The 122624-nt window shown below is 33.2% G+C and overlaps 17 protein-coding genes, 2 long non-coding RNA genes and 1 pseudogene across 23 annotated transcripts; 7 read left to right on the top strand and 13 right to left on the bottom strand.

Moving 5' to 3' along the window:
• Positions 1 to 3320: 3320 nt before the first annotated feature.
• Positions 3321 to 6590, bottom strand: LOC100246470 (1,4-dihydroxy-2-naphthoyl-CoA synthase, peroxisomal). The gene is made up of 9 exons (XM_002267464.4): positions 6165 to 6590; positions 5959 to 6081; positions 5590 to 5691; positions 5340 to 5378; positions 5150 to 5248; positions 4927 to 4974; positions 4627 to 4722; positions 4290 to 4412; positions 3321 to 3720 (listed from the first exon to the last, which is right to left on the bottom strand). Exons 1-9 carry the CDS (start codon positions 6426 to 6428, stop codon positions 3604 to 3606), a joined length of 1011 nt encoding a protein of 336 aa, XP_002267500.1. The 5' UTR covers positions 6429 to 6590; the 3' UTR covers positions 3321 to 3603.
• A 1556-nt stretch (positions 6591 to 8146) lies between these two features.
• Positions 8147 to 9745, top strand: LOC109123419 (uncharacterized). The gene is made up of 2 exons (XR_002031147.2): positions 8147 to 8414; positions 8613 to 9745. It is a non-coding gene; the product is annotated as an uncharacterized LOC109123419 (long non-coding RNA).
• Positions 9746 to 10772: 1027 nt separating this feature from the next.
• LOC104879713 (uncharacterized) lies at positions 10773 to 11189 on the top strand. Its single transcript, XM_010653481.1, has one exon. The coding sequence runs from the start codon at positions 10773 to 10775 to the stop codon at positions 11187 to 11189; it is 417 nt and encodes a 138-aa protein (XP_010651783.1).
• A 140-nt stretch (positions 11190 to 11329) lies between these two features.
• LOC100253421 (CRS2-associated factor 2, chloroplastic) lies at positions 11330 to 16821 on the bottom strand. Its single transcript, XM_002267043.4, has 6 exons — positions 16064 to 16821; positions 15746 to 15873; positions 13739 to 13964; positions 12868 to 12995; positions 12523 to 12667; positions 11330 to 11976 (listed from the first exon to the last, which is right to left on the bottom strand). The coding sequence occupies exons 1-6, from the start codon at positions 16713 to 16715 to the stop codon at positions 11570 to 11572; spliced, it is 1686 nt and encodes a 561-aa protein (XP_002267079.1). The 5' UTR covers positions 16716 to 16821; the 3' UTR covers positions 11330 to 11569.
• Positions 16822 to 22401: 5580 nt separating this feature from the next.
• LOC100241353 (polygalacturonase At1g48100) lies at positions 22402 to 26457 on the bottom strand. The gene is made up of 7 exons (XM_002266564.5): positions 26068 to 26457; positions 25055 to 25186; positions 24707 to 24934; positions 24570 to 24614; positions 24273 to 24480; positions 23447 to 23637; positions 22402 to 23090 (listed from the first exon to the last, which is right to left on the bottom strand). The coding sequence occupies exons 1-7, from the start codon at positions 26386 to 26388 to the stop codon at positions 22698 to 22700; spliced, it is 1518 nt and encodes a 505-aa protein (XP_002266600.1). The 5' UTR covers positions 26389 to 26457; the 3' UTR covers positions 22402 to 22697.
• A 1324-nt stretch (positions 26458 to 27781) lies between these two features.
• On the bottom strand, positions 27782 to 28829 carry LOC132253655 (uncharacterized). Its single transcript, XR_009465560.1, has 3 exons — positions 28673 to 28829; positions 28453 to 28536; positions 27782 to 28345 (listed from the first exon to the last, which is right to left on the bottom strand). It is a non-coding gene; the product is annotated as an uncharacterized LOC132253655 (long non-coding RNA).
• A 3734-nt stretch (positions 28830 to 32563) lies between these two features.
• On the bottom strand, positions 32564 to 36035 carry LOC100263605 (probable polygalacturonase At1g80170). The gene is made up of 9 exons (XM_019220136.2): positions 35667 to 36035; positions 35222 to 35350; positions 34908 to 35078; positions 34773 to 34793; positions 34452 to 34659; positions 34051 to 34132; positions 33740 to 33848; positions 33269 to 33385; positions 32564 to 33112 (listed from the first exon to the last, which is right to left on the bottom strand). Exons 1-9 carry the CDS (start codon positions 35904 to 35906, stop codon positions 32801 to 32803), a joined length of 1389 nt encoding a protein of 462 aa, XP_019075681.1. The 5' UTR covers positions 35907 to 36035; the 3' UTR covers positions 32564 to 32800.
• Positions 36036 to 36197: 162 nt separating this feature from the next.
• Positions 36198 to 38775, bottom strand: LOC109122670 (pentatricopeptide repeat-containing protein At1g74600, chloroplastic). Of its 2 annotated transcripts, XM_019220133.2 has the most exons (2): positions 37149 to 38775; positions 36198 to 36908 (listed from the first exon to the last, which is right to left on the bottom strand). In XM_019220133.2, exons 1-2 carry the CDS (start codon positions 38488 to 38490, stop codon positions 36487 to 36489), a joined length of 1764 nt encoding a protein of 587 aa, XP_019075678.1. In that variant the 5' UTR covers positions 38491 to 38775; the 3' UTR covers positions 36198 to 36486. The 2 variants fall into 2 exon arrangements, with proteins under 2 accessions (XP_019075678.1, XP_019075677.1); XM_019220132.2 differs by having other exon boundaries at positions 36198 to 38775.
• Positions 38776 to 40495: 1720 nt separating this feature from the next.
• LOC100263616 (uncharacterized) lies at positions 40496 to 44500 on the bottom strand. The gene is made up of 5 exons (XM_002266187.5): positions 44302 to 44500; positions 43155 to 43464; positions 41456 to 41560; positions 41040 to 41087; positions 40496 to 40867 (listed from the first exon to the last, which is right to left on the bottom strand). Exons 2-5 carry the CDS (start codon positions 43413 to 43415, stop codon positions 40628 to 40630), a joined length of 654 nt encoding a protein of 217 aa, XP_002266223.1. The 5' UTR covers positions 43416 to 43464; positions 44302 to 44500; the 3' UTR covers positions 40496 to 40627.
• Positions 44501 to 44614: 114 nt separating this feature from the next.
• LOC100249934 (uncharacterized) lies at positions 44615 to 49758 on the top strand. The gene is made up of 8 exons (XM_002263728.4): positions 44615 to 45022; positions 45128 to 45211; positions 45398 to 45478; positions 45616 to 45755; positions 45876 to 45990; positions 46095 to 46164; positions 49319 to 49381; positions 49461 to 49758. Exons 1-8 carry the CDS (start codon positions 44961 to 44963, stop codon positions 49536 to 49538), a joined length of 693 nt encoding a protein of 230 aa, XP_002263764.1. The 5' UTR covers positions 44615 to 44960; the 3' UTR covers positions 49539 to 49758.
• Positions 49759 to 50219: 461 nt separating this feature from the next.
• LOC100248199 (probable BOI-related E3 ubiquitin-protein ligase 2) lies at positions 50220 to 55220 on the bottom strand. Of its 2 annotated transcripts, none has more exons than XM_010653226.3 (4): positions 54830 to 55220; positions 53386 to 53538; positions 51057 to 51463; positions 50220 to 50891 (listed from the first exon to the last, which is right to left on the bottom strand). In XM_010653226.3, exons 2-4 carry the CDS (start codon positions 53489 to 53491, stop codon positions 50343 to 50345), a joined length of 1062 nt encoding a protein of 353 aa, XP_010651528.1. In that variant the 5' UTR covers positions 53492 to 53538; positions 54830 to 55220; the 3' UTR covers positions 50220 to 50342. The 2 variants fall into 2 exon arrangements, with proteins under 2 accessions (XP_010651528.1, XP_019075666.1); XM_019220121.2 differs by having other exon boundaries at positions 51057 to 51395; positions 54830 to 55198.
• Positions 55221 to 61538: 6318 nt separating this feature from the next.
• LOC100267114 (DNA-directed RNA polymerase subunit 10-like protein) lies at positions 61539 to 63942 on the top strand. Its single transcript, XM_059739792.1, has 3 exons — positions 61539 to 61672; positions 61819 to 61877; positions 63388 to 63942. The coding sequence occupies exons 1-3, from the start codon at positions 61637 to 61639 to the stop codon at positions 63527 to 63529; spliced, it is 237 nt and encodes a 78-aa protein (XP_059595775.1). The 5' UTR covers positions 61539 to 61636; the 3' UTR covers positions 63530 to 63942.
• A 3614-nt stretch (positions 63943 to 67556) lies between these two features.
• LOC104879657 (uncharacterized) lies at positions 67557 to 68795 on the top strand. Its single transcript, XM_010653245.3, has 4 exons — positions 67557 to 67757; positions 67894 to 67999; positions 68175 to 68252; positions 68477 to 68795. The coding sequence occupies exons 1-4, from the start codon at positions 67683 to 67685 to the stop codon at positions 68530 to 68532; spliced, it is 315 nt and encodes a 104-aa protein (XP_010651547.1). The 5' UTR covers positions 67557 to 67682; the 3' UTR covers positions 68533 to 68795.
• Positions 68796 to 68879: 84 nt separating this feature from the next.
• Positions 68880 to 71727, bottom strand: LOC100258462 (axial regulator YABBY 4). The gene is made up of 7 exons (XM_010653239.3): positions 71499 to 71727; positions 71230 to 71364; positions 70903 to 71029; positions 70765 to 70813; positions 70608 to 70683; positions 70437 to 70495; positions 68880 to 69304 (listed from the first exon to the last, which is right to left on the bottom strand). The coding sequence occupies exons 1-7, from the start codon at positions 71577 to 71579 to the stop codon at positions 69295 to 69297; spliced, it is 537 nt and encodes a 178-aa protein (XP_010651541.1). The 5' UTR covers positions 71580 to 71727; the 3' UTR covers positions 68880 to 69294.
• Positions 71728 to 75605: 3878 nt separating this feature from the next.
• On the bottom strand, positions 75606 to 77125 carry LOC104879659 (putative F-box protein At5g55150). Its single transcript, XM_010653256.3, has 2 exons — positions 77033 to 77125; positions 75606 to 76895 (listed from the first exon to the last, which is right to left on the bottom strand). Exon 2 carries the CDS (start codon positions 76892 to 76894, stop codon positions 76184 to 76186), a length of 711 nt encoding a protein of 236 aa, XP_010651558.1. The 5' UTR covers position 76895; positions 77033 to 77125; the 3' UTR covers positions 75606 to 76183.
• A 734-nt stretch (positions 77126 to 77859) lies between these two features.
• Positions 77860 to 108031, top strand: LOC100244799 (uncharacterized). 3 transcript variants are annotated; one of them, XM_059739777.1, is made up of 9 exons: positions 77860 to 78061; positions 78811 to 79162; positions 79300 to 79333; positions 79681 to 79908; positions 80997 to 81086; positions 106837 to 106902; positions 106990 to 107081; positions 107168 to 107215; positions 107657 to 108031. In XM_059739777.1, exons 2-9 carry the CDS (start codon positions 78840 to 78842, stop codon positions 107772 to 107774), a joined length of 999 nt encoding a protein of 332 aa, XP_059595760.1. In that variant the 5' UTR covers positions 77860 to 78061; positions 78811 to 78839; the 3' UTR covers positions 107775 to 108031. The 3 variants fall into 3 exon arrangements, with proteins under 3 accessions (XP_059595760.1, XP_002263995.1, XP_019075642.1); XM_002263959.4 differs by lacking the exons at positions 77860 to 78061; positions 78811 to 79162; positions 79300 to 79333; positions 79681 to 79908; positions 80997 to 81086 and adding exons at positions 99080 to 99310; positions 100061 to 100412; positions 100550 to 100583; positions 100932 to 101159; positions 102247 to 102336; XM_019220097.2 differs by lacking the exons at positions 77860 to 78061; positions 78811 to 79162; positions 79300 to 79333; positions 79681 to 79908; positions 80997 to 81086 and adding exons at positions 99418 to 99442; positions 100061 to 100412; positions 100550 to 100583; positions 100932 to 101159; positions 102247 to 102336.
• Positions 84925 to 86610, bottom strand: LOC132254336 (putative F-box protein At5g55150). Its single transcript, XM_059739775.1, has 2 exons — positions 86300 to 86610; positions 84925 to 86162 (listed from the first exon to the last, which is right to left on the bottom strand). Exon 2 carries the CDS (start codon positions 85988 to 85990, stop codon positions 84977 to 84979), a length of 1014 nt encoding a protein of 337 aa, XP_059595758.1. The 5' UTR covers positions 85991 to 86162; positions 86300 to 86610; the 3' UTR covers positions 84925 to 84976.
• Positions 89057 to 94644, top strand: LOC100253363 (CRS2-associated factor 2, chloroplastic-like; annotated as a pseudogene).
• LOC104879715 (putative F-box protein At5g55150) lies at positions 96950 to 98489 on the bottom strand. The gene is made up of 2 exons (XM_019220085.2): positions 98285 to 98489; positions 96950 to 98147 (listed from the first exon to the last, which is right to left on the bottom strand). Exon 2 carries the CDS (start codon positions 98144 to 98146, stop codon positions 96962 to 96964), a length of 1185 nt encoding a protein of 394 aa, XP_019075630.1. The 5' UTR covers position 98147; positions 98285 to 98489; the 3' UTR covers positions 96950 to 96961.
• A 1879-nt stretch (positions 108032 to 109910) lies between the features above and the next one.
• LOC100265371 (uncharacterized) lies at positions 109911 to 113719 on the bottom strand. The gene is made up of 7 exons (XM_002265508.5): positions 113580 to 113719; positions 113062 to 113258; positions 112141 to 112223; positions 111305 to 111391; positions 110878 to 111026; positions 110650 to 110781; positions 109911 to 110431 (listed from the first exon to the last, which is right to left on the bottom strand). The coding sequence occupies exons 2-7, from the start codon at positions 113198 to 113200 to the stop codon at positions 110242 to 110244; spliced, it is 780 nt and encodes a 259-aa protein (XP_002265544.2). The 5' UTR covers positions 113201 to 113258; positions 113580 to 113719; the 3' UTR covers positions 109911 to 110241.
• Between the last annotated feature and the right edge of the window lie 8905 nt (positions 113720 to 122624).

Genomic DNA, 122624 nt, shown 5'->3' with positions numbered 1-122624 from the left:
AATTTTTTTTTCTTTTTCTACCATTTTCTTATAGCCAAACATACTCTTTAAATTATGTTTAATTATAAATTAAAATATAATTAATTTATTTAAGTCAAAGGGTAACCATCTAGAAATTTTTTTAAATATTTATATTTTCCAATAAATGATGGTTAAAAAATAGTTGTTGCACTTGTGTAGAATAAAAAAATGATAATTCTTTTTATAGTTTTAGCCATATGTGTCACTTAAGCAATATGGTTTTATCCCTATAATGTATTGTTGTCAAATTAAACATTACCCAAGTTATACCTAAATCTTAATTAAAGTTGTAAAAAAAAAATTAAAGTAAATATCTTAGGTTTCATTTCTATACATTTCCTGTGTTTTGTTTTTCAAAAATAAAAAATAATAGTAATTTTTATATAAAGGGTATTAACTCTTATACAAAAACTATAAACTTACCCTTACCTTATATTCTTAAAAATTATTTTTTTTTAAATTTAAATTTGAGATCTTAAGAAACTTAAGGTTTGTTTGATAATTGTTTTCTAAAATAGTTATAGAAAATACTTTTTTAGAGTAATTTTTGAAAATTGTTTTATATTATTTTGAAAAACAAAAATTTGTTTGGAAATGTAAAATGTTTATAGCATATTTTAAAATTTTTAAATATATTTTAAAAATAAAATTATATTTAGTGTTTTATTTTTAGTCATTCTATATGTTTGCATAATTGTGTTTTAAAATAAAGACAGAAAAAAGTGAAAATAATATAAAATAATTAAAAAAACGTTATCTGAAAACACTATGTTTTTTTTTTTTTTTGTTCTTAAGAATAGAAAACGGAAAATAATTTTTGATTGCCAAATGTGTTTTCTTGATTATAGAAAACAGAAAACTGTTCTTAAAAACAAATACCAAACAGACTCCTGGTCCTTTAATAATTTTAAATAATTTTTATAAATCATTAATCTTTTCAAAATAAATCTTTAAGAATTCTTGTAGTTTGTATACTAGTTACTATTAATTTTTTCTTTTAAAAAATGAAAAACATGAGGTGTATCCAAACAACTTCTTAGTTATTTCATAAAATATATTAATAAAGATACCAAGAATGACCAAAGTACAACATACAAAACTTATGACCATATGAAGAAGAATATGGTCAATACAAAAGAACATACTTTGGGTATGAAAAATATGACTGAAGTATAGAAAAATATAATCAAGATACCAAAATTATGAGTAGGGTATAAGTAATTTGATCAAGGAACAAAAAAAAAATTGAATAGGGTATAAAGAATGTAACCAAAGTGTGAAACATATGACTAACATACGAAAAATGTTACCAAACTACAAAAACTATGTTTAGGGTATAAAAAATCTAACAATCATATAAAAAATGTGACTAAAATAACAGATAGTGAAGAATGAGATCAATACATGAAGAATGAGATTGTGGTATAAATAATATAAGAATTAGAGAGAATAAATAGAAAAGGCTTAGTTTGATAGAAGACTCTCACTTTGAGCAACTTTTATGAATCAAACTCTCTCTGGAACCAAAAAAAAAAAAAAAATTAAGAATCCCCTACCCATTTTTGCCGACCAAGGGATTATTTCACTTTTTCAAGAATTAGTATGCTTGTTTGAATGATTTCAAAAAAAATTATCAAATAACAATTTTTTAGAATAGTCTTGTGGAGAGGAGGAAGTCTCATGAAGAATGGTCTTATGAAGTTTTTGGGAACAAAAGTTTGTTTGGTAACTTAAAATAATTTCAATGTAATTTTATGACATTCCTCCTTGAAGGATGTTTATGTATTTTGAAATTTTAAAAGGATGTACTTGATTTATAGGAGATATTGATGTATTTTAAGAAGATATATATATATATAACTTGACCACTATCTTTATTATTATGATTTCTTTGTATCATCAAAAAATTGAAAAGTTAAAATATAGAAAAGAGAGAGAAAAAGAAATGTCTTTGGAGAACTTGATTCCAAGAGATAGAGAAGAAAGTTTGAGTATTTGTTTCGTTTTGCAATTTGATTCAAAAAGCGTGGATAAAAATTTTCAATTAATTGATTTATTTGAGATAAGGATTAATAGTGCAATAAGTCATTTTATAATTCCTTATTTATTTTATATTTTTTCATGATCAAGAAATAATTTTTCTAATATACATTCTTATTTGTTCTTTAGTTTATTAAATAAATTTGCAATATCATGTGATTTGTTTATTATTCTATAAATGACTTTTATTATTTAATTTGTTATAATGATTTTGAAAACTCTAATTATCGATGTGGTTTTGATCAACAAGGGATAAGTTGTTGATCTTCATTTTTTGGGCAGCCTTAGTGAACCAAAATAAAGTGTTTGCTTATGAAATTCTTTTAAATATGAATTTATTATACAAAGTATATTATTTGGTTCTATTTTTAAATTGAAAGTATTGAATTTTCGAAAAAAAAGTGATTTAAATTACTGAATTAAATAAGATTACTTATTAATTGATTTTTATAAAGATGTGATATATGCCTTGAATTACTCTATCATACTTTATTTTTTTTATTGAACTATTTTTCTTTATTAAGTTGTCAAACTCATCATTTTTTATTATTCCATAAGGAATAAGTGACATTGTTGAAGAGAGTTCGAGATAGGACGAGTAATTCTTTACAAATAGATTTAGATTTGTTTAGTTAAGAGTTTTGACTTAACAACTTTCTTCTATTATGATACATCAATTTTTTTTTTTTTATCAAAGTGTTTAAGATGTTTTATTTAACTTTTGATTTGTTAAATAAGGACATTCTTATGTTGAACTCTAGAGTTTTATTTGTGAAATGATCATGATGCTCTTAGCCTTAAGATTCATAATGTCACATGTTTTTATGTTTTAAAATAATTTTTATTTATAATAATTTATTTTCAATTATTCTTTAGACTTGTACAATTATATTTTGAATAGCCTCTCAAAAGAAAATAATTAGAAAAAAAAATTAATATATGTTATATGAAGAAACCCTATTTTCAAATTCAATTTTAAAAACTATTTTATCAAAAAATTGTCAAACCTATTTTCTAGTCTAAAAAACCATTTTCAAACAAAATCTATATCTTTTCATCATTTCAAATAGAGTACAAAGTATATTATAAGCGACTATTTATAAAGCTGAGTGGTGTACCCCTCGTATATTTTCATTGGATGACTTGGTCCCAACTCATCTTAAGTTCATAATCTACTAATATTTACAATTAGGTATATATACCCTGGCTGCAATTAGATATCATAGCCTCAAACTGTTGCCCTTAATCTGAACAACTTATTATCACTTAACTATCTCCTGTATCGTTCATATATGAAGGGATGAAACAACAAATTCTCAGAAGAAATAACAGTTCCACAACAGAGCCATAGTTTACTGCATGAGGCTTTATTGGTTCCTTTACTGCATCCGAGGTTTATGGTTAAATCACTCCATGAGATGCAAATAAAACTAAAGGCACAATAATGTTGGACAAGCTCATTTGAGCCATGGACTTCAGGGGATTGTTGGACAAGCTCACTAATGGCACAATAATGTTGGTTAAAGCACAAGGAACTAAACATCAAGGTCGTCGGGGAAATTTTGAGAAGTCTGGGGGCCGTCGTTCCAAGTATGCTGTCTTCCCCTCGTTACCTTCCTCGGTGCCATAAAATATGAAGGTAGCATTTCCACCAAGCTCCTGCAAGGAGATGCACGGAATAGTAGAATACAACCGGTTTTCAGATACATGTAAGCATCAAAGGGATTGGTGGGAGAAAGGAGTTTTATTAACAATCTGCTCCCAACCATATAAGTATTGTCTGCATTTTAAAATGGCTCTCATGGTTCTAAAACATGTCTTCATGGTTAAGAAGAACTCATACACTGTCAAGAGTTTTTTCTCCTATCAATTATCCTCCGCATGATGTCCTCATCATTTCCCACAAGACTACGGGGTTAAATAGACAAACATTGCTTGCAAGCCCAAACTCCTTCATTGGGATTGAAATTGACTCTAATATCATTTTATAACGATCCACTCACTCCCATGTAGATATTTCCCACTCTATCCTCAATGAGCTCTCATGGCTTTTAAACACATTTAGAGGAACTCATACATATGTAATGTCAAAAACTTTTTACCATATCCAATCACAATTTTAGCAATGCAGGATTGAGGATGGTGGATCATGACACTAATGGGCTTATTTTCACAGCCATTTGGTTAATGTAGGCCTTTATAAACATGATAATTGGAACGGAAGGTACCTGGAGTCCAGCATGGCCATCATCAACAGCATTAAGAGCTGATTTCAGCACCCGGATTGCAGTTGGGCTGTTCCTGAGAATCTCCCTACACCATTTAACTGTCTCTTTTTCTAAATTCTCCAACTGAAAAAGATAGAAATCATTAGACATTAGCTAATGGTTGAGTGAATGTTCATGCAAGTTTGGTTCCCTCATGACTCCAGGTGAAAACCAATGCTCTTGGAGTGAAGATAAGGTCTATAAATATGACATACATAACCCCAAATAACCTAAATGTATCTGTGAGAGAGGGAGAGCTTTTTATTGATTGGAAGAAACAAAAATAAAATGAACTCACTTGTACAACAATATTGACAAGACCCATTTTCTCTGCCTCTGAAGCTGTGTAGAACCTTGCCGTAAACCACATTTCACGTGCTTTCTTAGGCCCAATCTGTTGAATCACAATACCAAAATAATTATCCCATCACAATCTTCCAAATATTGAGAGGATCTGTTTGACAAAGTGGCTATTGATGATGCAACAGTAGCAATCTGTTTTACTTGTGGAAACTACATTTTGGGTTCTCTAAGATACCAAAGAATAGTATTAAAACCTCCTTGCAAAATAAATAAGACAGCTCCACCTTCAACTTACCAAACGGGACATGATGGAACTTCCATACCCAGAATCAAAGCTTCCAACCTGCAGAGTATGTACAGATTAGGAATAACCAAGAATATGGGCTATCAAAGTAAGATAACCCCTTTTGAACCACCATTTCAGGCTTTGTTAATTCCAGCATACCGGTTGAGGGGGTTGAAACTATAAGCTTTAAAATGACAAAGAGGCAACAAAAAAGAATTGAAACATTAAGCACCTTAGGACCAGTCTGACCAAAAATGGCATTATCTGCAGCAATTGTGAGATCACAGACCATGTGCAACACATGTCCCCCTCCAACGGCATAACCTGCTACCTGGTTTTGAAACAGAGTAGAAATATATAGTGAAGAACAAGTGAATTAAATGAAGAAATAAAAATGCTGAGTAAGAACAAGAAGAATACACCATTGCAATGACGGGTTTTGGAAGACGCCGAATCTGCATCTGTACAGAGATAAAAACATACAAAAGAAAGTCTTTCAGAAAATGTATTTCACAGTGGAGGAAAAAAATTGATAAGTGTTTTGGCTATTGAATATTCTACAAGAGTCAATGGTAGTTTGATGATCATCTTGAAGAAAATTTCCCTGCTCAAATGACTTACAAATAGGGCAACAGCAAGTAAGAGCAGAATTCATAGAATAAACTCGTTTACCTGTAAATCTAGAACATTGAGGCGACCAAAATCATCATGATCAGCATAGCCGTCTCTGCCTCTAAATGCTTGATCCCCACCACTACAAAATGCCTTGGTCCCCTACAGCAACAAATCATCAGGAATATTAAAATCCATAAAGAGATCTTCTGAAACAGAGGCATCAAAGAAATTCAAAATATATAAAAGAAAAAGGAAATAGCAGGGCACTCCCATGAGCAAAAGAAAAAAAACGATCAGATTCATATCATTGGAATCAAGCCATTCGCAACCGAGCTCCCAAATTGAGGATTGCAAAGAAAATTAGGAGGGCTTACAACGCATCTGGTACTAAAAAATCACTGACATAGTGATGAAACAGGCATGTACCTTCCCAGTAAAGATGATGACTCCCACTGAACTATCATCTCTGGCATCATTGAATGCGCGAATGAGCTCCTTTACCGTATTGGGTCTGAAGGCATTTCTTCTCTCTGGCCGGTTAATCGTAATCTGAAACAGTAGAAACAAAGAACTATCAGCAAACGTCTAAGCATCTGTTTAATTGTTTTGAATGCAAATAAATGAAAGCATACCTTGGCAATGGCTTCTCCGACGGCTTTCTCGTAGATAATGTCGGTGAATGCCTTGCCGGACTCATCGCATGCGGGATTCCAAGTAACGTCGTGAGTGGGGACCTCACCGTGTACACGGCGGTAGCTGTCTGGGGCGGAGGTGGTATGGAACCCAAGCGAAGAGCAATTGGGAGTAGTGGAATGAAGCGGAGTGAGGTGGTGGGCGACAGAAGCGAGTCTTCTGCGGGCGTTGGCGTTGAGGTCCTTGTTGGCAATTTGGGCCATTGGAGACGGCTGACCGGCTAAGGATCTGAGCACTGATTTGATAGGAAGGTGACGGCTGAAAATGAAAACCAGTCATGATTTGTTTGGTGTAGTAAAAATGCGGGGCGGATATCTAGGATAAGATAAGGCCACGAGTCAAAAGATCATAAAACGATGCGTTCCGGGAAGCGCAGCCTGTTTTGTTGGCCATGTTAAACAGGAGCTTGACGTCGAAGCGACACTTGTGGCTTTAAACTAGGGAAAATTATCTTTTGAGCCCCGAATTATGCTTTATTTAGAATTTGGTAGCTTAATTTATGGACATTCTACCCTAAAAGCCCAACTGAAAAATGAAAATCCCACAAAAGTCCAAGTACAGCAAACATTGCTAGCACCCTTTCGTCCTCTGCTGCTCTTCTTCATTCCATTCAAGTGAAAACACTTTGTCTCGTCCAAATGAAAACAAAAATTTCTTTTTCATTATTACAGGAGATAGAACAATAGGAACAATATAGAACTACTTACCGTTCGAGTGACCCTTAGACACAAGGGTCACTCACTCGTTTACCAAAAGGGAAATATATATTCTAATTTCTATAGTCATTCCTTACCATTTGTGCCCCATAGGAACAATAAATATATATCTTTATTTTGATTAAATCACTACCATTGAAATTTTGGTTTTTATAGATGATATTTTATAAATAAAAATAAATTTAATAAGACAAATTATTAATAATTTTAATTATTTAAATAAATTAATATTAATAAAAAAAGTTGTTACCACATATTTTTAATAAAATTTTAGAAATTAAATCTCAAAATAAATATTTTATATAAATTAATTTAATTTTTCATTTAAAATGTAATAAAATTACATTTACAAAATAACTTTAAAATGTGTATTTTTATTTATTTTATCATTTTTTGGAGTTTTTCTAAGCATTTTTATGAATTTTAAATAATTTTTGCTCCATTGATATTTGTGAAAAAATATCCATCGATATTTTTTCAATATTTTCAATATATCCATAAAATCGAAATACTGATGTATGCGTAGTTACCGATATTTTCATTTTCCTCATAACTTGAATTATTAATCTTTAATAGTTTTATTGGGAAAAAAGTCATGAAATATCATCAATATATTATTAAAATAATTTAAAATTTTTGGACAATTTAGATGTTCTCCATTTTTTTCTATATGATAATCATATGCATGAATTTGATTTATATTAATTTACCTATTTTTATATGATTAAATTTAAATATTTTATCTCACAATGCTTAAATTATGAATTTATAATAGCATAAAAAAATTAATTATAATTCATTGTTACCTTTCCCTTTAATTTTCTACTCTAAAAATCAATAATTTTAAAGAATTAACTTATCATTACCATTTTTGACAAAATAATTTTTTTTTATAGAAACTAAACAAATGGAAAGATATTCTTATATAAAAAATAATTTTTTTTAAAAAAAATATTCTTATTTCAATTATTATTTTATCATGTAAGGTCTACAATTTTATTTTTTTTAAATAATATTTTAATTCCATTTAACTTTGACACAAATAATTTTTACTAATATCTCTTTAGAATTATAAAATAAAAGAGATAAAGATACAGAATTTACCCTTGAAAGGAATTCTATCTATTAGGAAAAGAAATTTCTAAAACTTTTGACCAAATCCATTCCTTTTAAAAAAGAAATTTTGGGATTTTGGGACTGAATTATTCTCTATTTTTATGGAAATTGAATGGAGAAATAATAAAATTTAGAAAATGGGGAAACTGGGATGGGAAGGAAAGAAACACAATAAAAAGGGAAAACGAGAGAAAGAAACAAAGGGTGGAGGAAAAAAAAGAAGCTTTTTGGAGTCTTGATTTTTCTTCTGCTTTTAGAGTAATCCTTCTTCGTTATCGCTGATCATCAGCCCCGCCGCTGCAATCGCTGTTCATCAGTAGCACCGTCGCCACTACAGCAGAAATCCAGCCCTGACAGGTTCTGTATTTGGTTTTTCGTTCTTATTTTAAATAAAATCCACACAATGGAGTAGTCCCAAGAACGTATTGATACGTAACAAACATACTTCTTGCTCTTTATTTATTTTTTATACTCGTTTCTTTAAGAATTAATAGAGCTAATTTTCGATGAGCTACAACATGCGGGAGACATAATTCGGTTTGGAACTGTATGTAGGTTTTGGGGTTTGGTTGCTTTGGAGGCAAGGCAACAAGTCTTCAAGCCTTTGAGACCTTTGAGTCCGATGTTGTTACTGCCTCCTAATAAGGATGATGAAGCCCACAAGCTCTATGATTTCTTTAAGAAGAAGGCTTATAAAATTCAAATTGCAGCTATGCGCGATAAATGGTGTTGCAACTCATGGAATGGGTGGTTAATCACAATAAATCACACTTTTCCTTATGAAATATGTTGTTTAAATCCGATTTCAAGTGTGCAAATCGATCTACCTCCGGCAATAACTTTTGAAGATTCTCCCCCTGACCTTGATGAAACACCAATTGAATTTTTCTTGAACAAGGTTATTCTGTCTTCTACTCCTTCTCCTTTAAATGCCAATTGTGTCATTATGGCTATTCATAGTAATTATAAGAAGTTGGCATTTTGCAAACCGGGTGATAAGCGGTGGATTACTTTAAAAAGTGAAGATATTCAATATAAGGACCTCTTATATTATAAGGACAATTTTTATGCAATAGGAAGGTCGAAAGTTGTATAATGTGATATTGGCGATGATCCAAGGGTTATACCATTCGCACTACTCCCTAAGATAGGATACTTTGAGTATAGATATTTAGTAGAGTCATCCGACTGCCTTCTATATGTGTTGAGATATATGGATCTGAAGGATCAAAAAGATCCTTTAAAGTTACGGTATGAAACAACAGGTTTTAAGGTATTTGATTTGGACTCGGATAAAAGGAAGTTCTCATATCGGTATGAAACAACAACATTTAAGGTGTATAATTTTGACTTCGATCAAAAGAAGTGGAAGCTAGTAAAAAACATAAAGGAGAAGGCCCTATTATTAGGGCATAACCAAGCTATTTCGATATCTACTAAAAAATTTGATGGATTTAAAAGCAATCATATCTACTTTTTGGATGACTATAAGGAAGGTTACTTTGAAAATACATATGGTTGCCATGATATGGGAGTTTTTAACATAAAAACTCATCTCTTTAAGCCCATTTTTCATCGTACTCAATTGTGGGCATCTCCACTATTTTGGATGAGACCTGAACTTTCTTTACATTGAAATATTGTATTGCCGTTGTTATATCTTATAATAATTCTTTTTTAACCTTTTATATTTCTTGTAATAATTTTTGTCTTTTTATTTTAAGTATCTAATCTTGTTTTTTTAGTGGGGATTACCCTCTTATTATGTGCATAAGGTTTTTGGAACTCAAAAATTTATCTTATACACTTGCATTATACAATAAAAATTATAATGCTAGAGAAATTATGAAATTTTTTTGAAACTATTTCATCAAGAAATGGCAATTTTCTAAAATATACATATAAAGGAGTGAAATATAAATTGAATTAATATTTATTTCTATAATTTGATATAAAAAATTAAGAAAAGATTAAATAATTATGTATAAAACATTTCAATAATATATTAATGATATTTCGTGATTTTCTCTCAAAAAGCAATTATTAGAAAGTAATTACTTTCATATGTTTAAAATATTTCCATAATATAATAATGATCGGTTACAATTTTCCTTTCAAAATGAAGTATTAGAAAAGGACTACAAAGTACTAGAATGTTTGATATATTACTATTAATAAAAGGCATTATGTGATATGGTATAAGATTAAAAGAAATTATGAAAATTCTAAAAATATTTTAAATTATATTTATGAATCGATATATTTATGCAAAATTAAAAGTAATTATTTTTGTAATCAAATATGTTGGTAGATATATTTATTGTTGTAGTGATTATTGGCAAAAAGTTGTGTACTTACAATCAGAAATTTTATTTGCAACATACTAATTATGTTAAAAGTTTTTTGGTAGGATTGGATTTAATTTCAATTGTCTAATTAGTTTTTTCTAATCTAACCTAAAGTAATTTCAAATGTGATGGAATTTCATTATTTTAGAAGTAATATAGTTTTAATTTTTAATTATGAGATTTTACTATTCTAGAAACAATATGATACTTTTAATCTAAATTTTTTACTTTACCTAAATTTTATTATTCTAGAATAATGTCATATTTTTTGCATGATAAACAATTTTTGCATTATTGCATGTTACCATTTTGTTTTTTTAAACTATATATATCTTGTGAAATTCACATTTCTTGTTACAACTTCAATATGGAGCATATTGAGTTTCTTAATCCTAATAATAGGTACAAATGTCTAAAATGTGGTGATGAATTTCAAAACTCTAATGGCATTAAGCACTACAATTCCGACCGGCATCGGAAATGGCACCATGTTTGTTCTAAATGCTATAATGCATTTGCAAGAAAGATTAACTTGCTAGAGCATCGTTCCAAAAATATTCATGGTATCAATGTTGCCGATGAGGAGGAGGAGGAAGCGGAAGAGGAAGATGATGAGGGTGGTAATGAGGTTGAGGATGATGATGGCAATGAGGGTGGTAATGAGGTTGAGGTTGAGGATGATTCTGATGTTGATGAAGGTGGTGAAAATGCTGAGCATGGTGATGAGGAGGAGGCTGACGGTGGTGAAAATGGAGAGGATGATGATGGCAATGAAGTTGGGTAGCCTGCTTAGGTTGGGCTGCTGGTGGTTTTTTTGTTGCCGTGTTATCTAATCAGTGTTTTGCAGTGAGTAGTGTAATGTTTTACAGTGGTTGTGTTTGGAAACATGTGTTGGTGTGTTGATGCATCGCATGCTCCTAATGGTACTCATCAAAGTATGGGACATTTCCTTTATTTCATTTCATCGTCAAACTTTTATCCAAATTTATACAATACGAATGCAATTATACAAGGAATCAATTAGTCAAATCAATTTGCATTTCTTACCCCAAAACTTTACCATTTCTTAACTAATCATCTTCCAGACTCTACGGTACACTTGTTATGGTAATAACGAGGAACAAGATATCCCAAGCCAACCGCACCACATCTTTCTCTTCACCTTCATTCCTCACCAAGCTGCTTAGCTAACAGATCAACAGGTAAGGAACCCAGTGGAACTGGTGATTCCATCTCTTCCAATGACTCATTCACCAAGTATTCATCATCATCATCATCATTGTACATCTCATCTTCACTATAATCCTCACTATTATAACCTTCATACTCTGCCTTTGTACCACCAGTTCCATCTTCACTTGACATCACTAAAGCTGGATAGGAGTGCTCGGTGGCCTGTGAAATGCCTTCAAATTCCTCTACTACCTTCAAAAGAGCATCCGGACCAAGACCAGTCTCATCCAGCAACAATGCTTTGCTTGACTCAATTGCACTCTTCCACAGAGACATCATTTTAGGGCTTGCGCTCACTGCTTTAGTATCCAGTCTATGATGGTTGCTCTTGGGAATGCCTGCCAAACAAGCAAGAAAAGAAAAAAGGGAACATGGAACCATCAAAATAGAATCCAAGCTACAACATGGTAGTATGAGTCATCTGGTCGTAAATATTATCAAGCAGTGGCATGGAACAATGGACAAAGGCAGCTTGACAATCAAGCATGATTGACAAGTGTTACTAGGAAAAAAAAAATCCTTTTGGACCGAAAAGGATGAAATGCATGATTTCTAATGGTATGTTTTTAATCTCCTGCAATTCTTTGCTACACTTATAACAACACACCATATCTTACTGGGAGTGTGAGAACAATTTCTATCAAATGGAAAGAAGTTTTCCCCAGATACAAAAGTTTAAAGTTATGATTCAAAAACTTGATAAATAAAGAAAAGGAGAATAAAGGAGCGTTCCATAGAGAAAGTGCCCTGCTAGATAGGATCTTTCAAAGAAAAACAGTCAAATTCAAAAATATCATCCTTGGGAATGCAATTTCCAGGAAACTGCGTCTCTTGCAAGTAGTGACACCTGACAAGAAGCCCAAAAAACAGGAATTAGGGCATACCTGAACCTTCCAAGCCACTTGCAACATCAGCAACAACAGGAATGAGGAAAGAAGGAGCTCCTTGGTACATTGATTTCCAACCATGTCCCCTCCATGTTAATATCTGTTCATCATCAAAAGAAAGTAGCACACAAGGAACCAATTCCTGTCCAGGGTTGAGAGGAAAAATGTTAGAAGACAAAAGACAGCAGCAACCGTGTAAGCCGAAAACAAAGCATAAATAAACTACTGCAACTATGGGTTCAGAATATAAATCTTGTCCAATCATTCCAGTCAATCATGTGAAGAATTAAACCTTCAGTCTAAACACTCTGATGACTTACAAGAACAGAAAGTTAAACAAACCTTAAGCTTGGCACCTATCTTTTTGTAATCACTTGCATGCATCCCTTTACAGTCAATCTTCACCAATGGACTTCCTTCAAAAGCATCCCTCACATCTTTCACTAAGGAAATATATACTCCATTTTTCACTGCATTCTAGAGAAATATGTAATCAGAATGCACCTACTAGTATAGACAACATAACATAAGCTGAGCCCAGTAAGGGTGCATACATATTAGTAGGACTGGAAAAGAAATTTTGAGCAAAATGATTTTCCACATGATGGTGCAAATTCATATTTTATTTTATTTATGTTTTTATAGGTAACTCTGTTTCATTCCCTGCTAAGACCTGAAGTTGGAACCTCTCACATCCCCAACCTAGGCCCTCGCCACTTTTAACATGTAACAAATTTTAAGCATTGATTTGATATGTAAAAGTACATATAACTGGGAGAGAGCATGATTGAATTCAGAAGTTTAAAGTGTCACCTGAAGCAAAAGGGTAGCTACCCAGAATAGAATATGCCAATCAGTTGAGACCATGTCTTACATGGTGCAATGACAATTGAAAAATTAAGGGGATATTTGGCATCGGTTTCCATTCCTGCTTTACTGTTTCTGTTTCCAAAAGAGTGACAGTTTTGCTAAAAACATGTTTGGGTTCACCTGTTTTGTTTTTGTTTTTCTGAAAACAATTGCCAAATATGTTGCAATTTAAGGTAGTAAAAACAGGATGTTTAGGAAAAGGAAAAAGTTATATGCTTGGAATATGGCACTCTATCAAGTGTGTGTGAGAGAGAGAACAAAATAAAATGGTATTTGAATTCTTAACATGATATTCAAATCCAGGCAAAATAAATTGGTAAAGAACCAGTGGTGGATGATTTACCTAATCGACAGATTGGTATAAGATTTTTCCCCTTCATTCGCAACTCGTCAGCTTCAAATTTTGTCAATCCTTCTGGGGCTTCTTGTATGAGTTTTGGATAAACAGGAGCAGCTGGTTTCCAGAGCATCACTGGGTACTGCGGACGAGTACGATAATTGTAGTTTCTGCCACGAAAAAGATAAACTACACCACCAACTCGATGAATGATTTTACCCCCAGTCTTTTCCTGGAATTGTGAAGAACACTTAAGTGCAAACCAAACAAAAATTTTATCTAATTTTCATAGTTAATAATGGAGATGTAGGATGTTGTTTCACTCTGATTATTAGCTGGAATGGCACATTGGCAACAGAAAAGTTAAAAACTTCAAACAGGGTGTTTATTATGGGATTTTTTTTCAGGAGACCATAATCACATGTATGGTGAGGTCTTCTAGTTCAAGGGAACAATGGAATGGAGTGAGAATTGAAAGGGGTTGGAGAGAATGACAATAGACCCAAATAGCGGACTCAAAGAATGAGCTTCTGAAATGAAGAGTTAGTTATACCAAAGCCAATTAGTAGGAGTTTCTTGAATAAAAATCAACTACATTGATAAATCATATGAACCAATATGACAACACCATGTGTAAATGGATTAATAAAATGACACCATGTGCATAATCAATTGATCTTTCAGGACAAAGATCTGGTGATAGGGAAACATGTCCCGAGAGATAGTCTACCCCCTTCTCTTGTTCCCTTTGAGACCTACTCAATAATATATGGCACAATCCCACTTGGGGGAACCTCCAACTCTAGCCACCAAAATAAAAACCAACCCATACACTCGATGGAGCCCACTGCAACCGGGCAACAAACTTAACTAGGTTTCCTTTGGCTATGCTCGAAACTTAAGTAAACAAGAAGCATCTAGGTGTTATGCCACTAGGCATTTTCAATATGTGTAAGAGATATTTTTCTATGATGATAACACACTTGGAGTCCACTTAGCAGTGCTTTTAGAAAACATTTCTAGTATAAAAAGTGCTTTTGGAAAAAACAAGGCATTTGACAAAATTTAGACAGCACTTAAAAAAAATTGAAAAATCACTAGTACTTCCTAGAGAAGCGCTTGATAATTAATCCTCCCAAAAAATTTCTAGAGAAAACACTTCAACTAAAAGCTTTTCAAATAGAAACACTCTCAAACACACTCTTAGGAGTTAGGATCATTTTGGGGGAGTATGAAGACAACTACTGGAGATATCTTTTTAATGGAATAAGAAGAGGCCAATGAAGCCGCCAAGATGAAATGGTGGAAATGGGGAAGTGACCTCTCATGCCACATTAGCATATTGGAACCCTCCTCTATTCGCCCCATGATGTGAATGCTTTTACCTTGAGATGAGTAGAAGATATTAGGGGCCATCTCTCCTTTGTTAGAGTAATAAAAGTAGTGGCAGACTTGATAAGGTAGCATCAAAGTAGCCAAAACAATCAACACAAGGATTACTAGTGCATGTATGGCATTAATATAAGTATGGTGCTACTAATTGCATGACTTCTACAGGTCATTAATCTTGTGTATCATGACAATTTAAGTATTTAACCATAGGACCATACTCAGTCAAATTAGGTATCAACAAAGGAAATACCAGGTGAGTTATTATGAGTAATTCTTCGTGATGCGGAAAGTAGCATCTTAAAGTAGTACTCTATAGGATTCAAGATCCTTATAAACATTTAGAATCCATTTATTTGCAGGAAAATATACAAGAAATAATATCCTGCAAGACTTTGGCCAGGTGAAAGAACAGGGTTTAAGAGGAACAACTGACTTCCTACCTCTACAAGAAATTTCAGAAAGGACTCCGCTTGTGCCACGAGTGGCTTGAAACATTTATTTTAGTGACATATATCATAGAGAAGTTCTTACACAGAAGCTTAAACACCAAGAGCATGCATACATGGCTAACACATAAGGAGCATTGCGGACATTATTAGATATAGTGTTGGAAATGAAAACCTCAAGATGATGGCAAACATTATCCATGTCAATTGTCGGAACACCTTTGCAACGAACTTTACAAACTCGTTGACGCTTCCAATGTGAATGTATCAACTCCAACATATTATGGGTTAGCCCATCCCTTCCTACACCATTCAATCATAAACAATCAACAAAACTCCAACATGTATACATCGTGCATACTCTCTTTTCTCTTTAATATATTTTCATTTATTTATAATAAAAAATTCAACAAAACACCAGCATGTAATTAAGCCAATGGAAGAAAAGCAACATGAATCACTGAAATTGAAGTTCAAAATACGGATAACTCACCGAGATTAACCTGGCGATTATGAGACAAATAGGGTTTAACAAGCATCCGTATTTCTGCCTTGCTCAATGGCTCTCCGAGTATCTCCTCCCTCGTCCTCCCTTCCACGGGAAACTTCCCAAGCGGAAACGGCCCTGGCATTTCCACACGCTTCACCCCCTTGGTTCCCGGCGGAGGCGGATTAAAGGAATCAAAGAGTGGAATCTTCTTCTTGGATTTCTTCAATGGCGCCTTCCCAGTCCACGGCCTTGGCATTGTGGGCGGAGCAAAGGGCAAGAATGCCGGCTCCCGGATTGCCAAGGGCTTAGCTTTGGGCGTCTCGGAGTAACTGAACTGGAACTCGAATGGTGCTCCGGGGAGGAGATATGACACGCCGGATTCGCCGATGACGACGGAGCGGTCACCATCCGATGCGATAACGCCATCGGAGACGGGCTTGTAATATTTGGAACGGTGATGAACGGTTTTGAAGGCGGGAGTGGGGGGTTTAGTTGGAGGTCTTGAGGATTTTTGGGATTTGAGAGGTGGTGGGTATTTGGGAATTGGGATGGGCGGCTGAGGAGGTGTTGATGTGGTGGAGTCATTTGGAGGAGGGCCTTGAGGGAGAGAGGAGAAGAGGCTAGAAGAACCTGGTAGTGTTGCCAGAATCACCATCGAAGAAGGCTTAATTCATCTGATGACACTGAAAGTTCAAGTTTTCTTCTGGTTTTTCAGTTTTGGGGAGCCAACAGATATTTTAGGCTGGGACAACAGTAAAACGACGTCGTTTGTCCCAGTTTAAAGGATATGCCAATTATCTTATCATCGGAGGTGTCTAAAGCCCGCATCCGCATCAACCCTCGTAGACTCGCAGCTCAGCGCTAGACAAACTCCACTGTATAGTAAATGGCTCTGTTCAACAGGATTATCGTCTATAACCTCCCTTTTTCTGTTGGCCTATTCATACTCAGATGATATATGGATGCCATGAATCCACTGTGAAGTTGTCTATCATTATGTTTTCATTTCATTTTCAACCAAGGACATTGTATTTTTTTTAGAATAATGTTAAAAAGTGTGATTAACTTTTTTCTGTGGTATTTTTGGGTGTTTCGTATGGTGTTGTATTAATTTTACCTTTTGTGATTGGATTTCTAGTCTGGAAAATCTGCCATTCCTCAAGGATTTTGGATTTTATATTCACCAACCCAATTTGTCTAGGATTGGTAATTCCTGGACTGTAAACACCTGTTCATGTTGCTCTTTGACTCATCTTGTCCTGTCAATTCCTTTGCAGTGAAGATGCTTAGAAAAATAGCTTATCTTCTGGTGGGGAATCTGCCAAATTATTTTTAATCAGAGTGGTCTTTGTTTTGAACTAGTACAACTTCTTGCTAGTAAGATTTTTTTCCACTTAGATGTGGGTGGAAGACTACCTGGTTGATCAATATTTGTCATTATCCGATACCTCAAAAGCACTTATCATCTTCTCTAGTAATCTTCAACCACAAATAATTTGGAAAAGATTAAGAGCCTAAGAGAGGAGTTAAAATGCATGAGTTAAGAGGCATAAAGAGAATTTTGAATCAAAATTGCCAATACACAATGGGAAGTGTATGAACTAAGAGACACAATGAGAATTTATTGGTTGGTTTGGCTTGTGAATGATATTATAATTCATCACCAATTAATATTGTATAAGTCATAGAGTGGTAAAATAATTTATATTTTTAAATAATGATTTTATGTAAAAAGTTTATATTAAAAGTTATATTTGCAAAATATTATGAAATATTAATTGAAGTTAAAGAGTAGTCTTTAATTAGACAATTAAATCCATATTTTACCAACTAAATGGACCTATGATGACATGATTAAATAAATTACATCATAAAGTTTAAATTACAATCAAATAGCATCATTATTTAGCGAAACTCCAACTAACCATTTTGTAATATGATCAAAATTCAATATTCATTGGCTATGAATGTCATGAAATAGTTATATATGACTAAATATTTAACTTTTTCATACCGATCCATCTTCATCCTTTTATCCCAATCCAAATTAAATACCTAAAAATTTGTTATTTCACACCATAACTTTGAAGGATCTTCGTCTTCCTTGAAATCCACATATCTCAACATGTATAGAAGGGAGTCAGATGACTCTACTAAGTACCTATGCTAGAGGCAGTCCTTCATAGGCAATGATACAAATGGTATAACCTTTGGATCATCACCAATATCGCATTGTATGACTTTCAACCTTCCTATTGCGTAGAAATTGTCCTTATAGTATAAGAGGTCCTAATCCACCTCTTATCACCCAGTTTGCAAAAAGCCAAACTTATCATATACATGCTATGAATGGCCATAATGACGCAGATGGGATTTGAAGGAGTAGAAAATAGAACAACCTTGCTTAAGAAAGCCTCAATTGGTGTTTCATCGAGATCAAGGGGGAGAATCTTCAAAAGTTATTACTAGAGGTATATGGATTTGCAAAAGTTATTACTAGTTGTAGATGGATTTGCAAACTGGAAATAAGATTTAAACAACATATTTCATAAGGGTAAGTGCAATTTATTGTGATCAACCATCCATTCCATGAGCTAATTTGAATTTTATAAGCCTTCTTAAAGAAATCATAGAGCTTGTAGGCATCATTATCTATATTAGGAGGCATCAACAACATTGGACTTAGAGGTCTTAAAGGCTTGAAGACTTGTTGCCTTGCCTCCGAAGCAACTAAACCCCAAAACCTACATACAATTCCAAATCGAATTATGTCTCCCGCATGTTGTAGCTCATCGAAAATTAGCTTTAATATTCTTTTGGTAAGTTGCTCCAATCAGTATAACTCATTCCGTGGAGAGAGAGAAATGAGTAAACATAAACAGAGAAAAAAGAGCATTCGAGAGAATATAAAACATAAATAGAGAGCAAGAAGCATGTTTGTTACGTATCTACTAGGTACCAAACAAGTTCTTGGGACTAGTCCATTGTGTGAATTTCATTTAAAATAATAACTAAAAACCAAATACAAAACCTACTGGGGCTGGATTTCTGCTGCAATATTGATGGCGGTGGTGCTATTGATGAATAGCGATAGCGGCGGCGAGGCTAATGAATTTTCTTTTCCTATTTCATGTCTTTCTCTCCAACAAAACTATTAATTTTATATATATAGGAACAATGAAAAGTGAATCTCAATAATTGACTTTAGAGGGGGTGAATATGTGTTGTTGAACAATTTTAAAAAATCTCCCAATAAAAGTTATCTAACCTTAGAATTTATCAATGTGTGTAAACTTATCTTCCAACAGCTTTTCAACAAAATATAAAATTCACAAGTATGAATGTAACAATATTCTTCCAATAATTTATAAATACAATTCACATGCAAATGTTTCAACATTTCTCAAAATTAATTCATAAGAACAATTCTCTCCTTAACTCATTTCTAATTACTACAAGATATCATTAATCAAAATGAACAGAAAAATTATTCAAGATTTCTAATGGATAATCACACCTATTTCAACTCATTTTTCTTTCATTCAACATATATGCCCAAGTAACTAATAATATTAAAAGCTGAAAATAAATCAAAGAGTAAAGAATAAGAGAAAGAGACAATAATACCAAATTTTAACATGAAAAACTTCTGAAGAGATAAAAAATTATGAGCTTACAATCGATCGAAAACATCCATTATGAAAAACAAAAACTGAATATAAGGTTTTTCCTAAATCAAGTCTATCAATCATTCCCAAATTACTTGATTAGTACCTTTCACTTTCAGCTTCTTACCTTCTTCTTCTGGAGCACCACTTAGAGTTCACACCAAACTGGATCTTAGTCTCTTCTTGAATCCATATAAGAAGAAATTGGGTTTTTACCCACACCCAAATAAACTAGAAATTGAGAGATGAATGAATGAAGAATCAACCCATCATTTTCTCATAAAAATCCATTGAAAACAATTTGGAAAATAATAGGAAAGTTGGATTTTCTTGGTAACCAAACACCCCAAAATAGGAAATGAGAGAAGAACCAAAGGGGTTGACTGCTGTTGTGTTTTTCTCTACCTTCAACACAAGAAGCAAGTTTTGGGTTTTTAAATGAAGGAAGTCCTTGATCTAACGGATGAGATTTCATAAAAAAAAAAGTGTAAACTGAATCGAACATGACATTTTGAACACTTAGTAAAAAAATGCTTCATAAACCTTCTTAACTCCTTAAAAAATATTTTAAGTAAAACAACATTTAAATAATATGGTTGATTCAATTTCATCCAACTCCAACCTCAACTACAAACCTTAGTCTCTTGATAAATTCAACAAATTGATCTTTATTGGCCAAGTAGTCCATAAAAGGATTAGAAAAATCGAGTTAAGAGACATTTATGAATTTTGTCAAATTTCCAACCTATCTAAACACTCACAAGTCAAAAGGAGGTTTTGTCATTTGTGGGCTCGCTCCTGCTTCCTCTCTTCCTAGTTACCAGGCCCTTCATAATCTGGTTCAGCGTGCCCTCTTTGAGCTCCTGATGCAGTGTGCTTTTAGTTCATTTTTTTAGGAGGTGGGTAAGACATTCCTCTGCATGGAACTACTTCTAATCCCTTCTCTGAATGGTTTTTAACCTTCCAATTTTGGCTGTTTAGATGCTTTCAGTAGTGGAGGTTGTTTAGATCAGATGCTTTCTGCATTATGCTTTTTAGTAATCTGAGTGTGCTATTATCTGAGAAATGTGATGATAGAATCTATTACTAGTGGTTTTGTGCTCATGGGAAGTTTCTGTAGTAAAATAAAAAACAAAGGTTGAATCATCATTTTGTTAGGGCATATTTGATGTTCTTGTATTTTATTGATAAAAAATCTCTGGAAATTTTTGTATACAATACTTCTTGCCCTCTATTCAGGCGACCTCTACCGGCTCTCCTGTTTGCCAAGTGATTGCAATGCAAGAAATCTAGGAAACATGCAACGGTTGCAGGATCATACTTTTTCAGAGATCGAAACGATTGTTTCTTAATGTTCTCTTATAGTGAACAACCATGTCTATCAATTATTAGAGGGCCTACTATAACAGAGCATATGTGTCCCTTCATGCATTTTTTGTCTGCAAACTTGGTTACAATTTGACCATGTATTTATCACATTTACACCACTGTTATATTTAGAGCCACTGAGTTCATTTCCATGTCTGCATTTTTTTAAATGATTTCACCTCTATTTTGCGTGAATTATGTGTCTCCTTCGATTTTATTTGAAACCGATAGGAGAAACTGAGAGAGACTTCCCCTTTTTGTGCAACTTTTTATCTGTAATTTTTGTGGAGTCCCATTTGTTGCAATCAGACCATTTGTTATGAACCCTTTAATGGCATTTGGAATAGGTGATGGATGACAGCTGACAGAGTCTGTCATGGTCTACTTAAGAAGAGTTTTTGAGCTAAATTTTAACCAACTCATCCTTATAAATCAAATTGAAGCCTTTTCCATGGGACGTTCATGTCATATGGATCAGGTTATGGGAGCTATCTCAATGCATATTGGGTCATGGCTAGCTGTCACTTATATTTTAATGGCAATGGATAAGAAGGATTCTATATAAAGCATAAATGAAAGTTATGATGGAAGTGATGTGCTAGATTATGGCTTGTGTTCAGATGAAGGCAGAGGTTTTGAAAAAGATTCTATTGTGGAGCTTGTCCGAATGAAGTCGGGATGGCATTCTGCTTATTGAGGCATGAGTATGAAGAGTCCTGTGTAGTTTAAGTTCCCCTTTTTGGGGATGTGTTTTACTTTAACAGAAGACTTAAGGTTAAAGGTAAAGTGAGAATTGTAGAGTATATACTCAAACACACCTGTACGAGGTGTGTCTTTGCTTAGAAGGAGATGATGAGACTGTTCTGAGAGAAAGCTGTAATCTTTGATTTTGTTGACATGGCCCTGGAAGGTGAGTACATATCTAACATGACAGATTTGATAAGAGTTGGTTATGATTCATTCAAATAGCTTGAACCTCTTCCCCTCCCTTTCCATTAAAGAGACTAGAGGCACCTTTTGTGGACCCAAAACCCTTTGGATTTAGCCTAGTCTTTACACATTTTTTGATTAAAAAGATTTGCTAAGCCTTAAATCTTGATTTGTGTTTTGTCATCCTCTGGCAGAGGTAGTGATTTGTATCAAAGCTCTGATAGATTATTCCCACAACGGGTGTTCCAAACCAATGACTCAACGTTCATTTTACTTGTCGTGTTACTGAATCTTGGTTCTATGCATGTTCTTGTTTCTTGCTCATCAAAAGAAGCTTCACAAACTGAAACAAGATAAGTAATCACTAAAATCAAATATATCAATTATTTATGTATTTATTCATATGGCAATCAGGCACTTGTATAATATCTCACAGTGAGACAGTCCACCATAGCAACCAAAGCTGCCTTACACTCTACTGTTGGCCTCTTGCTAGTAACAAGCATGTATACTCACGCACAATGGAAATCAATGCAACCATAGTAAAGAATTCCTATCAAGTAGTACTATCTAAATATACACTCTTTACCACATTAGCTAATGGTGTGAAAGGGGTTGGCAAATCTTGCCAACCTCACAACTGAATACACCATGAAATACCTAGGCTAAGTTCAACAGGAATCATGATCAGATTGAATCCGGTTGCTTGATGGCTTCCCAATCTGTAAGCAATCAATTGGAGGGACGGTAGGAGTGGTCAGCTCCCCAAAAGTTTGCCAGCAGAAGGGATCATACATGTGGTAGCGCTCCTGCAATGGCTTTAGCTCAATGCCGGTAAGAGTTACATCCATGCATGGTAGGTTGTCACTACAGGCAAAGTGTACAGGTTTTACTGTGTATGTCCCTTTTATTTTCTCATAGGTGATTCCAGATAGAGCCACTGCCGATGTTTGGTTCTTGCATTTCCCCTTGTCACAATAGAATTGATCAATAACAATTGGGAGTTCCACTTCAGAAACTTGAATGTTGGAGAACAGTACTCCCTGCACTGACCCAGAGCCACCCTGCAGATGTAAAATTTGGTAACATGTAAATATGCATTAGTCTAGCATGAGTAATAAGATGAAGGTGTTGGAAGTAAAAGTCGGATCGAGTTAAAGGTTCTAAATTGTGATTGCAAGATATCATAAAACTGTCGATGTACTCTGAATTTTTGCTGAAATCCTTGAACCCTTTGTGAGGAAAGAGGATTTATATAGATTGAATATTAATTGGTCTGATTAGAAAAAATTATTAGGAATGGCATGAAATTGAAAAGAAAAGTGAAAACTATTTTAATATTTAAAATGCTGTGGCTTGTGTCTACTTAAAATTCAGCTAGTACACGATCCTGTTTCTTGAGTAATAATAGTAGGCTTACCTGCCATGTCTTGATCCTGACACCGTTCATTGTGTTGTGCATAATGATGTCTCGGACCGTAATGTTGGAGACACAGGCTTTGGTGCCATCCCTTCCAAGTCCTCCTATACTGATCCCATGTCCTGGCCCACAGTTCACATTGTGTATGTATACATTTGAGCATCCAGTTTGTATAGAAACACAGTCATCTCCTGCAGTGAGCATTAAGATTTAGAGCCCGTATTAGAATATATCTACATATGGGCCTGTTAGATGTTAATTGTCTGGGCTATTAGCTATGCTTATGTGTTAAGTCCAAGGGCCGGCTTGGACTACCAAGCAAAAAACAAAACAAGGGGAGAAAAAGGAGGAAAAGAAAAGAGAAGTATAGTTGATGAGAAGACAAGGAAAAAGTTGAACCAATAAAACTACCTAACAAAGACACAAACAGGAAAAGCGTTTTTTGTTGGCTGTGACCCTAACCCTATTCCAAATGGTCCATTGATGTTTCACACGTGTCAAATGACTGTGGGGATGGATGGTTGATAGGTATCAAGATGTTAGTGGTTGTACTTTGATGATGTGATTGGTGTAGGGTAATGAGCAGGGTAAGATTGTGGCAGTGGCATGTTCTTTTTCTGTTTAGGATTTCACCCCAGGTATATCATTGGTATAACTTGCCAATACCATGAGGTTGTTTTGTTTTTAGCAGATTAGGGTGGTTGAGCCCATATCCACAAATCTCTGACTCTGCAGCTTGTCAAGGCTGGAGCTTGACAATGGCCCACCTAGTGTCTGATTGAGCATGGAATACACAATACTACTAGTATACAAGCAATGTATTTACCACAAGCGAGATTGGTGGCGTGAATTAGGACGTCCTTGGAGTTCTGTAGGTGTATCCCATCCGTATTGACGCTATCACCAGGAGATGAGACACTCATTTCATAGACTGAGACTCCCATGCAGTTGTCAAACTTGAGGTGGCATTGGGGACTGTTTTGAATTGTTATGCCCGTGACTGTCACGTTAAAGCTTCCATAGAACCTCAGTGCCTGTGCAACAAAAATACAATCAATTTACATACATTGCATGGTCATAATTTACTCTTTGGGAATTCCAGCAGTTTTCTGGTGGTCCTTACTGTTGGCTTGGTGCTTGGCATTTTGCTACCCAGCTTGCTGTTTATCTACCACATCATTCCCATCAAAATAATTCAGAATTAGTTTCAGATAATCCAAGAACTAAACACTGTGGAGGTGTGAAAGGGAAGATAATTACTGGGATTGGTGAGTTTTCTTTTGCGGTCCTGTTTAATGGAATGATGAGTTTTGCTTCATCATCTACTGGATCATCAAATGGGGAATCCTGCCACCAGACTGAACCCTTCCCATCAATGACACCGTTCCCTCGAATCGTGATTCCTCTCAGCTTTGTGAACTCGATCCACCATAGCAGACCAGAGCCCCAAGCTTTGGCATTTGTTGGAGCGATAATCGTGCCATCCAGCTGCAAAGGGCTCAATTCATCAGTGCTTCAGACTACATTTCTATGCAAGATGATCAGATGGTAATGGAGGGTGGAAAGGCGTAAGCCTTGTACTCTGTATTCAATGTATTTGACATTTACCTGAAATACAATGTTTGCTTCACAGTAAGGGCCAGAGAATGAAATTGGTCCCACAAGGAACACGTATTCAGATGGAACCACAATGGTGGATGCCTCTACTTTACAAGCGGAGGCCCATGCAGATTGGAAGGCCTGCGTCGCACCATAGCAATGTTAGTATGTTAGTTTTGAGTAGTAATAGTCACAGTAACAATATTCACATTCATGGTTTGATGTGGTTGTTGGTAGTTTTGTACAGAACTGTATACAATTATTGTTGGAATCTTGACCAAACTGCCCTAACGAGAATCAATTTTAGTGGGGCCAACTCAATTTCACTTGTCTTATATTAGAGATGTACTGCTGGCATTTCCTTTGCAAAAACTTTCTTTCTTTTTCTGTGACAATAAGAAAATGACTTGTATTCTAAAATCCAAAAGCTCAACATCACAGGCTCAAAGTTGCCTTTTATTGTTCTACCAAGTTATGTTGCATGTCATTGTTTGTGGATAGAATGACTTTGGTTCACAAACTCGAGAATAATATCATCAGCCTTAAAATTTTGCTGAAAATAAGGGCATTACATTACACTACAGCATAGCAGAGATAAGATGTTTTTGTGAAGCAGCTTACTGATACTTTTATCTAATATTCAGCACATGAGGTCATGAACGAGCAGGTTTCAAACTTGTTGGCCTTTGTAAATGCTAAGTATCCCACATTTGTGTGACAAAAGGAAAAAGAAAGAGCATCAACTCTGCTGTTGCTCTGTTCATGGCAGCCTGAGGCCTCCGCCTCGGAACTTCAAGGTTACAGGTGAACCAGAGAATGGAAGCAATATCATCAAAATGATAAAAATTGCCTTGGGATGTATTAAAATGGCTTACATTATGCATTTTATAAACTTGAATTGACATGGGCATTGAAGTGTAATTTGATAGAATTTGAATTGCAGCAATGTAATGTGCCAATGGATTCTCAAGAAAAAATCAAACAGAATTGTGAGAATGTACAAGCATGAGTTGAAAAATGACCTTTGTGTCATCAGTATCTCCATCGCCCTTGGCACCAAAATCTAACACATTAAAGGTTTCTGATCCTTTCTTTTCTGGGGGTGGTGGAGTGACCTCCTGTTTTGGAGGCGATGGAGCTTTGGGTTTTGATTTACTACCACCATGGTGGTGGCTGCCGCTGCCATGACTCTTTGCTTTCTTCTTAGACAGAGAAGCAGAGGCAGCTCTGCTATGCCTCCAGTGCTTGCCTCTTCTAGCATGGCAGGTCCCAGTACTAGAGGACCATACAAGGAAGGCAAACAAAAGCATAAATGCGAGCCTTCTGAAGCTTAATCCACTCATCTTTTAGGTGTATATGGATGACAAACAGAGAGAGAGAGAGAGAAGGAGCTCCCTTAGATGGACAAAAGAAGAATTGGGTTGGGGTATATATAGGGAGAGACCCTCCAAACTCCACGAGACTATGCAGACAAATGCAAAAAATAGAAATCGATAATGCTGAGCATTTATTTTTATTCTCTCTCCTTCCTTTTATCTTTCATTAATTACTTTCTTTTCTTTGTTGTGAATTTTGGTTAGGATTTATATTGACCTCACCAACCTCCCCCATTTTCGCCCCATGTCAATATGTTATCCCAAGCCACTCATCCAATTGTTCAAGCAAATTCCCAGATAATCAACCATTTGCTTGTCTCTAACACCTTCAACAACCTGCATGTAACATGGAATAAAAGAAATTCTGCATGCAACAAATTCTTATTACTCATTAGAAAGGTAGTCCTACAATTTTTTCATGCCTATCCAAAATGTGTAGATGTAGATTGCACCTGAATTTTGGTCCATATACGCATTGAAAATAATTGAACAGTTTATTCGTATATTATAATTGTATGTGATAGAAAAATGGATGGAAAAGGGCAAGGGACACACGTGAGTGGGTCTATAAGTTGTCAAGGGCACTGATTATAACAGCTCTTTATGGTCACATGCAACGTTCACGGGCTATACTTTTGTACTTTGTCTTCTTAAGCAGCAACATTGGCCAGAGAAGAAACCCTTAGCCCACCCAGCTTCCCCCTTAGCTTTTCTTCCTTTCTCTTTTCTTTCCTCAATAATTCAAATTGAGAGAGAGAGAACAGTGAGTAAAAAGTTAGTCTCACCTCACAACCCATGGGAAATGTGTTCCAAGGTTTTTGAAATTTTCTTCAGTTGATGAATAATTCCAAGCACAGCTGCATCTATACTTTCAAAAATATGATTTCAGAGAAATCTCTAGAATCTAGACGCCCATGGTTTTGCACTTTTTTTTTCTTTTTCTTTTTTTTCTTTTTTAAAAAACCCCACTAGTGTCCAAGTGTCCAAGTGTCCAAGTGCCCAAGTGTCCACTCTCCAACTAACACACTACTGTAGAAAACCAAAAACCATACTTTTTTATGTCACATGTTAAAACCCTGTGCGTTTAGTTTAGTAGGCTTTAAACACACAGAATAAAAATTAAAACAAAGGAAAGAAGAAGAGGGGAAAAGCAGTGAAGGTAGGTGGTGAGACCTGTGAGTGAGGATGAATGAAATGGAAAACTAAGAAAAAAATCTCCTCCAATTCCTCAAAAGACGTGAGGCACAAGCTTTGGTTTGACCTCCCAAGCTGCTTGTGACTTTCAATTCCTGAAATTTCATGAAACGGGCCAAAGTTAGGAACAAGGAAGGAAGATCTTTGAACTTTTCACTGCCTAGAGCAGCAGAATCCTCCTGGTATACCTTGTGATAGGACCAATGCCAGGCCATAGACGCCTATCTCTTTAACATTTGGCATCTGCTAAACTATTAGTCAATTACCATGAATTTCATTTCCATTGTCATTTGATAAAAAATACATATGAAAAAAAAATAAAGAGGTTGGAAACTTGTGAGTTGCGAATATAAAAAAGTGGGGAATGGCTGTAAGTTAGTGCTTGTAGAACGCCACGTACGTGGGCGTGGTTGTAGGTGTCTGGCGTGAAGTTAGCGACAAGCCACTGTTGGAAAGCACACCTCATTTTCATCGCCCAGCAACACATCTTCCTGTCTTTGACCTCTGACCTCTTCCATCCATCGATCCCTTTCCCTCTTACTCACACCCAAATCAATTCTCTCTATCTCTCTTTCTCTCTCCCTCATCCAAAGAGTGACAAAGCCAAGCCACAGGCTGCCGCATTGACATCAGTAGCATAGATGGGAGGGAAAACAGTTAAAAGGAAAGCATCCCACACTTGGAGCCATGGGTTTCGGCATTCACAAGATTGCTGTCTCATACCATTTCCCTGTTATCATACAAAACAAACAACACTCCAACTGAATCCCATCATCAACTCAAAAACCAACCACTACAACCAAATAGAACAACAAATTTACTCATAATAAAGTAAACCATAATATTTGAGTGGATCCTGTAGAATGAGGACCACATGATGACTCAAGGGTTAAGGTTTCCTTCAATTTCACCCTCCAATACCTGAGGACGTAAAACCCACTTACATTAATATATTTATTTATTAATCTCAGTAGGGATTATTTACTTGGTGGGTTAAATTAAATTAATGAATGAATAATATGACATAGACATGTGGAGAGAAGGGATGGAGTAGGACCTTCTCAGCCGTCTTTTTGTGTTGTGTATCTCTTGCTCGTGAACTTTACAATCCCCTCGTGAACTCCATACGTTCTGATCATTACCCCTTTTTTTTTAATTATTATTATTAAAAAAACAAAGAAAATATATGGAGGAGTGCTTCCCTCACCACCCAAAGCATGCACCAATATTTCAATTAAATAACCTAAGAGGGAATTCAGCAAAGTTATAATTTTTGTGTGCAGCCGTGGTACAATTTTCGTGTTGCATGAAAAATTCATGCAGTTGCCAACTACTGCATATAATAATTGAAGGTATGACAAAGTCATGCACTTGCCTTTTTTTAAATATGTATGGTTCATGTCTTTGTCATATATTCCCTTTTTCTTCTCTTTTCTTTTTTTAATTTCATTTTCAATGTCTTTATTAACCACTATATTATAGTATAAATCAAGAATTTTACTTTTTGTGCCCAGAGAATAAAGCAACGGACTGTGTACTTGATCCATGATTCTTAAAAATGTAAGAGAGTGTTACATAATTTTTTTTTTTTTCTAATTTTTAAGGTACCAAGTTGTTCTCTTCTTTAATGGTATGTGAGACAAGAGTCTTGTGGGCTGAAAAATAACTTTATAGAAATAAAAAAAAATTAAATGTAAAGATTATAAGTGTGTTTGGTAACTGTTTTTAAAAATAGTTTTTAAAAATCATTCTTTAATGTTTTGTAAAACAAAGTTTGTTTTAAGACTTTGAAAAGTTTTTAATTTGTTTTTAATATTTTTAAATATGATTTTAAAATATTTTTTATGTTTAGAGTCTTATTTTTAATCAGTATACATGTTTGTATAATTATTTTTTAAAATAATTATAAAAAAAATAACTATAATTGTTTTTAATATTTTTAAATATGATTTTAAAATAATTTTTATGTCTAAAATCTTATTTTTAATCAATATGCATTTGTATAATTATTTTTTAAAACAATTATTAAAAAATAATTAAAATATATTATTTAAAAACAACATGTTTTCTATTCTTGATAATAAAAAGAAAATAGAAAACAATTTTCTGATTTTTAAAATTATTTTCTAATTTTTTTATTCTAGAAAACAGAAAATTGTTTTGGAAAATAATTATAAAATAAACCCTATAATTTAATGCTTAAATGCTAGTGGAGCTTAAATAAATGCTGATGATTTTATTTTATTTTTAAATTTCCACTGGCTCTCTCACGGGGCTGTGATATGAATATGAATATCCTAATATGTGTAGTTATGATAATTACATAAAAGTGATCTGAGAAATAATAATAATAATAATAAACAAAAGGATGAAGTCAGAAAATCAAATAAATTAAATTATGTCCACTAGGCTGCAGATCATCGGTCAAGAAGACTGGACAGTGAGATCTTAAAATTTTTGGAAAGATGGAAAAAAAAAAAAAGGAACTTGGAAAATGGGTTGCACGGATTTAGATCTTGTTCAGGCTAAGAAACAATTTTTTTTTATTTTTTTTTTCTGTAGAAAAAGCTCGTGGATGCTCTGAATATTGGCAACAATGGCTGACAAAAGGACCACACCAGCTTATACCACTGATTTGTCACTGGTGTGTGTGTGAGGAAGGGGCTAGAGACCTGGTTCTTTATACAAATGTTAAGGTAAAATTTATGCTATTTGAGTTATTAAAATTGGGAATTGAAAACCCAAATTCCCAAAGAAAGAAAAAAAAAAAACAACTGTAGATCATTTATTTCATTATCAAATGTCTGTAACCCAATTCATTTGCAACTTCAACATTCATTTGTTTGTCTTTTGTCTTTGTTTTTAAATATTTGGAAAGAAAGAAAGAAAAGGATTCAATGAATTTTTTATGTTGTAAAAAACTGTCAAATCCCAAATCATTTTGATAGAATGAATGAAAAAAAAAAAAAAGAATGAAAGCATCACGATCTATATTTATTGCTTGTCACTGGGGTGTAGGAGGCAGTGAGTCTTTATCAAAATTGAAAGCAGCCACATCTTTCACTAAAGGCAAAAAAGTGGGGGTCACGGATCACTCTAGAAGTTGAAGCTTGGAAGGCAAATAATAATAATAAATAATAAATAAATAGAATTCAGAGCTTTCACCAAAAACAATGCTGCATTGGTAGATTTTCACAGCAGTTATGGTTGAGCATGTGAATTTTCAGTTGGGGAAGTGGGGGGTTGGGGTTGGGGGTGGGGGTGGAAAGCCTCAATCTTCTTTGATGGAGAAGGTGAATTCTAGTGATTCCCCACCACTTTGTTTTTATTTGGGAGAAGCTCAAATTCTGGCGTTCACGGATCTGCCTTTTTTGGGAGGGCCCCTAAAGGTAGGCCACTATGTTGTAAGTTTCTGAGGCCATCATCTCACACCCTTCCTATCCTCTTTTTATTTTTATTTTTTCTGTTGCTCTCTTCTTCCTTCTTCCTTCTTCCTCCATCACTTGCCCTATATCCATTCCAACCTATCTATGCACTTGCCAACCCATTATGTGAGTGTGCGTGTTTTTTTTATCCATTTTAGTCAACATCTACTAACTTTTTCCTTTTTGTTTTTCTTTTTCATGATCCCATTGACACGTAAAACAAAATTTAAAACAATTTCTTCATCTTTATAAATCAACATCATAAATATGGAGAGTTTTTCTTCAATAGGATAGACACATTTTCAGGTTGTGAGGATTCATTAAACTCAAAGTGGACAATATCCGCACAAAAGAGATTGAAAGGTTATAAATAATATCAAAATTGATTTCACATCTTAGTACGAGACTTTGTCTACTCCATCAAGGTGTTTATGGTTTTAACCCTATAATGTTATGAGATACAATAGGGAGGAAAGATTATGAAATCTTATATTGGAAAAAGTTCCTAACCCTAGATACTAGTGGGAATTCATCAAAGAAAAAATTGTTGATAAATTAAAGACATGTAAGCTTGGACATTAATGTTTAACATTAGTTAGTTTATTTTAATTTAATTAAACTTTATTTTAAGTTACAGTTTTGTTTGGTAGCCAAAGGGCATCACAACCATTGAAAAATGATCCTCATGGAACTACAAGACTATGCCACCCTATGGCTCCAAGTGGAGGTTGCTGCCCTTAAAATGGTATAATGTCCTATATTTGTTTTGTCCTTACTATAGGTAGCCTCTATTTATATAATGTTGAGTTCATCCAAATAAAACGACAAAGACTGATCCCTAAATCATTTGGTACACTTACCACATGCTGAGAAACTCCTATTATGAAGGACAGTCCCTAAGAAGTAAAGGAGGATCAAAATTTTCTTAACATAGAAACAACAATTTTTACAGATTGATGTTAGATTCCGTGCTGGCCTTTGGCATTCCCATTTGGAATTTTTTGTTTTTTGTCTTGCTCAATCCTTCCACGCCAATCCCATCTGAAGTGAAGACGCCACAGCCTAATGAAGTTTTTTTTATCATTCATGTATAGTTGATTGCACTTTTCTTCAGAAAATTAAGAGATTATTGAGAGTGATTTTGTCTGGGGGAATCAAAAGTGTGTCTAAAAATCTAATGGAAGGGACAGCTTATATATTGTATTCTAACTTCAAGCATTGAAGATGTGATTGGCCACCAAGAAAATGTTCCTGTTTGTGTTAAAAGAGAATAGTTGAACAGTTCCACTGGCTGCCCACAGAGAGAACATAATCAGTTTTGTATGATATTAATAGCCTATCTGTGGCTGGATTGGAGGGCCCATTAGTAAGTAATTAGTGAGGAAGTTGTTACACAGTCTTTAATTTCATGATAGCTAGCTTTTGAAAGCCAGGCCATTAGCTGATGCAATAATGGATTTCTATACATAAAAAGGAAATATTATGAGATTTTGGGATTTCTGCCAGTCCATAGAGCAGTGGAATGGATAAGATCAGATAATTATCATTCTCATTAGAGTTATGAATGCATCACACATATTTTGTTTCTATCTTCTCTCTAGTGTATATGACTTATGTAACCTCCCTTAAAATTTGACCTGGGCACCTCAAACCTCCTCCAATGAACCTCTGATGGTACAACCTAGAGTCCATCTCCCCAATTTAAAATGCTATTACACAGTATTTAGATGACTATAACTATAAGGAGCCTAGTCAAAGACTCAGAGCTCAGTGTGGACAAGGTCCTCTGGGATGGCTTCTGCAAGCTCTTCATTTTCAGTGTTATTGATAATGCATTCCTTGTCAGAGGAACTCAAGCAATCTGCTGCAGGGTGTACTGTCCCATATCCAAAGCCTGTGGCAGAGTTGCAGTAGGTCTCAACTGTGCCATCCTTCTTCTCCAAGTTGATATTGCTCACCACTATGTTGTTGCATGGGAATGAGTCACTGCATGCAAATTTCATGGCCTTGGCGCTTTTTGTAGTCCCACTAATGTTGCGGTACATGATCTGGCTAATTTGCACAGCTGATGTCTAAAAAATGAAGAAGAGGAACTAGAGTTCAGAATTTTCATGGTACTGACTGGATGACTAAGAATGTCTGTTTTATCCATTTTTCTTGGTTATGGTTTATGTGAGATTTAGAACTGTATGTGTATGTTCACTTGTTGCATAGTGGAGATTTAGTACCTGATTTTTACATTCATTTGGGGAATCACAGTAGAATTGATCGATAAGGATGGGGTTTGCAACATCTTCCATCCTTACATTTTGATAACGCACTGCACGAACAAAGCCAGATCCTCCCTATACCAGAAACAAAGGAATTTGTGAACACATGAAGGAAGCATCGGGCGTTTGATGTCCATTGTTTTTTAACAAGTTATCCTAAGAACATGAGTCCATGAAAAAAAAAAACACATTTTTGGCAGAAAATCTAGAAAAAATTATGTATGTTCCATGTCCTGTGCACATGTATTGTTGACAGCACTCACATGACCATGCACTGACAATGGGTGTAGAAGTTGTTCGACTTTTTGGGTGTATGGAAAATTGAAAACCCATTTTCAAAATCTTTTTTAGAACTCCAAGACTAACTGAATAAGAATTTTCATCAGTTTATCATATACTTGATTTTTCCACATGGAATAAAATTATTACCTGCCAAGTCTTAATCCTGAGGCCATTGGTTGTCCCTCTGAGGAATGCTGAATCCAGCACCACCTTGGTAACTATTCCTGATGAATTGTCCTTCCCAAGACTTCCGATGCTGTCATATCATAATTGTTCACAAGGAGGAACAATCATTCAGTTTCAATTATTGTATACCAATAGAAAATGGGAAATAGGAAATAGAAAATAGGATAACAATCGAATTATGCATATTGCATATCACTCTCAAGTAGGATATGGGACCATCAACTGTTAGTTTACAAAGGAATATATTTTCATATTTAATAATATGATGATACCTGATTCCATGCCCTGGTCCACAATATATTGTCTTCATCTTAATATTAGAGCTGCCACTGACAATTGAGATGCAATCATCACCTGAAGATCACATGCAGAATTGCCATGAAATACCAACCCTGGTCAGTAAGCTTCTTTGGAGATCAATGCAGGTTTTGTATTAGTCTTGCAACAGACATGGTGCATTGATTTGCACAAAAACCTATCTTCCCAGATAATTTTTTTTCCCCTTTTTCCTTTTCCTCTGAATGGCTTCTAAGTCCTTTGCCCTGTCTTTGTTCCTTCAGAGGCTAATTCATATAAGCTCAGAATCATTTGTCCCATGTTCATTAATATCAAGCCCTTATCTTTTATAATAAAAACAAATGAATGAAATAAATAGGAAGTATGGAATGAGAACCTGTTCCGATTTTGCAGTTTTGGAGGAGGACATTAGTTGAATCAGTAATATGGATTCCATCAGTGTTGGGACTGTCTTCTGGAGCTGAGACTTGTACATCAATTATGCGTACAGATTGAGACCGGGAAATGGTAAAATGCATCTGTTGACTGTTTTGGATAGTAAGGCCTTTCACCCATACAGATGAACTAGAATCTATAGTCAATGCCTGCAACAAAATCATGTTAAACTTTCATTTTTGAAGTGTATTCAGATGGTCTAGCTCCACTCACATGGTTAACATGACCTTTTTTAAAGCATGTAAAGGGAAAAGATCCTTACTGTTGGTGCGCCTCGGCAAGGCTGTAGCAAAAGATGAGAAAACAGGGGAAAAAGGAAGAATACATTAAATTCTGTTTGTCGAGTTCAATTTCATAGGTCATGAAAGAAATTATAGAGCTGGTTTAGAAGCCTTACATTAGACTTGTTCCTTTTGCAAGATGATGCCCACCATTTGCTGCCTGAGCCATCAATAATTCCACCCCCTTGGAAAAGAACACCCTTCAATTTGGAAAAATCAAGCCAATTTCGTGGGTTCTTTGGATCCCAGTTCTTGGGCTCGTCTGGTGCTACAATTGTTCCATCAATCTGTAAAGCCCCCCCAAAAAAAAAGACATCAAAGTAAAATTATGATGAATATGTACTAGACATGAACACAACTGTACCTCACAACATAAGAGGATTTGTCAATCTTACTGGATGTTTAATGTGAATGCCTAATTGTAAATTACCTGAATAAGTAACTTATCAGCACATGGCCCTTTAAATCTTGTTGCATTAACCAGATAAGACCTTCCTTGAGGAACCAATAAAACTGATTTGGGTGTTGAGCAGGCTTTATCCCATGCACTTAGGAAGGCCTGATGAAAATTACATTGCACAAGATACAGGAAAAATTAAATGGCAATAGAAGTAATTTAATAGAACAGTAAATATTTGATAATTCCAAATTGGAAAAACTGGCCCTCTCCCTGCATCTTTTACAATAAATCAATTGGTTCATGACTGAAGCAGTTAATATCCTATATGGTTAATGGTATTTTGATGGATGATGCCAGGCATAGTCTTAACAGTTGGTCAGACATTGACATATAGACAAAAGCTTAACATCATTAGAAGATCAATAATAACATGAATTTGAACCAAATAAATTTGAAAACAATATGAAACATTCACCTGGGTATCATCTGCAACCCCATCCCCAGCTGCACCAAAGGCATCCACATTCACAAGAATTTTGCTGACATGTTCACTTGTCCACAATGGGCTCTCAGAAAACTCAACGTCATTTCCTTCTTCAATGTCAAAGCTTTCGAGCTCTTCAATCATAGCAATGTCATCATATACCCTGTTTTCTGCAACTCCATGAGCTGCTATCAGCAAGCCAAGAAAGGAAACCAAGAAAAATTTAAACATTTTTTTTTTTTGGGTTCTAGTCGTTTTGCAAGATTGATTGATTTGTATAAATCAAGTGAAGACAATGGGTTTTGATTTATATGTGTGGATTAGTTTTGGAAATGAAGGGTTTTGTAGGCTATATGGCTTAACTTAAAAGCACATGAAGGTGCTACATTTCTACATGCCCACACTTGAAGTATAAGGGATTTTGTTTCTGAAGTTCTTTGCTTTACTCTTCAACCAGTATACTAAAATTTCAAAGTAAAAAGTGTTCATGAGTCTTGTTATTGTCATTCTCTCAAGTGGGTATATTAAAATGAATCTGAAAAGCCATATTTATTTTCCGTGACAACTTCAATTGTATAAAAGTATTGTACAAAAAAAAAAATAGTAATAAACAATGAATAGAAAAAGAAGTCAACTGATTAGTCGGACCAACAAAGCAATTGAAACCTGACCCTGTTTATTCATAACAAGAAAGTCCAAGGATTCAGCAGCATGAAAATATAGATGAAACCACCATGTTGTTAGGAGGTTGTCAGCTGTTCCCATCGGTTGGCTGATTTCCTTCTTCTCTCAGTACAAGGTAATTCTAATGTTAACTGTGACTGTTCACCTCAATTAAACTGTGACCCATCTCTCTCTTCATTCTTCTTGCAATTGCAATCTCTCTGATTTGCATTGAGATCTCAAGCTCCCCAATTTCAGAGTAAAAGCTTGAAGCTTGCAAATAAGTTGCAGGGTCCTCGGGTTCCAGCTCCATCAAGACTTTTGCTGCTCTTCTTCCTACTATAGTATCACCATGGATCCGACAACTTTGCAGCAGTGAGCTCCACATCACAGAATCGCTCTTTGCTGGGGCATGTTTTAACAGTCCTTCAGCTTCATCTAACAGACCTGCACGACCCAGAAGATCTACCATACATGAATAATGCTGCTGATCTGGGTGAATGCCATGAATACTCTTCATTGAGTTAAACACCGATCTTCCTTCTTCAACCAACCCTGAATGACTGCACCCTGTCAATGCACACAGAAATGTCACTCTATCTGGTTTCAGGCCCTGTTTAGCCATGATTTCAAGCATTTCAAGGCCTTCTCTGCCCATTCCATTCCGTGCATACCCATTAATGATTGAAGTGAAACATATTGCATTTGGTGAATGAAGTTGTTCAAAAATCTGATGTGAAAGTTCGACATGACCATATTTTGAATATGCATCAATTAAAGAACATGAAACTGCAGTATCAAATTCAAAACCTGATTTTATTGCACAACAATGCAGCAATCTACAGCATGCCAAACTTCCAAAAGCAGATACTAACGATGCCTTTAGTGAAGTGGACAAAGTGACTTCATCAACTCCAATTCCCTCATCAACCATTAAACCAAACAACTCCAGCACATCTTCAACAATACCACAGTGCAACAAAGATGACATCAGTGAGTTGCAGATCTCCAGAGTTCTCTCAGGCACACTCTCAAACACAGATACTGAGCTTTTGATGTCGCCACATTTCCCATACATATTGATCAAGGCAGATTCAACATGGACACTCCCAGGAGCAAAACCCAATTTCACAACATGACTCTGAATTTGCTTCCCAAAAATAATATTGTCACATCCAATAGCTGCATTTAGGAATCCCACAAATGAACGGATGGACGGCTTCTTCCCCCATGACTGCATCCTAGCAAATAGTTCAAGAGCATCAGAAAGCAAACCACTAGCAGCAAACACAGAAACAATTGAATTCCATGATATGACATCCTCATCTCGAATAGCTTCAAATGATTTCTTAGCGTCAATCAAATTCCCACAAACACAGTAAAAATCCACCAAAGCATTAGCAGCAAATAAATTAGCTTCTACCCATCCAACCTTAATTGCATGACAATGCAGCTGCTTCCCCTCGTCACAAAACCTACCGTTACCACATCCGCGAATTAAATAACAGAAAGTAAGGCCATTCGGCTTAACACATTCTTCTTTCATTGCAGAGTACATGGTGAATAACCATTCCGATCGACTAAGTTCACAAAACCCACGTAAAACCAAATTGCATATAGCCAAATTTCTTCTAGGCAAGTTACTGAACAATCTTAAGGCAGTATCACAGTCTCCCATCTGCATATAAAGATCAACAAGCGAACCTGCCACATACAAGTTCGAACTGAACCCGAGAAAAATCACCCTGCTATGAACTTGAATTGCCTCCTGGTGCAAACCTGCATTGCTGCAAACGCTCAAAACAGAAGAAAAAGTGGAGGAACTTTCTCTAATGCCCTGGAAAACCATTTCACTGTAGTACTGAAAAGCCTGTTTGGGAAGTTCATGCTGACGATACCCATTAATTAGCAAATTCCAAGTAACTACATCACGGATGGGCATTTTTTCGAACAAGTGAAGGGCAGAGGCTAGGGACCCAGATTTGATCAATGAATCAATTGCTCGGTTGTTGGAGTAGAGATCCACATGCGGATTGGTTTCACAGTACGAGTCCAATAGCAGAGAAGCGGATGGAGATGAAGCTGTGGATGTGAAATTCAGTGAAGTGTTTGTTATGCTTCTGGGAAAGAATAGTAGATTCCTTCTCTGCATGGTTTAGGAGCTACTGAACACTGACTCCATCAATTCACATTGTCCCACATCATAAAAACTGCTAGAACACAAGCACGTCTCTGATATTTAATTTACGGTTCCCAACTATTAGACCTGAAATTTTATCTTCTAACAAGCAAGTTTATTGATTCAATGCTTCTCCTCTATTATCCCGATTGAAATTTGAATCAGGGTTGTTGAAAATAGATGCAGATCCTACTGTTTCAGAAAACGAATTCTCTGCTATCTAAATTCAGTTTAAGCATATAGCTGGGGAACATAAACCTAAAATGTCCAATGCGCCAATTCATAGTTGCTTTATTTTGTATTTTTTATTTTTTATTTTATTTTATTGCACTTTGCTTTTTTTTATTTTTTTTATTTTTTTTGTATTTTTTTTTCACAGGAAACTTTACTTTACTTTATTTTATTTGTATTTTAATTTTTTATATTTTATATTTTATTTTTTCCGGCACTTTGCCTTATTCAGTATTTTTATTTTATTTTTTCTCATTGGGCACTTTGCTATATTTTGTATTTTTATTTTATTACCCTTTTGTATTTTGTATTTTAGTTTTTCACACACGACACTTTGCTTTATTTTGTAATTTATTCCCCCATCAACTTGTTGCAATGCATAAAGCTTTTTTTGTATTATTTAGTTTTTTTTTTCATTCAGAAGTAAAGAATAACGAAGGAAGCAACACTTTTTAGAAGAATAAGACTTACATTGCATAAAAATATTTTACAAGAATAGGAACACTCGAATACTTAATACATTGGTCAAATGAAAATCATTCTTTATTTATAGACACTTATGAAACTTTCTGTAACATTACGAAGATTTCTTAAGTTTTTAGAAACTCTCTAAAAATTCTTATACAAATATTATATACAAGACATGTAGAAGAAATTTTTGGAACTTTCTAAAATTCTACTTATTTTTCTCTTATCCTCTATCATTGTATAGAGATGAGTGGAGACCTAAAGGTTTCTTTAAAGTTTTGTACATATACGAAACTTGTATCTTTCCCTTTATCTTCCATCCCTATGCAGAGATATGTAAGACCTTCAAGCTTCTCTTAAACTTTGTATACTCTTCCACTAATGCAAACTTTCTCTAAAACTTTCTACACTTTCCACTAGTGTAAGCGACTCCAAATGGTTCTAGAAACTTCCTACCCAATATAAACTCAAGGGAAGGTTATTTTGAGCAAGTTATGACAAATTGCATGCTTCCTTATTGCTCACATTTATTCCCAAATTTTGAATAACTATTAATTTATCAATCTATCTCACACACACAGGAAAAAAAAAATTAATAAAAATTTGAGAAGATGGCTGCAATTATAATTCTTTCATAGACTCATAGCATATGAACAGTTGGGTGTCCATTTTTCTCTTGATATAGGCTGGATGCCCATTTTCCTTCTAATATAGGCAACAGCCGTGTCAAAGTCCAATGGTTTTAGTATTTTTATAATAACACGAGTACATTTACATCCTGTATTTGTAACCCCAAAGATGAGTTTCACACTCCCATTAAGATCTATCAGTATTGAGTGTGAAGATGGCTCCAATTAGACTTATGGCTATGTTTGGTTCCCGGAAAATTTGAGGGAAAATGCGAGGGAAAGAAAATACAAAGGAAAAGTAGAAGGAAAAAAAAAGTGAAGGAAAATAAAAAAATAGATTAAAATTTGATAAATTATTTTTTTTGTTACTTCAAACTCATTTTATTTATTTTAACTCATCAATATAAAGATTAAATAATTTAAAAATACATAAGTTTTTAATTAGTTTTAATTATATTTGATTTTTTTTTTATATTTTTCATAGGACAACCAAACATGAGAAAATCATTTTCCTTAGCATTTTTTTTCTTTCCTTTGTACTTTCCGGGAACCAAACATAGCCTAGCATATGAACAGTTGGACGTCCATTTTCGACTTAATATAGGCTGAAGCTGAATGTCCATTTTCCTCTTAATATTGGCAACAACTCAAAGTCCAAAGGTTTTAGTATTTTATAATAACACAAGTAGAGTACATTTACATCCGGTATTTGTAACCCCAAAGATGAGTTTCACACTCCCATCATCTATCAATATTGAGTTTCACACTCCCATCAACATCTATCAGCATGTAGCTGCAATGGCCTCCAGAAGGGAGGCAGCAAATTGCATCTGGGTCTCTTTGTCGATCTTAGAAAAGAGAGGAACGTGGACAAAGAGAGACTTGTGGCCTTTCTGTTCTGCAAACCGGAGAGAGTGATAATAGACATAATTGCACACAAAACGGCCAGCATCATCAGATGTTGTCACATCATAGCCCTTCTTCTTCAAGAACTTCATGATTGCTTCAACAGAGCAAGAAGTCTTCAAGAAACAAAAGCCGAAAAAGTTAAAGCATTTTCGTGGTGAGAAGCATCATATGTATGTGGATATGTATGTATGTATTATTGAATTCTACTGGAAACCAAAAGTTCTTTGAGATGTTTAAAATTTTTAGCACACATTTACACAAACTGAAATCAGATCATGAATTCACCTGTCTTGTCTGGGTAGTTCCTCCATCCTCAAGGACTATTGGGAGTTGCTGGAGCCAACAAAAAAAATCAGTATAATAACAAATGAAGGTAATGTAATATGAAATGTGAAGGAGATTAAGGATTGATTGACTTTCAGGAAGATATGTATATTAAAAGATTGAAAAAAAAAATCATACGTAAAGGTCTTGTAAAAAATATCTCTGAACTGCTACGAAATATGTACAATAGTGTAGATCCTCAGTTGGAATTAATAAGTTGAATTGAGATGACAATGCTAATTTATAATTTGTCAAAAATTTTGAAGCCCTTGTGAAAAACATAACCTAGAAAAGAGACTCTCTCGTCCTCCTCAGAGTTGACTCCAGCTGCAAACAACATATAGAAATAGCTCTCAGAGTACAAGATGCATGATCACCTGAGGTTGCCATCCAAGCTCATCTGGACAACGGAAAGAGGCCTCATTCACTGCCTGTCGCTCGATGGCAAATTTGTGTGCCCCACCATTCACCCCCAAGTGAAGCTGAAGATGAAACAAAGCAAAAAAAGAAAAAGGAATTTGAAGTCATTAAAAGCTAAATTCAGAAAACAATAGATATTGTTAATAAAAGCAACCTTCTACAGAATGAGTCTCCTTCAACTACCATTGGCGAATGATTTACATAATGCCATGGATTTTGGGCTATAACCTATGGGTCTATGACTGGTTTAAAAACTATCCCATAGGACAGTAAAACCCAGCAATTTTAGTTGACAAATACCTCCCTACCAAGTGAGTTAGATATCAACATATTAATCTTATATTTTCTGCCAACAAAGTTCTATTGTGCAACTCCAATGTAGTAGAGTGTATGGATAATGATGTGACAATTACCACAATGAATTAAAAAATGAGTAAGATAATTCAAAGGATTTAAGAAAATCAAACAAACTACATCAATCCCCAAGTTTTTTAGACTCTGGGTAAAATTTTCTCATCCTCGTAGCATCAGATTGAACAGTTGCTATTGCTTATAAAGATTCCCTTCCACTTGTAATAGAGCAATCATTCCTATAGGTTAGGATACTCCATTTGCTACTATCCCTAAATGCATAAATCAGCAATGCCTTGAATGTAAGCATAAGTATTTTTCCTCTTAGAAAAGCATCAACCAAATAGAAAAATCATGTGTTAAACATAAAGCAGACAGGAATGGAGTTTACTATTAAGGGCATGGGGGAACCAGGTTAAGGTTAAGTAAAAATAAAAGAACTAATAAAGCACTTAGGCAGTGGAATAGACTGAACAGAAATCAGTAGGACCATAATAGCTAACTACATGATATCTTGGAAAAAAGCTGTAAAAATAGTGTAAAATAGAGCCTAAAATGCAAAAATTTTCAAGATAATATCATGGAATATGGAGCTATAAACATGTAATATGTAGATGATCACTAGAATCTCAAACAACTACAGTGGATAAGGAAGACCTTTTGAACTTATTTCATCCAAAAATAATGATTAATGAGTGTTTTTTTTAGCAGCTTAAACATGAAAGATGCTCTAAAACCAAAATCTTTCTTGAAAACCACTTGTTTAATGTACAAGCACATTTTTTCGCTGTAGTCTTTTACTAAGAAACCAAATGTTACTCTCATCAGAAACTAAGAAACATCACCAACTGAGACATTGCAGAGGAAGGATCAGTTTCCGTTATTATGATGATCATCAATGACAAATAATTTATCCATCAAAAAAAAAAAACCAATGAAAGATGATTAATTTTCATTTCTAGAAAAAAAAAAAATTGCCATGAACTAGATCTTGCTAAAGTAAATACCAGGAGGAAAAGGCATTTTCCAAAATACTCATCACACATCCATTTCTGTTGGGATTTCTGGTCTGACTCAGTACTAGTTATGGCTGAGGCATCCTAAACATTCTAAATCCTTTTGCAAACTAAAAGAATTCACAATCCCAACTTCAGTCTGACTGAACTAGTCCATCTGGTTAACATGCCCCACGATGATTAATCCAAGAAAAGCAAATGGCTTCTGAAAATCAATGAGGAAACAAAATGCAATCCAGAGATATAATTGATTTTCAATAGTACAATTAGCTGCAGGAAGACAACTGACCCATACAACTTGTTCATTGCTCAAAGCATCAGCTCCTGAGATGCCTGATTCCATGATCTTGTAAAGCATGGGCAGTGCACCATCTCCTGCGGTTTCAAGAACAATGCAGCTCCCAAGGGTGACTCCATTGGGCAATCCCCTCTTTTGAATGAAATCCCTCAGATTGCTAACTATAGTCTCTGTTGGATTCTCAGCAACCCCTTGAAATTTCTTGAATCCAGTTACATGAATGACAACAGGTTTTGGCCCTTCAGACCCCATCGCCTCACTGATGCAATTCCCAATTCTTGGTGAATGCTGCCTCTAAATCCTGTGTCAACACCAACCAAGATTACTCACCTCCTCAACAAAAATCACAAAAATTACTAAAGCGGAATTTGCATCAATAAGAGAAATTCGAACTACATAAATTCAAACATAATACTTCATATGATTCACGGAAAGCAAAGAATATCCTTAAGAAAGTAAATCAGTAAAGAATATGATATCCTTGGCTTTTGTTAATCATTTTCCTTTTGTTTCCCGCTAATGTCTTTACTGAAAAATAAAATAAAAGTAAGTACATGTAGGTAATGTAAAGAGAAATTAGAACCCGTAATCTAAAAGTTTTCCACCCAAAGCCAAGTGAGCCTAAACAAACACAATCAAACTATTAAATCTATTCAACAATAACCAAGCCCATCTCAAAGGGCAATACAAATCAAACACTTAAAAGGAAAATCTAAAAATGGACATGCTATCTCAAAGGTCATAAATACAACCGCAATAAAATGTTCATTTCAACAAAATCAACAAACAAAACCAATAACAATCACCAATGAGCCCACAAAGAATTGATCTTCCGTTTGATAGCTCAGAATCGAAGTGAAACAAAGAAGTAAAAGCACAAATGTTAGACAAAACCAGCACCTTATTCAACTAACCCCTAAAACATGTGAAAAATAATCATTTCCTTTCTTTTCCTCTCCCCAATTTTCTCAGAAACCAAACATAAAAAACGAATTGTATAAACAAAATGCTGAGACAAAGTTGAAATACATCACCGTCGGATCATAGAGTAGTTGAATACTTGAATAGAAGAGAAACCATATCGAAATCAGAGAAAGGGAAAGCATAGAAGCGGAAGAAAACAGAGGTTGAGCCTTACCTTGGGGCACGGAGCCGGCTCAGTGTTCGAGAGATGCCGTCTTCGAGAGAGAGATGAAGACGAAGAAGCTTCTTTGGGCTTTTTGGCCCTTTATGGGCTGCTCTAAGGTAGTCTGTTCAAACACCCTCCGTTGCTCCGTTTATTACGGAAATGCCATTACCTTGTCTGATCTACTCGCGTTACTGAAGGGCTCCATCCATCAGTTGTTAGTCATCTTATTATTATTTAATAAAAATATTAATTTCTTTTTCTATTCATATATATATATATATAGATATATATATATTAAACATATTTAATTTACATATGATTATTTTATTTATTTTTAATTTTCACAAAATTTGGCTCCAATGAGCCGAAATATAAGTGGGCGTCAAGCTATTCATGTAGGATGGCCCAAATCCAGATGGCGCCTCAGGGGAATCAGCCCGGCCCATGTCCTTCATCCCTGCCCCCTCCACTTCCCTCCTCAGATGAACCCTAGCTCTTTAACTTTCAGTTTCATTGAATTTGATTCCATTTATTTGAGATTTTCTTTTCTTTTTAATTGAAACTGTTGTGGCTTTTATGTGTTTTTTTGTTGGTCTGAATCAAGCCTTTGATTTTCTGGATTATATGAAAGTTGCGTTGGACAGTGAATTTTGGTGAAAGCCAAAAACATGACGCAAAATAGGGACGAACCTCCTGCGGTTCGAGTATATACCATCTGCGACGAATCAAGGTTAGTGTGCATCATCATTTGAGACTGCAGCTGAGATGAATCGAATTCTTATGAGTATTTTAACCCTAACCATCTCAATTCCTTTAATACCTCTTCTCTTTACAGATATCTGATCGTGAGGAACGTTCCAGCGTTGGGATGTGGCGACGATTTGTTGAATTTATTCGCCTCATATGGAGACATTGAAGAGTAAGCATCTTCTTTGTTGTGTGTTCTTTGTTTTCGCATTTTTCTTATTGTTTGCTTTAAAAAAATCTGGTGCCACTGAGTGAAAACTGTTACCATTGATTGATGCATTGCATTCTGTTTGGTTCTTTCTGGGTTTTTTTTTTTGTAAGGCTGATTTTTGTTGACACTTGATTTGTGTGTCTTAAGGTGCAAACCAATGGATGCAGAAGACTGTGAGCCTTTCACTGATGTTTATTGGATCAAATTTCGTCTGGTCAGTAATGCCAGGTGATTCAATAAAATTGAATTTATTTTTTCGCTCCATGTTATGCATTTATGATTTATGAATGATATTCACTTAGCAGTTATAGGTTATGTGCTTTTACGTGTCAATAAACAGAGTTTGAACCACTTAACTTTTATAGATTTGCAAAAAGGAAATTGGACGAATTTGTTTTTCTCGGGAATCGACTGAAGGTTGAATATGCTCCTCATTTTGAGAGCCTTTCTGACACAAAGGAGAAGTTAGAAGGGAGGAGAAAGGAAGTTTTATCACGACTGAACCGTAAGTTTCTGTGTTGTGGGCATGATCGAAACTTAAAATACTTGCAACACAGATGAGGGGTATTTGAAATGATGTGTTGCTGAGGATTTATGTTCATGCATGTTTATGTCATGATATCAGCTGGAAGATCCAAAATGCCAACAGTTCATAATCCAGATGCTTTGGGTGAGCCTTTATTGGTTAAAAATCCCTCACAGACCAATTGCATTTCAAAGCAGATGAGCTTTAACCAGAGGTGATATATATTTTTATTTGAATTTTGGAGTTCTATTCCTGTCATAAAGCCTTTTGGAGGTTGTTTGCTCTGTGATGCATAAAATGGAACTTTCCTTGCTGCAGGATATCTGGAGAATCAGATCATGTTTCTCGCATTAAAGATTCTTCAATCACAACAGTTTCCTCTAACCAGGTTCTGCACTCTTTACATATTGGCATCTTGAAAGCTTTTCTTCTCCCACTGGTTTGGATTACATGAATTGAAATGAAAAATGCTTTACGCATGACAATAGCTGGTGACCTTTGATGGCAATTGACGTAGCTAGTGTTGTTGCCCACTGGTGGTTGCACTTAGAGTTGCAACTCAAGATGGTGGATACAATTGTAAAACAACTCTAGCCCAAAATTAACGTTTTGATGAGTGCCTGTCACCCTAGCCAAGGCTAGCAAGCTTTGCTTAAATTGAGTTAGTTTGTTAGCTTGGAATGGAAAAGTTAACCTATTTGCTTACCTTGACTACTTTTTAATGCCTCTCACAATTTCTCTTGAGCAAACATACCATGGAGGATATTTTAAGTTAAAGAATAAGATATCTGTGGAAGAATGCTTGAAACCATTTCCATGATATATGGGCCAAAAGAGGAAATGTGTTTGAAAATCAAGTTAAATTAAAGGAAATCTCTAATGAGATAAAGTCGTGCGTATTAAAGAAAAATAATTGGAGTTATGAATTTTATATTCATTACAGTTATGAAGAATCATGTGGCATTCAAAACATAGTTTATCAAAGAGTTTCCTTCTATTTTGTCTCCAATGACCATAATATATAATAACATATATAAGCATGTTAGTGGGGCTTTTTGCCCGGGCACAATAATTTTTTAAAAAAAGCATTCCACTAAAAATAATTATAAAACTACCACACTTTTGGATTTCAAGTAGACTAGTTCAATATGAAAAAAGTGAAAAAGGTAAATTCATCTTTTCATAAGACGAATTCAATGCAAAAAGTGAATTCATCATTTGAAAAAACGAGTTCCATGCAAAAATAAAACAAGTAATCAAAAGTGTCATATTTTTTGTATTTATTTTTTAAACAACCGTTTTTTAATAATATTTAAAAAAAAAATCCATGTTAGTACCTATAAAAAATATACTAACATGATCAATATTATAATTAATATATGTATGTATATATATATATATATATATATATGAAAAATGAGAAAATATATTAAAATCACGTGAAAAAAAGTGCATCAAAGTACACACGATATATACAATATGCACCAACAGTCAGCATTTACCCTACATGTATAAATAAATTGGCCTTCAAGGATGATGTGTTGTCAATCTAGAGATTAAAATACTCTTTTGTTTATTCTCTTTGGTCTGAGGCTAAGTTGTTTATAGTTGAATACCCTCTAACTATGGTTAATTTTATTGATTGGTTGGGATCCTATTAAGGTTGTTTTTTGGGCTAGCTGGATGTTGTTCTCCTTCTTCTTTTTCTGTGGCCCTTTTGGTGGTGGGTGTATAGGTTTGTATACCTTGAGTCGCTTTTTTGGCGTCTCTTTATATATGAAATTCTCTTTACTTATCAAAAAAAAAAAATTACCCTACATGTATAAAAATGTAAATGAACTTTAAATTGTCCTAAAAATTCAGGCAAGGCTTGACTATTGGTTAGGTTTAGCTAGTTTCAACACGCCCCTTTGTGAGGTCTTTTCCTCCTTGTTTGATTTAGCGGGTTCTAAAGATGCGTAGGTAGCGGACTATTGGGACCCAATGGGGGAAGAGGGAGGGTGGACTCCCCACTTCCTTAGACCTTTCAATGATTGGGAGGTGGAGGAGGTGGAGAGACTCCTTTCGTCCATTCAAGGAAAGAGGCTGGATGCTGATATGGGGGATAGGATGGTGTGGAAAGAGACGAAAAATGAGATTTTCACTGTAAAATCTCTTTATAAGTCTCTTGTTCATAGTTGTGCAGTCTCGTTTCTGTGCAATATTATTTGGAGTCCATATGTTCCTATAAAGGTGAGTTTTTTTGCTTGGAAAGCTTCTTGGGAGAAGGTCCTTACTCAAGATCAACTCAAGAGGAGGGGCTGGATTTTAGCCAACAGATGTTGCTTGTGTTGTGTTGAAGAAGAAACGATAAATCACATCCTTGTTCATTGTTCTAAGGCGAAGATTTTGTGGGATCTTGTGTTTTCTCTATTTGGGGTTAATTAGGTTTTTCCGTTTACGGTTAGAGACACTCTATTAAGTTGGTATGTTTCTTTTAAGGACAAAAAGCATAGAAAGGTTTGGTGGGCAGTCCCTCTTTGTTTATTTTGGACGGTTTGGAAGGAAAGAAATAGGATAGTCTTTGATAATGAGGTTTTGTCGATTCAAAGATTGAGAAATTTCTGTGTGTGTAATCTCTTATCTTAGGCTAAATCTTCTATAGCTGAAGGCCCCTTAACTTTGTTTAACTTTGTGGAATGGTTGGGTTCTTGTTGAGGGCCGGTGAGTGCTTGTGTTTTTGTTGTATTTTTAGGTGACGCTTGTATACTCCCTGTATGTTCTGGGTTGCCTTTCAAGCACCCTTTTTCTAATATATCTTTGTGCATTTACCTATCAAAAAAAAAAAAATTGAAAATTTTGGACCAAGAAACTTACTTGGAATGAAATCTTAAATTGCCTTAAGCAGTGACAAAATGATCCTCTACTGTCTGGCAGTGCTCAAAAGTGGGGTTGCTGCCGGCATTTTTAGTCAACGTAATCTCATGGAAGAAATGACTCACCTTTAGATGCAGTTTTGCACGCCTATCTCCCAACCTCCCCTCTTTTTAGAGTCACCCAGCATATAAATTTGTTGACTTTTGAGGTGCTCATATTACCTGTTCCAGTGTCATATATGTTTCGAAATATGCTAATTAATTTGTAAGAGACGAATAGTGGCAATATTGGCTGCTTGAATCTTAAAATTAGCTTATCTAAACAGCATCTTTGCAGTATTTTATTTTCATCAGGTAGTTAGTAATTCTAGTTAGATGCCCCAATTGGACACTTTCACATGATATACATATATTGTCATTTCAAGGGAAAAGCTGTCACATTAAGTAGATGGAATTTGGATGGTGTTCTGCTTATTGATGCCTGATATTGGATGGTAAAATGCCCATTATGCTTGTCAGGCAGGGTTTAGTTAGATGGTGCTTACTTTTGGCATTTATGCACGAACTGACTTCTACTGGGACTTGAGAATTTTCATTTCACTACAGCTTTTCATAAATTTTGGTAATTGCTTTATTCTAAAACTGGACCTTACGCCAACAAACGCTTCTCTCTCGTATTTGTCTCAGGATTATTTCGGGTCCCCATCAATGAATCAGACAGTTCGGTTGGTAAGGGAGAAGCTTGATAAGGTGATAAACCTCTACAGCACAATTACCTATTGAAAGTTTTTAAAGAGTTCAACATTAATTTTTTTTAAATCTGTTGCAGATACAATCAAGCAGCCAGCACTTAGAAGCTGGGCCTGCATTCAAGAAAACTCGAGTGGACAACAGAAGAAGAATCTAATGATTTTTTAGCCTGAGTTCTGGATCCTTTTACCAATGTTCGTGCTACTTTTATCACATCAATTGATCTACATATTGTGCTCATGTAAATTTCACCCCATCTTTGATGCTGGAAATGCTAAGTGTTGCAGTTTTGTATAACTGTTGATGTAATTGCAATATTTCAATGGGAAGTCAAGGAAATAGAAATCATGTAGGTATTGTTGTTTAGCTTGTTGAAATCAATTTGTTCTCAATATATGAGATGAGGATAAATTGCCAAATGCCCGATTCCTCAATTTGTTCTCAATATATAAGATGAGGATGAGTTGCCAAATGTTCCAATTCCCGTGTGTTAATTGGTCTTAAGTCCAAATGTTCATAACTTCGGTGGTTTGCCCATTAACCCCCCGAGGGAAGGAGCGTAGAAGGTGTGCTAAAGAACTAATTGGGGATGATTGTGCCTGAGCCAAGCACCAGAGCGAGTTGCTTGAATGCGAGAATCAAAAGCCAGTTAGTAACACCCAGTGTTTAGGGCGACTTGTTTGGCTACAGGGTCTGTGTACATAAACACACCAACAGCTGATCATTGGAAATTAAGGATCCCTAGGAGCTCCACAAAATGCTTGCCTTCGCCTAAGACTGTCTCCTCCCCAGTTGGATTGCTGCTTAGAGCAAAAGCAACCCGCAGAGACGCCAATCATTAAAAATCACCACTCCAATTTTCCATCTTATGAGAAGTATGGTTAAATCCAAATACATGTCATAATTTCACAATTTCAGGTGTGTCGGTAATTTTCCACCTGTAAGCAATTTGATTGATTACTTAGGACAAGTACACCTGCACGCCGGTAGTTTTCATAGACTGGCAGACGGGACAAACACTAATTAACCCTTCGCATTCCTTACATATACACAGGTGCCTACAAGGAATCAACAAGATGGAAACTTCCTTACTCTTGCATGCTCGGCAAATCATTTGCTCCTTCAAGCCTTCTTTATTCTGGGAATTTGCCCTCCCAGGGCCACCTGGTATGACCATATTGTGTGGGTCAATATAAGAAGCAGCATCATCAACTTCACTGTCTCCAAATCCTTCCTTCCCTTGGTCAGCCCCCTGTGAAATTGCATGCTGGAGGTTGTTCTTCAAGAGATTAACCACAGACTCATTGTACTTTGCTTTGTAGTGCCAATTCTGGGCTTCAACCGCTGCCTGCTTTATTCTCTCAACCAATTCCCGATTCTTGCGGTTCATGTTCTCTAACTCAAGATCTTTCTCACGTAACTTCTTTCTGACAACTTTCTCTATGGGAGCCAGGAAGGAAGTCATGTGTCTCTGCCTCATGTTCCTTACCCCCTTCACCAAGTGTTCTTCCTGCATGACACCAATCAAAACTTCTTGAGAGGTGCAAAGAATAGTTGGAAAAGTATTTTGGAGAGTTTTCATTTGAAACAAATCAACTTTTTAATCAAGCGGTGCAATGTATTTCAATAGATGGTTAATTACTTGCTATAATTCAGAAATTTATTATACTGGTACCTGAATTTTGATGTACTGATCAAATTCTTCTTTCTGTCTGTCGAGCTCAGCCCCAATACTGTCACCAAGTGACAGGATGATTGATGGTGCCGCTGTCATGCTTCCACTTGATGTAACTGAGGAATTGTGCTCATCATCATCATATGATAGCTTTAGCCCAGTTGACACAGGATTCTGGTTGAGAAAACTTGCAGATCGGTCGGCTTCATCTTGAGAAATGTTATACTTGAAGGAAATTTGATGCTTTTGCCGCCTAGAGATTTCTTCTGCTTCATTCAAAGAAATATGAAGTTTTTGCCGCCTTGTGAAATCTTCTGCTTCCCTACCTCGTTTGTTGGGCTGAAGCATGGAAGTGTTAAGCTCATTTCCAAAGTAATTTACAGGATCAACACCACACCCAGCTGGTACTGTAACATGCAGAGCAGATTAATCATTTCTAAGACACCAGACCAACAAATGTCAAGAAAATCATGAAAGTAAATGCAGCATATGACCAGAATTATGGAGGCATTAGAACCACGGTTCTCGATGACTTATCATATATAATATGATATCATGCATTTTTTGGTAATATATATATATATATATATACATATAGCAAAAATAAAAGTGAGGCAACGGGTCCCAGTGGAAAGAATGTGTCATTTGAATGAAGTATATGTTATATAGATGATTTGAATATTGACCTCAAGGATGTTTCTTTAACAAATTAGTTTTTCTTTTTCTTTTTTCCTTTTTATTTATTTACTTATTGCTATTTAGTGGGGATGATTGTGAACTTGGAAAGTAAGAACTTTGAATATGGCCATAGGTTCTTTTATAGCATATTTGGATAGGGATTTATAAAAACTTGGAACTTTATAATCCTTGTGAACATTATGCAATGTCTATGCCTTCAAATGTATATCTGTGTTAAGTGGATTCCATCAAAACTCCAATCTACAATATTCACATGTCTATGTTTACCTTTAGCCTGGTATCTTCAATGAAACTTTTAAACCATACCATCTTTCATGAAATAAGTTGCATTTTTCTATTTTCTATTTTCTATACAGTATTATATGTGTTTCATATGTCAATACATATTATTTTCTACCTTTTCCAATGTAAAAACAATGACAGGTAACATAGAAGAATAAAAAACAATAGACTAGGCAATCCACAAGTTTATATTTAGCCTTAGTATCTTCCATGAAATTTGTTATATATGGCAACCATGCTCTCTTTCATGAAGTATATTGCATTTTGCCCCATTTTGTCTGTATCATTTTATTTCATATATCTATACATAGTACTTTCTACCTTCCCAATATGGAAAAAGAATGGTATGTGGTATAGAAAAATAGGAAATGATATACAAGACGATTTACAAGTTCATGCTGATCGTTAAAAACTAAATGACCATAATAACTGTAACTAGCCAGTAGAATGATGTCATAATTATGAAGTTGTTTTCTTTGTTTCACAATGTGATTAATAACTATGCATTGGGGCCATAATCTCTAAAAATGCAAAGGCACTAACTCTTCACTGTAATTTTCATCTTATTATTTGTTACATCCCAATAAGATGATAAATTAATCCTTTCCATCTCAGCTATGTTCTTTAAACTTTTCTGTGAAGAGGTGACTGCTGATGCTATTACTCTCAATTATCATTGAACTGATACAGGATTCAATGCAACTAGCAATAGTGCACTGCAATAGGTCTACAACCTAACAACAGGATGATAACCAGAGATCATTTCAGTTTAGGCAGGCCCAGGATAAAAACTGCATGTCGTAGTTTTGCTGGTGTCAACAACAAAGGGCCAAAGGCTCGATTAATTTCCCAAACAAGCTTCATGCACACCTTGTTGGCATAAGGCAGATATAAGAGCCCAGCAAATGCAATCCAACAATTAAATTCAATGTATTTCCTTATCTTTTATGCAGAAACTAATGAATGAAAATCAAACAAAAGTTCCATGTCTCCCAAGATAAATGTCCCACAGAAGGTTTAAATAAAACTGGACTATTATTTGAATGGGACAGATATATACACGTTATTTATTACCGCTATGTTATTTGCTATGTTATTTATCTCCAGCGGTAACTGGAATGATAAGTACAAGCAAGCAAATAGCTATAAATTTATCAACATGTTAACCACATCCAGAAGTACCAAAAGAAAAAGGAAACAGGAAAAAAAATGAGCCAATAAAGCAGAAGGATAGAATTAAAGGAGTAATAAATACTCATCTGCATGCAATTCATTGCAAGGATAATGTAACAAACACTCAAAATTTTAGAAAAACTTGTTTTCCCAACAATAAGGGCTGAAAACTTACAATTCCCAAATAACTGCAACTGATTTGATGCATTCGTGTGACACTGGAAACCACTCTCGCCCAGGAAAACAGGAAGCATATGATTGCTATTGCTGCCTCCCAACATTATCCCAGATTTCTTGTGAAGAATTTTAATAGTTAATGAGAATCTACCTGTAAAAGAATAAGGGAAAGAAAGTTCAAATCTAAACTCTGACAACACCTAAGTCCATCTTAAGAATTGCCAGCACAATCAAACAACAACAACAATTTCCTCTGTTTCAAAACCATATAATTTCAATAGGCATCTAATGTTCAGCCGCCCCTAAGGCGTACTTAGCCACTCAAAGTTGGAAATTCAAATTCATGATGTGGTCGATGACAAAAAGATAAACATTCATCATTGCATCCCTAATGCATTTTCAGACCACAGAGTGCTCTCACATTACAATAAAAAACTTATAATCCTTTGCACTTCTTTCACTTGTCATTTGGAGTTTTCATTCAACCTTGAGGAAGATCATCAATAGAAACCAAAGGGGCTATAAAAAAAATAGTTACTAGTTCGGGAAGCATGCACAACTTGTGAACTCCAGGAAATTAAAAGAGATAGACTGCATTTAACATGTTTAAAAAAAAAAAAAGAAGAAAGAAAGAAGAACAAAGAAAATCTATCATTGGAAAAAAAATTATGAAGCAATGGTTATGGAACATATAACCACGCCTCAGAGATTTTGCCTCACCATTAAAGAAATATCTGTTTCAATCTGCTTTAGAGATCCCTTTGGAAAGTCTTTCCGAATGGAAAACGAAGATTCAGCATGGAAAGAGAGTTTCCCATCATGAAGATTCAACAACCATCAACATTAGCTCTATATGGAGCATGAAAAAAAATGAAAAAAAAGTTGAAGAGATGACTGACTATAGATCAGTTCTCATTAATATGCATTTGCATTTGCATTTACACATTAAGAAATAAAATAAAATTTGGATCACAACTTCCCCATAAATGTTAAGAGGACGAAGAGGCACTGATCAGTGATCGCAGAATGCAAGCACCTCTATATGTAATAAAGGCACAAAAAATAGGAAAATCAAAGCAAACAACCGATCAGATTCCCAAATAAAAGAAATAACGGCATCATTTAAGATCCAATGCTAGTTTCACAACTATATGTATCTCTCAACTACAAAATAAAAAATAAAATAAAATAAAGCAAAAAAAAAAAAAAAAACTGTGGTTTCTCAACCATGAAACTGAAGGATGAGAGATTCTATTAATCATAGAGAAAAATTTTAAGAATTTAAGCGATTAGAACCAAAGAAATCTAATACAGTGAGAAATTTAATTATAAATTATAAAAGATCCAGATCTCCTTTAACATTTTGATTAATTCTACAGTCAAACCAAAACCATGATCCGCACCAAATTCTATCAAGCAATATGCAATCAATATCACCTTACCTGAATCGCCGATACTTCAGTCCAGACTCACGATAAAACGAAGAGCAACAAAATCGGCAGATAAAGCAGAAACGGAAAACCAATCCTCTAAATCATCCACCGAGAATTGATCCGAGCATTCAAAAATGCATCACCATCACCATCAATCAACCAGAGGTTGAATTAAAAGAGAAGAAAACGTCCGTTTGGTTGGAATCAGAGAGTGGGTGCGTGCGGTCAGGAACTATTATTATTATTATTTATTAAGCACAGTCAAATTTGAAGGAAATTGAATTGAATGAAACGGTGCATCGTTACGGAAAAAGATGTCCTTTCGTTGGTGAGAATGGGCTTCTCTGCCTTCGTGGAAATTTGTTAGAAACGTTCAAATTCTGATCAGAGCGGCCCCCACACTCTTCACCCAACATTTCCATTCTGGTATTTTATTTCACTGTCCTCGCATTCAAACCTCACCTGCCATGGTCCAAGGGTGTTTAGGTAAAACTCTCCCTTTTATTGAACCACGATCGATGTACGAGGCCACGTAAAATTAAAAAAAGCGGGAAAAAGTCTGGGGTGGCTGACTACTGACCGCTTCAAAATGGGTCCACTCGGTAGTTGCGCGCCACTTGGCGGGTAAAATTTGGCGGTTCTTGCTGGAAGCCACCCTTCACGGCAATGGAACTGGTTTGATTCTATTAAATCATCCTTTGTAATTATCACAATATGGAATATGGAATAATGCGTTTCACACTGTAAATTAAAAGAAAAAGGAAGGCTTATGGAGTGAGCTGTTTTCTCAGCTCTCATGTCGCTTAGACAATTCAAGTAATTGACCTTGTAAAATTACCAACACGCACGGCATTTAGACAAGTTGAATGCTTTACTATTGGATTTATTTATTTATTACAAAAGAATTGATTGGATGGGAGTAGAAACTCTTATTATACCCATCAAAATTACTTTCAAAAATCTTAAAATTTGAGATAATAAATTTTTTTTTTAATATCTCATGTTTTTAATTAGTTTTTAAAAATCATTATATTTTTAATGTTATAAAAAATTGTATCCAAATTGAAGCTAAAGTTTTTATTTATAATTTTAATTTTATATAATAAAAATTTTATTTTAAAATAAGTTTAATTTTAAATTTAAAAGAGATTTATTATACATTCCATAAATCCGTCACTTTTATTAATATATTTTTTATTTTAATTAACATAATCTATATCAATCTATATCTATATATATACTATATCAAAACTACGGTTACATGATAAAACTTTTTTACCCAAAAACACCTTATCAATAAAAAAATTTCTAACGAAAGACCCTTAAAAAAATTAATTCCCTTTTTAAATCAAACAATTAGAACGAATTTTTAATTCACGCCTTTTTCAATTCATACCTATCCAATTTCTAACATAATTGTTATTATTTAGTTTAATTCATACCTACCCAAAAACACCTTATCAATAAAAAATTTCTATCTAAAAAACCTTTGAAAAAAAATTAATTATCTTTTAAATCAAATAAACAAAGCCGCTTTTGGATTTATACCTTTTCAATTCATACCTTTTTTTTCTATCATAATTATCATTATTCTAAGTGGATTTTTCAAAATTTCCCCATTCGTTTTCTACTATCATTGTCATTGTTCAAATTGATCAACTGTATATAGATATTAAAATCTTAAAATTTCTCAGGAGGGGGTCAAATTAATACCTATAAGACAAAAATATCTTTAAATTTTTTTTAATATAGAGATAATTATATTGAGTGTTATTTATGTTATTTTATATATATAAAAAAAAAAAAGCATGTGAGAGAATATGAAAAAATCCAATAAAAAAATTAGTACATAAATTTATTCTTTCAAGACTTATATAGAAATCAAGTAGAAATTCGAAATCAAATAATTGAATTAAATATTAAGCCAAATTAAAAAAAAATTGGGATTAGATATAAATAATATTACATGGCACCAAATTTTATGATAATAAAAATATTTTTTAATCAATTTTCTTACATTAAAAAAAATAAATACCATCTTGGTCATTCACCATAACATTTACCAATGTTAGTTTAAATATGGGGTTTATTTCTTTTACACTAAATTTGTAAAAAAATTTGTGTTAATTATCTTATATATGCTTAAATACTTTTTAGTTTTTTCCTTTTATATAAGAGTTTTTCAATAAAAATAAAAACAAAAACGAATTAATTTGAGTAAGAAATTTGTGAATTTTAAAAAAAAATCTCAAACCGGTAGCAATGTCAAACATAACATAACCCATTAGAAGAGTTGAAGTGAAAAAATTGAAAAGAATACATAATGACAAAAGAAAGAGAAAAATTTTCAAACTTTAAAAAGAATAAAATTTATAATGGATGAGAAATTTGAAAAGTTTTCAAACTTTTAATGATAAATTTTTATAACATTAATTATATTAATAGTGTGGTTTTAAAGATAATGAAATTTATAACTTTAAGACATTTTTTGAATGAAAAAATAGAAGATTAATAAAAAATTAATGATTGGTTTTTATACACTTACTTTTCAAATAAAATAAAATAAACTTTTTTATTAAATTTTAAAATTCTTATGGAAAAATTATTGACTTATGTTATGTTGGTCAAAATTATTTTTAAAAATTATATTTTTAATTCATTTTTAAAAACCATTATATATTTTGTAAAGCTTATTATTATTTTTTATTTCTAAAGATAAAAATTAGAATCCAGATTAAATTAAACAATTTCATATCAAAGAAAAATGTATAATATATCAAATTATTCAATCAACCAAAAAAAATATAAAGGAAAAAATAAGTTTTGTTCTAAAAGTATTTAAAAAAAATCAAAAGAATTAAAATTTCAATAGAATTTTTTTTTATCAATTTGGTAAATTTTATATCAAAATCTTAATATTTTTAAAATAATGTTGTAATTTTCTTAATAAAATTTAAATTTATTTAAATAAATAATGTAAATGAGTGATGAAACTTTTTATTCAATAATTATTTATAATATAATAAGTATTATTATTAATTCACTATTATTTAATTAAATATAAAAGTTTAAAATATCTCAAAATGAATGAAAATTAATATTACGGTTACAAAAAGTAAAAGGTTTAGTGTAATTTTTGAAAAAAAATTAATTTATTTCATTGAAGAAATGAAAGATAAGTTAGAATAAGAAGAAAAGATTAATAATAAATTTGAATATTAAATACATTTTATTTATTTTCTCAAAACACACTCAAATATGACTTAAAATACTTCAAATTTGTTACTAAGAAAAGAAAAAAAAACCTGATTTGTGAGAGAATTCCAAACAAATTCTAATTGTCTTTCATCCCAATTTTAAATCTGAAATCGGAAAAACACTTTTGATGATCTCTTACCATAACCAGACTTCTATCTATACATATTATAAATAAATCAAAATCAATGGTTGAGATTGATAACATATTAGTGGATCATAGAGCACTTCATCAAATAGGATGAAGAATAAAGTAGTTGTGCCAAAGGGGATGTCGGATTGTTGTGTCCAAGATGAATGTCTAATTTTAAGAGGTTTCCCACAAACATTAATTTTTTCCTTTATAGTTTCATGAGGGCAATTTTAGGATTGAATTTGAATATAAAATTAAAATGAAGTATTAAATTTGAATATAAAATCAAAACGAAATTATGAACATTCAGATTTTGTTAAATCAAATAATTAAAACCTTAAATTAAATCCCTATTTAAACAATTGATGAAACAGAAATTGAAGACAAATAAAAATATTAAAATTTCCATTACCTTTTAGGTTTACGATGGCAATTTCAAGAATACTTCCATTAATCCTAACAAAAAAAAAGATTAAATTCTTATTTAAGTTGATTATGAGATTAAGTTCCCATTTAAGTTGATTATGAGTATGAAACAAAATTAAGTTTTAAATTATCTTTTAGTTTTGACGAAAAAATTCCTAATTAAGTTGATTATTATTATTGAAAATATTAAATTTTGAATTATCTTTTAGGTTTGTAATGATAAATTTAAGAATGACTTTCACATTATTAAAACCCCTACTAAATGAAAAGATTAAATTCTCATTTAAAATGATTATTAGTATTGATAAGTGTAGTTTTGAAAATTAAAAAGTGAAAAACAATTCGTATAGGTAGTATAGATATATCATTTTAATTAATTTAAAATGTAAGAAAACTATTTAAATAAACCTTTAAACAAACAACCATTTTTTAAAAGTTAAAAAAAATAAGGTAATAATTAGACTAGAACAAGAAACGGAAATGTTATTGATATAAAAAGAAATATCAATTAAATAAAATATTATTTTATATATATTGAAAGTAAATATTATATATCTATTTTTTTTATTTATTAGATTAGGTTATTATAAATGAATATATTTTCGTATTAAAGTAATTTATTTGATTCATTGTAAATATATATGTTTTAAAATAAAAATAAAAAAAACAATTTTTTTAAAAATAATGAACAAATGCAGTATAATAGTCGGGTACATAAAATATAATAATATATAACTATATAACATAGAAAATTATTATTATTATTATTGTGAAACAAATAAAAACACGAAAAAGGGGGGTGAATAGGGTTCTAAAAATCTTTTTAAAAGCACACTTAGTTAAACAATTAATAGAGTAACAAATATATATATATAAAAAAGAGAATATAAACATAGAGTTTATAATGGTTCGATAATTCCTGTGTATCTTCACTCTCCTCAAACACCTTTCGAGTGAGGGTTCTATGGGTTTGAAATTTCAACCAACCTTCCAAATCTTTTCAATTGGATTTTTAGACTCGAATAGACATTATAACCTCTTTTCAAGTATATCTTCAACTTCAAACACTAACACTCAATCCTTACTTCAATAGATGTAAGTTGAAGATCACTCAACTAACTCAGTTGATGAACAAGTAAACGGAAGTTAGGATGAACAATAAAGGTATACTAGGGTGATTTGTAAGAGATGAATTTAATGCGTCAAGAGAGAGAGTTTTAAAAGTGAAAAATAAGTAGTTGGAAAGTTAAATACAAGTGTTCTTGTCAATAAATGAATGAGAACTCTTTATTAATGAATTTATGATCTCAGACACCAAAAGGTGCAGCAACAAGCATTTTTTGGTCAAATTTCGATTTGACCAATTGATTGGCTATTACACATTTAATGTTTGATAAATGACCGTTAGGATTCAATTAAACCTACACCAGGGGAAGGGTACCTTCGATTGAGAAAGACTTCTTCTCGACCAGGAAGACAAGCCTATTGGATGAAAGAGAATATTTAGTGCACCCCTTGTCCAACTTTAGATCGGGAAAGGATAATTGATTCGACCGATTTCTAATTGGTTAAGTCAGTTATATCTACTTTCAAGTAGTTGGACAATTCTAATTCAAAAACCTATATTTTTCAATTCTAATTCTTTCTAACACTTAGACAATATCTTTAGGCACTTTCATAAAACAAACTTGAGTAGTTTTTGCCTAAGATTTTGAATTAACACTTGAGTATAAAAATATATGAATTTTTAAAGCTTAAAAAAAGAGAGTATAAATATGATGCATGAATGAGTTAAAAATCCTAAGTGCACCAAGTGATCACCTTACATTAAGTCCTATGCTTGAATGGTTTTCATGTTATCTTGATGTTACACTTCTTGGATTATTTGATAATTGAATTGATTACTCTCTTGAATTTTTTTTTATTACTACTTGAAGCTAATCTTTACTTTAATAATATTAGCCCATTAATTATGATTTGTTATCATCAAAATGCATTTAAAAGGAACTTTTAAACTAATTATTATTATTATTATTATTATGTATGCCATAAAATATATAATATTATCCATAGTAAAAATAGATGTCATAACATTATATATAAATTATATAAAATTTAAGAATTTTTATATTAAGGAAAGTTGAAAATCAAACACATTTTACAAATTTATTGTCTTAGAAATCAGTTTTTACTTTTCTTAGTCAAACACATTTTCAAGAAAGGTAAAAAGTTGTAAATTGAAAACTAAAATGAAAAATAAAATAAAAACTAAAAAGTATTTCAAACAAACACAACTTAAATAATTAAAATTAACTTTTAAACATTAAAATATCAATATTTAACACATCTAAAATTACCAAATAAATTTCAATTTATCTATTAATATAATATAATATTATTAGATAATGTATTTGATATATTTATTATAAATATTTTAATTAATATCATATTCTTAAGGGGTATATTATGTCATTTTATAAATTATTTAAATTATGTCATTATTGAATGTTAACAAATTAATATTAATTATTATTTTGATTTAAACAATTTAATGGATAAATAGAAACAATTTAGTTGAAAAAAATATCAAGTAAAAGGCAAATACATATGTCAATTTCAATTTTCATATAATAAATCTATTATTTAGAAGTGAAATTTTTTAAAATGCCTATACATAAAATGGAAATTAAATTAAGAAAATAGATTAAATTAGAATAACAGCATCATCCAATTGCACTCTCATATGTGCATAATCCACTAGTTTAATTATAAATTCTAAACAAATTGAATATGGATATATCCATAAATATGATTTAATTTTACCTTAAAAATATCTCATAATAATTAATTTCTCATGGGTTATTGTAATTAAAGGAAACCCTTGGGCGCCACTCTCCATTAGATCCTATATAAGGGCACCGTCAAAGCCAGGGGGAACATAAGCACAACGGAGGAGTAGAGAGTCTAGAGACGCCCAAAGTTAGGGCTACCAGTAGCGAAGGATGATCATTCCAGTTCGTTGTTTTACCTGCGGGAAGGTACTTGGGCTTTCTCCTCGTTCTCATCTCCCCTAGGGTTTCTTTTTCTTTTCATCAGGGAACAAAAGTCATTTCAATACATATCTGTTTTTGGTTTTCTATGCCTCGCTAGGGCACTGATTTGTGGAGATTGGATGTCGTTTTAGGTGATTGGGAATAAATGGGATACCTATCTGGATCTTCTTCAGGCCGACTACACCGAGGGGTAAGATAACTGAGATCCCACCATGTTTTCTGTTGCGCTTATTAACTTGGGGTTTACCATTCTATAAGTCGTGAATGTGATTGATTATTAGTTGCAAGCAAGTATGCTTTTTGTTCCCATTTGTTAAATTGCCTATTTTTTTGCTTACTGTTATATGGACTTATACAGAGATTCTGGAAGAGGGTTTTCCCCCCTTTTATTTGATTTTTGGCTGCATAGTTGAGAAGTGATTATATTGGTGGATATTTGGGATATAATATGCAAACTATTATGCTAGACGATCGAAGCATGATGTCAGGGTATGTGTAAAGATCATCAATGGATGTGCTCATGTATGAGTCGAGTGATTTTGTGGCCATTAGGAGTGCTTCCTAATACCAAAAACACTATTAAAAATGTTCTTTTGGTTAAATTTCCAAACACTAAGTGAGCGATTGTTTTTTCAACTTTTTTGCTTTAAGCAATTTGCTTTTAGACTTTTTTTGTTTTTCCATGACTTATTATAAACTTTTTACTTAATAGAAAAAACTAAAATATTTGGCATTTTCTAAATAGAAAAAGTAACATGGTTTTTCTTTACTTTTTAATGTTTAATAGAAATAAAATATTAAAAAAATGAACAATCTAATACTTAATACTATTACGCATTAAAGTTCTATTTAGAATTAAGTAAAAAAAAAAACACCTCCTAATTGTGTTTCTGATTTAAGCACTATGACAAAAGTGCTATACTGCAAAAGCAGTTTTGCCGAGATCGCTCCCAAACTGGCTGAAATTAGACCACAGGGTGGTTCAAATCCATTAACATTGCTTGGGCTGTGGGTTATTCTTTTTCTTTGATGCCTTGAACTGCCAATTACTGTGTGGATTGTTTAGCCACAAAGGGCTTCTCAGTTAGTGTCCTTTGTGGGGGGATTTTTTTTTTGCCTTTTGTCATCCTGAGTTGTTCTTTTATCTGTATTTAACCTTTTCTTCTCTCTTGTTCTTTTGATGCTATCTACCTCTTTGAAAGATGACTCATCCTTCTAAAGTATTATTTTTATTTTATGAAAGTCATGTTTGGTTCTCAGAAAATTTAAAGGAAAATGTGAAAGAAAGAAAATAAAGAGGAATAGTGGAAGGAAAGGAAAAATGAAGGAAAATAAAAAGTAGATTCAAAATCAATAAATTATTTTTATTTGTTTCTTCAAACTCATTTCAATTATTTTTCTCCATTATATAAAGATTAAATAATTTTAAAATACATAAATTTTTAACTAATTTTAATTATATTTGATTTTCATTAGCATTTCCCATAGTGAAACCAAATATGAGGAAACCATTTTCCTTAGCATTTTTTTCCTTATTGCTTCCCAAGAACCAAACATAGCCGAAATGAATGGTTTGTATGTAAACTGATAATAGACATGTGAAGTATCAACTATCAGATATAGATGGAACCTTAAATATCAGCATATGCTCAAGGATGTGGTTTAGGTTCAGAAGTAATGTAAAACTTCTTGGTATGCAGAGATGCTCTTGATGCACTGGGGTTGGTTCGATATTGCTGTAGACGAATGCTCATGACTCATGTTGATCTCATTGAGAAGCTTCTGAACTACAATAGTAATCTCTCTCTCACTCACTCTTTGTCCTCGTGTTTATATGCATGACATTTATAATAAAATGCATTAAAACAACATTTTCTTGCAGCACTGGAGAAATCAGAGACCAGTTGAAGGTGCTTATGGAGTTAAAAGGGAGGTGGAATTGCTTATGGCATAATTCCGTTGCATATGGACTGGAAAATTTGTCTCTGTGTGGCCCTGTTTTTTTAGTATTATGTAATAGAGTTCATGGTATTTGGTTTAGAAATATGATGAAGCCAGACTGCAGATACATTTAAGGTTGTGCATGTAAGGTAAATATAACATCATTTTAGTTTGTGTGATGGATGGTTACATGCGTGTGGCTAATCCAGTCCTTTCAAATTCTATATGCTCGAGAAGTAGGTCAACTTGTCCAGAAATATGTTTGGTTCTTGATGAAGTCAATTGGTAAAGAATGTGGTGAACTTATCCAGCAATATGGTGAACTCGTAATGGTGCAATGAGTGCATTACTATCTGTCTTTTATGAGAGTTAGAATTTTGTGCTTGGAGAGATGCAATATTGAACTATCTACATAATGGGATGCTAAGTACAGGTAATAGGATTGGAACAAAGGTAGTGTGGGTATGATACCATATGCAGAGTCCAAAGTCACTCTTCTTTGCTGGGAGCTCATTTTGTTTGCCTAAATCTAGTTTGGGAGATACTTTCAGGAGGAAATCCTTTTACTTAAGTCGGACTTCTGTAGGTTAGACATGTTCCTAACAGGGAGATTAGAAAAGAAAAAAAAATGATTGTTAAGAACTTTGAATTTATTGACAAGTTGCTATGGCAGGAAACTCTCATCTATACTTGTCTTTAGGATATGGTAAGAGATGTTGGTAAATTGGCGAGAGAGTGAACTGGTAGAAGGTGAATTATTACATAGCATCAGCTGTTGGAAAAGGTAAACTATTACAGAAGAATATGACAGTAATTTGGATGGGATGGAGACTCCCTGAATGCTTAGTTGGCGCTGAAAAGAGGATCATTTCTATGTGTACTGAAATTTCCAACAGTAAAATAGTATGTAGTGCTTGGAAGGCATTTCATGGTCCTCATCTATGACAGTTATTTGGAAGAAATTATTCCTGAATCTTCGTAATCCTTTGTGTGTCTAATTCTTTATCCCACATGAGTAAAACGAGAGGGTTAGCCTTGTCTATATCTGGGTTAATGATTTGTGCAACGTTCTGTTGCATTCATTTATGTTTCTAGAGTTGGAAACCTTCTCGTAAGCCTCTAGATTATGGTCCCTTGGGAGGCACCTGCTAGGTTCTAAAGCCACATGTAAATTTGTTTGTCTTGTGATATTGACGTCAAATGCCTCCATATTTCTTTCCCTTTCCATCCGTCAACCATCCAGCCATCAACTTAACCATGGCCTGCCTCTTTTGAGTTTGAAGTTGTCTCAAAACTGGCCCATTTGATTCTCCAATTTGAGATGGTCTTTTTTGTTTTGAAATGATGCACCTGAGACTTAACCTAGGGCTGATTTGATCCTTTAACTTCTTACACCCTGTCTCACTCGGGAAGCTCTCAACTACCAAAATGCCTTTGCTTCAAATTTCCCCTACTGGATCAATGCAACGTGTAAAATGAGCTTAGGACTATTACTTTACCTCTTAAATGTGCCATTCGCAGCCAATGGCGTTTCATTTGAAATTATTAACCAAAACAAAAAAAATCACAAAATGAAATGTTTAACCGGAAAGAAGTAATTTTATCTAATTAATTTGTAGAAAAAATGGATTCAAGTTTCCAAGCCACTAATGATTGCAGACCCGGAATCAAGGCCAAGCTTTGGGTTTGTCTGACTAAACGACTTGACATATTCCACTTCAGTAAACATTCAGCTTTACGGTCAGATTCAAGTAGTACGGTAATGGGTACGCTGCTTCACTGCCGATAGAATGATATGACCGGCTCCGTTGGTCTTATTTATTTACCCTATTCAGTGAATCAGGTGTAGGTCACATGCAGGTGTCCACCCCACCCAGACCCAACAAACAAGAAAGAAAGATAAAGGAGGTGCTGTGGATGGGCGTTTCAAGTTTGAACAGATTATATAATCTATTGGTCCTTTAGTTGAACGATTCATGATGTTCCATCAAATTATGCTACATTGGGTAACGATTCATATTACCTTTTGGGCAAACCCTCCCACCGTCTTTTGCAAGCTTTCATTAATATGAATATGTAGCTGGAATGGGTCAATCGGTATCAAAGTTTGACGGATATGCAATTACAAACATATCACATCAAGGGGCAGGTTGCCCATCGATCAAATTATTTGCTCTTTTACACTGTTTGTGGACCTCTAAACAGCCCTATTGTTTTGGGGCTCTTCTTTTTCCAGGGATGCAAATTACTGAACCATCAACATCTTTTGCTTTGTGAATCTGGACAATGCCTCAACGCTGCGTTTGGTTTTTGGAAAATCCGAAGGAAAAGTATGGGAAAGAAAATAAAATAAAAACATAAATGTAATATTTCGTTATTGAAAAGTAAACAAAATATTAAAAAAAAATTATTTTTTCATGTTAAATTTCACTATAAAAAATAGTGAAAGGAAATCGAATATAATTAAAATTAGTTAAAAATATATGTATTTTAAAAATATTTAATTTTTATATAATAGAAAAAAATAAGTGAAATAAGTTTGAAAAAATATATAAAAATAATTTATTAATTTTGAATATATATATTTTATTTTATTTCATTCCATTTTTCCTCTCAATTTTCTTTTCATCATATTTTCTCTCAAAATTTTCAACAACCAAACGAAAAGTAAAAATAATAATAATCAATGTGTGCCTTGGATGTTTAACATGTTGGAATAAACCTGTACGAAGTTCATGATAAATAGCTATAGTATCAAGTTGCACGTGAGAGAGGGGTGTTAAAAGAGTATGCATACTATAGGTCACATGCATGACCTCTTGCCAAATGAAGTGATACCACGTTAAACTATTAATTTTTCTAAAAGATTAAACTTATAAGATTTGATTTTACAATGTATATCGTGTTTTTTTAACACTCCTCTCTCATGTAAGACCTCATACCCACACATGGACGGAAGTATGGATTGTAGGCAAACAATTGAAAATAACCATTTCAGACTTATAAATATGTAAATTATAGGGAAGTGTCTTAAATAAATTGGTGTTAAAAATATATGCATTGTGAACTCAAATCCTACAAGTTTAAAATTTTAAGGAAAATTGATAGTTATTTCACAATTTTCATATTTATTTCCTCATTTGCATATTTGTAAGTCTAAAAGAGTTATTGTAATTATTTGCCTATAAGCCTGCATATCTCTTCATATGCGGGTATGAAGCTGCACGTTGAGGGAGGGTGTAAAACTAACCTAAATCTTGGAACTTTAAAATTTTGGGAAATTGGTAGTTTAACAGTTGAATTGTGCCTAGAAAATTGGCGCACTCAACATTTTTAGGAAAATGTGTGTGCCTAATTCTTCAACAATCATTGGAATTTCCATACAATGTATTTAAAAGTAATGACATGAAATGATAAGACAAGGAATATGTGGTGGCAAGGCTATTAGTCTTCTTGGTCTTGGTTGATGTCACTGGATTAATTCAATTTTCCGCAATATTGAATCCCATTAATGGAGAAGCTGGGCTAGTCCTTGCAGGTTCTGAAACACACTTAAATGGTCCCAAGGATTCAAGGGTTTCGATTCATTTAAGAGGGGCCCAGGATTGAGGAGGAGGGGACCAATGCATATTCAAGGCACATGAAGAACCTGGGACCCAAAAAAAAAAAGAAAAAGGAGAGGAGAAATAGGCAGCAGCAAGGTGGTGGCTCAAGTGGCAATAAGCTTGGCCACGACGGAGAAGTCATCATCAGAACACATACATCATCTTCAATCCCTGAAAACCATCCCTTCTCTTATCTCCTAAGGATGAGGTGAATCCATCAATTGGATTTCTTGTGCTCTTTTGGCCCTTCACTCGGATATCTGTGGATAACCATCACTCTCTCTTACGCTTCTCATTTATTTCTTGTGTTATGTACTCCTCCAAATATCTCTCGTTTCTCCCATGCACTTTTTCATCTCATTTGTTTGCTTTCTCAATTCCTTTCCCTCTTTCTTCCTTTTTCCCCCCTTTCTTTAATACTCTCTTTTGTCCATTTCTATTCTGGAAAGATGCATAGCATTAGCATGCATAACCATCACCAGCTTCCTTGTTTGCATTGCCACCCTCATAGCTATATCAGAACTGTAAGTGAAATATCTCTATTTCTTTCTCAATCTCAAACACACACACACACGCACGGCTGATCATTAGTTGCAGAATCCTTGGTTTTCTTTATTCTTGAATTCATGAAAACACTGTACTGTTTGCATGGATATACAGGTTCAGCATCTGATAGAGAGGTGCTTGCTCCTTCGCATGAGCAGAGACCAATGCATAAAGGCACTAGCTGAGCATGCCAGAATATGGCCCCTTGTCACACTTACTGGTCATCTCTCTCTTCCTCTCCTTCTCTCTCCCTCTGTGTGTGTGTGTGTGTGTGTGTTCTGGGACATGTTTATCTGTGCTTTCCCTGAATCCTCTACTTAAAGCTGCAGCTGGGCTGCACAGATTCATGTGTTGATTCATTGGTTTAAATAGTATGAGTAATTGGCACCTTGCAGTGTGGAGAGAGCTACTAAAAGAGAATCGGGAATTCTTTCAAGCCTATTTTCATGCTATATCTCCCAGGCCTTGCATGAGTAAGCCCTAAACTTGGTACTTAATTAATTAGCCAAGTTACTTTCTTTTGTCCTTGAGAAGGAAAGGCTCGCTCGTTCACATACTTATGCATGTTTTGGAACCTGTCGTAACTGTGCTCATGTCGGCCCAGTCGTATACATTATATAGCACAATTATGTCATTCAATGAATCCAAAGATGGGATTAATGGTAGCTGATTTATGAATTGGTATCTTATTTTTCAGGGAGACAATTTTACAAGGCACCGAGGTTTGCAAGAAGGAAACAGTATTGGAAGTAAACCATAAGAATCTTACCCTATGTGAAGTACAAATCTATCATGGAACCCAAATATTAGTGACATATAAATTAGCTAGGCCGGCATTGAGACAGTATCATGAAAATTAGATGTGATAGTTTATGGATCTTGTTCATGTACATTAGCAGCTAGGTATGATAATTTTTCTTCATAATCTTGCTGTTCTGTAATATTCCAGGACATCAAGAACTTCTTCCAGCAAGTGTATTAGTTCCTAATGGAAACTAAAGCAAATTTATCTCTAATTACCCATGTCATTCGAAAATGAGTGAACAATACCCAAGACCTTGGATCATGGTTTCAAAATGATCTACAAGATATTAGTCTCCTTAAAAACAATATTGTCTCCTCTGTAAAGTAATTAATTAATAGGATCCTTGAGAACTTGCAGCATGAAATCAAGCGCCTATGAACACATCAAAATACAAATTGCATGGAGACCCTAAACGTAATAATAGCCCTAACCCTAGAGAGCTCTGCAGAAAGGGAACTATATTGATCTTGAAGCAGTTTTTGAAACTAAAGTTTCTTTGAGTCAGTGAGTCCCTTACAACCTGCAGTAGTGAGAAAACCTCTTTCCCTAGAGCATCTACCACAAAAAGGGGCAAGTGATTGGAACCCATGTACTAACCCTAAAAGTGGGATTCTTTAATTGGTAGCTTATAATAGACCTGTTACCCAAAAAGGGTGTCTTTGCTCATATGGAATGCCTTGAGTTCTTTCTTTCACAGAAACCATTGCCTTCTACATGGACCTGAAAAATTTTGCAACAAAGTCATGCACCCATATTCAGTGGCATAAATTGCTAGGAAGACAGTAAAGTGAAAGAAGTTTCAACTGTGTGCTCAAATACCCGAAATGGTTCTCTCATTAATTTTGTTATCTAGTAGTTGAACACCATGAAAATGACAAGCTTTGGAATCCAAGACCATGCTAAACGACATCAGTATTACCATAATAACCTTTCTATCCAGTGGTTTTGCCAATTGATTTCCCATATTTTTCTGTCCATGGCAAGATTGGCCAATAGTACAACTGCTGGGGCTGAGCGCTCATGTTGGAAGGACAAGGGTATACACAACCAAGTGCACATTCCCATTCATGACCAGTACGAAAGTTTGGTCATGGTCAAGTATCAACCACAAGTCAACTAATCAGATGGCATGCATCTGATCCTCTAACCAGGATAATGAACTTTGATAAATATAGACAATCCATTAAACCCAGTTAGGTGCTCCCATTTATTTCAGACACCAGATGGTTGCAGGCTAGACCATGAATATATGAGAGACCACATAATAATCACTCAGTTTTGAGTTGATAGCTAGGTAATCAAGCAACAGTAACTGAGCTAGTCAAGATGAGCAAGTCCTCCAAGTGATTCTAGAAATGAAAATAGAAAGTTAGGGAGTTGATGGATATGTTTATTTTATTCTAAGAGTGCATTTAGCAGTGATTTTGAAAAACTTTTTTAATATTTTTAATAATTGAAAAATAAAAAATTTCACGTATTAGAAAAACTAAAATCACTATCAAACGCATTCTTAAGAATGCGTTTAATAATGATTTTATAAAGTGTTTATAGTTTTTTTAACATTTAAATTTTTTTTATCTTTCAAACATTAAAAAGACTAAAAACACTTCTTAAAATCATTATCAAATACACTCTAATTAATGATGTTACAAAAATCAAAGTACGGAGAATTTTAAGATTTGATCAGATACACTTTTGTACATTATTGTTTCGCAAATCCTACTTATGATCCAACCAAGTATGCAACATTCCGGGGTATCCCATGTTTCTATTGTTTTTCTTTAAAAATAAAACCATATAGTTCATTGCAACAAATATTATTCACTCCATATAAGAAAATGGTCATCACTACCTTTCCTGGCTACAGCTCTCTCCAGCTCCTTTCAATTGAATTGCTGGGAAGTGGGCCCACTGAAAAAAGTCAAACATGTCAAAGGATTCAATTTGGGTTCCCCATGAAACAGAAAGGTTTGCAATTCCTTGAGCCAATAAACCTCAAAATTAGGTCTTTGCTGAAACTTACATTTTTTGCAGCTGTACTGAAGGCTTCCTTGTGAGTCATCTTGGGGTTTTCAGCCTTAAGCCTTCTGATCTCTTCTCTGCTATTAACTATTTACATTAGAACTAATCCTCTTAGATAATACTAGTTGGCATATAACCAAAATAATTTTGTTAGTTACTTGATGAAGCGGTTATAAGCTGATGGAGCTCGCTGTCTCTTCTCTGGAGCTGTAATTAGAATCAGACCAAGAGAACATTGTTAATAAATTTGGAGTAAGGATTCATTGTACAGTGAAAATTTCAAGAGTCTCACATACGTTTATTAACGACATGGTGGACAGGAACTATATCATCTTCTTCATTGTCAGAAGAGGCCACCATGGATGGACTTCGCTTGTCTGAGGCTTTTTGAGCTCCCTCTTCATTAGGACAACCTTCTTTTGGCTGAAGGGGCAGAGAGAAAGAGGTGGCCTAGAATTTATTAGAGAGGACTAAGTGGGCAGCAAAGGCTGCATACAGTCACTGAATTCTATATTTCATGGTACAGTACTACCTAACTAGTTATATTAGTCTTTAGAACTTGATCAACTGATGAAAAATATTCTAGGATTAAAAAAAAAATGTAATCACTTATAACCCCCTACCTCATCCTGGCTAAGAGAAGCTAAGAGATGTAGAGGAACAAATGAGGCTTTCATCATGTTTACAGAGAGGAGGCTTGCGCAATGTCCACATCGGACTGTAACCACCATTGACAAGCTGCTATATGGGACACTGACCTGCATTTTTTCAAAGAAGAAAAAAAAAATAAAAAAATACAATGGGAATATGAAGTGCAGAAGCCATAAGAGGTGCACTAATTACCTAAGAGCTCAATTATTACTATAGAGTATAGATAAAGGCAATGGCTTACCAGCAAGATGGTGGTGCAGAAACCGCATTGTACATAGCAAATCTGTTCTTGAAGATCAAAGAGATGGTTCAGTGTTGACATGTTCTTCAGGAGAGAAAAGCAGCAGCAGCAGCAGCAGTAGTAGTAGTAGAAGAAGAAGAGCTCCTGAGAATTGGAGTTTTCTGATGTAATAAGGGGAGATTTATAGATGTTGGAGGACACTAACAACGAATTAATGTCTCATCCAAAGAGAGACATGTCTTTCTCCTGGGAGGAGTAAATGTGCAAGTATTTCAGAATGCTTTAAGCGTATAGCCAAATTCCAATCACATCCCCGAATTCATTTCCAACATAGTTTGAATATATATATATAATTTTTTTTTTCTCTTTGTGTTTTGGGGTCAAACTGTATTTAAATGCTGAAATTGTAGAGGTGCAGAGGTTCAAAGTTCTATGGGAGTAAAAGGACTAGTGCTTGTTTGTTTCATGTGTTGTTTTCTCCTTATTAACTCAACTCTCCCAGTGCTGAAACATGAAAGTGAAAGTGCAGTAAAGTTACCATATTAGAAGGAAGGGGAAGTTTCTAGAAAGGTATATAGAGAAGGAAAGGAGGCATCTTAGGATTTGTCTTTCCTGAAAGAGAGTAAGTATAATTGACAATGAGAAGCCCTTCACTCTACTTTCTGTGCTCTCTTGTTTACGTTACTTCCCATCCCCCTTTTGCTTTTAAGCTTCTTAATGCTAACAACTACTTACCACCACCACTACCACCTTCATTCACACCCCACCATGTGCTTCCACGTGAGTTGAAGCTCTTGTGCTCCTCTTTACTCCTCACTCCTCACCCACCCTCTTCCATATATGGAAATTGGATTCCAGATTACTCGTGCTATATATGGGACCGGGGCCTCCGATTTTTGGGGGTGTCTCTTAAGAGAATTTTGAGCCATGAATCTGGGATAGAAGGGCTTGTTTGTCTGGGGTATTGCACAAATGAAAAATGAATTTTCATGGGATCGACATTTTCCACCAGCTCTTTGGCTCAAATTGTACCATGTGGTCATCGATGAAAGATTGTTGATTCGACATGTCAATCAACTATGTATAGCTTTAACAAGTTCTTACCATGCCTGTGATGATCATGAGTCTCTTGCAGACAGGTTTTGAATTGGTAATATTGATGTGAAAAAGAAAAAAAAAACACAAAAGAATGTGCAGATCGACTAGGGAAGGGTGAAAAGGAAGATGTGTTTTTCTTACTTTTGAGCTGCATAAATGGATACTGCACCACTTTTTGCCAGCCATCACGTATGAATGATATCCAGATGATATTAGACCTTAAAACTAAGGAGACCTGAAACCTTGAGATAAACCCCAGAAACACCTGCCAATTAGTCCCTCCCTCCATTTAGATATGAAATTGAACTTTGTATGATAGGTTGTTTTCATTAAAATTGGTAGAGAATACTACAAGCTCATTTTCAGAACAGGGCTAGAGGAGGTAACAGGATTAAGAACACAGCTAGGGAATGAAATAACCAAATTTTTAGAAGTGGACCCAGCGCAACCAAGCTAGAGTTGGGAACAATCTTGAGGGAAATTGAAAATCTAAGGTGGTGCTTAATAGTGTTTTTGACTTGATTCCAAATAGGATTTATATTTCATACTCTTAAGTATTAAGTTTGATGTTCTATTATTTTATTTTTATTAAGTATTAAATTATTTATTTTTTACATGATAAATATTAACTTCTTAATGCATTAAGAAAAATAATTTTCATATTAATTTTTATTTGACCAAAAAGTAATTTAATAAATTTCTAAAAATCTCAAAATAATAAAAATTATTATATTTATTTAATTAAAATAAAATATTTTAAAATTATCTAAAACAAATTACTTTTACTAAAAAATTAAAAAAACAAACCCCGCCTAAATCAGGTTGTCTTCCACCCACATCTAAGTGGAAAAAATTCTTACTAGCAAGAAGTTGTACCAATTTAAAACAAAGACTACTCTGAATAAAAATAATTTGGCAGATTCCCCACCAGATAAGCTATTTTTCTAAACATCTTCACTGCAAAGGAATTGTATCGAACATAACAAGTCAAATTGTTGGACTTTGAAGCCTCCAGAATAAAACACTGCAAAACTTTGCACCCGATTCTTTCAATTTGTACTCCAATACTTTTATCTGTAGGAAGCCCAAGCCAGGGCTTATTCACCAGACAATAATTGTCCTTGGACGCAATGAAACTCCATGGGCCTCCCTCCAGAAAGGAATCTTCCAAAGGTGAAATCGAATAACATGAGCTATTAACAAAAGCAGAAACAATAGCTGTAAAACATAACTTCCAAAAGAAGCAAATCATTATGAGCCTAAATTAGGAATATTTTCCATGGACATGACTGGAGGGATGAGGTTGGGAGAAGTGTAGCAGATATCTTAAAGAATAAGATATTGATCAAATAAATTATGAACTTGTTATCCCAAGCAAGCTGCTGAATATTTTCCAGCGATTATGAACCCTTCTGGATCAGGAGTAAGGGTCCTTGGGGGTAACAAGAGAAGAAACTCTTTAAACAGAAGAAGAGCTCCTTAGCAGGAAAGCTACCTTTACAAGAAGATAATGGAGTAGGGGACCATTGTGGGATCCAAGTCTATAATTCCTACATCCATAGTGGATACAGCCAAAATCAACAAGGTAGTAAAAAAGATGGACATCCACAACTTAAAGGCTCCATTTGGATAGCAGGAAGGACAAGATGAACAAAAAATCTTCCCTGTTGATTGTCACAAGATGAACAAAGAATCTTCCCTATTGATTGTTCTTTCAAAGTTCCAAACAGAAAGCCCAAGAGTTTATCCTGTTTCAAAGGCCATTTTGGAAGGATTGTTCTCCATTAAGACACAAGGCTAGAGAGGAGATATTGGAAGCAACAGTGGGACAAACCACACTTTTTCCCAAAATAAAGGAAGTGGACAATATTTTTTCTGGGATTATCCAGGTGATCAGGCCTAATCAATTAATTTGAGGGAACAAATGTGGAGAATAGGGGAAGACACAGCTTGAAGATAGTAGAGGAATTCGAAGGCATTTCACAGGCCACCGAGCACTCCTATCCAGCTTTAGTGATGTCAAGTGAAGATGGAACTGGTGGTACAAAGGCAGAGTATGAAGGTTGTAATAGTGAGGATTATAGTGAAGATGAGATGTACAATGATGATGATGATGATGAATACTTGGTGAATGAGTCATTGGAAGAGATGGAATCACCAGTTCCACTGGGTTCCTTACCTGTTGATCTGTTAGCTAAGCAGCTTGGTGAGGAATGAAGGTGAAGAGAAAGATGTGGTGCGGTTGGCTTGGGATCTCTTGTTCCTCATTATTACCATAACAAGCGTACCGTAGAGTCTGGAAGATGATTAGTTAAGAAATGGTAAAGTTTAGGGGTAAGAAATGCAAATTTATTTGACTAATTGATTCCTTGTATAATTGTATTCGTATTGTATAAATTTGGATAAAAGTTTAATGATGAAATGAAATAAAGGAAATGTTCAATTTGGGCAATTTCACTAGCATTATAATTTTTATTGTATAATGCAAGTGTATAAGATAAATTGTTTGTAAAAGACAATATTATTTTTAACCATGATAATATTTTTAGCATGCATCTTCTAATTATGTTAAAAAATATAATGTAAAATATCATTAATTTGTTAGGCTAATTCAGGTTTTATTAGACCAATTCACCCAATTTGCACCCATAGTTTTCAACTTAAAAAAAAAATAAAAATGGCATCACAAAAATCTTATATTACATATATATTTTTTATATTAAGAATTGATAAAATCTTATATGCATAATAAAAATTGCATAATATGTATTGCTAAATATTTGACACAAGCATTGGATTTCACATTCTTAATTTTATTAGCTATCATATAAATTTAATTTATGATTATAAATTAGTTGAATACATAATAAATCATTTATCATAGAGTCATACAAATTCTAAAATACACCAAAAATTTTCTCAACCTTCAAACATTGAAGTCTATGACATAATTGGGTTTTTGAGTTCCAAAAACCTTATGCACATAATAAGAGGGTAATCCCCACTAAAAAAACAAGATTAGATACTTAAAATAAAAAGACAAAAATTATTACAAGAAATATAAAAGGTTAAAAAAGAATTATTATAAGATATAACAACGGTAGTACAATATTTCAATGTAAAGAAAGTTCAGGTCTCATCCAAAATAGTGGAGATGCCCACAATTGAGTACAACGAAAAATGGGCTTAAAGAGATGAGTTTTTATGTTAAAAACTCCCATATCATGGCAAACATATGTATTTTCAAAGTAACCTTCCTTATAGTCATCCAAAAAGTAGATATGATTGCTTTTAAATCCATCAAATTTTTTAGTAGATATCGAAATAGCTTGGTTATGACCTAATAATAGGGCCTTCTCCTTTATGTTTTTTACTAGCTTCCACTTCTTTTGATCGAAGTCAAAATTATACACCTTAAATGTTGTTGTTTCATACCGATATGAGAACTTCCTTTTATCCGAATCCAAATCAAATACCTTAAAACCTGTTGTTTCATACCGCAACTTTAAAGGATCTTCGTTATCCTTCAAATCCATATATCTCAACACATATAGAAGGCAGCCGGATGACTCTACTAAATATCTATACTAAAAGTATCCCATCTTAGGGAGTAGTGCGAATGGTATAACCCTTGGATCATCGCCAATATCACATTGTACAACTTTCGACCTTCCTATTGCATAAAAATTGTCCTTATAATATAAGAGGTCCTTATATTGAATATCTTCACTTTTTAAAGTAATCCACCGCTTATCACCCGGTTTGCAAAATGCCAACTTCTTATAATTACTATGAATAGTCATAATGACACAATTGGCATTTGAAGGAGAAGGAGTAGAAGACAGAACAACCTTGTTCAAGAAAAATTCAATTGGTGTTTCATCAAGGTCAGGAGGAGAATCTTCAAAAGTTATTGCCGGAGGTAGATCGATTTGCACACCTGAAATCGGATTTAAACAACATATTTCATAAGGGAAAGTGTGATTGATTGTGATTAACCACCCATTCCATGAGTTGCAACACCATTTATCGCGCATAGCTGGAATTTGAATTTTATAAGCCTTCTTCTTAAAGAAATCATAGAGCTTGTGGGCTTCATCATCCTTATTAGGAGGCAGTAACAACATCGGACTCAAAGGTCTCAAAGGCTTGAAGACTTGTTGCCTTGCCTCCAAAGCAACCAAACCCCAAAACCTACATACAGTTCCAAACCGAATTATGTCTCCCGCATGTTGTAGCTCATCGAAAATTAGCTCTATTAATTCTTTTGGTAACTTACTCCAATCAGTATAACTCATTCTGTGGAAAGAGAAAGAAACGAGTATAAAAAATAAATAAAGAGCAAGAAGTATGTTTGTTACGTATCAATACGTTCTTGGGACTACTCCATTGTGTGGATTTTATTTAAAATAACAACTAAAAACCAAATACAGAACCTGTCAGGGCTGGATTTCTGCTGCAGTTGCGACGGTGCTACTGATGAACAGCGATTGCAGCGGCGGGGCTGATGATCAGCGATAACGAAGAAGGATTACTCTGAAAGCAGAAGAAAAATCAAGACTCCAAAAGGCTTCTTTTTTTTTTTTCCTCCACCTTCTGTTTCTTTCTCTCGTTTCCCCTTTTTATTGTGTTTCTTTCCTTCCCATCCTAGTTTCCCCATTTTCTAAATTTTATTATTTCTCCATTCAATTTCCATAAAAATAGAGAATAATTCAGTCCCAAAATCCCAAAATTTCTTTTTTAAAAGGAATCAATTTGATCAAAAGTTTTAGAAATTTCTTTCCCTAATAGATAGAATTCCTTTCAGGGGTAAATTCTGTATCTTTATCTCTTTTATTTTATAATTCTAAAGAGATATTAGTAAAAATTATTTGTGTCAAAGTTAAATGGAATTAAAATATTATTTAAAAAAAATAAAATTGTAGACCTTCCATGATAAAATAATAATTGAAATAAGATTTTTTTTAAAAAAAATTAAATTTTTATTTTTTATATAAGAATATCTTTCCATTTGCTTAGTTTCTATAAAAAAAATTATTTTGTCAAAAATGGTAATGATAAAATTATTGATTTTTAGAGTAGAAAATTAAAGGGAAAGGTAAGAATGAATTATAATTAATTTTTTTATGCTATTATAAATTCATGATTTAAGCATTGTGAGATAAAATATTGAATTTTAATCATATAAAAACAGGTAAATTAATATAAATCAAAATTCGAGAACATCCTGCTTTTTGGATGGGCGGTAAATTCAAAGAAATCGGGTGCTAACTGCTAACAAACGAGTCCTTACTGGATACGCGTTTTAATGAAATTCTCGGCAAACTGGACTCCCTCCTAATTCAAAGCAAAAACAGGAAAAACAAATAAAGTAATTCCTCTTTCTATCGCATAGAAGTAGAACAGGGGTAAAGGGTTCTACGCTCAATCTTCATTCCTCCAACCACAGCATCTCATTTGAAAAGGTAATTCAATTCATTATGAACCGTAAACATTCTCACACACCCTTTCTTTCCCCTTGGAATTGACGGGTCTTACGGGAATTGGAAAGGGTTGAGTCCATAAGCGAGCTGTACTTTCGTGTATGGTGGCTGTGATGGGATTTTGAGATATGGGTTCCTCTCCCAATTACTATTTATTGATACTTCTTTCTTCTTGTTCGATAATTTTTTTTGGTTTGTTCAGTGTGTTGACTCCCGTTATTTCATTTTTGTGGGAGGTTCTATATATGATTTCAATATAATTCCATATTTTGCAGCTGTTGTTGTTTTTTTTTTTTTTTTTTTTGTGATAATTCGATATTTAGGGTTATTCCTCTAAGACTTCCCTTGGATTCGGTGTTTTGACTATAACTAGATGCTTTCATCCTGCGGAAATTCGTTTGTGGTGATGGTTAGGGTTCTGTTTTTCCTGTCATTGACAAGCCTGCCAGTGTCCTTTGTAAACAAAAAAGCCATATGCATATTGTTTGAAAGATTTTCCTTTTTCTTGCTCTTTTTTTCTTTTTAAATCTTTTTCAGAACTGTGAACATTTTCCAAACACCTTTTCTGACACATCATTCATTTGCAAATTGTCTGTATTTGATTAAAGTAAAGCCAATACAGTATTTCACTTTTCCTTCCGGAAGAAGGATGTGGACATGAATCAGTGATTTTCCTGAAAATGGATTGACCAGTTCAGCAAGTAGAACTAACACCATGAATTTCTTGACAGGATCCTCAAAGCATTCCTGGCAGCCAATCATGGCTGACGATACAACCTCCTTAAGTTATTGGTTGAACTGGAGGTTCTTCCTCTGTGCAATTTGGCTCTTATCAATGATGATTGTAGCATCAATATTAGTATGGAAATATGAAGGTTTCAACAAAACAAAAGCCAGGAGAAGAGAAAATCAGAAAGAAACAGCAGGGTCTCTGTATGAGGATGAAACTTGGAGTACATGTCTGAAAGAAATCCATCCTGGTTGCCTTCTTGGTTATCGAATGATTGCTTTTATTACTCTATTCACATTGCTCACTGCCAACATCGTAATTGATGGAGGTGGTATATTTTACTTTTATACTCAGTAAGTTATCTACCTTTATTGGTTCATCTCTATACTCATAAGGTGGAAATGATGTGCTCATCGAACAAATCCCGGTTTGGAGAAATTTCTTATGAAGTAAATGGTGTTTTTCTTTTCTGTTTTCTTCTTCTGAACAGGTGGACGTTTGCATTGGTCACCATCTATTTTGCGGTATAATCTTTTAACTGTTACAGCCTTCTGGGCTGAATCTATCTATGTATTGTAGTGTAAAATTTGATAGAGATATTCGAATTTGTCCTTTGTTTTATTCTATGGACTCAAGCAACTTGATTTTTTTTTCCTATTTAAATCTTCTTGTTCATAGATGTTAAATAGGAATTAATTGTTATTCTGTTGCCCAGAGGTGTGTTGAGTCCCAAAATAAGAGTTGATTTATTTCTCAATTTTTTTATTTTGGATGGATTTTTTGTTGTATACTGGTTCCTTAATTTTCAAGTTTTCAGTGTACCTCAATTATTTTTGTATATGTTGCTTATGCTCTCATCCTCAATTTGTAGCTCGGAACTTCTTGCTCCATTTGTGGATATCGCCTATATCGCAATAAAGCTGGTATTGATAGGGTTGATTATGAGGGTTGGGATGCAGAGCAAGGTTCCTACATAGCTCCCACACTCAGGGAAAATGCTAATACATCCAACATGTCCAAGAACTTTGGTACCTATGAGCAATCTCATGTTCGGAAAACTGCCAGAATGTGGATTTACGCATTTCAGATTATCTTTCAGGTAAACTTTCTCCCAATAATAAGATGCCAGTTTTATGGGAAAACAACAAATGAAAATTTCTTTGCTCCCTGGTTTCTTTTTCATTTCCCAATATTTGCTTATGAATTACTGTATTCTGTATGCTTGATCTCATACATTTGGAAACCCATGTTAGTAATTGGTTCATTTTTCTCTTCTTTATAGTACAACAGATGTTGATGGAGATCAGTGAGGCCAGAGAGCTGGACCCTTCTCATTAACTTAACCAAGTTGTGTTTTATGTTGTTTATAAATATCTATTTTTGTATATTACAGGAAAGGCAAAAGGCAAAAAAAAAAATGCGGATGCACAAAATTTTAATATGCTCAAATAATGAACTTTATAACATTTTCATGAAAAAATAAGTTCCATGAACACTCATTCTTCATATTTAATATTGCAATTTGAGTTCCAGATAAATCTAACTTAGCAAAGAATTACATTTTGGCAAACTACAGATGGATAAAACCGTATAAATTTCTATGCCTCCTAATGCAAAACCATGTAGTCCCTTAAGCACAATCATATAACTAGGTTTTATTGTAGGCTATAACAGGGTTGATATGTTGGTGTATGTTTGCATTTCAAAATTTGACTTACAACTAATGTCTTAATCTTGCTAGCTTTTATATGAGTTTACAAAAACCAAGCACTCATAGTTACTGGTAGACCAGAAAATTTTTACGAACTTCCATTTGAAAATATTGAAGTGCTGGAGCCTTGGACCAAGGGGCATTGCAACACCAAACCTATGAAATATGGATACACTTGATAGAGTGCGGATAAACATCAGTGCCTGTGATTGATTATATTAACCTTATGACTGCTAAACCTTTTCTTGCAGTCATACTCCCATCTCTTATATTGCTCATACACATCCTGATTTTTTATTGCTGAATTGATACTTTTGATTGTATTTTCACTAAAGATTCTCCATTTCCTTTTGGTGTTGAAATGAAATTAGACATTAAGAGTATAATTTTGTTATTGGGTGGTTGGTTTCAATACTTAAGAAGCAAAATGTTGAAAATTTTCTTTGTCATTGGCTTTCTTTTTCTTTGGTGAACAGATGTGTGCAGGTGCTGTGATGCTCACTGATCTTGTCTTTTGGCTTATTCTAGTTCCATTTCTTACTGGCAACAGTTTCAAGCTGAACTTTGCAAGCATAAATTCTTTAATCCCATTGACTTGTTTGGTTTCTTTGTTCCAGTTTCTTATTATTGATTCATAATTCTGAGCTTCATCGGCCGAGAAAAATTAAATAAGCACAATAAAACTTGGAAATATTAAACCTCTATCACAAATACAACAAAACCTTTGTTAGAAAAGGTGAAAGAAGAAGAGATGAGGTGATGTTCTCTAAATTTGATTAATCTTCTGAAAAATAGAGATGCAGCAAAATATATACGCTGCACTCTCATGAGTCATGAGTCATGATAACCTTATTACAAAAAGTACAATAATCCCCTCATTTATAAACTTCATTACTCCTCAAGATGTAGTATAAAAATTTTCAATGCCTACGTAATCTTTCATCACTACATCTTGAATGAAATGACAATGTTTAGTGCATTCACAAAACATAGGGTTACTTGCAATATTTGTTACCTTTTGAGATGTGGAATGCTCAAAGATGACGCTTTGTGGCTCAAGAAGAAAACTTATCTGAACCTACTGACTCGTTATGCCAAAAGCACATGTATCTGAATAGGAGTTATTACCACTGACACTCAATGGGACACAATTAAAAGAAAACAACCCATCAGGGCAGCATCTTCTCGAAACCTTTTTGAAACCTGCATATGAAAAAGAAGTAAATAGATAAATTCCACAAAATCTCTTTTTTCCCTCTCTGCCATTCCATTTTGTATGGTGTAAGAGTAATATGTCTGATGAATAATCTCATTAGTCTCACAAAACTTAATAATAAAATGTAAAAACTACAAAGCATTACTGAACAAAATAATTGAATAGACACCAAACTGAGTCTATTTCCTTGAAGAAAAACTGAAAAACTGAGGGAATTTCTAATTTATCCTGTTTCAAAGGCCATTTTGGAAGGATTGTTCTCCATTAAGACACAAGGCTAGTGAGGAGATATTGGAAGCAACAGTGGGACAAACCACATTTTTTTCCCAAAATAAAGGAAGTGGGCAATATTTTTTCTGGGATTATCCAGGTGATCAGGCCTAATCAATTAATTTGAGGGAACAAATGTGAAGAATAGGGGAAACCACAGCTTGAAGGTAGTAGAGGAATTTGAAGGCATTTCACAGGCCACCGAGCACTCCTATCCAGCTTTAGTGATGTCAAGTGAAGATGGAACTGGTGGTACAAAGGCAGAGCATGAAGGTTATAATAGTGAGGATTATAGTGAAGATGAGATGTACAATGATGATGATGATGAATACTTGGTGAATGAGTCATTGGAAGAGATGGAATCACCAGTTCCACTGGGTTCCTTACCTGTTGATCTGTTAGCTAAGCAGCTTGGTGAGGAATGAAGGTGAAGAGAAAGATGTGGTGCGGTTGGCTTGGGATATCTTGTTCCTCGTTATTACCATAACAAGTGTACCGTAGAGTCTGGAAGATGATCAGTTAAGAAATGGTAAAAGTTTTGGGGTAAGAAATGCAAATGGATTCCTTGTATAATTGTATTCGTATTGTATAAATTTGGATAAAAGTTTAACGATGAAATGAAATGAAGGAAATGTCCCATACTTTGATGAGTACCATTAGTGTTCAATTTGGGCAATTTCAGTCCAACCCTGAACATTCCTTTTTGCAATTTGGGTTGGATTTGGGGAAAAAGTAATTAACAAATTGAATTGGGATTGGACTTAACTCTTTAATTAAATAATTATATATAATATATTATATTTTTTCTAGAAATTATTAATAATTAAACACAAAATATATGACTATGACTAAAACACCGAATACATGCCTATAGGAGCATGCGATGCATCAACACACCAACACATGTTTCCAAACACAACCACTGTAAAACATTACACTACTCACTGCAAAACACTGATTAGATAACACCACACGGGAACAAAAAAACCACCAGCAACCTTGTTAACCAGCAGCCCAACCTAAGCAGGCTACCCAACTTCATTGCCATCACCATCCTCTCCATTTTCACCACCGTCGGCCTCCTCCTCATCACCATGCTCAGCATTTTCACCACCTTCATCAACACCAGAATCATCCTCAGCCTCAACCTCAACCTCATTCCCACCTTCATTGCCATCATCATCCTCAACCTCATTACCACCCTCATCGTCTTCCTCTTCCGCTTCCTCCTTCTCCTCCTCATCAGCAACATTGATACCATGAATATTTTTGGAACGATGCTCTAGCAAGTTAATCTTTCTTGCAAATGCATTATAGCATTTAGAACAAACATGGTGCCATTTCCGATGCAGGTCGGAATTGTGGTGCTTAATGCCATTAGAGTTTTCAAATTCATCACCACATTTTAGACATTTGTACCTATTATTAGGATTAAGAAACTCAATATGCTCCATATTCAAGTTGTAACAAGAAATGTGAATTTCACAAGATATATATAGTTAAAAAAAACAAAATGCTAACATGCAATAATGCAAAAACTGTTTATCATGCAAAAAATATGACATTATTCTAGAATAATAAAATTTAGGTAAAGTAAAAAATTTAGATTAAAAGTATCATATTGTTTCTAGAATAGTAAAATCTCATAATTAAAAATTAAAACTCTATTACTTCTAAAATAATGAAATTCCATCACATTTGAAATTACTTTAGGTTAGATTAGAGAAAACTAATTAGACAATTGAAATTAAATCCAATCCTACCAAAAAACTTTTAACATAATTAATCTGTTGCAAATAAAATTTCTTATTGTAAGTACACAACTTTTTGCCAATAACCACTACAACAATAAATATATCTACCAACATATTTGATTACAAAAATAATTACTTTTAATTTTGCATAAATATATCGGTTTATAAATATAATTTAAAATATTTTTAGAATTTTCATAATTTCTTTTAATCGTATACCATATCACATAATGCCTTTTATTAATAGTAATATATCAAACATTCTAGTACTTTGTAGTCCTTTTTTAATACTTCATTTTGAAAGGAAAATTGTAATCGATCAATATTATATTATGGAAATATTTTAAACATATGAAAGTAATTATTTTCTAATAATTGCTTTTTGAGAGAAAATCACGAAATATCATTAATATACTATTGAAATGTTTTATACATAATTATTTAATCTTTTCTTAATTTTTTATATCAAATTATAGAAATAAATATTAATTCAATTTATATTTCACTCCTTTATATGTTTGTTTTAGAAAATTGCCATCTCTTGATGAAATAGTTTAAAAAAAATTTCATAATTTCTCTAGCATTATAATTTTTATTGTATAATGCAAGTGTATAAGATAAATTGTTTGTAAAAGACAATATTATTTTTAACCATGATAATATTTTTAGGATGCATCTTCTAATTATGTTCAAAAATATAATGTAAAATATTTAGGTTAATTCAGGTTTTATTAGACCAATTCACCCAATTTGCACCCATAGTTTTCAACTTTAAAAAAAAAATTGCATAACAATAATCTTATATTATATATATTTTTTATATTAAGAATTGATAAAATCTAATATGCATAATAAAAATTGCAAAATATGTATTGCTAAATATTTGACACAAGCACTGGATTTCACATTCTTAATTTTATTAGCTATCATATAAATTTAATTTATGATTATAAATTAGTTGAATACATAATAAATCATTTATCATAGAGTCATACAAATTCTAAAATACACCACAAATTTTCTCAACCTTCAAACATTGAAGTCTATGACATAATTGGGTTTTTGAGTTCCAAAAACCTTATGCACATAAGAGGGTAATCCCCACTAAAAAAAAAACAAGATTAGATACTTAAAATAAAAAGACAAAAATTATTACAAGAAATATAAAAGGTTAAAAAAGAATTATTATAAAATATAACAACGGTAGTACAATATTTCAATGTAAAGAAAGTTCAGGTCTCATCCAAAATAGTGGAGATGCCCACAATTGAGTACGATGAAAAATGGGCTTAAAGAGATGAGTTTTTATGTTAAAAACTCCCATATCATGGCAACCATATGTATTTTCAAAGTAACCTTCCTTATAGTCATCCAAAAAGTAGATATGATTGCTTTTAAATCCATCAAATTTTTTAGTAGATATCGAAATAGCTTGGTTATGCCCTAATAATAGGGCCTTCTCCTTTATGTTTTTTAAAAGCTTCCACTTCTTTTGATCGAAGTCAAAATTATACACCTTAAATGTTGTTGTTTCATACCGATATGAGAACTTCCTTTTATCCGAATCCAAATCAAATACCTTAAAACCTGTTGTTTCATACCGCAACTTTAAAGGATCTTCTTGATCCTTCAAATCCATATATCTCAACACATATAGAAGGCAGTCGGATGACTCTACTAAATATCTATACTGAAAGTATCCCATCTTAGGGAGTAGTGCGAATGGTATAACCCTTGGATCATCGCCAATATCACATTGTACAACTTTCGACCTTCCTATTGCATAAAAATTGTCCTTATAATATAAAAGGTCCTTATATTGAATATCTTCACTTTTTAAAGTAATCCACCGCTTATCACCCAGTTTGCAAAATGCCAATTTGTTATAATTACTATGAATAGCCATAATGACACAATTGGCATTTGAAGGAGAAGGAGTAGAAGACAGAACAACCTTGTTCAAGAAAAATTCAATTGGTGTTTCATCAAGGTCAGGGGGAGAATTTTCAAAAGTTATTGCCGGAGGTAGATCGATTTGCACACCTGAAATCGGATTTAAACAACATATTTCATAAGGGAAAGTGTGATTGATTGCGATTAACCACCCATTCCATGAGTTGCAACACCATTTATCGCGCATAGCTGGAATTTGAATTTTATAAGCCTTCTTCTTAAAGAAATCATAGAGTTTGTGGGCTTCATCATCCTTATTAGGAGGCAGTAACAACATCGGACTCAAAGGTCTCAAAGGCTTGAAGACTTGTTGCCTTGCCTCCAAAGCAACCAAACCCCAAAACCTACATACAGTTCCAAACCGAATTATGTCTCCCGCATGTTATAGCTCATCGAAAATTAGCTCTATTAATTCTTTTGGTAACTTACTCCAATCAGTATAACTCATTCTGTGGAAAGAGAAAGAAACGAGTATAAAAAATAAATAAAGAGCAAGAAGTATGTTTGTTACGTATCAATACGTTCTTGGGACTACTCCATTGTGTGGATTTTATTTAAAATAACAACTAAAAACCAAATACAAAACCTGTCAGGGTTGGATTTCTGCTGCAGTGGCGACGGTGCTACTGATGAACAGCGATTGCAGCGGCGGGGCTGATGATCAGCGATAACGAAGAAGGATTACTCTGAAAGCAGAAGAAAAATCAAGACTCCAAAAAGCTTCTTTTTTTTTCCTCCACCCTTTGTTTCTTTCTCTCGTTTTCCCTTTTTATTGTGTTTCTTTCCTTCCCATCCTAGTTTCCCGATTTTCTAAATTTTATTATTTCTCCATTCAATTTCCATAAAAATAGAGAATAATTCAGTCCCAAAATCCCAAAATTTCTTTTTTAAAAGGAATGGATTTGATCAAAAGTTTTTGAAATTTCTTTTCCTAATACATAGAATTCCTTTCAAGGGTAACTTCTGTATCTTTATCTCTTTTATTTTATAATTCTAAAGAGATATTAGTAAAAATTATTTGTGTCAAAGTTAAATGGGATTAAAATATTATTTAAAAAAATAAAATTGTAGACCTTACATGATAAAATAATAATTGAAATAAGAATATTTTTTTTAAAAAAAAATTATTTTTTATACAAGAATATCTTTCCATTTGTTTAGTTTCTATAAAAAAAAATTATTTTGTCAAAAATGGTAATGATAAGTTAATTCTTTAAAATTATTGATTTTTAGAGTAGAAAATTAAAGGGAAAGGTAACAATGAATTATAATTAATTTTTTTATGCTATTATAAATTCATAATTTAAGCATTGTGAGATAAAATATTTAAATTTAATCATATAAAAATAGGTAAATTAATATAAATCAAATTCATGCATATGATTATCATATAGAAAAAAATGGAGAACATCTAAGTTGTCCAAAAATTTTAAATTATTTTAATAATATATTGATGATATTTCATGACTTTTTTCCCAATAAAACTATTAAAGATTAATAATTCAAATTATGAAGAAAATGAAAATATCGGTAACTACGCATACATCAGTATTTCGATTTTATGGATATATTGAAAATATTGAAAAAATATCGGCGGATATTTTTTCACAAATATCGGTGGATATTTTTTCATAAATATCAATGGAGCAAAAATTATTTAAAATTCATAAAAATGCTTAGAAAAACGCCAAAAAATGATAAAATAAATAAGAATACACATTTTAAAGTTATTTTGTAAATGTAATTTTATTACATTTTAAATGAAAAATTAAATTAATTTATATAAAATATTTATTTTGAGATTTAATTTCTAAAATTTTATTAAAAATATGTGGTAACAACTTTTTCTATTAATATTAATTTATTTAAATAATTAAAATTATTAATAATTTGCCTTATTAAATTTATTTTTATTTATAAAATATCATCTATAAAAACCAAAATTTCAATGGTAGTGATTTAATCAAAATAAAGATATATATTTATTGTTCCTATGGGGCACAAATGGTAAGGAATGACTATAGAAATTAGAATATATATTTCCCTTTTGGTAAACGAGTGAGTGACCCTTGTGTCTAAGGGTCACGAACGGTAAGTAGTTCTATATTGTTCCTATTGTTCTATCTCCTGTAATAATGAAAAAGAAATTTTTGTTTTCATTTGGACGAGACAAAGTGTTTTCACTTGAATGGAATGAAGAAGAGCAGCAGAGGACGAAAGGATGAAGATGAATCCATATGAAAAAGTTAAATAGTCAATCATATTTAACTATTTTACAACATTCATATTCAATAAATATTGAATTTTGATCATATTACAAAATGATTAGTTGAAGTTTCGCTAATAATGGTGCTATTTGATTGTAATTTTAACTTTATGATGTAATTTATTTAATCTGTCATCATAGGTCCATTTAATTGGTAAAATATGGATTTAATTGTCTAATTAAAGACTACTCTTTAACTTCAATTAATATTTCATAATATTTTGCAAATGTAATATTTAATATAAACTTTTTACATAAAATCATTATTTCAAAATATAAATTATTTTACCACTCCATCGTGGTCAAATATTATGGACTTATACAATATTAATTGATGATGAATTATAATATCATTCACAAGCCAAACCAATCAATAAATTCTCATTGTGTATTGGCAATTTCGATTCAAAATTCTCTTTATGCCTCTTAACTCATACATTTTAAATTCTCTCTTAGGCTCTTACTCTTTTCCAAATTGTTTGTGGTTGAAGATTACTAGAGAAGATGATAATTGCTTTTGAGGTATCGGATAATGACAAATATTGATCAACCAGGTAGTCTTCCACCCACATCTAAGTGGAAAAAAATCTTACTAGCAAGAAGTTGTACTAGTTTAAAACAAAGACTACTCTGATTAAAAATAATTTGGCAGATTCCCCACCAGAAGATAAGCTATTTTTCTAAGCATCTTCACTGCAAAGGAATTGACAGGACAAGATGAGTCAAAGAGCAACATGAACAGAGTCAAATTGGGTTGGTGAATATAAATTCCAAAATCCTTGAGGAATGGGAATGGCAGATTTTCCAGACTAGAAATCCAATCACAAAAGGTAAAATTAATCCAACACCATACGAAACACCCAAAAATAGGACAGAAAAAAGTTAATCACACTTTTTAACATTATTCTCAAAAAAATACCACGTCCATGGTCGAAAATGAAATGAAAACAAAATGATGACAAATTCACAGTGGATTCATGGCATCCATATATCATCTAAGTATGAATAGGCCAACAGAAAAAGGGCGGTTATAGATGATAATCATGTTGAACAGAGCCATTTACTATACAGTGGAGTTTGTCTAGCGCTGAGCTGCGAGTCTACGAGGGTTGATGCGGATGCGGGCTTTGGACACCTCCGATGATAAGAAAATTGGCATATCCTTTAAACTGGGAAAAACGACGTCGTTTCACCGTTGTCCCAGCCTAAGATATATCTGTTGGCTCCCCAAAACTGAAAAACCAGAAGAAAACTCGAACTTTCAGTGTCATCAGATGAATTAAGCCTTCTTCGATGGTGATTCTGGCAACACTACCAGGTTCTTCTAGCCTCTTCTCCTCTCTCCCTCAAGGCCCTCCTCCAAATGCCTCCACCACATCAACACCTCCTCAGCCGCCCATCCCAATTCCCAAATACCCACCACCTCTCAAATCCCAAAAGTCCCCAAGACCTCCAACTAAACCCTCCACTCCCGCCTTCAAAACCGTTCATCACCGTTCCAAATATTACAAGCCCGTCTCCGATGGCGTTATCGCATCGGATGGTGACCGCTCCGTCGTCATCGGCGAATCCGGCGTGTCATATCTCCTCGCTGGAGCACCATTCGAGTTCCAGTTCAGTTACTCCGAGACCCCCAAAGCTAAGCCCTTGGCAATCCGGGAGCCGGCATTCTTGCCCTTTGCTCCGCCCACAATGCCAAGGCCGTGGACTGGGAAGGCGCCATTGAAGAAATCCAAGAAGAAGATTCCACTCTTTGATTCCTTTAATCCGCCTCCGCCGGGAACCAAGGGGGTGAAGCGTGTGGAAATGCCAGGGCCGTTTCCGCTTGGGAAGTTTCCCGTGGAAGGGAGGACGAGGGAGGAGATACTCGGAGAGCCATTGAGCAAGGCAGAAATACGGATGCTTGTTAAACCCTATTTGTCTCATAATCGCCAGGTTAATCTCGGTGAGTTATCCGTATTTTGAACTTCAATTTCAGTGATTCATGTTGCTTTTCTTCCTCTGAAAATTTGTTGTAGGTATGAGATTGTAAAATTATTGTTATCTAGTTAGTACTTCCATTGGCTTAATTACATGCTGGAGTTTTGTTGATTTTTTTTTGTAAGTAAATGAAAATATATTAAAGAGAAAAGAGAGTATGCACGATGTATACATGTTGGAGTTTTGTTGATTGTTTATGATTGAATGGTGTAGGAAGGGATGGGCTAACCCATAATATGTTGGAGTTGATACATTCACATTGGAAGCGTCAACGAGTTTGTAAAGTTTGGTGCAAAGGTGTTCCGACAATTGACATGGATAATGTTTGCCATCATCTTGAGGTTTTCATTTCCAACACTATATCTAATTGTTCTATCTTGAATGTCTGCAATGCTCCTTATGTGTTAGCCATGTATGCATGCTCTTGGTGTTTAAGCTTCTGTGTAAGAACTTCTCTATGGTATATATCACTAAAATAAATGTTTCAAGCCACTCATGGCACAAGCGGAGCCCTTTCTGAAATTTCTTGTAGAGGTAGGAAGTCAGTTGTTCCTCTTAAACCCTGTTCTTTCACCTGGCCAAAGTCTTGCAGGATAATATTTGTTGTATATTTTCATGCAAATAAATGGATTATAAATGTTTATAAGGATCTTGAATTACTCATAATAACTCACCTGGTATTTCCTTTGTTGATACCTAATTTGACTGAGACTTTTGGTCCTATGGTTAAATACTTAAATTGTCATGATACACAAGATTAATGACCTGTAGAAGTCATGCAATTAGTAGCACCATACTTATATTAATGCCATACATGCTCTAGTAATCCTTGTGTTGATTGTTTTGGCTACTTTGATGCTACTTTATCAAGTCTGCCACTACTTTTATTACTCTAACAAAGGAGAGATGGCCCCTGATATCTTCTACTCATCTCAAGGTAAAAGCATTCACATCATGGGGTGAATAGAGGAGGGCTCCAATATGCTAATGTGGCATGAGAGGTCACTTCCCCATTTCCACCATTTCATCTTGGTGGCTTCATTGGCCTCTTCTTATTCCATTAAAAAGATATCTCCAGTAGTTGTCTTCATACTCCCCCAAAATGATCCTAACTCCTAAGAGTATGTTTGAGAGTGTTTCTATTTGAAAAGCTAGAAAATTTTGGGAGGATTAATCATCAAGTGCTTCTCTAGGAAGTACTGGTGATTTTTCAATTTTTTTAAAGTGCTTTCTAAATTTTTTCAAATGCCTTAATTTTTCCAAAAGCACTTTTTATACTAGAAATGTTTTCTAAAAGCACTGCTAAGTGGACTCCAAGTGTGTTATCATCATAGAAAAATATCTCTTACATGTATTGAAAATGCCTTGTGGCATAACACCTAGATGCTTCTTGTTTACTTAAGTTTCGTGCATAGCCAAAGGAAACCTAGTTAAGTTTGTTACCCAGTTGCAGTGGGCTCCATCGAGTGTATGGGATGGTTTTTATTTTGGTGGCTAGAGTTGGAGGTTCCCCCAAGTGGGATTGTGCCATATATTATTGAGTAGGTCTCAAAGGGAACAAGAGAAGGGGTAGACTATCTCTCGGGACATGTTTCCATACCACCAGATCTTCGTCCTGAAAGATCAATTGATTATGCACATGGTGTCATTTTATTAATCCATTTACACACGGTGTTGTCGTATTGGTTCATATGATTTATCAATGTAGTTGATTTTTATTCAAGAAACTCCTACTAATTGGCTTTGGTATAACTAACTCTTCGTTTCAGAAGCTCATTCTTTGAGTCTGCCATTTGGGTCTATTGTCATTCTCTCCAACCCCTTTCAATTCTCACTCCATTCCATTGTTCCCTTGAACTAGAAGACCTCACCTATCATGTGATTAAGGTCTCCTGAAAAAAAATCCCATAATAAACACCCTGTTTGAAGTTTTTAACTTTTCTGTTGTCAATGTGCCATTCCAGCTAATAATCAGAGTGAAACAACATCCTACATCTCCATTATTAACTATGAAAATTAGATAAATTTTTTGTTTGGTTTGCACTTTAGTGTTCTTCACAATTCCAGGAAAAGACTGGGGGTAAAATCATTCATCGAGTTGGTGGTGTAGTTTATCTTTTTCGTGGCAGAAACTACAATTATCGTACTCGTCCGCAGTACCCAGTGATGCTCTGGAAACCAGCTGCTCCTGTTTATCCAAAACTCATACAAGAAGCCCCAGAAGGATTGACAAAATTTGAAGCTGACGAGTTGCGAATGAAGGGGAAAATCTTATACCAATCTGTCGATTAGGTAAATCATCCACCACTGGTTCTTTACCAATTTATTTTGCCTGGATTTGAATATCACGTTAAGAATTCAAATACCATTTTATTTTGTTCTCTCTCACACACACACTTGATAGAGTGACATATTCCAAGCATATTACTTTTTCCTTTTCCTAAACATCCTGTTTTTACTACCTTAAATTGCCACATATTTGGCAATTGTTTTCAGAAAAACAAAAACAAAACAGGTGGACCCAAACATGTTTTTAGCAAAACTCTCACTCTTTTGGAAACGGAAACAGTAAAGCAGGAATGGAAACCGATGCCAAATATGCCCTTAATTTTTCAATTGTCATTGCACCATGTAAGACATGGTCTCAACTGATTGGTATATTCTATTCTGGGTAGCTACCCTTTTGCTTCAGGTGACACTTTAAACTTCTGAATTCAATCATGCTCTCTCCCAGTTATATGTACTTTTACATATCAAATCAATGCTTAAAATTTGTTACATGTTAAAAGTGGCAAGGGCCTAGGTTGGGGATGTGAGAGGTTCCAACTTCAGGTCTTAGCAGGGAATGAAACAGAGTTACCTATAAAAACATAAACAAAATAAAATAAAATATGAATTTGCACCATCATGTGGAAAATCATTTTGCTCAAAATTTCTTTTCCAGTCCTACTAATATGTATGCACCCTTACTGAGCTCAGCTTATGTTATGTTGTCCATTACTAGTAGGTGCATTCTGATTACATATTTCTCTAGAATGCAGTGAAAAATGGAGTATATATTTCCTTAGTGAAAGATGTGAGGGATGCTTTTGAAGGAAGTCCATTGGTGAAGATTGACTGTAAAGGGATGCATGCAAGTGATTACAAAAAGATAGGTGCTAAGCTTAAGGTTTGTTTAACTTTCTGTTCTTGTAAGTCATCAGAGTGTTTAGACTGAAGGTTTAATTCTTCACATGATTGACTGGATTGATTGGACAAGATTTATATTCTGAACCCCATAGTTGCAGTAGTTTATTTATGCTTTGTTTTCAGCTTACACGGTTGCCGCTGTCTTCTAACATTTTTCCTCTCAACCCTGGACAGGAATCGGTTCCTTGTGTGCTACTTTCTTTTGATGATGAACAGATATTAACATGGAGGGGACATGGTTGGAAATCAATGTACCAAGGAGCTCCTTCTTTCCTCATTCCTGTTGTTGCTGATGTTGCAAGTGGCTTGGAAGGTTCAGGTATGCCCTAATTCCTGTTTTTTGGGCTTCTTGTCAGATGTCACTACTTGCAAGAGAAGCAGTTTCCTGGAAATTGCATTCCCAAGGATAATATTTTTGAATTTGACTGTTTTTCTTTAAAAGATCCTAGCTAGTAGGGCACTTTCTCTATGGAACGCTCCTTTATTCTCCTTTTCTTTATTTATCAAGTTTTTGAATCATAATTTTAAACTTTTGTATCTGGGGAAAACTTCTTTTCATTTGATAGAAATTGTTCTCACACTCCCAATAAGATATGGTGTGTTGTTATAAGAGCAACAAAGAATTGCAGGAGATTAAAAACATACCATTAGAAATCATGCATTTCATCCTTTTCAGTCCAAAAGGATTTTTTTTTTCTAGTAACACTTGTCAATCATGCTTGATTGTCAAGCTGCCTTTGTCCATTGTTCCATGCCACTGCTTGATAATATTTACGACCAGATGACTCATACTACCATGTTGTAGCTTGGATTCCATTTTGATGGTTCCATGTCCCCTTTTTTCTTTTCTTGCTTGTTTGGCAGGCGTTCCCAAGAGCAACCATCATAGACTGGATACTAAAGCAGTGAGCGCAAGCCCTAAAATGATGTCTCTGTGGAAGAGTGCAATTGAGTCGAGCAAAGCATTGTTGCTGGATGAGATTGGTCTTGGTCCGGATGCTCTTTTGAAGGTAGTAGAGGAATTCGAAGGCATTTCACAGGCCACCGAGCACTCCTATCCAGCTTTAGTGATGTCAAGTGAAGATGGAACTGGTGGTACAAAGGCAGAGCATGAAGGTTATAATAGTGAGGATTATAGTGAAGATGAGATGTACAATGATGATGATGATGAATACTTGGTGAATGAGTCATTGGAAGAGATGGAATCACCAGTTCCACTGGGTTCCTTACCTGTTGATCTGTTAGCTAAGCAGCTTGGTGAGGAATGAAGGTGAAGAGAAAGATGTGGTGCGGTTGGCTTGGGATATCTTGTTCCTCGTTATTACCATAACAAGTGTACCGTAGAGTCTGGAAGATGATCAGTTAAGAAATGGTAAAAGTTTTGGGGTAAGAAATGCAAATGGATTCCTTGTATAATTGTATTCGTATTGTATAAATTTGGATAAAAGTTTAACGATGAAATGAAATGAAGGAAATGTCCCATACTTTGATGAGTACCATTAGTGTTCAATTTGGGCAATTTCAGTCCAACCCTGAACATTCCTTTTTGCAATTTGGGTTGGATTTGGGGAAAAAGTAATTAACAAATTGAATTGGGATTGGACTTAACTCTTTAATTAAATAATTATATATAATATATTATATTTTTTCTAGAAATTATTAATAATTAAACACAAAATATATGACTATGACTAAAACACCGAATACATGCCTATAGGAGCATGCGATGCATCAACACACCAACACATGTTTCCAAACACAACCACTGTAAAACATTACACTACTCACTGCAAAACACTGATTAGATAACACCACACGGGAACAAAAAAACCACCAGCAACCTTGTTAACCAGCAGCCCAACCTAAGCAGGCTACCCAACTTCATTGCCATCACCATCCTCTCCATTTTCACCACCGTCGGCCTCCTCCTCATCACCATGCTCAGCATTTTCACCACCTTCATCAACACCAGAATCATCCTCAGCCTCAACCTCAACCTCATTCCCACCTTCATTGCCATCATCATCCTCAACCTCATTACCACCCTCATCGTCTTCCTCTTCCGCTTCCTCCTTCTCCTCCTCATCAGCAACATTGATACCATGAATATTTTTGGAACGATGCTCTAGCAAGTTAATCTTTCTTGCAAATGCATTATAGCATTTAGAACAAACATGGTGCCATTTCCGATGCAGGTCGGAATTGTGGTGCTTAATGCCATTAGAGTTTTCAAATTCATCACCACATTTTAGACATTTGTACCTATTATTAGGATTAAGAAACTCAATATGCTCCATATTCAAGTTGTAACAAGAAATGTGAATTTCACAAGATATATATAGTTAAAAAAAACAAAATGCTAACATGCAATAATGCAAAAACTGTTTATCATGCAAAAAATATGACATTATTCTAGAATAATAAAATTTAGGTAAAGTAAAAAATTTAGATTAAAAGTATCATATTGTTTCTAGAATAGTAAAATCTCATAATTAAAAATTAAAACTCTATTACTTCTAAAATAATGAAATTCCATCACATTTGAAATTACTTTAGGTTAGATTAGAGAAAACTAATTAGACAATTGAAATTAAATCCAATCCTACCAAAAAACTTTTAACATAATTAATCTGTTGCAAATAAAATTTCTTATTGTAAGTACACAACTTTTTGCCAATAACCACTACAACAATAAATATATCTACCAACATATTTGATTACAAAAATAATTACTTTTAATTTTGCATAAATATATCGGTTTATAAATATAATTTAAAATATTTTTAGAATTTTCATAATTTCTTTTAATCGTATACCATATCACATAATGCCTTTTATTAATAGTAATATATCAAACATTCTAGTACTTTGTAGTCCTTTTTTAATACTTCATTTTGAAAGGAAAATTGTAATCGATCAATATTATATTATGGAAATATTTTAAACATATGAAAGTAATTATTTTCTAATAATTGCTTTTTGAGAGAAAATCACGAAATATCATTAATATACTATTGAAATGTTTTATACATAATTATTTAATCTTTTCTTAATTTTTTATATCAAATTATAGAAATAAATATTAATTCAATTTATATTTCACTCCTTTATATGTTTGTTTTAGAAAATTGCCATCTCTTGATGAAATAGTTTAAAAAAAATTTCATAATTTCTCTAGCATTATAATTTTTATTGTATAATGCAAGTGTATAAGATAAATTGTTTGTAAAAGACAATATTATTTTTAACCATGATAATATTTTTAGGATGCATCTTCTAATTATGTTCAAAAATATAATGTAAAATATTTAGGTTAATTCAGGTTTTATTAGACCAATTCACCCAATTTGCACCCATAGTTTTCAACTTTAAAAAAAAAATTGCATAACAATAATCTTATATTATATATATTTTTTATATTAAGAATTGATAAAATCTAATATGCATAATAAAAATTGCAAAATATGTATTGCTAAATATTTGACACAAGCACTGGATTTCACATTCTTAATTTTATTAGCTATCATATAAATTTAATTTATGATTATAAATTAGTTGAATACATAATAAATCATTTATCATAGAGTCATACAAATTCTAAAATACACCACAAATTTTCTCAACCTTCAAACATTGAAGTCTATGACATAATTGGGTTTTTGAGTTCCAAAAACCTTATGCACATAATAAGAGGGTAATCCCCACTAAAAAAACAAGATTAGATACTTAAAATAAAAAGACAAAAATTATTACAAGAAATATAAAAGGTTAAAAAACAATTATTATAAGATATAACAACGGTAGTACAATATTTCAATGTAAAGAAAGTTCAGGTCTCATCCAAAATAGTGGAGATGCCCACAATTGAGTACAACGAAAAATGGGCTTAAAGAGATGAGTTTTTATGTTAAAAACTCCCATATCATGGCAACCATATGTATTTTCAAAGTAACCTTCCTTATAGTCATCCAAAAAGTAGATATGATTGCTTTTAAATCCATCAAATTTTTTAGTAGATATCGAAATAGCTTGGTTATGCCCTAATAATAGGGCCTTCTCCTTTATGTTTTTTACTAGCTTCCACTTCTTTTGATCGAAGTCAAAATTATACACCTTAAATGTTGTTGTTTCATACCGATATGAGAACTTCCTTTTATCCGAATCCAAATCAAATACCTTAAAACCTGTTATTTCATACCGCAACTTTAAAGGATCTTCTTGATCCTTCAAATCCATATATCTCAACACATATAGAAGGCAGTCGGATGACTCTACTAAATATCTATACTGAAAGTATCCCATCTTAGGGAGTAGTGCGAATGGTATAACCCTTGGATCATCGCCAATATCACATTGTACAACTTTCGACCTTCCTATTGCATAAAAATTGTCCTTATAATATAAGAGGTCCTTATATTGAATATCATCACTTTTTAAAGTAATCCACCGCTTATCACCCGGTTTGCAAAATGCCAATTTGTTATAATTACTATGAATAGCCATAATGACACAATTGGCATTTGAAGGAGAAGGAGTAGAAGACAGAACAACCTTGTTCAAGAAAAATTCAATTGGTGTTTCATCAAGGTCAGGAGGAGAATCTTCAAAAGTTATTGCCGGAGGTAGATCGATTTGCACACCTGAAATCGGATTTAAACAACATATTTCATAAGGGAAAGTGTGATTTATTGTGATTAACCACCCATTCCATGAGTTGCAACACCATTTATCGCGCATAGCTGGAATTTGAATTTTATAAGCCTTCTTCTTAAAGAAATCATAGAGCTTGTGAGCTCCATCATCCTTATTAGGAGGCAGTAACAACATCGGACTCAAAGGTCTCAAAGGCTTGAAGACTTGTTGCCTTGCCTCCAAAGCAACCAAACCCCAAAACCTACATACAGTTCCAAACCGAATTATGTCTCCCGCATGTTGTAGCTCATCGAAAATTAGCTCTATTAATTCTTTTGGTAACTTACTCCAATCAGTATAACTCATTCTGTGGAAAGAGAAAGAAACGAGTATAAAAAATAAATAAAGAGCAAGAAGTATGTTTGTTACGTATCAATACGTTCTTGGGACTACTCCATTGTGTGGATTTTATTTAAAATAACAACTAAAAACCAAATACAGAACCTGTCAGGGCTGGATTTCTGCTGCAGTGGCGACGGTGCTACTGATGAACAGCGATTGCAGCGGCGGGGCTGATGATCAGCGATAACGAAGAAGGATTACTCTGAAAGCAGAAGAAAAATCAAGACTCCAAAAGGCTTTTTTTTGTTTCCTCCACCTTCTGTTTCTTTCTCTCGTTTTCCCTTTTTATTGTGTTTCTTTCCTTCCCATCCTAGTTTCCCGATTTTCTAAATTTTATTATTTCTTCATTCAATTTCCATAAAAATAGAGAATAATTCAGTCCCAAAATCCCAAAATTTCTTTTTTAAAAGGAATCGATTTGATCAAAAGTTTTAGAAATTTCTTTCCCTAATAGATAGAATTTCTTTAGGGGTAAATTCTGTATCTTTATCTCTTTTATTTTATAATTCTAAAGAGATATTAGTAAAAATTATTTGTGTCAAAGTTAAATGGGATTAAAATATTATTTAAAAAAAATAAAATTGTAGACCTTCCATGATAAAATAATAATTGAAATAAGAATTTTTTTTAAAAAAATTAAATTTTTATTTTTTATATAAGAATATCTTTCCATTTGTATAGTTTCTATAAAAAAAAATTATTTTGTCAAAAATGGTAATGATAAAATTATTGATTTTTAGAGTAGAAAATTAAAGGGAAAGGTAAGAATGAATTATAATTAATTTTTTTATACTATTATAAATTCATGATTTAAGCATTGTGAGATAAAATATTGAATTTTAATCATATAAAAACAGGTAAATTAATATAAATCAAAATTCGAGAACATCCTGCTTTTTGGATGGGCAGTAAATTCAAAGAAATCGGGTGCTAACTGCTAACAAACGAGTCCTTACTGGATACGCGTTTTAATGAAATTCTCGGCAAACTGGACTCCCTCCTAATTCAAAGCAAAAACAGGAAAAACAAATAAAGTAATTCCTCTTTCTATCGCATAGAAGTAGAACAGGGGTAAAGGGTTCTACGCTCAATCTTCATTCCTCCAACCACAGCATCTCATTTGAAAAGGTAATTCAATTCTCGCTCATACAATTCATTATGAACCGTAAACATTCTCACACACCCTTTCTTTCCCCTTGGAATTGACGGGTCTTACGGGAATTGGAAAGGGTTGAGTCCATAAGCGAGCTGTACTTTCGTGTATGGTGGCTGTGATGGGATTTTGAGATATGGGTTCCTCTCCCAATTACTATTTATTGATACTTCTTTCTTCTTGTTCGATAATTTTTTTTGGTTTGTTCAGTGTGTTGACTCCCGTTATTTCATTTTTGTGGGAGGTTCTATATATGATTTCAATATAATTCCATATTTTGCAGCTGTTTTTTTTTTTTTTGATAATTTGATATTTAGGGTTATTCCTCTAAGACTTCCCTTGGATTCGGTGTTTTGACTATAACTAGATGCTTTCATCCGGCGGAAATTCGTTTGTGGTGATGGTTAGGGTTCTGTTTTTCCTGTCATTGACAAGCCTGCCAGTGTCCTTTGTAAACAAAAAAGCCATATGCATATTGTTTGAAAGATTTTCCTTTTTCTTGCTCTTTTTTTCTTTTTAAATCTTTTTCAGAACTGTGAACATTTTCCATACACCTTTTCTGACACATCATTCATTTGCAAATTGTCTGTATTTGATTAAAGTAAAGCCAATACAGTATTTCACTTTTCCTTCCGGAAGAAGGATGTGGACATGAATCAGTGATTTTCCTGAAAATGGATTGACCAGTTCAGCAAGTAGAACTAACACCATGAATTTCTTGACAGGATCCTCAAAGCATTCCTGGCAGCCAATCATGGCTGACGATACAACCTCCTTAAGTTATTGGTTGAACTGGAGGTTCTTCCTCTGTGCAATTTGGCTCTTATCAATGATGATTGTAGCATCAATATTAGTATGGAAATATGAAGGTTTCAACAAAACAAAAGCCAGGAGAAGAGAAAATCAGAAAGAAACAGCAGGGTCTCTGTATGAGGATGAAACTTGGAGAACATGTCTGAAAGAAATCCATCCTGGTTGGCTTCTTGGTTATCGAATGATTGCTTTTATTACTCTATTCACATTGCTCACTGCCAACATCGTAATTGATGGAGGTGGTATATTTTACTTTTATACTCAGTAAGTTATCTACCTTTATTGGTTCATCTCTATACTCATAAGGTGGAAATGATGTGCTCATCGAACAAATCCCGGTTTGGAGAAATTTCTTATGAAGTAAATGGTGTTTTTCTTTTCTGTTTTCTTCTTCTGAACAGGTGGACGTTTGCATTGGTCACCATCTATTTTGCGGTATAATCTTTTAACTGTTACAGCCTTCTGGGCTGAATCTATCTATGTATTGTAGTGTAAAATTTGATAGAGATATTGGAATTTGTCCTTTGTTTTATTCTATGGACTCAAGCAACTTGATTTTTTTTTTCCTATTTAAATCTTCTTGTTCATAGATGTTAAATAGGAATTAATTGTTATTCTGTTGCCCAGAGGTGTGTTGAGTCCCAAAATAAGAGTTGATTTATTTCTCAATTTTCTTATTTTGGATGGATTTTTTGTTGTATACTGGTTCCTTAATTTTCAAGTTTTCAGTGTACCTCAATTATTTTTGTAGATGTTGCTTATGCTCTCATCCTCAATTTGTAGCTCGGAACTTCTTGCTCCATTTGGGGATATCGCCAATATCGCAATAAAGCTGGTATTGATAGGGTTGATTATGAGGGTTGGGATGCAGAGCAAGGTTCCTACATAGCTCCCACACTCAGGGAAAATGCTAATACATCCAACATGTCCAAGAACTTTGGTACCTATGAGCAATCTCATGTTCGGAAAACTGCCAGAATGTGGATTTACGCATTTCAGATTATCTTTCAGGTAAACTTTCTCCCAATAATAAGATGCCAGTTTTATGGGAAAACAACAAATGAAAATTTCTTTGCTCCCTGGTTTCTTTTTCATTTCCCAATATTTGCTTATGAATTACTGTATTCTGTATGCTTGATCTCATACATTTGGAAACCCAAGTTAGTAATTGGTTCATTTTTCTCTTCTTTATAGTACAACAGATGTTGATGGAGATCAGTGAGGCCAGAGAGCTGGACCCTTCTCATTAACTGAACCAAGTTGTGTTTTATGTTGTTTATAAATCTCTATTTTTGTATATTACATGAAAGGCAAAAAGCAAAAAAAAAATGCGGATGCACAAAATTTTAATTTGCTCAAATAATGAACTTTATAACATTTTCATGAAAAAAATAAGTTCCATGAACACTCATTCTTCATATTTAATATTGCAATTTGAATTCCAGATAAATCTAACTTAGCAAAGAATTACATTTTGGCAAACTATAGAAGGATAAAACCATATAAATTTCTATGCCTCCTAATGCAAAACCATGTAGTTCGTTAAGCACAATCATATAACTAGGTTTTATTGTAGGCTATAACAGGGTTGATATGTTGGTGTATGTTTGCATTTCAAAATTTGACTTACAACTAATGTCTCAATCTTGCTAGCTTTTATGAGTTACAAAAACCAAGCACTCATAGTTACTGGTAGACCATTAAATTTTGACGAACTTCCATTTGAAGATATTGAAGTGCTTGGAGCCTTGGACCAAGGGGCATTGCAACACCAAACCTATGAAATATGGATAAACTTGATAGAGTGCGGATAAACATCAGTGCCTGTGATTGATTATATTAACCTTATGACTGCTAAACCTTTTCTTGCAGTCATACTCTCATCTCTTATATTGCTCATACACATCCTGATTTTTTATTGCTGAATTGATAGTTTTGATTGTATTTTCGCTAAAGATTCTCCATTTCCTTTTGGTGTTGAAATGAAATTAGACATTAAGAGTATAATTTTGTTACTGGGTGGTTGGTTTCAATACTTAAGAAGGCAAAATGTTGAAAATTTTCTTTGTCATTGGCTTTTTTTTTCTTTGGTGAACAGATGTGCGCAGGTGCTGTGATGCTCACTGATCTTGTCTTTTGGCTTATTCTAGTTCCATTTCTTACTGGCAAAAGTTTCAAGCTGAACTTTGTAAGCATAAATTCTTTAATCCCATTGGCTTGTTTTGTTTCTTTGTTCCAGTTTCTTATTATTGAGTCATAATTCTGAGCTTCATCGGCCGAGAAAAATTAAATAAGCACAATAAAACTTGGAAATATTAAACCTCTTCTTCTTTCACCTTTTCTAACAAAGGTTTTGTTGAGAAAACCTTTGTAAGCATAAATTCTTTAATCCCATTGGCTTGTTTGGTTTCTTTGTTCCAGTTTCTTATTATTGAGTCATAATTCTGAGCTACATCGGCCGAGAAAAATTAAATAAGCACAATAAAACTTGGAAATATTAAACCTCTATCACAAATACAACAAAACCTTTGTTAGAAAAGGTGAAAGAAGAAGAGGTGAGGTGATGTTCTCTATATTTGATTAATCTTCTGAAAAATAGAGATGCGGCAAAATATATACGCTGCACTCTCATGAGTCATGATAACCTTATTACTAAAAGTACAATAATCCCCTCATTTATAAACTTCATTACTCCTCAAGATGGAGTATAAAAATTTTCAATGCCTACATAATCCTTCATAAAAAGTAATCCCATTAACCACATAATCTTTCATCAGTACATCTTGAATGAAATGACAATGTTTAGTGCATTCACAAAACATAGGGTTACTTGCAATATTTGTTACCTTTTGAGATGTGGAATGCTCAAGGATGATGCTCTTTGTGGCTCAAGTAGGAAACTTATCTGAACCTACTGACTCGTTATGCCGAAAGCACATGTATCTGAATAGAAGGAGTTATTACCACTGACTCAATGGGACACAATTAATAGAAAACAACCCATCAGGGCAGCATCTTCTCGAAACCTTTTTGAAACCTGCATATGAAAAAGAAGTAAATAGATAAATTCCACAAAATCTCTTTTTTCCCTCTCTGCCATTCCATTTTGAATGGTGTAAGAGTAATATGTCTGATGAATAATCTCATTAGTCTCACAAAACTTAACAATAAAATGTAAAAACTACAAAGCATTACTGAACAAAATAATTGAATAGACACCAAACTGAATCTATTTCCTTGAAGAAAAACTGAAAAACTGAGGGAATTTCTAATTTGTCTCGTAGCAAATACAATTAAGTGATTTTGGAATAATTATCAACAAAACTTAAAAGATGCTTAAACTATAAAATATTTGGACAAAATATGGACCCCCAAGATTTAAATGAACAAGTTAAAAAGTTCTAGAACTGTTTTATTGACTCTACCAAGAAAAAACAGCATGTGATATTGCCTCTAACTCAAAAGCTTCACATCTAACTTTTACCATATAGAAGGAACTTTTAATTTGTCTCTTGGCAAATACAATCAACTGATTTGGAATAATCATCAACAAAACGGAAGTGATCCTTAAATTTTAAAACATTCAGACATGACATGGACCCCAAAGTTTTGAACGGACAAGATGAAAAGGACTAGACTTTTCTTGACTCTACCAAGAAAAATAGGTATGTGATATTTGCCTAACTAAAAAGCTTGACACTCTGACTTTGAGTATGATAAAATTGGTATACCCTTAGGACCTTAGGCTGAAGAATGTGCCAAGAGGATGATTCAATCAGCAAGGCCATTGCATGATTGGAACAGAAATATGTAAAGGAAATGAAGTTATAAGTGGGACTACAAATTTATAAACTTCATTAACTTCATGCTTTCATCCAACTGTCTTCTTCAACAAGAGATCCTAGATACTAGGAAAGGAAGAAGGTAAGAGGTTACAAAACAATTAAGACACTTGGTTAAGTTGCTTATAGATAAAAGGGTCACAGGAAAATTAGGAACATATATCACAGAGGATACTGAGAAGTTTGGCAAAGAAGATGCACCTCCTTCTCCCATTACTGGGATTTAGACTTATTGACAAGGATAATATAGTGTATAAATAAATTAACAAAGGTAGAAAAAATGGAAGACTTACTAGAAACATGAGACATGGCGTAATCTACAATCCTTGGTGTAAGAATGTGAGGTAGAGAAAAAGAAAGTACTGGTAGTGCCTGAGTGAGCCAAAGTAGCAACTTGTGGAAATGAATGGCTGATTCATTGGTTGAACTATCTGGTTGAGAAGACAAATTAACTCTTCTAGTTTAAGTAGAGGATAGAAGCACTATCATTACTAGAAGAGGAAACTATAGACACTTCCACTTTGTAATATATTCCTAGATAAGTTTTTCAAACTTATTGTAGCATTTTTTTAACACATGATTGATCTTGCCACAGTGTACATAATATCTATCTTCTCGATCTCTTCAATGTCCTTCCTTTGACTTTTAGCTTTTGCATCAACCAATAAATCCATCTCGTATATGACCCAACCAAAGTAGCTGGAGCCGCAACCTCTTTACTACCATGAGGAGAGAGCTCCACAAAAGAACCCAAACTAACATACTGAAGGCAATGGTATACACTTCTAGGATGGGTAATCGCCAAAGAGGATTTTGTTCTGTAGACAGCTGAGAAACTTAGCTAATTTGAATTTCTCATGTTGCTAATAGATTAAATATCATTAGTGAGAAAATGACACACATTGTGTTCCGTCCCCATATCTTGCAATTGTCTTGGTATTCACTAAAAGAAATCCCACCCTGTGTACAAAAGTCAAAAAAAAAAGAAAAAAAGGAAACAAGAAAAAGAAACAAACATTATAAAGTTTACAAATACTCAAAATATTTTTATCTTGAGAGTACCTTTCCTATAATGCTTCACAAATCTGTTTGGCAATGCCACAAAACATGACAATAGTTGTAATAAGAGGTTCTATGCTATTCCACAGCCAGTTTAGGATTATTATTGTTCCTATACCATTCTTCATTGTCCTTTAAATCATGAGGAGAATTGTTAAGACAAAAAATTTACCTTGCCCCTTGCCCTATGAAATACTTTCACAGCTTTGTCCCTAGATCCATTCAATTTTTTGGTAGTAATTTGGATAACAATATTGTCTTAAGTCGATTAGGACAAATACCAAATTGGAGAAACTCACTTGAATAACAAAAGAAGTGAAGGGCAGTCACTAGCAGACACACAGTTAAAATGAAACACACCAACAGGCAGTATTTATTCAATCAGCAATCACTATAACAAAGGCAAACATGAAGTCACCTAGTACATGAAAACAAGAAATCTAAAGGCCAACCATCTGAACAATGGTGAACAAAACTTTTGATCCTTGGGACAAATTGTGGCTAAAAATAGTTATGGTGGTGGTGGCTGGGATGGTGTCTATCCAATTTGGACAAAAGTGAACATAATGTTTGATCCCTGGAACAGGTTGCAGCAGCTAAGAGTAGGATTTTAGCCTATATTGCATGGGTTCAGGTATTGGTTTCAGATGTGGGTATGTGTCTAGGTGTTTGATCCTTCACAACTCATATTTAAGGATACAGGGACTCGGCTAATAATGATCCAAAAAACAAGCAAGGGTATTGTGATAGGTATAATAAAAGAAAAATCAATTAAAAATAAAATGGAAGTGTAGATATCCTTTTTAAAAGCTCCTATCTTTTCTTTCTAATGCTTTTGTTTTCATCTTTATCCCTAAATATTCTTACAAAAATTCATTTTTCAACTAACTCTTCTTTTTCTCTAATGTAATTGTTACTAAGAAAGTTGAAAGAATAAAAAATATCAATGAAAAAATCAAACGACTGTTCTCGAAGTAAAATAGGAGTGTTTGACAAGAATCCCATACACCCATATCATGTCATGTCGACACAAGTATATTGGGTGAAGTTGAAGGATGTGGGTATCATAGGTTTTAACCTTTTAAGTTCGCAAGCAGTGGCTAGGATGGTGTGAGTGGAGTTGTAGAGAGTGGTGGGCATTTAGGAGCTAGGGTTCCAAAACCTGGTTCTGCTACCATGCTAGGAAGTAAAGATGAGGAGGGGAGGAGGTTTTCTCTTTATGTTATTAATCTTTGAATAATTTAAAATAAAAAAGGACTTATTTAATTTCTTTTAGAAAATGAATATTTTAAAGCTTCTATCAAAGATTTATTGAATTCTCAAGCTGTAGATTATTTGAAACTTCTATACAAGTCTTGTTTTCTACCTACAAATTTGTGTCTTGATTGAATTGGCCTTTTTAAGTAACTGGAAACAACATAATAAATGGGTAAAATGGAGAAAATTTCTTCAGAGTCATCTCCGCAAGTCACATTTCTTCAGGATTATACTGTTCTGTTCTACATATCCTAGCCAATATCGGACTGACATATTAACTCTTTTTCTTGTACATGGTGCGTTGTTCACTATCATTTTCAAAGGCCACAGTTACTTTTTTTAAGTATTTGCAGATGTCTTGTGTTTTGTGGCTATAAGCAAGTCAGGCACACAAAATATGCACAATGTTGAGATCTAGTGGGGTTATGAATATCTTACAATCATCTTTCTTCTTTTGTTTATAACCCAAGTTCTATTGCTAAAAAGAATCTTGTTGTCATTTAAAAATGTGTTTGCTCCTTTTATTGCAGCTCATTGTTTGTATGCATTCAGTAAATGCTGTTTTCCTTATTGGTGATATGATTTTGAATTGCATGGTAAGCTTCTACTTCCTCAATAGTTTTACTACCTTTTTGTTTGTCCAATTTCCTTCACACTGAATTAGAATTATCTTCTCCTTTCAGAGGTTCCCTTTGTTTCGGATTGCATATTTTGTTTTATGGACATCTGTTTTCGTTATTTTCCAATGGATTATCCATGCTTGTAAATCAATGTGGTAAGTTGGCAATTTTTTTTCATTTTTGCATACATAATACACCTAGTTATTCATTTTCTTAATAATATTTACACCCTTTCTTACAGGTGGCCATATCCATTTCTTGACTTGTCATCCCCATATGCTCCTGCATGGTACGTAACTTGTTATTACTATCAACTCCCTAGTAACGTTGGTAATGTATGTACAGTTTCCTACATAAACAACCTGGAAATTATTAACAAACCATTTGTACCTGTTATTGGCCTGTATCTACAACCTATACCTTCAGAATTTGAGATCTCTCAAAAGAATACAATTTTTCCAATATCTTCTTGGTGGATAAAAATTGAATCAACCTACTGGCAGTACTTTAGGGATTTTGGTATTCTCAAACAAGTCTATAATGATCTTCAGTCTGGCTATAAGATTAGTCTCCTGCACCTTTTTAGACTTTTCAGATAGTGGCAAACTCTATTCAAAAGTGGGTGTTGCCATTTTCTAATCATCAGTGAAGATAAAATAACCATAGCAAGATATATTTCAGTCTCTTGTGAATGAACTGACCCATTTCTTGCCATTCATGAACTTTACAGGTACTTTGGAGTTGGGTTGATGCATATCCTATGCTATGGCATCTGTGCTTTAATATTTAGGATGAAACACTTCTTGCTTTCAAGGTCATTTCCAGAGTCTTATCAGGGCATGAGGTGAGGTCACCCAGAACTTAAGTAATTTTTAGGTAGGTTGCTGAAAAGCGGCCTTTCCTTCAAGAGAGAGCTACTATTAAGGAATATAGATTTGTGGGTCTCTTGATCAAATGCATATAACCATTGTTTATGAGGATGTAAATCCACAACTTTTTAGTTATGAGCAGTGTGTGTATATTGTCAGAAATTTCTACAATAATCGAAGTTATTGCCAGAGATTTCAAATGAAAACTCAGCAACCTAATCATGTTTCATATGCAAGATACGTTCTTATAGCCTTTTAGGATTCTTGTGATCATCTTTTTGTTATGTTTTTCTCTTCTTTCCTGGCAGTCGCTCATTTTTGTGTCCTATTTAAGTAATTGCAATGGTGCAATACCATGCTATATTTGCCTCTACACAAATGAAGCAATACAATTTCCATTCTCATTTGGGATTATAGCTTATAGGTGGAGTCTAAGGATGGTGTTTGAATCTATTTCTTACAAGCCAAAAACCAATTTTTTCAGTTTTTTCACTTGTTTTTTTAAAACTATTTTTAAAAATAATTATACAAATATGTAAAATGATTAAAAATAAAATATTAAATATAAAAATTATTTTTAAAAAATTAAAAACATTTTAAATTCTTAAAGAGATGTTTATTTAACAAAACATCATTGAACTAATTCCAATAACCGTTTTCAAAAATAATTATCAAATAAGACATTTCTTATTTTGGATTATGCCAAAAGTTCTCATATTTAACAATATCAATATGGCTATTCCAAACAAGGTCTAAATTAGGATAGTTTAAAAATGAAGTGGGGGTCCATTTAAAATTAGAAAATTTTAAATTTGTCTCATTTTTATGATGAGATGAATTTAGAAATGGAGGGTGGACAAACAATTTTTGGACTAATTCTTCTACCACACATGCCTGCCAAAAACTTGTACATATATTATTTGTTATACGACAGGAAAAGATCCCAAAGTACATCCCTCTAAGATATAAGATTGATTAGTTTTTTCCTTTTTGGTTTCAAAGTTCTTTTGCTCTCATTTCCTTGATATTTTGCTAATTTGCTTGATAACTGTTGAGACCATAGGTTGAGGGGATATAAAACGGTTTCCAATGTCATTTCTTTTTCAACCGAGGAAAGGAAAAACAGAAACTCCTGCATTTGAAATCAAATTTATCTTTACAAATTTGGAAGTACTAAAAAATTTATACACCATGTTTCTGGAAATATGTTGTATTGAAAAATGGCTACTATCAAGTCTCTCAAGCACACTTATGTTTCCTACTCTCACCCCATCATGCTGCTGCATTGGAGGATTAACAGAGATCTCCTATGTTCTCATAAATTAAATCATATTGTATTTAACTCTCGATGAGAAAATTTTGAAAATTTTAAAAAATAAAATAAAATAAAACCATTATGGATTTTATTTCTTTTGATTTTTTTTTTATTTGTGACCCTAATAAAAATCGATGTAGCATTTTTTTAAAAAAAAAATCAGTGTTAGTTTTGAGTATATTGAATTATTTTGTAAATAAAATTTTAAATTTTAAAGTGTTTATTCTTTATCTTAAAATTTAATCATTTTATTCATTAATTTGAAAACCAGTTCTTAGAAAAGAGTACAAAAAGTGCAAAAATATAAATTTATTTTTTTATTTTCAAAGAGCAATTAATCTTCAAAGATAAAATTTAAAAGTTAGAGAAAATAATTTTAAAATCCCTATTCTATTGAATAAAAAATAGTATTTATATTTATGCTCAATTTTTATTATTTATATATGATAAAAATAACATCATTAAAAAAATTGGTATGGCATTTTTCTAAATTATAGATTTAAAAAAAAAAAAAAAAAAAAAGGACATCTCCACACTCCATGCCTACAGGATCCTAATAAGAAAGGGAAGTGAAGGTAGGAGTTGAGTTTTGTTAAATGCACATTCCACTCATTCTATCCGCACGTCACCATTTTTTTTTCGTTTTTATAAGAAATAAACCATAAATGTGAAATGGCTAAAACACCCTTTTTCTTTTCCCCTTCACCCCACCACCAATTCAAACATTCCTTTAGCAAGAAATGCTAAAGGAACACTGAAAACCTTATCATGCTGCGATTAGAAAGTTCCTGGATATCAAATTTACCACGATAAAATGGTAATTCAAAGTTTCAGTATTTCAATATCGTGAAACTCCAAATAGAATTTTGACATTCGCATTTGGGCCTTATCAATATTTAAGGTTAATAAAACACACTGCTCATATCCACAGAAGGATATCTCCACTTCTCTTTGTGGCCCTTTAGCGTTTGGCAAGTTGAATTTGTTTCTGCACCATCCTTGAGGATGCGTTCAATGACTAGGTGACGAAAATAAAATCAGCCCTCTGAGAAGAAACATTACAAATTCCCGAAATTGTACAGAAGATCCCTTGGAAACATCAATAACTGAGAGATTGGACAGAAAATCCAACTACGGCTTTACATATTCCCTAATAAACTCTTCCAGCTGAGATATCTCCCCAGTCAAACCAGATGCATCTGCAACTGTGACTTTGTTATGGCATTGCGAAAATCCAAAGGCTTCTCCAGGTACCCCAAGAGTAAATTCATTCACAACATCAGCTGCTGATATTGCACTTCTTGATGCGCGGAACTTCTCACTGTAAAACAAAGGATAAAACATACAAATTCAAGAATATCTATATGGCAGAGAATGAGTACTAATACTAAACATGACTAATCACTATCACACAGATTATGATGATCAAGGAGCACCCATGGCGTTACCCATTCCATCAAATTATTTGCCGGGATAATCAATGAGATGACAGTTATTCAAAAGGCCAAAACCCAGAAATAGGGTAAGTTGAAGCCATACATTTCCTTTTCCAGTTGTTTCCTGATGAATTCCTTGGTATGAGCAGTTACTTTGTCAGTTTTGTTGCAGAGGATGAGAACTGGAATTTTCTTCTTGACAACACTCGACTTAGTCAAAATATCATACAGGTACCTTTTGCATATAAAACACCAATGATTAGAATCCATTATGGCAGTAGCATATTTATGTATCTATGTGTGAAAACCATATACTGTGGCTAGTAAATACTCTGAAGCTGCTCGGCAGTTAGGTAAGAATTCCAAAGCATCCACTACAAAAACTATCCCAGCTGCCTGAGGCAAGAACTCATCCAGTTTGGGTCGAAGACGAGAATGCCCAGGAACATCAACAACATGAACAGGCTTTATTTTACCCTTCTGTCAAGGATAGAAAGAGCACTCACTTCAATCAAGTTTGTATTTAACAATCCATATATAAACAACATTAAGATAGAAGAGAGGAAAATGTTGCAAGTACTGAGACCTTTGCATTTTTAGTATCAGAGGTTTGCAGAACAAGGAGGTCGGTATATACTCATTTTATAGGGAAACCAAACAATAATCATTAAAAAGATAGAAATGAAAGTAGATTATAACGCACAGATGGATGTGTTGTCTCCCTGGCCATTTGAGCATACCAAGATAAAACATATTACCTTTGCTATTTCCGAATGTAGCACAAAAGTCCCCTCATTTGGATCCATTGATGTCACAGTACCCAGATGGGACGAACCATCTTGAAGCTGGCATAGTCATAAAAAATGTCCAAAATATGTTATAATAGTCAGCTTACTGTCCACAAGGCATACATAAAATCTTTTTGCAGTGTGAATTTTCGAAGGAAGATTTTTCTTCATGAAGACAATGACTACTCATACCATTAACATATGGACAAATATTTGAAAATTTTAAAGAAGATATTGGAAATGGGAAAAGGTAGCAGCCAATTGGTGTGGCCTTAACTTGATTGATATATTAAATATCTCCCAAAAGGCTCAACATTTTCTAACAATTTAATTGAATATACAAAGTACTATGCAAAACTAGATATAAAATGAGCAAATAAGACAACATATTCTCAAACTATCATTTAGACAACATATCCCAGATTATGAGTTTCCTGCAGCGTCAAGATGTTATATTCAAATAGTTCTCCTATGAGAACAATACTCATCTGCAGAAGTTAAGTGTTGTATGGATAAAGTGGTAACTTTATGAGACTCTAAGTTCTCAACCGATGCAATGAATATGATCCAAGGCAATTTCAGGAGTACTGACCGGATAGCGTGTTTTGTGAGCTCAACTTGCCATCAGCCCACTCAAACAAATGGTTTATATCTTTCCAAAAAACTTCTTCCCTAATTGACTTATATTACCAAAACAGACTTGGGAATTAATATATAAATAAAATAAATGTCATATATAAAATTCTTCATAGCAAATACATTTTCTGACACATTTCAGTCACATAACCAATCAGGGTAACACTTACTTGGTAGAAAAGAGTAGTTTTGCCACTTCCACTAAGCCCAGTAAGTACAACGGTATTGGATTTTGTGCGCTTGAACAGGCGAACTGCAAAGTAAAATATGAAGTAAACATATATGCAGTTTCTCCTTAAGAGGAACTATTCATCCCAAGACCTTGCATCAGATAACAACTACCAACTACTTACAAACTCAAGCACCAGGCTTTGGGACAGATATTTGAACATGTCCCAGCCTGGAAATGTTTTTTCTTTTCCTTGATAACCAAGAAACCTTTCATGGCTGAGCCCTTTAGACTCTCCACCAGCCTGGAAATGCTTATGGACTCTCTAGTACTATCATAAGGGAAAACGAGGTCCAAAAGGTTGATGCAATAATAATCAAATAATTTCATAGCACATATTGTTAATGTAACCATAAACATGTGCAAATAATGGATACAATCAAACATCTTTCTCAAGTATGGAGGTGCAATCCAATGTCAATCTCCATTCATATGGTAATTAATAAACATAATACGCATTTACAGTTTCAAAACAGCTAATGGATAAACATGACACAAGCCACGAGTTACTAGTTAAATAAACCACACAGCACTTTCTTCATTCCTTTGGACAAATCTGAAATAACCAAATGCATGTGTTGACAAGTTCTAGAATGACATGGAAGTTCACCTCTAGTGTGACAGTTGTTTCTCTTCAAAATGATTGATAAGCAAATGACCTTAATATAACATGAAGACAGTTCGTTTATGCGCATAAATGTGATATAATTAAAACAGAAACACAAAATTCACCCACAAACGAGCTGTTCAAAAACCTAAAATTGAAATTATTGCTATATGAAACAATTGTTCAGAAAACCCCGACCTACATTTAGAATTAAAAACTGTAGAATAATACGAATACAAGGGAATGCGGAATTACTTGATAACAGAAAAAAGGTTGTGACGAACACAACAGCAATAGCCGCATATAATTGAGTTTCGGGCATCTGATGAAACCATTCTGCCCCTTGACGGGACCATTGTTGTAGCTGAATCCTCCATTGCTCCAACTCATCCATTTGGAAAACTCCACGTAAATAAAAAATGCCCCAACCAGATTTCCCCAGAACTCAGAACCTATCAGATGCAAAATTTATTTAATTATCGGCTTTACAACCACCCAATGTTTGTTCCCAAAGAAAATTGGGGAAAACATGAAGGAAAACTCAATTGCGTGAGTTTAAGGTGCGTTTGTGTTTACGAAAATCGAAAATTGCACTCCAACTGGACTAAACAGTTGTACTAGGGCCAAGATGGTGGAGAATTTTGTTTCCTAGGGTTCGGACAAACAAAAAAATCGACGATTCAAAATTTAGAATTCATTTCTTTCCGGTAATCTAAGAAAACAGGGAGAGCACTGACGAACACTGACGGAGCCAAGAAGGACTGGAGCTTTACCTGAAAGGAGAGCCACGGACGGTCACCGGAGCAACTACAGCGAGGAAAGAGGGCCCTACCCCAAGTTTCCGTAGGAGGCCAAATGTAAACCCTAAAAACTTAAGGGGCCTATAGAGTTACTGTTTTCAGACAAAATAAAAATAATAAAAGCTTATCAAATACTTTTTCATCTCAAATGAAAATAATAATAATAATAATAAAATAAGGAAATAAATATATTTAATTCAAATCTCAAGAATGAAATTAAATCTAATTAAATAAGGAATTTTTTACTAATTACAATAATTTTAAAAATAAAATAAAATAAAATACGGTATTTGAAAAAATAATTCCTAAAATATGGTATTGCATTCCATGAAAGTTAACATACTGCATTTTATACGACTAAAACTTATTTTATTTGAAATTATGTTCTAAAAAGACAATTATCAAAACAAATATAATTTGGAAAACATCTTTTAAAAGAGACATTTTGGAGAAATATATCAAATGTGGACAATGTTAGTGAGGTTTTCTAGCTTAAGATATAATTTGGATAAAAAGATAAATATAAAGATGTTTTTATTTTCAAAAAAAAAAATTAAAAAATGTTTTTTTTGGAAATTCTTAGTTTTAGTGGCAGTTTGGTAAAACAATTTAATAATTTAAAATAATTTAATAATTTAATTTAAATCATTAGGTAAATTAAATATGTTTTGTAACATAATTTAGTGATATGATTTAAAATAAAAAATAATTTTAAATAATAAATAAAAACGGCGAACTTATTTTTATATCCACATCTTCATTTTATCTTTTTTTGCCTTTATTTGTCATAACTTCATTCATGATCTCTTTTGCTATTTCATGACTTTCATTATTATTCAACCATTTTTACTCTAATTATAATTTATGAGGATATATATATATATATATATATATATATATATATGTCAACTTATTGATTTAAAATAAATTTTATGATAATTTTATAATTTTAAGTATTAAGTAATAAATTTTAAGTCAATTTAAACATAATTTAACTTAAAATTAACTTAAGTAATTAAGTAATAAATATTAAATTTTACCAAACACAATTAGATATTTTATAATACTTTTATATATAAATGGGAAAAAAAATGAAAGTAATTGATTTAAAATCACTTTAATAAATTTAAATTTAACTTTAATATTATTTTTCAATACCTTTCCTAAAATGTGTATTTCATTGTGATATTAATTTTTAATATCTTTCCTAAAATACTCTTTATGGTTGGAGGGGATTACTTTTGCTCTATTTAAGATTTTGAGGATAAAATTGTCATTTTGATCGTAAATTTTTTAAGTTTCAAAAATTTAATCTTTTTCTCAATTAAATTATATTGTGTTTAATTCAAGTTTTAAAAATGAAATGAAACCATTTTGGATTTTATTTCATTTGAGTTTTTAATTTTAATTTGAAAAAAATTATTAATTTTGATTATATTAAATTAATTTTTGAATAATTAAATAAACTTCAAAATGAAAATTTGTTTCTTTTGTTTAAGTTTTTACATTAATTTTATTAAGTAAAATTTTAAATTTAACATTATTTATCATTTATCTTAAAATTTAAGGAAAACCGAGTTTTAACTCACTAATTTGAAAAATATATATATATAAAAAAAAAGAACATCAACTCATCTAAAAATACTTTTAAATATATGCATTTTTTTCATAAATTATATAATTATTACCTAAGATACTATTTTACTTGACAATATTAAATAAAATTATCAAAAAATTAATTTATCATTTTAATTTGATAAAAATATCTTACAAATAAATATATTATAAATTTTTATTATATAATATGAGATATAAATCATTTTAGAAAAATTATTTAGATCCCAAGTGATAAATAAAATATTTCTAATTTCCTAATTAATAATGATTTTATATCATATATTATATAAATACACTCTCATCTTCTCTTTTTTTTAAAAAAATAAAATTGATAAAGATTTTGTTAGTTAACATCAACAATAAAATAATAAATTTTAAAACTTAAAAATACAATTAAAATTAAAATACTTAGAAATTAAATACAATTAAAACAAAAAAAAACTTATAAAAATTTAAAAAATAAAATATTGACTCTTATTGTATTTCCAATTATTTCTCACAACTATATTTTCTACTAATATGATTTAGTGAAGTGAAAATCAATATTTTATTTTAAAACTCTTTTTAGTTTTAATTGTAATTTTAATTTGTAAAATTTCTTATTTTATTGATTCCAAAATAGCTCTCATGATAATATATATATATATATATATTGTTAATAACCTAATAAGTAAAAAGGTATTTCAAAAAATAATTATATAACTTACAAAAAAAAGTACATTTTAAAATATTTTTAAATGAATTTTATATAAAATTGATTTATAAAAGTTGAGCTACTTTCTATATATATTTTTTCAAATTAGTAAGTTAAAATCTACTTTTCCCTAAAATTGAACCCATTATTTTATTTGAAAAAACATTTCTAGATTAAAAAAATTTAAAAAAAAAATCTTATTTATAAAATTAATTAATATTAATTAATTTTCAATATTAAGAGGAACAATTTTTTCAATTCAATTAATATAAAATAATATTTATTTTTATACTCAAAGTTTATGTTTCTTAATTATGACCGGTAAAAAATAATATAAATTCAAAAAAGGTGACATGAGATCTTTTAAAACCACAAATCTGAAAATTAGTTATAGATCATCACATTTTAAGAAAAATAAAACATCTTCATTCATGTTGCAAAAGAATTTTAATGGTCAAAAAAGTTAGGAAATTAGTCCGGATATTTTCATCCCATGGCTGGTCTACATGGCCCGGTCAATGGCAATATTGTAAAATTTTCTGGAATACCATATTTTGCTAATTACTTTTTTAAATTGCCATACGCAATTATAAAAATTTCGAGACTATCTTTCTTCGCCTCTGTTTGCATCATGCCAGTAAAATGGAAAATAAAAGAAAAAGTAAGAATTTCTTCTGTCTATCCAGCGAAAATTATATTACATGTAAAGTATATAATAAAATAAAATCATTTATAATTAAAAAAAATTATTAATAGAAAGGGATGTGTGCATTTTCATTAAAAGGTAGTGTACTATAGTTTTAGTTGGATTGTCTAAATTCATAAATCGACTATAAATTATTCATCACTCTACAAAGAATCTATAATTTATGATTTTGATGTTTTATACAACTCTTAATACATTCAAATTATGCATAAGACCAATAATGTCAATTAATATAGGATAATAAAAGGAAGACTAATTTTATTAATGAATATTAATATGTTACTATGGACTCCGCACTTCGGCTCAATGCGTTTCTCACTCGATGGTGAGCTCGATTTTTATTTTATTCGAAAATTTGATTTTTATTGATTAAGAAAATGACTTGGAGTCGCCACTTATTTTTGTTTTATTTTTAAAGGGTAAACAAAATAAAAAAGAAAAACTCTAAGTATGACTTCTTATTTGGAAAAGGTGGTTTACGAAAAATCGGATCGGGTTCGGGGGTCAGGTTACTTATCGGGAAGATACGGTAAAGACCGTAACACCCTTCTAAGTCCCTAAAGTCGGGTCTCTACTAATAAAATGAAGCAATCATGACAATTGATGAGGGAATCAATGAATACTCAAAGTGATCATGCACATGTGAGAATCGGGACATGCATAGACAGCGATTAGAGGGAAAATGGGTACATACCTGGGCAACGATCCACCATGCGTTATCAATAGAGGGGTTAGTGCACAATTTAGGAATAATTCCTAGCATGCATGTCAGAGAGCAGGATAAATCAATCATGTATCATAATCAAATTGATCTATTAGTCAATCAATCGATCAGTCACATATGTGGGGCCCCCACCAAAACCCGTTTATTTTACATGAATTAATCCCATAAATTCCATTGTTTGGAATTACGAAAAATTCGTTCATGCTTATTAAAAACAAGAGGAGCAGAAAATTGTTTGAAGACCAGAATGGAATTAAGCTATTTGAGAGAAAATCGGATTTTTGAAATTCATTTGAAAAATTGGAGTCTCAAAAGTTATTTAAAGAAAATTGGGATTTTAGGGTTTATTTGAAGATCGGACTTTCAGGAATTAAATGCTGGAATGATAATTTTTAGAAGTTATATTTAAACGAGGTTGGAAACTTTGAAAATGATTTGAGAGTTTGGGATTTTAAATGAGGGGATAAGTGGATGAGTGAATAAGTAAAGGGATGGAATAATAACGATGGTGAAGTAACAAAGTTTAGGTAAATAATTGCGAAAGATGGAATTTTAGAGATTTGAAGATGTGAATTTAGAGATTGAAAACTTAAGAATTTATTTAGAGATAAGATCTTTGGTATATGAATAACCGAATAAGCGAGTGGATGGGATAGTATTAATAACGAGAATAATCGTTAAACGACGATATATGGACGCCGGAGCTTTTGAGGTTGGAAATTAGATTTGGAAGTCGGGTTCTGATGAATTGAACTTTAACGATTAGATTAAATAGATAATATGGAATAATAATGCTACTTAATGGAAACAATATTTTAAACGAATAGAAAGTGAGTAGTGGAATTTTTAGGATTAAAAATTAAATTAGGACGTTGAATTTTTGAAGAGTTGGACCTTAAATAAATAAATAGATAGGGGATAAGAATTCTAACTACTGAAAATAACATTTAGGCGGATAATGGAATTTCTGGGATTGAAAGTTAAATTAGGACATGGGGTTTTAAGAAGATTAGACTTTAAATAGATATGAGATAATGATTCTAAATGATGAGGATAACATTTAAACGAATTGTAGAATTTTTAGGATTGAAAAATTAAATTAAGACATGAGGTTTTTGAAGAATTAGATTTTAAATAACTAGATGAATATGGGATAATAACTCTAATGGATGAAGATGAGATTTGAACTAATTATTGAAGAATTAAATTAAGACATGGTTTCCTTGAAAGATTTAAACTTTGGATAGCTATATAAATATGGGACAAATAATTCTAAAGGTTGAAAATGAGATTTGAACTAATTATTAAAGAATTAAATTAAGACTAAATAGCTGGATAAGTATATGATAATAGTCCTAATTGATGAAAATAAATTAGGACTCCCTCACAGCCCACCACCCCAATCGGATCCTTCCTTCAACCCCACTCCCTAGAGACCCTCTTATGCTGATGGAGAGTGCATTAAAGATGCCTCACATATAGGGAGAGACACGGTTTTTTTTTTGGGTATGTGAGTAAAGGGCATGCATGAGAGAGCATGGAGAGTGGAATGGATGCATGGTGTGGTGTAGAGAGAGAAAATGTGGTAATGGGTATGTGAAGGTTTAGAGAGAGAAATAGTGGTGATGGGTATGTGAATATTTAAAGAGACCATCTGCATGGATGGTTATGATGGGTGGGGTGATAAGAAAACGGGTATGGAGGGTGGAGGGTTGGAGATGGATGTGGTGGGGTGAACATTTGCATGGGAATGAAGATGAGGGTTATGGGTAGTGGGATGAGTGGTAAGCAGCGTTCAAAAAATCGGTCGAGTCCGGTACGACTCGGCCAAGTCGTATCCGCCTCGAAGTGGACTGCGACGAGTCCGATACCAGATACCTAGACTCGGCCTGAATCGGTTGGACTCGGATGAGTCGACCGATATTCCGAGTTAACTCGATCAACTCGGGGAAAAAATTCAATAGATTCTCTGCAAAAAGCCCCACAACAAATCTTGATTTTTCAGAGAAATCAGAGATTTCTCTACAAAAGAAAACCTATGAAACCTATGAAAATTTAAAAAAAAAAACCGTGAAGATTTGACAAACCTGTGAGTCTGTGACCCTTTCAAAAGCCTTTAAAAAGAGGCTCGGTTGAAGAAATCCACCATTGCCGGAGTCTATAATCTTCATCTTTGGTGCGGTGCTTGGTGGAAGGTAGCAGATCGTGCCACGAGAGGCTGCGTCTTCGTGGTTTGGGGAAGAAGACAGAGGGCTGCATTAGTGCATCAGAGCATCTTCGTGGTGTTGCTGTGTTGGGAAAAAAGAAGAAGAGGGCCTTCATGGTGTTGCTGTGTAGGGGCTGTTGCTGTTTTGGGGAAGAAGAAGAAGATAGAGGCAAAACGCAGTGTTGCTGGGGAAGAAGAAGAAACAGAGGGCAGGGGGTTAGGGCAGCCTGGGCAGGAGGTTTGAGTCGTTTGACCGATAGGTAACAAATTCATATAGACTTATATTTAATAATTTAATTCAATCATAGAATAGGTTAGAATTTTATTACTTGATTTAATAGGATTTAGTCCTGCAAATCTTAATGGAAGTCAAGTGTTCCTAATTTAAATGATATATTATTCCTTTTCAATTTAATATATGTAATCTCTATATATAGTTGAATATTGTTGCTATATATGATCTGTTATTTATTTTCAAATATTGTTGCCATATATCTTATAAACTAAATAAGATATAATTAATAATTTTAAATTATTTCATGAATTTTTTAATTTTTAAAAATAATTTTGAAATTTAAAAACCAATCTAATTAATTACATATAAAATAATTTTTTTTTATAATATTATGTTGATAATTCAATTCTAAATGAGTACATGGAATGAAAATTTTGACTCATTTTTAAAAAGTTAAACTTTATTAATTATTCAATTTAAATAAAATATTATGAAAAATTATTAGTTTAAATATTTATTATTAATTTTTAACCCAAAAAATGATAAAGATGTTAATATTTTTATGTTTCTAACATATGCTAAATAGTATTTTTTTTTATAAAAATAAAATAAAATTAACCTATAATTTTATTTAATATCATATATATAATATGTTATTCCTTTTCAAATTAATATATATAATCTTTATATATGGTTTAATATGTTTGCTATATATAATCTATTATTTCTTTTCAAATACTAAATAAGACATAATTAATAATTTTAAATTATTTCATGAATTTTTTAATTTTTAAAAATAATTTTGAAATTTAAAAACCAATCTAATTAATTACATATAAAATAATTTTTTTTTATAATATTATGTTGATAATTCAATTCTAAATGAGTACATGGAATGAAAATTTTGACTCATTTTTAAAAAGTTAAACTTTATTAATTATTCAATTTAAATAAAATATTATGAAAAATTATTAGTTTAAATATTTATTATTAATTTTTAACCCAAAAAATGATAAAGATGTTAATATTTTTATGTTTCTAACATATGCTAAAATAGTTTTTTTTTATAAAAATAAAATAAAATAAACCTATGATTTTATTATAATATCATATATATAATATGTTATTCCTTTTCAAATTAATATATATACTCTCTATATATGGTTTAATATTGTTGCTATATATAATATATTATTTCTTTTCAAATATTATTCCTATGTCTTATAAACTAAATAAGACATAATTAATAATTTTAAATTGTTTCATGAATTTTAAAATTTTTAAAAATATAATGTACAAGAAATTGTCTTGAATACTTTAAAAATATCACTCAATTTTCTATTAGTATAAATAAATTTAGATTATATTAGTGACAAAAAATTTCCCTATTACTCAATTACATTAATACTATATTGCAAAATTAAATTACTACACAAAATTAATCATTATTGAAATTTTTTTCTTCAAATAATCATAAATGATTTAATAATACAGAATGAAGGGTATGCATTTACATGTCAATTACATTGATTTTAATTTAAAAAACATATAAATAAGTGGAAAACAAAAGATGATGAACTTAGGTGAGATCGTGTTTATTGCTTTTTTAGTACAATTTATTTTTATATGGCAACAATATGAAACATATAAGTGAGTGGAAAATTGAATATTATAATTCTTATATAAATGTGTTTATATATATTCAATTTGAAAAGTAAATTGTTTTCCTTTTATACATGGTTAGGTTAAAATTTCAAAATGGCTTCAAAACATGATATTGGTTGGGAGCACGCAGAACCTGTTGGTGGTAGTAGAAGAACCACAAAGTGTAAATATTGTGGGAAAGTTATACATGGCGGTATAACAAGATTAAAGCAACACATCGCACATATATCTGGACAAGTGGAAGGATGTCCACGTGTACCGATAGAAGTGTCACATAGTGTTAGACAACATATGTCTAATACTTCAAAAGAAAAAGCACAGTTAAAGAAAAAAAAAAGAACGACTTTTGAATTCCTTAAATAGAGATAATTTCTATGAAATTGATGAGGGTGATTCTGGTAATGAAATTGAGGAAGTTGCTATGGCTGATTTTGAAAGAAGACAAATGAAACAAACAATGAAAGAAAGTCGTCGAATTTTTGAAGAAGGTGGACAAGAGCATCAGTAGGGTGGTAGTTCCTCACAACCTTTTAATGCTAGGATTAAGCGCGGACTGACACGTAGCTTCAGTGTAAGAAAAGGAGCTAGCATACCTCCAAAAGGAATTGATCCCTACATGTTCCCATCAAAGCAGAAATCAATAAAAAACTTGTTTTCTACTGAAGGCGTGAAGAAAGTGGGTAAAGCTATTTCTAAATTCTTTCTCTTTAATGCAATACCCTTTAATGCAGCTGACAATGGGTCTTACTATCAATCAATGATTGATACCATAGCAGAAGCAGGTCCAGGCATCAAGGGTCCCACGGGATACCAAATTGGAAATACATATTTGGAAGAGGAGGTCCAAGAACTTGAGGTACATAACAACATTGAAGGCTAAATGACCTATATATGAGTGCACAATCATGTGTGATGGTTGGAGTTCTAAGACTAGAAAGCCTATCATCAATTTCATGATTTATTGTGATAGAAGTATGATATACTATTCTTCAGTTGACACTACCAACATACCTAAGACAGCAGACTACATCTTTTCCCTTATGGATAAAGTTGTAGAGGAGGTTGAGGAGGAAAATGTTGTTCAAGTAGTCACTGATAATGAGGCAAGTTTTAAAGCAGCCGGTATGTTGTTGATGGAGAAGCGAAATCATTTGTTTTGGTCTCCTTGTGC

Source organism: Vitis vinifera, chromosome 1, assembly GCF_030704535.1.
Source record: "Vitis vinifera cultivar Pinot Noir 40024 chromosome 1, ASM3070453v1".
In the NCBI taxonomy this organism is placed as follows: Eukaryota; Viridiplantae; Streptophyta; class Magnoliopsida; order Vitales; family Vitaceae; genus Vitis; species Vitis vinifera.
This window is presented reverse-complemented; position numbering and strand designations above follow the sequence as displayed.

Excerpts from the sequence above, each read along its gene's own strand:
- LOC104879713 (XM_010653481.1), top strand. The coding sequence starts at position 10,773 with ATGGAGCATATTGAGTTTCTTAATCCTAATAATAGGTACAAATGTCTA.
- LOC132254336 (XM_059739775.1), bottom strand. The coding sequence starts at position 85,990 with ATGTTGTTACTGCCTCCTAATAAGGATGATGAAGCCCACAAACTCTAT.
- LOC100248199 (XM_010653226.3), bottom strand. The coding sequence starts at position 53,491 with ATGTTGGGAGGCAGCAATAGCAATCATATGCTTCCTGTTTTCCTGGGC. Across the intron at positions 51,464-53,385 it reads GTTGCAGTTATTTGGGAATT|TACCAGCTGGGTGTGGTGTT; the intron begins GTAAGTTTTCAG and ends TGCATGTTACAG. Across the intron at positions 50,892-51,056 it reads ATCAGTACATCAAAATTCAG|GAAGAACACTTGGTGAAGGG; the intron begins GTACCAGTATAA and ends GGTGTCATGCAG.
- LOC100267114 (XM_059739792.1), top strand. The coding sequence starts at position 61,637 with ATGATCATTCCAGTTCGTTGTTTTACCTGCGGGAAG. Across the intron at positions 61,673-61,818 it reads GTTGTTTTACCTGCGGGAAG|GTGATTGGGAATAAATGGGA; the intron begins GTACTTGGGCTT and ends ATGTCGTTTTAG. Across the intron at positions 61,878-63,387 it reads CAGGCCGACTACACCGAGGG|AGATGCTCTTGATGCACTGG; the intron begins GTAAGATAACTG and ends CTTGGTATGCAG.
- LOC104879659 (XM_010653256.3), bottom strand. The coding sequence starts at position 76,894 with ATGAGTTATACTGATTGGAGTAAGTTACCAAAAGAATTAATAGAGCTA.
- LOC100244799 (XM_059739777.1), top strand. The coding sequence starts at position 78,840 with ATGGCTGACGATACAACCTCCTTAAGTTATTGGTTGAACTGGAGGTTC. Across the intron at positions 106,903-106,989 it reads ATATGATTTTGAATTGCATG|AGGTTCCCTTTGTTTCGGAT; the intron begins GTAAGCTTCTAC and ends TTCTCCTTTCAG. Across the intron at positions 107,216-107,656 it reads TCCCCATATGCTCCTGCATG|GTACTTTGGAGTTGGGTTGA; the intron begins GTACGTAACTTG and ends TGAACTTTACAG.
- LOC100249934 (XM_002263728.4), top strand. The coding sequence starts at position 44,961 with ATGACGCAAAATAGGGACGAACCTCCTGCGGTTCGAGTATATACCATC. Across the intron at positions 45,212-45,397 it reads TCATATGGAGACATTGAAGA|GTGCAAACCAATGGATGCAG; the intron begins GTAAGCATCTTC and ends GTGTGTCTTAAG. Across the intron at positions 49,382-49,460 it reads TAAGGGAGAAGCTTGATAAG|ATACAATCAAGCAGCCAGCA; the intron begins GTGATAAACCTC and ends AATCTGTTGCAG.
- LOC104879715 (XM_019220085.2), bottom strand. The coding sequence starts at position 98,146 with ATGAGTTATACTGATTGGAGTAAGTTACCAAAAGAATTAATAGAGCTA.
- LOC109122670 (XM_019220132.2), bottom strand. The coding sequence starts at position 38,490 with ATGCAGAGAAGGAATCTACTATTCTTTCCCAGAAGCATAACAAACACT.
- LOC100263605 (XM_019220136.2), bottom strand. The coding sequence starts at position 35,906 with ATGTTTAAATTTTTCTTGGTTTCCTTTCTTGGCTTGCTGATAGCAGCT. Across the intron at positions 35,079-35,221 it reads CTGATAAGTTACTTATTCAG|ATTGATGGAACAATTGTAGC; the intron begins GTAATTTACAAT and ends GGGGCTTTACAG. Across the intron at positions 33,849-34,050 it reads GGACCAGGGCATGGAATCAG|CATCGGAAGTCTTGGGAAGG; the intron begins GTATCATCATAT and ends ATGATATGACAG.
- LOC100253421 (XM_002267043.4), bottom strand. The coding sequence starts at position 16,715 with ATGGTGATTCTGGCAACACTACCAGGTTCTTCTAGCCTCTTCTCCTCT. Across the intron at positions 13,965-15,745 it reads ATGTTTGCCATCATCTTGAG|GAAAAGACTGGGGGTAAAAT; the intron begins GTTTTCATTTCC and ends TCACAATTCCAG. Across the intron at positions 12,996-13,738 it reads TATACCAATCTGTCGATTAG|TGAAAAATGGAGTATATATT; the intron begins GTAAATCATCCA and ends TCTAGAATGCAG.
- LOC100258462 (XM_010653239.3), bottom strand. The coding sequence starts at position 71,579 with ATGTCAACACTGAACCATCTCTTTGATCTTCAAGAACAGATTTGCTAT. Across the intron at positions 71,365-71,498 it reads TCTGCACCACCATCTTGCTG|GTCAGTGTCCCATATAGCAG; the intron begins GTAAGCCATTGC and ends GAAAAAATGCAG. Across the intron at positions 70,684-70,764 it reads GCTTATAACCGCTTCATCAA|AGAAGAGATCAGAAGGCTTA; the intron begins GTAACTAACAAA and ends AGTTAATAGCAG.
- LOC100246470 (XM_002267464.4), bottom strand. The coding sequence starts at position 6,428 with ATGGCCCAAATTGCCAACAAGGACCTCAACGCCAACGCCCGCAGAAGA. Across the intron at positions 6,082-6,164 it reads TCGGAGAAGCCATTGCCAAG|ATTACGATTAACCGGCCAGA; the intron begins GTATGCTTTCAT and ends CTACTGTTTCAG. Across the intron at positions 5,249-5,339 it reads CAAAACCCGTCATTGCAATG|GTAGCAGGTTATGCCGTTGG; the intron begins GTGTATTCTTCT and ends TTTCAAAACCAG.
- LOC100263616 (XM_002266187.5), bottom strand. The coding sequence starts at position 43,415 with ATGGGGTCTGAAGGGCCAAAACCTGTTGTCATTCATGTAACTGGATTC. Across the intron at positions 41,561-43,154 it reads GCAATGAACAAGTTGTATGG|CTTCACTTGGGGGTGAATGG; the intron begins GTCAGTTGTCTT and ends TTTCATCTTCAG. Across the intron at positions 40,868-41,039 it reads GAACTACCCAGACAAGACAG|ACTTCTTGCTCTGTTGAAGC; the intron begins GTGAATTCATGA and ends TGTTTCTTGAAG.
- LOC100241353 (XM_002266564.5), bottom strand. The coding sequence starts at position 26,388 with ATGAGTGGATTAAGCTTCAGAAGGCTCGCATTTATGCTTTTGTTTGCC. Across the intron at positions 24,481-24,569 it reads TGCCAAGCACCAAGCCAACA|GCACTGAGGTTCTATGGAAG; the intron begins GTAAGGACCACC and ends TTTGTTGCACAG. Across the intron at positions 23,091-23,446 it reads TCAGGATCAAGACATGGCAG|GGTGGCTCTGGGTCAGTGCA; the intron begins GTAAGCCTACTA and ends TTACATCTGCAG.
- LOC104879657 (XM_010653245.3), top strand. The coding sequence starts at position 67,683 with ATGCATAGCATTAGCATGCATAACCATCACCAGCTTCCTTGTTTGCAT. Across the intron at positions 67,758-67,893 it reads CTCATAGCTATATCAGAACT|GTTCAGCATCTGATAGAGAG; the intron begins GTAAGTGAAATA and ends ATGGATATACAG. Across the intron at positions 68,253-68,476 it reads ATCTCCCAGGCCTTGCATGA|GGAGACAATTTTACAAGGCA; the intron begins GTAAGCCCTAAA and ends CTTATTTTTCAG.
- LOC100265371 (XM_002265508.5), bottom strand. The coding sequence starts at position 113,200 with ATGGATGAGTTGGAGCAATGGAGGATTCAGCTACAACAATGGTCCCGT. Across the intron at positions 111,392-112,140 it reads AAACTACTCTTTTCTACCAA|CTTCAAGATGGTTCGTCCCA; the intron begins GTAAGTGTTACC and ends TGACTATGCCAG. Across the intron at positions 110,782-110,877 it reads AACTGCCGAGCAGCTTCAGA|GTACCTGTATGATATTTTGA; the intron begins GTATTTACTAGC and ends TATATGCAAAAG.